Source organism: Polypterus senegalus, chromosome 13, assembly GCF_016835505.1.
Source record: "Polypterus senegalus isolate Bchr_013 chromosome 13, ASM1683550v1, whole genome shotgun sequence".
NCBI classification, from domain to species: Eukaryota; Metazoa; Chordata; class Cladistia; order Polypteriformes; family Polypteridae; genus Polypterus; species Polypterus senegalus.
This window is the reverse complement of record NC_053166.1, coordinates 90453306-90583334: the sequence shown is the minus strand read 5'-3', so window position 1 is coordinate 90583334 and position 130029 is coordinate 90453306. Positions and strand designations below refer to the sequence as shown.

Here is a 130029-nt window from a genome sequence, read left to right as displayed (position 1 = left end):
TCAAGTATCTGGGGTCTTGTTCACGAGTGAGGGAAGAATGGAGCGTGAGATCGACAGGTGGATCGGTGCGGCATCCGCAGTGATGCGGGCTCTGCATCGGTCTGTCGTGGTGAAAAAGGAGCTGAGCCGTAAGGCAAAGCTCTCAATTTACCAGTCGATCTACGCTCCTACCCTCACCTATGGTCATGAGCTATGGGTAGTGACCGAAAGAACGAGATCGCGAATACAAGCGGCTAAAATGAGTTTCCCCCGCAGGGTGTCTGGGCTTTCCCTTAAAGATAGGGTGAGAAGCTCAGTCATCCGGGAGGGGCTCAGAGTAGAGCCGCTGCTCCTCCGCATCGAGAGGAGTCAGATGAGGTGGCTCGGGCATCTGATCAGGATGCATCCTGGACGCCTCCCTGGTGAGGTGTTCCGGCACGTCCAACGGGAGGAGGCCCGGGGAAGACCCAGGACACGCTGGAGGGACTATGTCTCCCGGCTGGCCTGGGAGCTTTGGGATTCTCCGGAAGAGCTGGAAGAAGTGCCGGGGAGAGGGAAGTCTGGGCCTCTCTGCTTAAGCTGCTACCCCCGCGACCCGACCTCAGATAAGCGGAAGAGGATGGATGGATGGATGGATACACAGTATAGGATACAGCCAGAGTACATTCACAAGGAGTCCTGAGTCTATACCCGTCCATCAATTTACTGAACCCGTTTAATCCAACTTACAGGCAGTCACAGCCTATCTGCTACCTCTATGGCAAGCCAAATTAACATTTAGAGATATCTCAAAATAAATTTGAGCTATCTTAAAATGTAATTTACTTGTTAAGATATCTGAAACTCACTTTGAGATATCTTAAAATAATTTCCTTAAGATATCTTCAATACATTTTGAGATATCTCAAATGCATTTCAAGATATCTCAAATACATTTTCAAATATCTCAAAATAATTGTGTCTGTATTTCAAGATATCTCAAATGAATTTTCAGATATCTTAAATTGTCCTTTCATGTATTTTAAGATATCTGAAATGCATTTCAAGATATCTCAAAATCATTTCCTGTAAAACTGCGTATTATTTCAATGGGACTTCTTGTTTATTATAAGATATTTTAAAATGTATTTGAGATATCTTGAAATGAGCAGGAAGTGATGTTGAGATATCTGAAAATGTATTTGAGATATCTGAAAATGGACAGGAAGCTGTTTTGAGATATCTGGAAATGTATTTCAGATATCTTAAATTGTATTGTAGATATCTGAAAATGGTATTGAGATATCTTGAAATAATTGAGTGTCCTTTTAAAGATATCTTAAAATGCATTTTAGATATCTTGAAGTACAATTGGATATATCTTAAAATACATTGTTAGATATCTGAAATGGAGCAGAGACCCATTTTAAGATATCATGAAATTAACTTGAGATATCTAAAAATTTATTTTAGATATCTCAAACAACAGTGAATTTTAAGTTATCTTAAATGTTTTTTGAGATATCTTAATTATTTTTTGAGATATCCTAAAATAACTTCCCAATCATTTTAAGATATCTCAAATTTATTTTGAGATATCTGAAATGCATTTTCAGATATCTCAACATAACTTCCTGCAAATTTTAAGATATCACAAATACATTTTCAGATATCTTAAAATAACTTCCTGTTGTGTATCTATTGTGATATCTCAAAATGCACAGGAACCTATTTCAAGATATCTCGAATTGCATTTAAGATATCTTAAAATGCATTTCAGATATTTCAAAATGTACAGCATATCATTTCAAGATATCTTGAAATCTATTTAAGATATCATAAAATGCTTTTTAGATATCTTAAAATAGATGCATTTTTAGATATCTGTAATTCAATTTGAGATATCTAAAATGCATTTTCAGATATCTTAAAATCCATTTTGAGATATCTCTAAATGTTAATTCGGCTTGCCATATACCTCAGAATTAATAAATCAATAAGTCTCTCATTTAATCAATTGAGCAAATTAATTTTAAAATTACATTTTGTTTATTTTAAGCAAAGCTCCCTTAGTTCCTCATGGTTTGTATAACGAGGTTAATCATTTTGGTTATGTGGAGTATGTGACTTCTGCCATCACTGCATCTGTTTTTATTTTATTACTGAAAACAGTTGGTTGAATGACTCTTTATTTAAAACTGTTTTCAAAGTGTATTTTTTCTCTGCACGTGAATGAGTGCCACTTTGCCTAACTTTCCACTGATGCCCCTCATCTTAAAATCCAATTTTTTCTCTATGGTTTATGAGTCTCACATTTAGAACTTTCTGGTTTTATTAGATGCTCACTGTTGACTGATTGACTAAATATAAATAAGGCATTTTACAGCAAATCCTAATCTTGTGCGTCAAAGCCATTTGTCATTGTGTCTGAAAACAGCAGGTGTGGTGAGTGTGTGTGTGTGTGTGTGCGTGCGAGTGGTGTGTGTGTGTGTGTGTGTGTGTGTGTGTTAGGGGACAGCTGCTCATAACTGGGAATCTACTTACAGTCAAGGGCAAAAAGGGTGAGAATTCTGACATTCATTCACACTGTGCACTTAAACAAGTCAGTCGCCGGCTACAATTACTGGTAAGGCCAGGAAAAGCCTGGAAACTACAGCCAATATTGTTATTTTATTAAAACTAAATAAATACATAACAGAAAAGAAAAAAGTGTCTGAATATTTTTTAGATTTTTTTTTAGCTGTCCATTGGGCTGAGTGGGGTCAGCCAGTTTTCACCCTACTCTTATCTCATTGGCAGCACATCCGTAATCCAAAGTTATAAATAAAAAACACGACATCATTGCTCATTTTACAGATGTAGTTACAGAGGAAAAAAAATCTTTTAAGTACATAACGCGGAAGTTGGATATGGGGGGATACTGAGAGGACGTATGAGGTTATTTTACTGTAGAATGGCTGATTTTTATCCATTACTCTAAAATTGTTGGAAATTATAAATGTTGATTCAAACTTGCTTTTTGCTTTTTGTAAATAATCTAATGTGGTTTATGAGTATTACTAAGCATTGACACACAGAAAGACATAATACTGGTAATTGTCAAACTTTTTTAAGAATGCTTAAAAGAAGCACACCTGGCAAAAAATCAAAGTCAATATTTTGACACTATTAGAATGTTTTCTTCAAATTCCACAAATGGAGAAAAAAGGTAACTTCTGAAAAAAAGAGGGGAAATACAGTATATGCAGGATATATAAACACATACAAAGAAATGAGGAATATGCAATTATAAAAAATTCATCCTTAATAAAACAATAAGTGTTTGTGTATCTGTGTCTCCATCAAGTTGCAATGGCTCTATCATTCCAACAGATTGCATATCACAAACATTTGTAGTAATAAAATGCACTGCATTTGTCATTCCAACAGATGGTACATCAAACATTAACACTGCTTTTATGAAGCTCATACTAAATTACATATACCAGAGACAAATACATTGAATTTGTAATTCCTACAGATGATGCATCACAAATATTTGTAGTAATGCATTTTATTACTACAAATGTTTGTGATGTGCCACCTGTTGGAATGACAAATTCAATTCATTTTATTACCACAAGCATTACAGAACACATTCCAATAGATGGTGTGCTGCAAATGTTAATGGAGAAGTCTACATTGATTGCTTAGATTTCAACCCATCTTAAAAAAGGTAGAATACCTAGTAAAAGATGTTTAATATATTACTTATCCATCTTTCTATTCTCAGAAAGAGTTACATTATGTAAATAATAACTGAAAGAAGAAGGAAATCAGTTTTGGATGTAGTGGAAGTTTGCTGTATGCTGATCTAAAACAGGGCCACCTACAAATTTACCACATGGTCCTTTATACACATGGCAAGTCATCTGACATTGACTTGTGTTGCTCATAGTCTTTTGGACTGACAGAGAAAACTGTAGTTACAACAGAAACGTTTGTCTATACAGAGAGAACAAGAAAACTCCATTCTAGGTGCCCTGCTGCATGAAGTATAAGGAAAATCACATGGCATCAGACAGAGAACCAACTACCAGTAACTAGAGTTAGGATGTGATATCTGACTTCACAGTGTTGTGATATTAATCCTTGTATTCTTCAGTAGACCAGCATCTGACAGTTACACTGTATGCTCATTATTAATATGAAAGTAGGGTCTAGGTCATTCAAAGTTTTATATATAAGAAGGATTTTGAGATCTTAATCTTAACTGGAAACCAATGTTTGGATTAGAGAATAGTTACAGTACCTATAAAACTATAGAAAAAGCAAAAGCTTGGCTTAAAATCTCTATGAGGTGTCACAAAAACGACCAAAAGACATTGGGAAGGTTTGGGGCAGCCACCCATATAATTTTCCCGGCTGCAAAACTGATTAATAAGAACAGACATGTTCACATGACTGAGCCCAAAACAGAACTGATTAACTGGAAGCAAGATGGCAGTTTTAAAGGCCAGTAGAGTAAGTGATGTCATCAGGACCGGAAACGGAAGTGACGTTGTTGGCTGCCCCAGAACAAGGCGGGATTTCCTGAGAATGGTCAGCAAGGGATTGAGAGAGAGAATTAGTACACTTTGTTACATTACACCCCCTGCTCCGGCGTGGAATTACATCTATTCAGGCCCTTTAGTTGTCCCGTAAACATGCGTGTGTTTGACATAGGTCAGAAATGGACTGGTGAAACTCAGATATCAAAAAACTAAAACTGACATATCAAGACCTAACTGTTAACATGGAAAAACTGAAAATAAAGCAATGAGCTAAACATGAAGATAATGGTATCAGTTCAAAGCACAAACAACAATGCATCTTTTAAGTGCTGCATGGAAAACTGAACTTTTCTACCTAGTGATTTTTTATTACTCAAGTATTCTGTACTGAGTTGCTCGAAAAACTGAACAGTTGAACTGTTACATTTTGAAAAAAGTAACTATTTAATCATAATTACGTGTTTAATACATTAAATGCAAAATACAAGCAAACGTATAGTAGGCAATCTATACATGGAAGCCAAATATGAGTTATCTTGTTGTTATGGTGTATAAAATCTGTACATTTTGGTTTCCATTATATTTTGTTCAAGACAAGACAACAGATGAACTAAGACAAATTAAAGCAGGTTTTCCTCCCTTACACCTTACTTTTATAACATAGCTTAAGTGCTAATTTGGTGTACAGCCTAGGAAAGGATGCTGAGCTGGTACCTCAGGCTATTGATTACTTTATCGATGGACATCTGGAACAACAGTTTGATTTACAGCCTGGGACAGGAAGAACTACTGATACCTCAGAATACATTAAAGGTTTTTGTTGTTTGGGAAAACGGACAGTAAATTAATTCATCAATCATTTTGACAGCCAGCCAATCAGGTGCATGTGTTGTGAAACCAAACCATGACATTTCATAATAAATAAGCCTTGGTTTGAGAAGAAAAGAGAAGAAGAGAAGAAGCAAAGAAGAAGAAGGAGAAGAAGAAGAGGAACGGACGAAGACGGCACTGGTCGTCAGAAAGGTATCATGAACATCGATTGCTAAATCAAATGCCTCCCTGGGACATTCATCCTTGTCATCTGTAACTTTTTCGTAAGCTTTTTCTAAAGACTATATATATTCATACTTTCCTATCAGTACCTATTTTCTAGTATTCTTTGTTCCTGTGGTATTATTATTATTCTTGTAATAAATACCATGCTGCTTTTAACTTTCTATGCTTTGTCTTAATGTCTGGAATGATTGAAGTAATAAGTTAGATTTCTTTGAGCACCTGGTGACAGCCGGATTTTTGCCATTATTTCTGTGCTGCGGGGTTTAGGCTGAGAGTGAGAGCGCTACTCAATAGTTAGGGACAATACGATAAAGAAGGTGTTCTTGGCTGATAAATGGCCTATAGTCAAGAGTGCTGAGTCTTTGTATGTTTAAATGTATTCTTGTAGACCAAAAGTAATATTTAGGTCTGAGATATCACTAAAACATTGTATGTTGTTTGTGCCGAAAATAAGTAAGTCTCTTGAAGTACTGAATGACAGGCTGTTATTCCTATAGCACTTGTGTGGTTTAAAGTGCTAAGGGCTAATCACTGTGTGTGTGTCATTCATGGGGCACTGTTGTGATAGGGTCTGTGTGTGTTTATCTATGTGTGTGTGTGTTCATCTTAAAGTGCAACAGTAGACCAACCCGATAACGAACTTGACGAGAACACTTACCCTTGAGGAAACAGGTAAAGGGCAAGAAGAGGGAAACACTACGATAATACACTTGTAAATATAGTACCAAGTAAGAGTATATTTTTGGGTAATACATTTAAAGAGAGGATAGTGGGCATCAGAATTAAGAATAAAAAAAATAAAAATTTTCTTATTAGCCATATTTGTAAACGTTTATTTTACACGAAAATAATTGACATATGTAGAACCACAACCAATCGAAATCTCCCTTAATGCACAGCGGCTCAACACTATGAAGTTGAAATGCAAACCACAGCATTTGATTGCAAGTTATTGCACTAATTGTGCAAGATATAACATGGTAGACCCTGCCAAGTTATCAAGCAGCTAGTGCGCAAACAATTTTCTGTTCCATGCACCAACTACAATGTTATTCAAACAGATTTTTTAAAGAAAATAAATATTTATTACGAGTTTTGCTGAATTCCAAAATACATTAAAGTATAAAATTAAATTACACCCTGATTTTACAATGGCATCAAGAGCAAACTTACCTATTTTTACTGTACCAGCCAATGTATTAAATAATGTAAACCATGAAGCTTATGACAAATAGAAGTGAAATCAAATTAAGCAAATATTTTAGGGATTGCTAGACATTAAAAGAAACCATCTATGTCAAAAGAAGTATTGCACCATCTCAGCAGGGACAATCCTGAGAGGGCCACAAGTTAAGTAAGTAGCAGAAGTTTCCAGATACTTTTGAGCAACAAATTCTAAATAAAAACCCAACATGATTTGTAATTAATAGGGATCATTTTGAAGATAAAGAAGAAGGTCTGAATTTGTGTAATTACTTCTGAAATGTTGTAAGAATATTAATTTCCTCTGTTACTTAAAGTTTTATTTAACCTTTTATCATTGTAATTTATTTTTGTCTCTAATAAATAATATAAACTCTTTTAATATTAATTTGGTCTAGATTCTTACATTTTTCTGATGTTAAAAGATTCAGGTGGCATTCGTGTGCGTCAATTTACGGTCTTCACTGGAGGGTTAAGCAAACTTACAGATGCTAAATACAGGTCTGTGAGACTAGCGTCTACAACAAGTAAACCAAACCTGTTAAAGTCTCAAAGCCAGGTGCTAGGACCAGAGATCTGGAGCTGCAGGGTGACTCTTAAGAACTCTAAAGTCGACTTTGCTTCAACACCTCTCACCTCTTTGCCTGGGAAAGAGATGGGTAGGCTGGCTATCTCTCCTGACCGTCATCTAGACATCTTTCAGATACGGGTGCATTTTTACTGCACTCAATTGAAACACCTTGACTTCCAAGAACAATCAGTTGTACCACCGATGATACAGGTTTATCACATGAAAGAGGGTGAAAACTTATGCGATCAGTTATTTTTTGCTTTATATTAGTAATTCATTTAGATCAATTTGTAGAGATGTGTTTTTGTTTCATTTTGACATTAAAGAGTCTTTTTCTGTTGATCAACCCATTACCCATTCAGTGTTGAATAATAATAAAAAGTGATACAAATTCATATATTTTTGGGTAATACATGTAAATAGAGGATAGTGGGCATCTGAAATAAAAATAAAAAATCTTTTTTTCTTATTAGCCACATTCTTGGGTACAGCCTGTTTCTGAGGCCCTGACTCAGTGAAATCCAAGTCTAGCCTGTGTTCTTTTGGAAGCCTGTTCACCCTTTCAGTCATTATGGATCAGCAGTTCCATTACACACAATTGAAATTGAGACATGTCTCTAATTTAAAACCTCAAGTGTACTTATGTTATCCCCATTATCCATGAGAACATGGAAAGTCTTTCTCTGTCACTATGAAAACTATGAAGTAAGTAACAAATGTAAGGATTATTCCATAAAGGGTCAAGGCAGACTTGCATTTTGCAAAGGCACTGATTCAGCTAGACACTGAAAGGAAGCTTTAACAAGATAACAGCCATCAGCCTCCCAGCAAGCTGGAAGCCAAGAACACGAGAATGTGCCATCTCCTGAATTTGAAAGTCTATCTCACCATTATTTTCAGTATATCCTTTTGGGAGTTACCCCAAATATTTAACAGCCGTTGCTGATTATATCTACATTTTCCTTAGACTTTGTGATAATTGTAATGCTTAATTCTGTCGATCACATTTTATAAGATAATAGCTCCATAAGAGGATGCAAGCTTTTCAACAACAACAACATTTATTTATATATTTATATTTTTTTCATACAAAAAGTAGCTCAAAGTGCTTAACATACTGAAGAAAAGAAAAATAAAAGACAAAATAAGAAATTAAAATAAGACAACATTAGCTAACATAGAAAAGGAGTAAGGTCCGATGGCCAGGATAGACAGAAAAAACAGAAAAAAAACTCCAGACGGCTGGAGAAAAAAATAAAAAATAAAATCTGCAGGGGTTCCAGGCCACGGGACCGCTCAGTCCCCTCTGGGCATTCTACCTAACATAAATGAAATTGTCCTCTTTGTAGTTAGGGTTCTCACGGAGTCACTTGATGTTGATGGTCATACAGACTTCTGGCTTTTAATCTATCCATCATTGTTGGAACATCACGATGCTTTGAATAGATGGTGGTGGTGCAAACCACCACTAAAAGGATACCTGAAAAGGAAACAGAAAAGAGAGTAGGGGTTAGTACAGATTTTAGAGCCACCATGAATACTTATTATAATGAGTTGGAGATATAGAGTATCAGGATTTTGATTACAGTGAAATTATGAGAAAGCCATGTTAAAATAATGTGTTTTCAGCAGTTTTTTAAAGTGCTCCACTGTATTAGCCTGGCGAATTCCTATTGGCAGGCTATTCCAGATTTTAGGTGCATAACAGCAGAAGGCTGCCTCACCTTTTGTACTGTGAATTCTAAATTGTGTGTAGTCTGAAAAGCACATAACCTTTCAGGTTAAGGAGCCCAAGAGGTACAACTGTGTGTGCATAGGGTAAAGGTGATGTCACCTTGGTGTCTATTGCAGGAAGTTTCCTTGGAAGTGGTCCCACAGGTCATAGTGGAATGCGACAACTAAGAAACTACTGCTATGACACAGATTTTAAATCAAAATTTAAAAGAACAAATTTCTAAACTACAATGCTGTGAATAAAACATTACAGCAATCAATTCTTCAAAATGAATTCATGAATTAACTTCTGTGTATTTTCCATATTTAGAGAATGACTTAATTTTTCTATGCATTTTAGCTAGAAAAGACAGATTTTAAATTGTGTTAAGGTGTGGAGGCCCTGACAGCCACCATTTCTCTCCCCTTTTTTAGGGCAAAACAGCACACTTTTGTTGTTGAACATTGTGGAAGACACTGTTTAATCATTGACAAGTTAAAATAACATCAAAATATTACCTATACACAGAAATCCAAACAATCCCAACCCCTTCAGTTTGCAGCATTCCACCAACTTCCTAAACTGAGTCAGCCTTTATTCAGTGCAGCTTCCTAATTTAACTAACTAAGCCAATCCCAGGGCTCAGGTTTCTTGCCATTACCATGATGTACAAGTACTGTGCTGCTCACAAACCTGGCTCACCCCTCAGCAGTACTTTTGAACTTGGTCAAACAACCAGTATTCTTAATATTATTAAAAACATTAACAATATCAGAAAGTTGGACATTATATATAATCTATACAGCCCTGTACAATTAGATCTCCCCCTGGAGTAAAACTGCCATCGCCCACCGAAGCCATAAAAACATTCAATGCTTTGTTAATTTTCTTCATTGTTTTTTCCATTGATAATTATGATTTTGGCCCTCAACGTGTGCCCAGTTACACTGGAAGACCATTAAAGTTTAACCTTGGCCTTGATGTCAATAAGGAGGCCAATCACCAAGGATGAACCCCACTTTCTGGTTGCTTTCTTTTGCAGTACAAAGTTTTCTGCCTATTTCAGGCCTCTTTTTCCCAGCCCATTTACTTTTAACTGTATTTTTCCTTTCACAAACATGGTAGTGCAGAGTTGTGACACACCCGTAGTCTTTCTTTAAGCCCATTAGATAAAGGAGTGATGCAGGATCAAGGTATTCTGAGGCAAAATGTCTGAAGAATCTGCAAAAGAAAGCAAGGTTAGCGTGATGTGTAAGACTGGCTGAAAGTACAGCAGGGAAAAAAAACTACATATCTGATTGAGAATATCTGCACAGGCTGCACAGGTTCTGGGTAATATTCTTAAAGGGGTATCACACACACACACATATCACACATGTACCTCGCATACTGTAGGTCCATACACAAAGATACTGATACACCAACAGAAAAATCATATTTCTTGTTTCCTTTTAAATATGCAAATTTGCACCGTTTGTGTTTTACACTTACATGTATTCAAATGTTAACTACAAATTTTTAATGTAGTGGTAAAAGTTTTCTTGAGATCTTTACCAGAAGAAGAATCTCATCTAGTATACCAGGTGAGCTTGTATACTGCCCCTAAATATGCCATCTTTACCTCAGTTACGCCCTTTCTTCTTAATGTACCAAGGTATCCCCAAAGTGACCTTTTAGGAGCACTGCATCTTTTGGGGGCTAAAGAACTTTGCACTAGGTCATCTAAGAAGGGGTCACAAAGGTATGGTTCATAAGCTGCCAAAAATATTTATACAACAGTCAATGAGTTTTAATTAGTGTTGGGGTCAAGCCTAAAATATGTTTCCCATTTACCTCTTGATAGTGTGCCCACAAAGACGTTGACTAGGGGCATACGTGTGGTTATAAAGTAAATCTTTCTTCTTCTTTATTCCATAGCTGGCGCTTGGAAAGGGGGTCGACCTCTTAGCCAATACGCTGCTGTTGGTGCCGCTGGATTCCGTGCTCTATTCACCACACTCTTCCATTGTAGTCGATCGGTTGTGACAGTTCTTGCTTCAATTGTTGTCAGTCGCTGGTTCTTTAGATCGTTCTCTACGTGTTTCAACCATGTCATCTTCGGTACTTGTTGTTGTATCCTCCAATCAGGAGGGTGTTTTCTCCATAGGAGTTTGTACGGTAGTCGATTTTCATCCACCTACAGATGTGGCCAAACCATCTTAACCGACGTTTTTGAATTTCCTCCGCGACCGGTGCCTGTTGATCGCACCTTTCTCTGATTGTCTCGTTTCGTAGGCAGTCGCAGAGTGAGACACGGAGAATCTGTCTCAAGCATCGCATTTGGAAGGCCTCGAGCTTGTTGAGGTCCGGCTTGGGCAATGTCCATGTTTCCAATCCATAAAGAAGAATTGGAAGGATCAGCATCCTATATAGGCGTATTTTGGTTTTGATCGTAATATTCGCCCGCTTCCATATGCACCACTTGAGTGAAGCGAATGCTTCCGTTGCCTGGCCGATCCGGCTGTGAACTTTAGCTGCCGAAGCTGCTTTCTTCTCCGTGACCAGTGATCCCAAGTACTTGAACTGTGGTACCTGATCGATTTGAGTTCCATCAAGGTAAACTCTGGCTTCCGATCCGTCTGTTGTAAGTACTTTGGTATTATCCACATTGATTCTCAATCCGTATGACTGTGCAATGCGGGAAATGTCATACAAAGTGTCCGTTGCTTCAGTATCCGTGTCGGCGAAAACAGCACTGTCATCGGCGAACATCAGATCGGTTAAGTAGTTTGTGTCGTCGTATCGAACTCCATGACGCCCATCGAAATGCTTTTCGCATAATTGCATTGATCACAATGTTGAAAAGAAGCGGCGAGGCAATGTATCCTTGCCGGACTTCAGTTCGAATTGGGAACTCCTCAGACATGTCATTCCGGATACGAACACTGCTGGTTGAGCCGTCGTATAATGCTTGAAGAAGAAGAATGATTTTCAGCAGCACATGTTCGATCTCTAGGGCTCTCCACAAGCTGGTCCAATCGATGCAATCGAAAGCAGATTTGAAATTGATGAAGACGATGACAGTTCATTTACCGCATCGAATTCTTGTAAATGTAACTGTTACATATAACATATAATTAACACATATAATATGCATCGAAGTATCAGCTGTCACAAAACATTAATTACTAGTAAGGAAACCGATGACAAATTGTTAATAGAATGGATGTTATTTGATCAAAAATTTACTTCTTTTTGAGACTCTTAACACAGATCTACAGCAACAACAATAGGGGAAAGCTCCAACAATGTCATATTCCTAGTGAGAGCAGAGAGGGACCACACCATACACAAGTATGCTCTAAAATCAACAGGACTTGCAGCATCTGTTAATACTTGTACACACTAGTGTGATTTAGTGTCCTGCATCTAAACTGTAGCTCCACTGAAGCCCTTAAAAATTGTGTTACATCCTAAAATCTTCCCTTAGCTGTCTGCTTATCCTAATTTTGTGATATTGGTTTTTAAACTTTGTGCTAAACTCATGTATTCTATTAAAAATTCTCTCCATAATGATAAGTTTCAAGCTAAGAGCAGCCTCACTGAGTGACTGGATTTCTTTCAAAAGGGTAGATGACATAGACCAACTATGGTGTTTATCTCAATGTTCAAATCTGACATACAGTGGTGGGTCTTATGCTACTGGCATCATGAATTCTTCCACATCCTCATGCACTTTCCAACATCATTCCACACAAATTGGAATTTGTTTTTACTGTACCATCTGTGATATCATTAACAGACTTCCCTTGGAGAAGAATAAATGTTGAATACAGGTGCCATCATAAAATTAGAATATCATGACAAAGCTGATTTATTTCAGTAATTCCATACAAAAAGTGAAACTTGTATATTAGATTCATTCATTACACACAGACTGATGTATTTCAAATGTTTATTTCTTTTAATTTTGATGATTATAACTGACAACTAATGAAAGTCCCAAATTCAGTATCTCGGAAAATTAGAATATTGTGAAAAGGTTCAATATTGAAGACACCTGGTGCCACACTCTCATCAGCTAATTAACTCAAAACACCTGCAAAAGCCTTTAAATGGTCTCTCAGTCTAGTTCTGTAGGCTACACAATCATGGGGAAGACTGCTGACTTGACAGTTGTCCAAAAGACGACCATTGACACCTTGCACAAGGAGGGCAAGACACAAAAGGTCATTGCTAAAGAGGCTGGCTGTTCACAGAGCTCTGTGTCCAAGCACATTAATAGAGAGGCGAAGGGAAGGACAAAATGTGGTAGAAAAAAGTGTACAAGCAATAGGGATAACCTCACCCTGGAGAGGATTGTGAAACAAAACCCATTCAAAACTGTGGGGGAGATTCACAAAGAGTGGACTGCAGCTGGAGTCAGTGCTTCAAGAACCACCATGCACAGACGTATGCAAGACATGGGTTTCAGCTGTCGCATTCCTTGTGTCAAGCCACTCTTGAACAAGAGACAGCGTCAGAAGCGTCTTGCCTGGGCTAAAGACAAAACTGCTGCTGAGTGGTCTGATGAAAGTAAATTTTGCATTTCCTTTGGAAATCAAGGTCCCAGAGTCTGGAGGAAGAGAGGAGAGGCACAGAATCCACGTTGCTTGAGGTCCAGGGTAAAGTTTCCACAGTCAGTGATGGTTTGGGGTGCCATGTCATCTGCTGGTGTTGGTCCATTGTGTTTTCTGAGGTCCAAGGTCAACGCTGCCATCTACCAGGAAGTTTTAGAGCACTTCATGCTTCCTGCTGCTGATGAACTTTATGGAGATGTAGATTTCATTTTCCAACAGGACCTGGCACCTGCACAAAGTGCCAAAACTACCAGTACCTGGTTTAAGGACCATGGTATCCCTGTTCTTGATTGGCCAGCAAACTCGCATGACCTTAACCCCTTAGAAAATCTATGAGGTATTGTGAAGAGGAAGATGCAATACGCCAGACCCAACAATTCAGAAGAGCTGAAGGCCACTATCAGAGCAACATGGGCTCTCATAACACCTGAGCAGTGCCACAGACTGATTGACTCCATGCCACGCCGCATTGCTGCAGTAATCCAGGCCAAAGGAGCCCCAACTAAATATTGAGTGCTGTAGATGCTCATACTTTTCATGTTCATACCTTTCAGTTGGCCAACATTTCTAAAAATCCTTTTTTTGCATTGGTCTTAATTGATATTCTAATTTTCCAAGATACTGAATTTGGGACTTTTATTAGTTGTCAGTTATAATCATCAAAATTAAAAGAAATAAACATTTGAAATACATCAGTATGTGTGTAATGAATGAATCTAATATACAAGTTTCCCTTTTTGAATGGAATTACTGAAATAAATCAACTTTGTCATGATATTCTAATTTTATGACCGGCATCTGTAATCCTAAGTTTGCCCAGCTCTTTCTTAGGAACCACTCCAAGTAAAGGGTTTATTAGGCCTTTAGTTGAAATTTTAAGGAATGATTCCAACATTCTGCCTAATTTTATCTATCCGATTTCTCTTGCAATATCTGGAGAAACGCCTTTGCTGATCTGAGGTTCCTAGGTTGTACACTTTGATTAATTACCTCTTTTACTGGAATCTGGAAATGCCAAGTAAATCCTTTAATTAAGATTTTCTCCTGTAGGATAAGAATCAGTTCACATAAGATTGTATATTATTATGACCCATAAATTCCAAAAATAATTATTTTTAGGTGTGTTGACATACCATGTAATGCCTAGTGTGCAAGGGAGGGAGAAGGTGAAATGAGGTGGGTCATGGCACACAAGTGAGGGAATCACAGTAGGATTGGTGCTGCTGGGCTTAATGATTTGTCATTTTGATTTTTTTACACAGTGTTTCCTGTAAAGTATAATGATGGCTGTCTAGATGCAGGCAAGTGGACAGAAACAAAGAAAACACAATAACTGATCATCCTACGTCTTTAACCCATGGACTCTTCCCCTGCTCCTGGAGTCTAATTTTCACAGATTTTTTTTTTAAAGCGAAAACAGTCCAAACACTCAACCCTGAGGGACATCATATTTAACTTTAGAAGGAAAGGAGGGCATACTATTATCATGCTTCTGTACAGGGTGGTCCAGATCTACTTCTGCAGATCCAGATTGTCTGGATGACTTTGATTTATGCGGGGACGATTCCAGTTCAGTGCAAAGAAGATTATTCATGTCGTCAGTTCGCACACTTCTCGATAGTCCGGGATTTTTTGGGTGATTTTCTATGTAAAAAACTTAATAAGCTATAGCGTAATGAAATTTGCATAATTAGATCTGGACCACCCTATACATACTGAAATCAATATAATGTATGGTTAATGGAATGAAATTCTGCCCTTAAATCTAAAAACATAATATCAAGTGTTTCCTTCATCAGGTGACATTAAAGTACCAACACACATTAATGCTGTGTGTTTACTACGACCACGGTGAACTGATGTCTTTCAAATAAGTTTCAATACGTGGGGCTGAAAGTGTATACTAACTACTTTTACAAATGTTAAAAAGGTAAATATGCAACAATGGATGAAAAGTTGCAACTTTAAATTAGGTAATGCCAAAAGATTTATAACAAATAAATACATGGTTTCTAAAGATTTAAAGAAGCATTACTGGAAATGTCAGTTATTTCTTTACAAACATGGTATATATGCAAAATTGTGTTCTGTAAACAATTAAAAAAAGTAAAACATATATGCTTTCAATGTAATTTATGGGGCACCTAGGAAAAGCTTGAAAACTTACCAGATATGTCTATATTTCAAGCCCAGATAGTTGCTGAGTACTGATTCATGCCTATGATTACACACACATTGTAGAATAGCTTAAATATGTCATCTGTGAACAAAAAACACTAGTATTATAAAATGCAGCTGTTTTAAAAGAAGACCAGCTGTTCATGATAACTCAGCACTCAATCTTCCTGCACAACAACCATTCACCCTCTTTCCTTTTGAAAGACCAAATCATAGCAAATGTTTTGTGCGACATGGCTGATTTTGTTTTGATTTACTACGTTATTTAAATGAGAACTAACACAAGCAAAAAAAGAAAATGAATCATTGCCATGAGAAAAATAGTACCACGGATTTGAATCAAAATGGCAGATCTCTTTTGTTGTCGCAAATGTGTTGGAAAAACAGAGGGCATGGATCAGTACTTGACAACTGTCTTCTAAAACATTTCCTATATGCCCCGTATTCTCCATTGTAAAGCACCAGTGCAAGCAAGATATTTTTTTTAAATGTATAGGAAGGGCTTAACAATTGAACAAAATTTCATATTGCAAATGCATATATACTGTATCATGTTTGTGAAGAAATAATTTTGACTTGAAAATACCAAAGTTATTCTTTAATATTTATTAATGACTTGTTAATGAAATATTAAGTATTACCAGTATATGAATTACCATTTGATGACATTTATAACAATTTGCATGTACTGTACATTAACTAACAAATTACTAAACATTTATATACAATATGTCTGTTAATGAAAGTTTTATTATAAAGTGTTAATTGGCACTTTCTTTGCATTAGGAACTGTACCACTCAATAAGTGTTTTTAATGAATGGTAACAAGCTTCATTTTACACATTGAACTCATGATTTCCCATTCTGTTAAACATCTAAAATTACAAAGGTGGTGTGCATATTTAATTATTAAAGAAGTACATATGGTGCAGCTTATGATGATGTCTCACCTTTCACGCGGCAGTTTAGTTGTTTCTTGTTGTGTCTTGAATCACCGCTGCATAGCTCACCCCAAATTACAATTTATAGACACTAATCAAAAGCAGCCTGCCAATTTAGTATTAAGTTTGCACAAGTCATACAGTGACTTCAGTAAAAGGCACAACATCACTAAAGGCTCATTCATCCTTCCGTTTTCTAAGATACATTGAAATAGCCAGTTAAGATAATCTTCATGTGAAATCTTCTGCTTTTATTTTTGTTCACCTGAAGACTCGAAGTTTAACATTTAATCATAATAATTTCATACTCTAATGTCATAATTCATTAAACACACAAAAATAATAGACCAGATTAGATGTTTTGTGGAGTGCAAGGTGTCCTTTCTATGTATGCATTTTTATTGGAAAAACTAGGGATGCATTAATCATGTTTTAGGGGTTATAGTGACCACTGTTTCCATGTCAATTTAATTGGATACTTTTTTCTTCACTTTGTTTTTCTCACTAAGCTTCTTCTCCCATGTTAAAGTGTTATCCTTTCAAATAAAAAAAAAAACTGGACACAAGGTGTTAAATGTTATATGTTTTAATTAATATGAAATACTGAATATTTAATTTTAATAAATCCTTTAAAACATTTTTACATTAATAAAGGTACACAAATAATTTACTCATAATAAATAATATACATCTGACATATAGAGATGTAGCCAAGAAAAATGGAAGGTATGCATCTACTGTGATTAGTTAGCAAAAATGACCAACAGGTGACACATGTGAGTAGGTATATCACCATACCAGAATTTTTGCAAGTTTCAAAATGCCTGTTTCTTATGCAGATGTTATTTTGCATTTGTAACATGCTTTCTGTGATGAGATAGCAGGTAAGGTTTCCTTATAATGGCTCTTTCATGAAGGCCATGTCTTGTAAATAATGCTGCACATTTGATCAGTGCACAACCACTCTCATCAGAGGTAAAAGTATGTGGGTGTGGCTAAAGCCTGGGCATGGCAAGATGTCCTTGTGGCACCAACCCCAGTTCATCCTTGAAATCGGGGGGTTTGAGAAAGAACATGGAGACTATCTTGTGTAATGAAAAGATCAGAACACAGGCAGGTGTTAGTGTATGCTTTAATTGGCCATCATCTCAAGTATGATGAAAAATGAACTGCTGATTGTAGATATCATAATACCAGCAGTGTTATGGAGGTGTTTCCAGAGTTGAACTAGTTTCAGCACCACAGAGAAGACTTCAATTCCCAGCAGTCAGCAGGAGTGCTCAGGGCAGACAGGAAGGGACACTTACTTTAAATTGAGTTGCCATTCATAGGGAAACAGTAAGAGCGGAGCTTTATGGTTTTTGACAGACATCGTTTAAGATAGGTGGATTGCCTGATAATCTAGAATCTGCTGAATCAATACAGAGGGACTTGGACAATATACAGGCTTGGGCAGATTTGTGGCGAATGAAGTTTAATGTAAGTAAATGTAAAGCACTACATGTAGGAAGTAAAAATATTAGGTTTAAATATACAATAGGAGGTTTGAAAAGTGAAAGTTCAATTTATTAGAAGGATTTAGGAGATGTAGTGGACTCAACAATGTTAACTGCCAGATAGTATTCAGAAGCCATTAATAAAGCCAATAGAATGTTAGGTTAGTGTGCAAAGTACAAATTCAAGGATGCACTGGTTAGATCTCACTTCAAGTACTATGTACAGTTTTGACCTCCCGGCTACAAATAGGATATTGCAGCTGGAGAAAGTCAAGTTATATAACGTTCATAAAAACTCAAAGTCAATAAAAGCCAGAGCTAATTTACGCTGCAAGGCAATAGTCATTCCAAGACAATCAGCTAGGTATCATGAATTTCTGCTTCACTGACAACTTATCTCTCAAAATGAGCCACATATGTTTGGGTAAAATAAAAATAAATAAACAAGTTAAATAGTTAATCAACAGCCATGTTCTGTTTCATAAACACAACCATAATCTGTCAGAAGTTAGATTCCTCTCATAGTTTAATTCAATAGTAAATAACATAAAGGCTGCAATTAAACTGCTATCTCCTTGCTGTTAACCAAGAATTGGCCAATTTGAAAACTGGATGGACAGATAATTGTATTCTTCATTGACGTTATCCAAACTAAGTATTACTTCAGATCAACACTGACAGAAGTTAAATTTTAGAGAACTGTCTCCTTGTGTCACTATTTATCTACTTCATCACTTTTATGAACTTTAAACAATGCTTCCCTAAAATAAGCTGCTGATATGATATCTTTAGACGAAGTCAAGCCTAATATGCATTGAGGTTTTGAAATGATTTGTTCCACGGCAAGTCTCAGGAAGTGTATTGTGTGCATCACAGTGCTTGATTTGGCCTTAAAGAGAATGGGCCAGCTGTCTCAAGGCATGTTTAGTATCAAGGTCAGGATGGTAATCAGATGCCAGCTCACTATTCCAGGAGCTATTATTTGCTGGGACACTTGTCCATGCTCCATAACTAAACAAGCAACAGTGGCCTTGGCTTCCTAAATAGAAAATAGAGAACATTAGGCCTTAAAATAGACTGAATTGCTCAAGTTCATGACAGGAAAAAAATATCCCACCTTTTCTAATGCAAATCAAACAGAAGTGCTTTTTTGACCTGCTGCACATTGCATATGTGAAATGTGATTCAGTGAGACGTGGGCCATAGAATCAAGCAAGGACTCAAGAATTCTCATGGGGAATAACAAGCAATCTCTATGGGTAAATGATGAATATTTTTTATATGTTACTTACCCATTGTAGTTTGAAGTGATGGCAAAGAAAAAAAAACATAATCTCATGATTTAACTGAGAAAAGAGACAATCAAGTTTCTGATAGAATAGCTGTATATGGGAACCAAAACTGGACAACAACAAAAAGTAATAAAGCATCCAATAAAAATTTAAGGTTACTTGTTTTTATATTCAGTTATTCACTTGTATGCTTACAATGTGCAAAATGCAGGTATTCCAGAAAATCAGATCAATGAACAAACAGGAAGCACATTCACAGAAGATCCCTTCTCCCCCTTATTCATTAGTCACACATTTTGTCTTCAGGAGAAAGGTTCAATCCTGTTTGCACATTATCATCAGGCAGAAAACAAAAAAAAAAACAAAACAAAAAAGGAACAAGTAAGCTGCACCTTCATGTTAGTTGTCAATGCCTTTGTGCAACAGTAATACTTGTGAAAAAAAATACTTTAGAGTAGCATAAACATCAATATGAGAATCATTCAACTCAAAAGTGTGCATCTGGGAAAGTGCATTGAAAAGCACCATTACACCAGGAGTCTGCAATCATTATAACCATATATGCATTAACCATGACAGAACACTTGACTCCACAGCAAAAACACATGTGAGTAAAAGGACAACATATAAAGTCCTCAAGAAAACAGGGTTGTGAACCAGGGACCAAGCATTTTAAGTCATCATTTCACTCTGCAACTCTTACCGCATAGAGATAAAAAATAATTTTATATTTTTAAGTTAAAATATTCCAACACAAATAGAAGGCTGATCAGAAATGTTACACGCCCTATTTTATGTCCAGTTCTCTACCCACTTTTGCTGATTATAATTGTGGGAAGGAGTTTACATCAAATTGCATCTGCTCAACTGTTAGTAGACTAAAGTTTGCAAAATTGGCCTAACAAAGATGAGAAATTACAAAATAATTTTAAGCAGCAAAAAACAAACCGTAGAAAGCCTTGTGTATTCACATTTTTATCAGAGAAAAAAAAATAATAGTTACCACCTTGTTTATAAAACTATAATTATTTGTGCAACAGTGTGAAATGCTTTTGCTTCAATCAATGCTAGAAATTATTCTTTACAGCCATCCTTATACCTTGAGTATGTGCATACTTACCATCTAATGCAAATCAAACAGAAGTGCTTTTTTGACTTGCTGCACATTGCATATGTGAAATGTGATTCAGTGAGACGTGGGCCATAGAATCAAGCAGGGACTCAAGAACTCTCATGGGGAGTAATAAGCAATCTCCACAGATAAATGATATATACTTTTTATATGTTACTTACCCATTAATATTACAATATTATACCTTGAGTATCTGCATACTTACCATCCACAAGAAGACTCTCACTTCATTACCTTAATTATCACATCAAAGATGTTAGTTAAATTCCCACCATTCAAATCACTATTTGACTTTAAACATACTCTATCAAAAAAAGAAAACAAACTGTAAAACAACTGTGCACAATGATCTAAAAAGTTTCCCTGGATAAAGGCATCATCTGAATGCTATTATCCTTAATAGTAAAAACATTGATCACTCCTCAATATATCAAAAATAGTAAGACACGTGGCACAGTGGTTAACATTGCTACCTGACTGATCCTGCAACCTACTTATACGTTTTTGTCTTTATCAAGGTTGCATTTTCTCCCTGTGCCTGCAGGAGATGTTATAGTGATACTCTGTTTGCTTTCCCACATCCCACATGCACGCATGTTAGGTCAACTTGGTGACTCTAAATTGTACCCATGTGAGTGCCTGAATGTACATAACAGAGATGCTTACATTGTGAATGGTTTTAGCATCCCATGAACCTGAAATGATATGGAGAGGTTTGAGAAATGTTAAATTATAATTAATGAGATAAGATTAATACAGAATATTTTAAAAATGTATATCTGTTTAATTAAACAATATATGTTAATCAGAGTTTATGGGTTTTGGTATTACTAAAGCTATGTGTGCACAGTTTTGTACTTTCCTGATATTAGTATTTATTTGCAAATATGTGCAAGCATTCCAAACCTGTTATCGGTATAGACGGCTACATAACAATAAACATAATTTTATAAATTCTTTAATAAATAATGGCTACTCATCATGACCATATTTTGTGTAGAGCCAAGGTTTAAATCTTTACTGTCACAGCAATGATAAAAGTACACGATTAGTTAAAGCACAGTCAGTGAAGTGTTTTTGTTGCCTAAACATCACATTTTGCTCAACTTTATGGGTGCAAACATTTCATTATAGATGTTACTACAAGAAGAGTAGAGTCTGGAGAGTTTCCCTAGTGCTTCTGACTTCTGATCTTTGATGACAAAAAATCATCAAGATGCTGGGTGAGGCATTCCCAATATCAATGTGGCAAATTCTTTTTTTCCCTCATAAATATAATAAGGAGGTCTTATCAAACAGAAAGAATGGTACAATATTAGCATTAGACTTCCTGCTGAACCAGGAACTTTAGCTTCATACCATTTTTCAAGAGATGCTGCCCTAGTGGGAATTTAATCCAGTGATTCTCGTATTAAGCCTTTCTAGACTCTATCCAAAACCTTTGCAGACTAATCTCATTAAATCTTAAACTCTTGAAGCAGCATCATCTCTTTGGTGACTGACTAGCCTTGTTATTGTAATTATAAAGTCTGACTCATACAAAAGTTATATGCCTTGTATTCCCTAATCCTGAGATTGCTCTATTGATAGAAAGTGTTTCACTTTTCTGTAACTGGCGTGGCTCTACTGGTATGCTCAGGATGTTTTTACTTGCCAACTAGTGTAAACTACAAGAAAACTAAATAAAGAAATACATCAGACATGAATACTAGACCTAAGAAGGGTTGTCCCAGGTTTAATATTTATGTTAATTAGGCTTGCCACACTCACAAGAGTTGCTTTATGATAACTGAAGCCTCATAAAATGCAGATGCCTCTGTGTTCTTAAAAGGGCCAGTCTGAGATGATAGGTCATATATGTGTAATTTCCTGACAAACAAATTACCTCTCTTAGAAAAATAAACTGTTCATGAGAGGCTGACATCGAGCTAATCATGCTGTTTAGGTGGCAGCAAGTGAATTCAGTCAGCAACAAATTCAGGTCTAACTGGCAATAACATACAAATATCAGAGAATCAAATCCATCAGCTTTGTTAGCAAAGTTTTGTATATGAGTTTCCTCATATGGAGCATGCTTTTAGGTTTTCTGGTAACATTCATTTGTAGAATTCTATGAGTGGAATGGATGAATTATTGTTTTTGTCTTACAAGACTGTTTGAAAGAGTTGTATGTTTTTAAAAAATTCTTTTTCTCCCCCTCTAAAGTTAGTATATTCTGCCCTCTGATTTATCAACCAAATGTGACTTGTTACCTAAAACTCTTAATGGGAAGAAAAGAGAGGTGGCACTTCCCAGGTTTCACTTCCAGAACATGTTTTTTAGGTTGTCTGTTTTCCAGATTGGGTAAAAACATAATTCTGAACATTGTTACAAAAAAAAACAAACTCCTCTTATTATGACACCATCATTAAACCTATCTAAAGAGTGGTAAAAGAGGAAGGTAGGGCATATTTGTGCATAAATTATACTCTACTAACTACTTGGGTACAAATAGGAAGCTTGTTAAGTATATGGTTGTTGTGGTCTAAAAGACCGATCTAAACATTTTATCATTTGACAACTATTTTTAAATGACAATGATTATTTTCAAAATGATCTATCCAAAATGAAATCTTCAAACAAATTTAATAAAACAATCCCAATCTAACCTGAGAAATTTCTTTCAGAATTAACAAGAAAGTGTAGTTCTATGTACCTCTAAAACTTTGTTATAAAATATCTGCCATGATACCACTTGCCTGTGGTGGACTGGCATCCTGCCCGGGGGTTTGTTTCCTGCCTTGCATCCTGTTTTGGCTGGGATTGGCTCCAGCAGACCCCTGTGACCCTGTAATTAGGATATAGTGGGTTGGATAATGGACGGATGGATGGATACCACTTGCTGAAAATGCTTGCATAGTAAAAGTGAGATCTAGGGTACTTAAATCTCAGTGTGTAATTGGTACAATGCAACCGAAACACAAAATATATACTGAAAAGCCACATTAAAACAACCTTCCTATTATTATGTTGGTCCACTTCATTCTGATAAAACAGCTCTGATCACTCAAGGCATGGACTCAACAAGACCTACTGTATTGAATGTGTCCTGTGGTATCTGCCACCAAAACGTTAGCAGCAGATTTTTTATGTCCTGTAAGTTGAGACGAGGGGCCTTCATGAATTGGATTTGTTTCTCCTGCTCATCCCACTGATGCATGATCAAACTGAGATCTGAGAAATTTGGATGCCAAGTCAACCCCTTGAACACTTCTGTCATGCTCCTCAAACCATTCCTGTCCTGCTGAAAAAGGCCACTGCCACCAGGAATGCGGTGGCCATGAAGGGGCATATGTGGTCTGCAACAATCTTTAGGTAGGTTGTACATGTCAAAATAACATTCACATAATTGCCAGAACCCAAGGTGTCCTAGCAGAATGCTGCCAAGAGCATTACACTGTCTATGGCAATTTATCTTTTTCCCCTTAGTGTATCCTGCTGCTATCACTTTCTCTGGCAAACAACAAACATGTACCCAGCCATCCACATTATCTGAAAGAAGGCACTTAGGGGGGTGGATGGGGGTCAGCATGGACACTCTTACTAGTCTGTGGGAATGCAGCCCCATAGGCAGCAAGCTGTGATGCACAATGTGTTCAGGTCCTTACACTTACACATTTTTCTTGCTTCTAACATATCACCTTCAATAACTGACTTCACTTGCTGGCTAATATTTCCCATCACTTGACAGGCATCATTGTAACAAGATAATCAAACGTATTCACTTCACCTGCCAGTGATTTTAAAGTTGTGGCTAATCATTGTAAACAGATAAATAATAAAAATGACATAATCCTACTAAATAGTATATATTATCTAAAACAAACATTAAAGATCATTAGATGTAACAATAACTTTATTTATTGCATTTAATAAGCCAATAAAGGAGCCATATAAAATTAAAATGGCACCGGTGGAGATATTAATGAGGATTTCAACTACACTGCTTTTATTTAGGCTCACCGTCTTTTATTTATCCCATCTTCCAGCAAATAAAGCCACTTGCCTAAAATGATAACAAAAGAAATTCTTCAACTTCCTCATCAGAGGGGCTGTTTTCTATGGCAAAATGACTTTCCTATAGGTAGGATTGAGGTTTATTTGGTTTAGTAGTAATTATGCATACTCTGTGTTGTCAATCTTTACTTGTTTTCTCTTATGATAATTATTTGCCCATGTCAACTGAAATTATATCAATGCAAACTTTAAAGAATTATTGTATTATTTTAGCTGAAAAATGATAATACTTAAACTTCAGTGGATCATTTTAGTGGAAAATTGTTCAGCACATGTTTATTCAATATAGGCTTCCTATTGTGTTTTTTAAAGGAATGTACATAGTAAATGTAAGGCATTCTTTCAGTTGTGTCTTTTTTCGTGGACTATTTATTTGTGACCTCTATGGAAACATTTTGCTTAATCATCATATTCATCATCAACATTTGAGTTACATGTACATTACACATATTAACCTAATGTATTTCTTATACTCCCACTAAAATAATTGATATTAAATTGAGGTGGAATTTTTATACCAGCTCATTCGGCCTTTGCTTGCAATGCCAAACAAGACAACTATCTTGTCTTGTTTTTGCACTTCATGTAATGCAGTTATAACCACCATGTGACCATGTATTATTTTTCTGTGATATGTATTTAGATTTACCAAAGGCTATTAGAGACATTGCAAAATTGTTAATGTTTAGTGATAGTTACTCCTCAAACGAAATACAAGCTTTAACCATATTAGATGGTTAATTTAAATGACGTCCCAAGCAATTTTTTAATTTGTTACTAGTCATAAACAACCATGAGGTTTAGATTTCAAAAATGTATATATAGTATAGAAACATGAACTGTATTTCTTCAGGTAATAATATTAGTAACATAAGGTCAAACACTAACCCAGTCACAGGGAATGCACAAACCAGTGTGTTTCTCCGTGCCGGTCCAAAGCCCGGATAAATGGGGAGGGTTATGTCAGGAAGAGCATCCAGTATAAAATTTTGCCAGATCAATATGAGGACAAGGATACAAATTTCCATACCGGATCGGTCAAGACCCAGGATAACAACGACCATCACCAGTACTGTTAGCCAACAGGGTGCTGGCAGAAATTGAGGGAAGAAGGAGAAGAAGAGGGGGGAGACGTGTCCAGAGGCAGAAGGACAGGAGGAAGGTAAAGAGAGTGGAACTGAGGGTAGGAACTTTGAATGTTGGCAGTATGATTGGTAAGGAAAGAGAGTAAGCCAATATGATGGGGAGAAGGAAGGTTGATATATTGTGCATGCAAGAGACTAAATGGAAGGGGAGTAAGGCCAGGTGGGTGTTCAATGGATGAGAAAGAAGATTTCTGGAGTGAGTTGGATGAGGTGATGGACAGTGTACAGAAGGGACAGAAAGTGGTGATTGAAGCAGATTTCAATGGACATGTTGGTGAAGGGAACATAGGAGATGAGGAGGTGATGGGTAGGTATGGTGTCAAGGAGAGGAATGAAGAAGGTCAGAGGATAGTGGATTCTGCAAAAAGGATAGGCATGCCTGTGGTCAATATGTATTTTAAGAAGAGGGAGGAACATAGGTTGATGTACAAGAGTGAAGGAAGATGCACAGAGGTAGAATATATCCTATGCAGAAGAGTCAATCTGAAGAAGATTAAAGACTGCAAAGTGGTGGCAGGGGAAAGTGTAGTTAGGCAGCATAGGATGGTCATCTATAGGATGATGTTGGAGATCAAGAATGAGTTTAGGGAGGAGATAAGACAGGCACAGAGTGGCAGTGAAGAGTTGTCAGACACCTGGGCAACTGCAGCAGAAGTAGTAGTAAGAGTGACAGCAAGAAGGGTGCTCGGTGTGACATCTGGACAGAGGAAGGAGGAAAAGGAAACCTGGTGGTGGAATGGAGAAGTACAGGAGAGTATACAGAGGAAGATGATGGTGAAGAAGAAGTGGGATAGTCAGAGAGATGCAGAAAGTAGACAAGAGTACAAGGAGATAAGGCGCAAGGTGAAGAAAGAGATGGCAAAAGCTAAAGAAAAGGCATATGATATGTTGTATGAGAGGCTGGACAGTAAGGATGGAGAAAGGGACCTGTACCAATTGGCTAGACAGAGGGACCGAGCTGGGAAAGATGTGCAGCAGATTAGGGTGATAAAGGATAAAGATGGAAACATACAAGTGAGGAGGGTGTGTTGACCAGATGGAAAGAGTACTCGGAGAGGCTGATGAATGAAGAGAATGAGAAAGAGAGAAGGTTGTATGATGTGGAGATAGTAAATCAGGAAGTGGAAAGGATTAGCAAGGAAGAAGTAAGGAAAGCTATAAAAAGATGAAAAATGGAAAGGCCGTTGGTCCAGATGACATACCTGTGGAAGCATGGAGGTGTTTAGGAGAGATGACAGTTGAGTTTTTAACTAGATTGATTAATTAAATCTTGTAAAGTGAGGGGTTGCCTAAGGAATGGAAAAGAAGTGTACTGGTACCAATTTTTAAGAATAAGGAGGATGAGCAGAGCTGTAGTAACTACAGGATGATAAAATTGATGAGCCACAGCATGAAGTTATGGGAAAGAGTAGTGGAAGCTAGGTTAAGAGGGGAGATCATGATTAGTGAGCAGCAGTATGGTTTCATGTCAACAAAGAGCACCACAGATGCAATGTTTGCTCTGAGGGTGTTGATGGAGAAGTATAGAGAAGCCCAAAAGAAGCTGCATTATGTTTTTGTGGACCTGGATAAAGCATATGACAAGGAGCCTCGAGATGAGTTGTGGTATTGTATGATGAAGTCTAGAGTGGCAGAGAAGTATGCAATATTTGTACAGGATATGTACGAGGGAAGTGTGACAATAGTGAGAACTGCAGTAGAAGTGATGGATACATTCAACGTGGAGGCAGGATTACATCAGGGATCGGCTTTGAGCCCTTTCTTTTTTGCAATGGTGATGGACAGGTTGACAGACGAGATTAGACAGGAGTCCCCATGGACCATGATGTTTGCTGATGACATTGTGATCTGTAGCGAGAGTAGGAAGCATGTCAAGGAGACCGTGGAGAGTTGGACGTTTTCTCTAGAGAGGAGAGGAATGAAAGTCAGTAAGAACAAGACAGAATACATGTGTGTGAATGACAGGGAGATCAGAGGAATGGCAAGGATGCATGGAGTAGTGTTGGTGAAGGTGGATGAGTTTAAATACTTGGGATCAACAATTCATAGTAGTTGTGGAAGAGAGGTGAAAAAGACAGTGCAGGCAGTGTGGAATGGGTGGAAAAGAGTGTCAGGAGTGATTTGTGATAGATTGGCATCAGCAAAAGTGAAAGGGGTCTACAGGAAAATAGTGAGACCAGCTACGTATGTTATATGGGTTGGAGACAGTGGCACTGACCAGAAAGCAGGTGACAGAGCTGGAGGTGGAAGAGTTAAAGATGTTAAGATTTGCATTGGGTGTGACGAGGATGGACAGGATTAGCAATAAGTACATTATAGGGTTGGCTCATGATGGAAGGTTGGAAGACAAAGTCAGAGAGGTGAGATTGCGTTGGTATCGACATGTGCAGAGGAGAGATGCTGGGTAAATTGGGAAAAGGATGTTAATGATAGAACTGCCAGGCAAGAGGAAAAGAAGAAGGCCTAAGAGAAGGTTTATGGATCTGGTGAGAGAGGACATGCAGGTGGAGGGTGTAACAGAGCAAGATGCAGAAGACAGGATGATATGGAAGAAGATGATTCTCTATGACAACCCCTAACAGGAGCAGCAGAAAGAAGAAGAAGAAGAAGGTCAAACACTACCTAAACTGTCCTAGATTAAATGAACAAACTGTCATTCATTTATTTTAAATATGCATAAGTAATAAAACTGTCCAATTATGTATCAAATTCTTATTAGGAAAAATAAACATATAATTATATATTAAGTATATTATGAACAGAAACATTCAACACCCTTTAAAACAGGAATCACTAGAATAACTTCTCCAAAAGTTCCCATGGAATAATATAATAACTAACTATTTAACTAATAATAACTGTATGTCAAGCAAGTGTACATAGGAGACAGCTTATGGGCTTCAGTAAATGTGGTTAGCCACTAAATCGGGGTGGGCAGACCAACCAAATGACAACTCTGCCACCAATGACATCACTTCTGGTTTCCATTCTCCTGGACCCGCTCCTTCCTCATCTATATGCTCCATATAAACCAGCACTCAACCTCCGTTCCTCAGTTCTGTTTTAAACTAATACTATATTTCTTTGCCAAATCTTGGAGTCACTATGGTGGTACCCTTCAAATCTTTTTTCTGTGTTTTGTCTCTCTTATTTACATTGTCAATGTATCACAGATCATAATGTTTAAAAATTGAAACAAGCTAGTTAACATACAATTCACAAAGCTATTTTAATAAAATTCATGATTCCTGGAGCCTATAGCCCTAGATAAGGTGCCAGTACATAGCAGGGCCTACTCATGTGCATGCTCGCACACACACACACACCTCACACTATGAAAAATGTAGATTTTCCACATAACCTAATCTGCATGTCTATTGGAAATGTGGGAGGAAAACTGAAGTATCCCAAAGAAAAAAACATGATGAACAACTACATATTTATTAATAAATGTTTGTTTATCTGGCTATCATGAAAAAAAATATCTTTTAATCTTTATTTACTTTTTCCTTTTAATGTACAAATGTGGTTTCATGCTACACTGTTTCAATATAACTAGCCAACCCGCTGCGTACCATACGCCGCATAATCAGGACGGTTTTTTAATAATTTTTAAGCACTGTGAGAAAATTAACATTTGAAAAATTGGTAATGTAATAAATCAGCAAGAAAAGCAACATTGTAACAATGCACGGAACGAACCAACACACAATCGTCCATGACTGAAAACTGGAGGACCGCAATTGGAAGAATGATCAATTGTCCAGGGCGGAGGTCATGGTGATGTGCTTTCGCAGTGACAGCATCCATAAGTACCCTGTATTGCTCTACACGCAAATCTTGTTGATGTGAGCGAAGGTAATGTAGACGCGCGCCTTCTGTTCTGACATATGCGTCAACGATGTATTGCTGGAAGAGTTTGCCACTGGAATGCAAGACACTAAATGAAGATCTCATGGCAAGCCTGAAAGCATAAAATTGGAGCTGTGTGACTCGCGTTCTTTTCGCGCTTCGCTTTTCTTCAACATGGGTTATTTGTATGTGCCAGCCTGGATCTCCATAAGGGAATAGCAGTGGATAAACCATGGGGTCACAGTTCATATTGAGAACAGAGATACGCTTGCAAGCATCTCCCCTTGGATATATGCAAATGTCACATTGTGCAGGAGGTTCCCCGTCTTGACCTACAAAGATAGCAGCAACATCAGTTTGACAGGACGGGGCGTTATACCTTCTCATACCCAGACCTGGATTTTCCATGAACACCATTCGTACAGCAGTAACAGGGTTACCGTGAGTGATAATGTCATGCATTTGCATGTAAGACTTTGCGAAGGGATTAACCTGTCGTATCATGTTGTCTAGTGGAAACAACAAAATGTCACTGCAAGCGCTATTACATTCCTTTTGCAAACGGTGACTGGTAGCATCAGCAGAATCGAAGATATATAGCTGACCGTATTGTGGTGAGGTGTCAGGATTGTTATAAAAAGGAGAGACCTGGTGATAAATTTGACCATGGATTCTGAAAGCATACGGTCCTTGTCCAGAAGGTTGAGCGGTTGAGTTTGTGCCCATTGACGTGAAAGCTAAAGCAGAGTTGTAATCCCTGATATGATCACAGTAATTTCGGGACAGCGGGTTCTTGCCAGTCAAGAGGTCTTCTAATAAAAGAGGGGTTTTGGATAGCCGTGGCAAAGACACCTTGACGGTATGACAACACCTAGTGTAATGTCCGGATTTGTTGACCTCTGCTGGCCAATGAAGAGCATTGCAAGAAGCACATAGTGCGGTAGGTAGGCCAATGTTATGTTCTTGGACGTGAATGGCGGTATCTTCTTGAAAAGCTGCAGAAAAGTTAATGCTTGATGAATGATTTAGCGGTGTGTTGACACTGAAGGGAATTGGAATGAGTTGTGTCGAAGCATTGCTGGCAATGTTCACATTGCATAATTCGTTCAGTGAAGTGTGTTTTAAATGCATGTTGAGAAATCTCTGCACTCGGAACGTTTTTGAACAAATCGTGCATTCAAAGATCTGTTTGGAATGCGTTTGCTCAGTGGAGTGGGTGTTTAAATGTGCTTTGAGATATTTCTGGTGTGTGAAGGTTTTGGAGCAGTGTTGATACTGAAAAGAATTTATCAGGGGATGTGTTTCGAGATGGTTAGTAAGGTATCTGCGTGCATGAAAGTGTTTGTCGCAAATTTTGCATACAAAGCTTTATGTTGAATGGATCTGCATATGGTTGTGGAGATCCATCTCACCTGTGAGGTCCTCGTTACAAAATGTGCAAATGAAGGTGAGAGTGGAATGAGTTTGTAAGTGTTTTTTGAGAGCGGGAGTTGTCTCGAAGCATTGTTGGCAATGTTCACATTGCATCATTCGGTTAGTGTTGTGTTTTTTCAAATGTGCGTTCAGATATCTGTGCACTCTGAAGCTTTTGGAACAAAAGGTGCATTGAAAGTCCTGTGTGGAATGCATGTGTTCAGGAGAGGGTGTCTGTAAATGTTTTTCAGGAAGAGGAGAGTGGGCAGGTGACGTCACATTAGTGTGGCGAGCAAGTGGGTGTGCACCCTGTGTGCACATACCGACAGAGTCAAAAGATGTCACCAGAAGGTTATCACGTGGGTATTTGAGAGGCATGAGAACCTCATAATGCCCATGATCCAAAGGACCGCTAAAGAGCAGGATATGAAGAGACGCTGGGCCGGATTGTAAACTTGAGGAGAGGCATGAGGACGTTCTTGGAAGTAAATGCTGATAGTAGTTGGAAGGATTTGGGACATTGCCACAATTTCTGCCTCGCCACCATAGACTCCGGACGTATTCATGTAATCATCGTATTGTTGAGCAGACTGTATAACAATGCCTCTGTGACTAAGAACATTTGACACCACGTCACCGAAGTTATCCCAATGTTGGCAAACAAAGCTAACAGCCATGTTACGAAGTTTGAGAGCAACAGTTTCGTCAATGACATTTCTCCAAAAAAAACAGACTGACAGAAACAAACAGTTACCAGAAGTAGGGATTCTATAACATTGAAAGAAGTGTTTGTTTCCATGAAATACATTTGAAGCGGTAGCCATGGAGAGAAAAAGAATAGTCAATGTGGCTCACAGCTGTGTTTGGACCACAGCACAGACCAAAGGGAGTGAGTATGTGTTTGATGAGCTGATTGATTTGGCGGGCAGTGATCTGAGGTGCGTTCCGGAGCACGTGGGAGGAGAGGTAGAGGTTCTGGGCGGGGCTTCGTTGTTCCTTTTGCATGGTTTTTCATGGTGGACGCGGTCGGGTGTCGAAACCGAAAAGAATAATGAAAAGTCAACGTGGCTTAGACGTGCATGTGGACTCCTAGCACAGACGAAAGGGGCTAACTGGGTGGTCGGTGAGTTTTTGCGCAGATAGGCAGTGTGAATGCCTAGAGAGCGAGGGTAGACGCGGACCGGTGAAAATGGAGTGTTGGTGGGCAGGTGAAACGTCTTCCGTGTTTCTGCAGGAGCATCTAATAAGACGCATGTTTGTTGCGGATGCGAATTGCTGTATGTAGCGTGTAATACAGTTTGCTATGTGCACGCGGTTGTGCGTCATTACCGAAAACTCAGATTTTAAAGACTGCTTACTTCATTGTGTTTTAACCTCAGTTGTAAAGGATTGTTTTTAAGATCCCATGGGATACCCCTCGCAAACCGTTTTACACGCTGCATATGGCGATTTACCTCCGCGAGAAACATGCCTCTATGAACAGTCAGCGTGCAGGTGCATGTAGCCTCTACGACAGACGACTATAAATGACGCCGTTTCTTCTGTGTCGTCACGTCCGAGTTGGTGGGCGTGGCTCTGCGAGTTGTCGTCGTATCCAATGGTCTTGGAGCCTTCCTGCGTGCGCCATAGGTGTCTTACTTGTCGGCGGCTCAGTGAATCCACGCCCCTTCCGGCGTGCTTTCCATGGTTGTCTTGCCTTAGTGAATTATATATATAGATTTGTCCCACTTTGTTGTCACTGACCTTATTCTCTTCATGACAAAAGTCACTGCTGGACAGCCAGAACCTATCCCAGCATTACTGGGCACAGCTCAAGGAATAATCTTAGATGGAGTACCATAGAAAACTTAATCTATTTCTATTTAATATCTATTTTTAAACATTATTATACAAGTTACCACATTTGATTTTCTTGCCATTTTTTGCTTACTTTCAATATAGATCACCAATGGCATATCATTGAAATGTGTACCTATGTACCTCTTTTCTTTCTGTTCTCCTTAACATCTGTGATCTTAGCATCAAAGCACGTGAACTGGGAAAAAGAACAGGGCTGCATGCATTAGAACTATCTATACGAGAACAGACTGTTCATCCCAACAAAGCTCGCCAGTCCTATCCACTTAATTCTTCTAAAAACAAAGTCTAGTTTTGAAAGTCCCTAAAGTCTTACTGTCTACTACGCTACTTGTTGGCTTATTCCAAGTGTCTATGGCTCTCTCTCTGTAAAGAAAAACTTCATAATGTTTGAGCACAATTTACCCTTAACAAGTTTCCAATTGTTTCCCCATGTTCTTGATGAGCTCGTTTTAAAATAACAGTCTCAATCCACTGTACTAATTCACTTCATAATTTTAAACACTTCAATCATGTCTTCTCTTAATCCTCTTTTGCCCATGAATCAGTCTAGTCACTCATCTGTAGATGTTTTCTAGCACTGCTATGTCTTTTTTGTAGCCTGGAGACCAAGATTGCATGCAGACCTCCAGATGAGGCCTCACCAGTGCATTATAAAGCTTGAGCATAACCTCCTTGGACTTGTATTCCCAACATCGTACTATATAACCTAATATTCTGTTTGCCTTCTTAATGGCTTCTGAAAAACTGTCTGGAAGTTGATAGCAGAGAGTTCACTATGACTCCTAAATGCTTCTCATAAGGTGTACTCTAGATTTTCATACCTTCCATTGTGTATTCAGACCTAACATTTTTACTTCCTATGTGTAATACTTTACATTTACTGACATTAAATTTCATCTGCCATAAATCTGCCCAATCCTGTATGCTGTCCAAGTCCTTCTGTAATGATTTACGAGATTCCAAATTACCTGATAATCCACATATCATGGTACTATCTTCAAATTTAACCTGATTGTTACTTATATTCCTATCCAAATCATTTATTTACTGTATACAGGTAGTCCCCAGGTTACGGACATCCGACCTATGACATACGAACGGGGCCGCGGCTGCGACGCATGCGCCTCAGTAACTGCCGCTCCGTCATCTTTGGCCTGGGGACGCTGTAATCGGTGGCTGAATGGAGGCTGGAGGGGGCGATTTCGCTGCTCGCGGAGTGTAGTATCCCTCGGGCGGCTCCCTGCAGCAAGCAATTTCACTGCCCACCCACCACACACGGCTGCCCCATTCATTATCTGTGGGTGGCTGGTGATGCTGCAAGCAGTAACCCGGTTGTGGGGGGCGATTTCGCTGCTCGTGCAGTGTAGTGTCCCTCAGGCGGCTACCTGCAGCAAGCGATTTTACTGCTCACCAACCACACATGGCTGCCCCGTTCAAACTCTGTGTGCGGCTGGTGATGCTGCAAGCGGTGACCCGGTTGTGGCTGAACGGGGCGGCAGGTGGTAGCATTGTAGTGTGCCTCGGATGGCTGTCTGTTGAATGGGGGCAGTGCTGGGCGATTCACAACATGCCTTTCACCACACAGTGTTCGTTCCCGGTGGGCGGACGTTTCAGGCAGCATACTGTAGTGGAGGTGACTGTGAGGTGGGCTGGTGATGAACCACCTTTCGCTGCCCTCATTCATTCTCAATAGCAAGCCTGATTGTACTGTTATGCACAGAGCAGGAAGTTTTCTCTTGTCAGTACATCAGACATGTTGATGACGGGTGCCTTCCTGCTGTGATAGCGTGTACAGTGATGCGTAGAAGAGCTTATCTTAACCTTGTGTCTTCACCCTTCAAGAATGTCTCTGAAACACAAATCTGATGCAAGTGCTGGTGATACAGTAAAGAAGAGAAAACCCATCATTATTGAAAATAAAGTAGAAATAATAAAAAGGCCAGAGAGAGGTGAAACTCCATCGTTCATTGGCACAGCACTTGGTTACAGTCGGTCAACAATAGCATTTAGTAAAATAATGTACCTGTTTTGACTTACATACAAATTCAACTTAAGTACAAACCTACAGTCCCTATCTCGTACGTAAACCGGGGACTGCCGGTATTAAAAATAGCAGCGGCACTAGCATTGACCCCGGTGGAACATCACTCTTAACATTTCTGATAAGGTTCCTCGCACCATCACACTCTCCTTCCAGTGTCTGAGCCAATTCTGCACCCATCAACACACTACACCCTGAACTCCCACTTCTGTTAGTTTTATGCCCAACCTCTCATGTGGCACCTTATCAAATGCTTTCTGAAAGTCCAGATAAATAACATCATCTGCTCCACCTTGATTATATCCTTTTATGACTTCCTCATAGGATTCCAGCATTTAGTAAAAAACGATTTCCCTCTTCTGAACCCATGCTGACTGTTGACAAAACTTGCCATGTGCTGCTCAATCATATCCTTAAAGATTCCTTCCATTAATATTACTGTGATGCATGTTAAGCTTGCTGGCCTATAGTTGCTTGGATTGGCCCAGTCACCCTTTTGATATAACGGGATAATGTTTACCATTTTCCAGTACTTCAGAATCTTTCTTGTGCACAGTGACTTCCTAAAAATATATGTCAAGGGTTTACATATGTACTCGCTAGCCTCCATAAGAACTCAAGGTTAAATATTAACTGGTCCTGGTAATTTGTTTGATTTCAGTCTTTATGCAATCATAATTGTATATACTGTATATGTAATTCAATGTCCAAGGTAATTAATTAGAATTTTATAAATATAGTCTCCACCTATATGTTCTATGTTAAGCATATTAATAGGTTCTTATGTAAGAAATATGAGATGAGTAGTTTCCACGTGGATTCATATTCTGATGGTTGTCAAACTGCACACAGCCTGTTAACTAGACTCCATTTGTTAGCAATGACTACAGACTGACAGACAGATGTAAAAGAAAAGGGTAAGGATGAAGATGATCTAATGGTTTAAGGTTACCATTAAACTTTTATTGGTACTGATAGCCAAAATGTTTATAACATTTTTACCTATATAAAATCTATGCCATGACTGCATGAATTAATGAAAAATCAATAAACAGTTATTTGTGAAAACATTTCTGTAACAGTCTCATTGCAAAGTGTTGTTGCTCATATGAAGCACTGGGACTTGAGTGCAGCAGTTTAAAGCTTGAAGAAGCATCACTAATAACTGCACCATCATGCCATGTGAGTCTGGAAGCCTGACTTTTTCAAATCAGAAACATTTTAAACTTCTGTGTTGTTGCAGTATCTTAATACCATTATTGAAATTTAATCAGAAATCATAAAAAACAGAGGGGCAAACTTTTTTTTTTTTTTCTCACTTCGGCTTTGACTTTGATCTAAGCTCACACAAATACCATAGGATAATTCATAGTATTGGTCTGAACGCTTCACATTCAATTGCTCTCAGATCTTTGTCATGTTCTTAATAAAAAAATAATAGGCCATCTCCTAACAAAGTACAATGATGGGAACATAATCAGATAGAAACCAAAGGGGAAAAAGGTTTGTAAGTCACCTCAGATAAAGGCATCAGTCCAAAAATAAGTAAAACATAGGAAGTCTTCAAAGAGATTAAAGCAAGACCAGAAAGAGATCTCACAAAATATAACATACCTTTAAACCAAATTCTCAACTTTGACTCCTTTTACCTCTGTCGTATTTCATGTCTCCTTTTGGTCTAAAGCTATTTCTCTTTAGGAATTTTAGGAAAAAAAAACATCTGTGACAAAGTTGATTCTTAAAAGAGAATCTCTATTATGTTTGATTTAAGCCCCATGAGCCATCAAAGATCAACCTCTGAGCAGTAAAAATTTCCTATGGAGCAAAGCTTTTCAAATTGTTTGTTGTATTTGCCAGACACTACAATAGACTACAATGGATAACTCATTGTTAATACTTTTAATCAAAAAAAGTATTCATCTAGCCTATTCAGCAGTGGGAATTTCCAAACTCATGGGCACAGCTTTAACTGTTCCTCCAAGTATACTAACTATTTGAGGAAACAGATAGGATGTTTAACATAACAACTCTACCCTTCCATCCATCATCAAATGTAAAGCTTGTGGATGCCAGAAATTACACTGGTAATATTTCACACAAGGCATGAACAAGCCAAACAGAGGATGCCAGTCCATCCCACAGCACACAAAACTATATACTCACACTCACTCAAATTAGGCCTCAATTTAACATAAAACACAAAGTGTACCCAGAGAAAAACACCATTTAAAAAAAGGACAGAAGTACAACCTTGCACCATGTTACCCAAAAGGATTCTGTTGAAGTAAAGTAGTACAAGTCACAGAATATTCTTTAGATCCTTGAATGATGTACAAAAGATAACAGAAATACAAGCTCACCACATTTGCAGTCTCCATATTCCTGCCATTACAGATAAGGTGTATGTTACAAACTTAGAATGCAAGCATACTGCTGCTTAAAAGTGACACTATTTGTCATGGGCACAATGATCCTTGATCCACCCCCTTTTGTCTTTTCTTTTACACCCAGGGTATTTATAGCTCTGTTGTCTTCACTGAGTGGAGCAGCAAAGGACAGCAGTTCTTGCTCTCCCTTCATCCATATACACAGGTGCTCTTTTGTCTTACTGCAAGACTCTCTAGCAACTCAGCAGCCATGGATGATGTCTACAAAGCAGCGGTAAGTCTCAACAGTTCTGCAATGACTTCGCATGGGACAATAGCATTTTTTTTGGGAACCTGAATCATTTAATAAAGCTTCATTCTTTTTCATGTATTTTATATAGCATATTTTAGCATTGAAAATTGCATTCTAAAGCATTTATTGATATTATTAGTTAAAGATGGAAAAGCAGCAGAGGAAGAAAAGGTGTCTAAGAGCAGCAACACATTAATCCTTGCTGGCACGTTTCTCTATTGTTCTGTTTATTCTTGTACTGCTATCAGTCATCTACAGTAAAGTTTTCAAAGAAAAATAATTGGCATAGAACGTCAATAGATGTAAAATTCTGGAACAGTATGACAAAATGGAGAACACTTGAAATAACACATTTCACAAAACACTGCACAATATAATAACAAAAGGAGATTGTTATTGTTAATTGTAACAGGACAAAATCTATCTATACATTTCTTATACATTCTTTCATATCTATCATGTCATCATTAGCCACTACATCTTCAATAATTGCATAATTTATTTATTATCATTTGCATTTAAGTATTCATTTTTATTTTAAAATATTTTTCCAATGCTTGATTAAAATTCATCCAAATGAAACATGTTACTACTTAAAACAGATGTTTAATAAAAGAATAAATATTTTAATATAATGGTAGCCACAAACATAGCTGAGCACGTCTATAAAAAATAAGAATACAACACACAAGTCCAGGTGGGTTTTTATGACATCTGCATTTTTCTAAAGTATACATTAAGTGCTGCTTAACTTTACTTGGCTAGTAGTATATTGAAGTTTACTTTGTTGAGGGTGAGTAGCAGCTGCCTGATGGTGTAATGCATATTTTTCTGTAAACACATTTGGAATGGAAGCACTAAAAATGCATACCAATGAGCTGCCCCTTTGCAGAGCTCTTGCCTTTTGCATAATGCCTTAGAAATTTGATAATTGTTTTGTGAGCTTCTAAGCTGAACTGGCCTTCAGTCACCTAAGCTTTTTTTGGGAAGATGGAGGTGAGAGAATTGAAGCGGCTGACCTGGCTTACCATTTTAGAATATGATTCAGAAACAGATAGCATTCAACACTGTGCTAGTTTATGTAAAAGCTATGCTGCTAAAATAAGCCTGCCACTATGGAGCATTTGCTGCAGTCCATCAATCAGCTACACATTTTATACATTGTCAGTCCAATGCCCTTTTGACTCACTGGTTTATTCTGTAATCTATTCCATTGCCGTGCTATATCTAGACTGTGCCTCTGCAAAAGCACCATTGTTCACTTAAGCCAGTAGCTCCATGAACTAAGATTGAATTTTCTGCATCTTTTGTGATATTACCAGATTAAGAAAAATCTGCGCATGCTGAATATTGTTTCCTTCATTAGTAACAGAAAAAAAGACCAATGCCCCCTTAAAATTCAAACAGCATTTTGCTTTCATGAAATATAAGTAAGAAAAAATATGGCATTCTTTTTGAACATTCATACTCTTGAAACTGTACTTCTGAAAGTAGTTTGGATCCAATAAATGTAAAATAACTTTGTGGCATACATGCATAGCAGCCTCACTGTTCATTGCTTCCTGTGAAGACTCTGAAATTTAGGAAAAATGTAAATTAATATGTTCATGCAAGATAGGCCAAACAGGATATTTCTACCTTTATAGAGAAATGTATAGCTTCTTTTTATAGCAAGTGAAATAGAATGTTCTGAAGACAAGCCACTAAACTCAGCACTCAACCACCACCCACCAAAGACAGCTATACAACAACAGAGCATAAGATAAGAAGGTTCATCCAAGGCCTTGCATACTTATTTTATTATTATATTTAAAGAGTTATTGTATAGTTTTTAGTAGTGTGGTCTAGGATATTACCACTATTTTATCATAGCACACTTTTAACCCATCTGGTATCGTCCATAGTCATTTAAAAGCTAAACCATTTTGGGGTGAAATATGTGACCAATGAATAACTTTAAAGTTAATTTATTACATGCTTGGCACATATTCCATTGAAATGCTTTGTATGGATTCACGGAAACCATTCTCTTTCTAAATTTTAATTAAGAGATCCCTTTTTTATTTTTCCATAAGATCATTAAGGGGTAAGTTCCTTCAGATGTTTGATAGATTCTGGAGATGCTGTCTGAATAGTTAAAGTATAAGGGAAACAAGTAGGTTGCTGAAAATCATGAATAATGTCTCCACTGCACTGTAAATTACAACATTACATACAACAAGCCAAAAAAACAAATAGAGTATTGTTTTCAAGTCTTGCAGCTTTTCTCTGTATGAGTAACTTACATTATATGCTCTATTATGGGGATGACGTGATGGCATTGAAGTTCAAATCCCGTAGCTGTAAGTTATCTTTGAGGAGTATGCAGTTTCTTCCACCGTCACTGTGTATTTTCTGTCTGCAAGGTCTTTTCTTGTGCCTATTACTGTGGGGACCAGCCTCTTAAAACCAGATGAAAATGCTACCAATTATTGAAAAGCTCTCTATACTATCTGACCTATGAAATACAAACTTTTAAACACACAAAAAAGCAATAAGCAAATAAAATATCAGAAAATAATCCTGTTCCAAACTACAGTATGTGCAAAATCATATATTTTAAAGATGTGATGTTGGCAACTCGCTGTACCAGGCTAACAAGGAATAAAGTGTACTAAAGTCAGATGTTTATTAAAAAATGACAAGATACTGTGGTGGCTTGCCTTTTAACTACAAGCACAGTACATTAAGTACCACTCTACTCTCCCACAGTACATTAAGTACCACTCTACTCTCCCAATCATATCACAATCCCCTTCCTCCTGTCTCATAGCTATGGCTAGACTCTCTTTTAGTTGAACCCACACCTAAATTGCCTGGAATAAACTAGAATTAAGAACACTTTCTGAAAGTCTCCAAGCCCACATTTCAGATTAACAGGGCAGGCAACCATACTACCTACCCTCTCTAATATGTAGCAGCAAAACACCTGTCTCATGTTTGAACACATTCTTCCAAACAACAGTTTGGGAATGTTCTTGTGGTGTTAAAGTGGTATTTTTGTCATATATCAAACTGTCAGCAACTAAAACCTGATGAATTTCAGTGATGCAGAAAGTAAAAATAAATAAACAATACATAAGTACGCCCTGCATTAGTTTAGTATTTTTATTTTTAAGAATTCAAAAAACATTTTAATAGAAAGGTCCACTTAAGATTTTATTTTTTTTAGTAGACTGGTGAAAAACTGAAAAGGGAAAGTTAAATCTGCGGTTTACTTATATAGAAAGATATTCAGATGAAAATGATGCATTACAAAGACAGTTATTTCTTTAGTAAAGTTTTTGCTCCTAATACGTTTTATGACAATGTATTGCATCCCTCTGATGAAAACATGTTTTAATTACCTACATAAAACTGAAGAAACAGTACAATGAATGAAGGAGCAAGGGCTGTGGAGTCGGTAGATAAATTCTTTGACTCCAGCTCTGACTCCTTAGTTTCCGGTACTTCTGACTCCGACTCCTCTGTATTTAATATGCTCTATCTATCTATCTAATGTATTTTCCATGTTGATTGAAGGAAGGAAATATACACATAATTAAACCACATAACCTACTGGCTAGGAAGCTAACTCTCTACTGTATTGGCCACTTAAACAAAAGACAAAAAAATGACAACAGTAAGGTTTTATTTATTGCTATTATGAAGTGGCTATAAAGTAGTAGCATGCATAAAAATCAGGAACGTTACCAGTTCAAAAAATATAAACCAGAATCTTTGGTAGGTTTAAAACAAAAACAAAGCTTAACTACATGAAAAAAAAACTAAAACAAAAGCTGCAAAACCTAAAACAGTTTATACATGTATTAAACTTGAAATACAGTTGTAGAGTAGAATAGCTGTTAAATACAATCCAAAATTAACTCAATGCAGTGTTCTAAGAAACAGAATTGCTTCTATCAAATCCTCTTTCATAGAAGCTCTTAAATCTGACTTGATTATTTTTAGAGCTGAAAACAATCTTTCAACACTGACTTGGGTGGGCGGCACTGCTATTACAGTTCTAGCCACATCACTAATAATCTCTGGATCAACAAGATTGTCTTCTTCTACAGTCAGTTACGATAAGTGATCATACTTTTCAACTTCTTTTAATTCTTTACAAAAACTCCTGCTGGAATCTTTTTATTTGGACATTTACTGGTCGTTTATCTTTCAAGCATAGGCAACATCGCTTTGCTTTTGAAACTTCCATTTGTCCAAGAAGGTATGAAAGTCTAATTCTTCATTTGAAGAGGACGATCCTGAGTTACCAGTGCTTATAGCTTCATCCAGTGGTGGTGTTTCAGGTAGTAGTAATCCCTTCATGCGAACTGCTACATCATAGAGTGTCTTTTTTTCCATTAGCAATCTGGTCACTGTTCAACAAAATTCAGCTCATTGGATCAACATAAATAGCAGCTAATAAGATTTGATTATCCAGTAAGGGACTATCTCTTTTCTTCATTGAAGATACAATGCCATCAGCTATTAACCCTCCACTTTTGTTCAGGCAATATATCAAGCTCTTCCATTCCAAGGAAAAATTTACCGGGTGTTAAATCTTCATATTGCAACCTCTTGGTGAAAGTAAAAGGGTAAGAAAGTAGACTTTCCAGTTCTTTTATTTGTGTTCACTGGCTTTCAGTTAATAAAACATTTTCATTGTCCAGTTCTTCAAGAAAGTCTTTTAGTTCAAGCAAACGCCTTACCCTCAAAAAAGTGCTTCCCCAGCGTGTTGTTTGATCCAAAATGGCTCCTTTTCTTGCACGTCTTTTCAAAATGGCATCTGTTTTAGGGGCCCCGGCTGCAACAGTTACTTGCCAAAATCTACTAAATTGGAGTAGCTGCATGACGATCTTTTAATCCATCTCTTATTGCAAGTGGCAGAGTAAGAAAAGCACAATGCATATGTTGGAATAGTAGTAAGCTTAGATGCTTCTTCAGCAATGTTATCAAAAATTTCACTATTCTCATCGGTTTCACTTTCTCCAAAACTTGCAGAACTGTCTTCCTCTACTATCTGTTTGTTAATTTCTCCATCTACTTTATTCATTTTCTCAATTGTGCTTAACATATCAGAAGCATTATCTGTCACAATACATAGAATGTGTTCCTTCTAAATTTAAAAATCTTCTAGAACAGGTGGTGTGCAAAGTTATGCTAAAGTTCAGCCCTGGGTGGGAGCTTATGTGGAAAGTGTAGACAGAACCCCTGAACACACATCAGGCCATAGCACATACCTCCACCTACATCATAACACGTTTACACTCAAATGAACTTGTTAAACACATTATATTTGAAATAAAATGAAAACACTTTTTGTAATGTATCATAATCAAGATTACAATATGTGAATATCTGGTTGTATAGTAGTTCAGCTGAACTTCACATTAGTAGTAACACAACTATGCACTGGGCTTTATTCTTACATCAGAGAAGTACTTATTTATGACTTGTTTGCGAAATGGGACATTTGAACTTTCTGCATTTTTTTTCAGTAAAATTTTAATTTATTAGGAGTCGGTACATTTTTGCAGACTTTGACTCCAGGTACAACAACAACAACAACAACATTTATTTATATAGCACATTTTCATACAAAAAAATGTAGCTCAAAGTGCATTACAGAATGAAGAATAGAAAAATAGAAGACACAATAAAAAATAAACATAAGTCAACATTAATTAACATAGAATAAGTATGGTCCGATGGCCAGGGTGGACAGAAAAAAAAAAAAAAAAAAGGCTGGAGGAAAAAAAAAAATCTGTAGGGATTCCAGACCAAGAGACCGCCCAGTCCCCTCTTGGCAATCTACCTAACATAAATCAAACAGTCCTCTTTGTATTTAGGGTTTTCATGGAAGGACTTGATGATGATGATGGTCACGTAGACTTCTGGCTTTCAGTCCATCAATGTTGGTGCATCATGATGCTTTGAGTAGGTGGTGGTACCCAAAATTGCCTCCAACTCCACAGCCCGGGAAGGAGCACTTCATTTTCAATGGGCTAGAATATTCACTTTCTAAGTCTAAAAGGGGACAGAAGAGCATTACAGCCAAATAGTCATTCAGGTGGATGGCACAGCACAAAACTAACACAAGGCTCAAATAAATAACAATAATATGGCAGACAATGAAATGTGTATATGCAGCAATGAGCCATATAAACCCGTCGTTGTTGATCAAAGAGACAATCTGCTGAACTCTAAAAGCTCTTCATTTGTTTAATGTATGCAGCAGTAAATACTGGGTCAAAAGTACAAACAGTGTCTCTGTATAACATTTCAAATACAGAATTTGACAGATAAAACATTTCATTTGTTGCTGCTTGTCATTCCCTCATTTATGTGGATCATTTCCATATCAAATCAGAAGCCCATGTGCTAGGAAACTAAATTTGAATTGTCAAGTCGTGAACTTTGCAATTGATGTTTCATATTAAACATTTTTAATGTTACTTGTGCCGATGACTGTTGAAAGACTAAGTACAGTGCTATCTAAGGTATTTTTATATTAACTAAAATAACCACTGAGTAAAACTACCAGCGTATACCATCTCTCTGCAGTATAGACTGAGTACAATGATGATGTTACGTCACTCCATGGCTAGAAGAACACAGGAATAACAATACCAAGGCATATATACTGTAGATCAGTTGGACATAAGACAAACATACTCCAATTTGACAGACATGCTGCAAATGGTGCGCAGGCAACATGTGGAGCCAACAATGACTACAGTGAATCAATGACAAACACTGCATTACTAATTGATCCCAAAAAGCACAAAATAACTGGTGAGTTTAAATGGCAATGTTAAAGATGTTTACATATAATACATTTTAGATAGACAGTGGAAGAAAACTAAAATGGACAATACAAACACAGCACAGAGACAAAAATATAACCTACAGCTGTCAATAGCATGTTTCTAGGCTCATTTAGGTCGGTGCTTTTAAAACTAAAATACTGATAAATGAGCATTACATGTATGAAAGGTTTAAAGAAGTATAGTTAACTGCTTGACAAGTAATACAATGACTTTTATCTTTGACAATACAAAGTAACATCACATTATCAAAACTGCTTAATAGTGTTCAAGCTCAATGGTGGCCGAAGCCTATCCTGTAGCAGTTAAGTACATATTAAGAAACACTCCTGGAAAAGAAGACAGGGCATCACAGGGTTTTGACAATATAAATATTTAGAAAACATCACACGAAAACCATACATGTGATTATCAATATACTGTAACCTCTACAACCAGATAGTAGCATTCAAATGCTGAGAGAAAGTAACAAAGAAAATCAATTTACATGATGATGTTAGAATCACATCACCTCATTCTGCACACTATTTTAAATCCTAAATCTATGGTTGCTAGTGTTGTGCAAAGTACTTAATTGTCTTAGCACCTTAGCCTTTAAAGTTGGGCGCTGGGATTGGCGTGACGTCCTCTTATTCTTATAGCCATTATATAATTCAGGTAAAGGGCAAACAAGGCAATCCTTATGGTATGTATTATTTTAATGACTACTCTGCAGCATGTTGCTGTTGTTAACTATGGTCATGAAATATACTTTACTATTAATATAAATATACAGTAAATAAAGAGGTTTCTTCATCTTTGTGTCAATCATGGGGACTCCAGCTATTTTTTAAATGTAAAAAGAAAGCCATCTTCTATTATGTTACACAAAAGGTATCTACCAGCTTCATATAAACCATAAAGTACTTGGCAACATCCTGACAGGCAAGCTATCGCTTTATGTTTCTTTATGACCAAAAATATCTCTGGGCTCACAATGACACGTCATGCATTTCAGTGACTTAATAATGTAGCAGTTAATACCAAACTTTGAAAATGCTCCAATGACCTAAAACTTTTTCATTTCCTTCTTCCTTAGGTTGAAAACTTGACAGAAGAGCAGAAAAATGGTATGTGTTGACAAGCATTTAGCTGAAAGTAATATTTTTTACTTGGAGAAGCTCAACTTCAATCCTATTGTTAACATTGTATTTTTGTTAGTAAAACACAGTTTAAAACACAGCTTAACTAAAGGTGATATTTAAAGGTGATGAAGTGCAGCTGATCGTTTCACTGCAACAGGTTTTCACTTGGGATTAGCTATTCCTTACAGTCGTCCTCTTACAGTGCAGTCCGTAAGTATTTGGACAGTGACACAGTTGTTATCAGTGTGTCTCTCTACTCAACGCTCTGAAATGAAACACAGAATATGAGCTTTTACTGTAGACTTTCAGCAATAAATACCACGCCACTCCCACATGTGTGATTATTAATAGTCTATATATATAATTCACTAAGGCAAGACAACCATGAAAAGCATGCCGGAAGGGGCGTGGATTCACTAAGCCGCCGACAAGTGTGACACCTATGGCGCACGCAGGAAGGAGCCACGCCCACCAACTCCAAGACCATTGGATATGACGACAACTCGCAGGGCCACGCCCACCAAGTCGGACGCGAGGACACAGAAAAAGTGGCGTCATTTATATTCGTCTGTCGTGGAGGCCACATGCGGTGCAGGTCAGGTTAATGCCATGTTCATGTCATGCATCTCCGAGCTACGTTGACTGTTCATAGAGGCATGTTTCCCGCGGAGGTGAATCGCCATATGCAGCGTGTGAAACGGTTTGCGAGGGTATCCCATGGGATCCTTAAAACATTCCTTTACAACTGAGGTTAAAACACAATGAAGTAAGCAGTCTACGAGTTTTCGGTTACAACGCATGACCGCTTGCACCATAGCAAACTGTTTTACACACTACATACAGCAATTCGCATCTGCGACAAACATGCGACTTCTTAGATGCTCCTGCAGGAACACGGAAGACGTTTTCCTGCCCACCAACACCCCTTTTTCACCGGCCCGCGTCTACCCTCGCTCTCTACGCATTCACACTGCCTACCCATGTGCCCTGACGCAAAAACACACCGACCACCCAGTTAGCCCCTTTCGTCTGTGCAAGGAGTCCACATGCACGTCTAAGCCACGTTGACTTTTCATTATTCTTTTCGGTTTCGACACCCGACCGCGTCCACCATGAAAAACCATGCGAAAGGAACAACAAAGCCCCACCCACAAACTCTACCCCTCCTCCCACGTGCTCAAGAACGCACCTCAGACCACTGCCCGCCAAATCAAACAGCTCATCAAACACGTACTCACTCGCTTTGGTCTGTGCTGCGGTCCAAACCCAGCTGTGAGCCACGTTGACTATTCTTTTGCCCTCCATGGCTACCGCTTCAAATGTATTTCATGGAAACAACACTTCATTCAATGTTATTGAAATTCCTGCTTCAGGTAACTGTTTGTTTCTGTCAGTCGGGTTTTTTTGGAGAAATGTCATTGACGAAACTGTTGCTCATAGCAAACTGTTTTACACGCTACATACAGCAATTCACATCCGCGACAAACATGCGTCTTCTTAGATGCTCCTGCACTTTGCACACCCCCCCCGTGGTCGTGGGTCTTGGTGGACTATATATAGAAAGGCAGCCAAAACCGCACAGAGCAATGAAAAGTCTTCGTGAGTCACAGGTAGGGTTACCACTTTTAATACAAACAAATAAGGGACGCATACTGCAGCGGGGGCCACATCCCTTGGGGGCCAAGACCACGGAGCAGCGCAATTTCATTCTCAAATACGGGACGATTCCGTATTTTAAGCGGGTGGCAACCCTAGCCTCACAGGTGCATCTGCACTGTACAAAGACGACAACGGACGAGTTGGAGGTGGCAACCCTAGCCTCACAGGTGCATCTGCACTGTACAAAGTCTTGGGGGAGTATGGTTACAAAAGCCTTTCGCTTCATTTGACTCAACACAGGAAACCTCACCCGCCCGACGACAACGTTCTTACTTAGTCGATTTGGATGCTTATTTCCAAAACTAACGAGTTGGAGGTAGAGGGCACTTAGAGCAGGCGGTGTATACTGTACTGCACGCGCTACACTGAATGGAGAAATCAGTGCAGACCGTGGTTTGCAATTGTACATTGTTGCAATGTTACTTTTCTGGGTGGTTTATTAAATTACGGATTTTTCAAATGTTTATTTTTTCCTCTGTGCTTAAAAATCATTTAAAAAGCGTCCTGATTATCATTTAAAAGCGTCCTGCGAAGGGTTGGCTAGTATTCATTATTTAAATGAAGTTAATGACTTATCTGTAAAATATAATATACTGTACATGCTTTAATGCATTTCATCATGAAAGTGATATCAAATCTAAGGATTCTAATGAGCAGAGAGCCGGAATATCATAAATGTAATGTGTTCTGTGTAAAGATGGTATGTGAGACTTTTAAAATGTATCATGTCATTATGTTGGGGAATGTGTGACGCTTGAATATAAAAGCACCACAAATGCATTTGTATGTCACCATTTTGCTTCACCATATCGGACCATTCATCAAATATCGAAGCATACACATTGATCCTGTAGGATCCGCATAGCAGCTTTCTGTCACATGTAGATAGTTAACAGAGACCCTGACGTCACATTCTGACTCTTATCACAATGCACCCCTCAACGTTTAGCTGGTACTGAAACTTGCGCAAGTGCCGCATTAATTTCTGAGGACGTGCTCAGAGGAAGCATCAAATGAACTCTGGGAACACGTGGCAGCCATGATGCATGATGTATAAACTGGCCCTTATATGTAGTCCCCATATTTTACATGATTAAAATTACTTTGACCCCTTAAAAGTGTCTTAAATAAAACTGTCATTTAGTAATTGGTTGTTAAAATGTTTGTATTCAATGACTGCCTGAAGTCTGGAATCCAAAGATACACAGGTGCTGGGTTTCTTTGATGCTTTTGCTCTGCTAGGCCTATGTTGCAGCCACCTCCAGTTTCTGCTTACAGAAACAATCTTGTTTCCAGCATGCTTGGTTGGATTTAGGTGAGATGACTGTATAGTCATTCAAAATAATTACACATTTTGGTGCTGAAAAACCCTTTAGTTGGTTTAGGAGTTTGCCCTGGGATATTGCTAAGCTGCAGGGAAAAGCAACATCCAACGAGCTCTGATAGATTCATCTGAATCTGAGTAGATGTCTCTATACACCTCAGACTTCATTCTGATGCTTTTATTAGCAGTGACCTCACTAACTGCAAAGAGAACCAGTTCTAGTGGCAGCCATACATGCACAACCCATACTACTACTTCCAGCATCTTTCACAGAGAAGGCAGTATTCTTAGGATCATGTGCTGTCCCTTTCATTCCCAACATCTTTTTCTTTCCATCATTCAATTAATCTTCTTTTCATGTCAGTATGATATTGTTACAGAAATGTTCTTGTTTTTAATGCTCTTCCTAAATACTTTAATTTGGCGTTTCTGTTCTGTTCAGTGGTTTGCATTTTATCTTAGAAATAGGTACAACTTCATCCTGGATAATGCTTTTAATCTGGTCAACAATAGAAAATCAATTTTTCTTCATAAGAAAAAGTATTCACCTGTCACTCACTTCAGGAACCTTTTGTCAGTCTACCATGTTGTTTGGTATTTCTGAGCTCACTTGTAAATTCTCTTTCTTTTTAACTGTGTATCAAACAGCTGGTTTTGGTAAACCTTAAGTTTTTGATATGTCTTAGATTGTTTCTTACCCATTTTTCTCCCTCATGATGGCCTGCTTTGCTGGCATTCTCACCTCATGTTTAGTGCAAGCAGCAAGCAAAGTCCAAATTAAAAGACCACAATTAGAATCATCTATTGCTATTTTATAAGATTTATTCTGCATGACTTGATGATGCAATATCATACACCTGGCCAAGGAACAGCTATTCAGCCAATTGTCCAATTATTTTTGGTTTCTTAAAGGGATGACTTCATGTAAGCATTGTTGCAGTGCTATTACTGTTTCTTTTTTTGTAAATACCCTCAACTTAATGCTAACAGTCTACACTAAAAAAAATTATATTTTTAGTTTTTTTTTTTAATACTAGTATGCTTAAGAAGATAATCACACTGTCCAAATACTTATGGACTTATTGTACTTTGTATACTACTTGCTGTCTTTTTTTCCTGATTGTAAAGTTACCTTGATAATGTTCATTTTCTATCAACTACAAAAAAAAAACAATTTTCCACAGAAAAGTAATGCTTTTTTTCTGTTCCTACCTCTTGCATACATTTTCCATTTGAGCCTTTCCTCTTATACTTCTTTTCTACTCTTTTTTTTGTCATTTTTCTTTTTTCTGAAGAATTTAAAGCTGCATTTGACATCTTCGTGCAGGATGCAGAGGATGGCTGCATCAGTACAAAGGAGTTGGGGAAGGTCTTGCGTATGCTGGGACAGAATCCAACTCCTGAAGAGTTACAAGAAATGATTGATGAAGTAGACGAGGATGGTAAGCTGAATATTCTCAGCTCTTCTAACTTTAAATAAGTCTGTGTCATCTGCCTTTTGGCTATACAACATCATTAAAATTACCCCAGGATACAACAGACAGGCTACTTGGTACTGCTTCAGCACCTTCTGAGTGCATAAATTTATTAAAAAAATAAATGCCTTACTGCAAACTAAATAGCTTCTTATGAGTGTGTGCCTAACCATGGTTGGTTTTTTCCTTGTTTGTGTTTTACTAGAATAGGCTCAGAAAGGCACAAATTCACTGACTACTATAGTATATTCTACTGTATATGTTCTTCAATTGACAGGTAAAATTACACATGAAATTTTGTTTCAAAATAGAAGGCTATGGCTTACTGTACTGTGAAACGTAGTAGCCCTGTATATTATAAGGCAATACTATACATTTGCCTTATAATTCAATACATTTCAATTCAATTCAATTTAAGGCAGTTTCATAAAATTGTCCTCTCTGCCAGGATGACACATCTTATTCAAGGAGTAAAAACCCAAGAAGGTTTTCTAAGCACTGAAAAAGGGCTATGACTATTATACATTAAATGCTATTAGAGTCACACATAAATCATAATTTAGGGTACATAAGTCACAAAATATGATTGCTCTTAATTTTTTTCATAAACAAAGAGACCCAAGCATGCAATGGTCTGTAACGAAAACATTATTTATGACAAAGATAATGCAATTTATATAAATCAATCTGCTTTTGAAGCCCTCTTGCACATTATTGTCACAAAATTACTTTGAATTGTAATATACTACAGTGAATTAATGATTTAATTGTTTTTCATATTTTAATACTGTAAAGGTATTCAAATGTCTAAAGTTCCTGATGTGTCAAAATTTAAGTGAAATACCTGCTAAAAACAGATGCATGATTTAGTATGTTATTTACTTATTTCCCCACTTATATAACACAATTGTAGATGCAAAGTACTGAGAAACATGCTGTGAAAGTACAATTATTCCAACGGAACAACCAGACGTTTGACTGGTACATGATAAAAACAAATGTATTTATAATAACTGTATATTAATGAAAGCATTCTTCATGCCTGGTGCAACCTTTGGAAATTAACCTTCTATTCTGTCTCTCTAATTTTGTTTCTCTTTCCTGTTAGGTTTTATTTATTGGATGATTTGGGTATATATTTTATTGATTTTACAAGAATACTAAAATCAGGTTTCAATCTGATGAGGTTACTACATGAAAAATATAATTTAAAAATGTTTGAATGACTCATATGTACTGGCCCAACACTGTAGGGCATCACAGTATTTAATATTGAATGAGAAAAATTAGATATGTTTTATCATGAAAGTATTTGTGAAAGGCCTCCTAAGGTTCCTTTTTATTGGTGGACAAGCTCATCATAGAAATAGGTAAATACTGCCTCTAATCTTATTAGCTTTGTTTTATTTCAGCACTACATTTGAAAAAGAGTCAACACTTAATATGTGAATACCTTAATAATGGCTAAGACCAGCCTTGCAGCAGTGGAAATCGAGAGCAAGGGCTGAACCTCTGAATACTTTAGCAGTGGCCAACACCAACCTTGCTCTCAGTTTCCCCCACTGCAAGGGCAGAACCATACCTCCCAGAAGAAGGGAACCACAAAAGGATTGTACACTACCCAGAACAGGAATATCCCCATTATATTAATCTCTTATGACATAGGTAAGGATCCTGCAGAACTTGGATAGGTTTTTCAATCACTCACCCAATAGAATCTCTGACCCTCCACTAATTGCTAGTGTCACTGTAAAAAGGCAGTTAAAGTGAGGTAATACTAAAACATAATTTCAGTCTAAATTTATGTTTTTGGAAGAGAAACCAGGCAAATGAAACACTAGAAGTAGAAATAAAAGAAAACTTACAACATGAATAATTCAGATTAAAGTCTATAAAGAATAACTTGCATCAGGTAGTTCGTCATTTTAGATGCTGCAATCTTTATCTATTTAATCCCACTAAGGTGCTCCTTTAAAATTTAAGACATTGCCTGTTATTTTCCTCTTAGGCCATCAGTGATACTTGCGAACATCTGGAAGCTCCTGTAGGTGGCTATCTTAACAGAAATCCAAAAAGTGTTCTCCTTTAGACAACTCCTTGGTGGCTGATAATGCAAGAATTAGCAATAATTGCATGTGACCAAGTTGGACAACTAATAATTTCCAATTTTCATTTATTGTCAGTAAAGCTACTTTTAGCTAAACATGATAACATGCTGACATGTTTACATTTGCATATAAGCAAATACACAACAACTTATTTGCATACATCCTAGTAACCTATTCTTTTTATGCTTGGTGACCCATCCTTCTGTCCATAAAAAGCACTAGCCGGTTGCGCTATAAGGGCCTTTCGTAGATGCAAGTAACATTAAAAATGCTGGGAACAGTATTACTTGGGCATTAACCTGGCCACAACCCTGCTTGACTGCTGTGTCTGTGTATAGGAGAGTGCTAGATTCAGCTACAATGGATAACCGTGCCATTCCTGTTTCAAGCTGAATAAAGCTGGTTTTGCTAAAGTACTGAGACTCAGCCTCATGTTTTGTGGTGTAAGACAGGGACTGACATGTCACTATATACATATATATTTATTCTTTTGCATGATGAACTTCTTGTGTTTAAGGACGATCTGTGCAAGCACAGAATGCAGAACCAGCCTAGACTATTTTTAACCTAGTATTAGTGATAAACCAGCAACTTGAATAAAACTTTTTTTAGGTTCACCAAAAAACAGAAAACTACCCCATTTGTCTCACCTGTAACCTTATAGTACTGTTAATGAGGGGACCATACTTCTGCTACCTGATGGGAGGCAGCCTAATCAGAGTGAGGCACATATAGTTGGAATGTGAATACCACAGGTAGTTTAATCCTCAACTACATTGTACAACAATTTCATTGCCTCACTGGATTACAGCACTTCTCAAGTGTCCATGGTTTCTCACTCTTTACGTCACACTGTTAAAAAGGACTGCTCACTGTTGCCACACAAGTTGGAATTACGTGACTTTGGCAGGCTTGACTTTTTTATGCATCCCTGCAGCTGGTTCTGAAGCTACTCATCTGCATGATGATTGGTGTCTCATTTCCCAAGCTGATGCAACTTGTCAGTGTTATTATAATATCCTGTGATGTAATACTTTACATAACCTATGGAACAAGATACAGGCACTAGATTGGAAAGTGGTGGCTTGTTGGTATAGTGAGCAAATAAGAATGTCATATACTGTGTACACAAAATGATTAATCTGCAACGAGTTGATGACTTACATTTTTATCAAAGCAATGCATCACATTTTTTTAAAACCAGTGGTATTATATACCTGCATGTCAAACATTGCAAGATCGCAATTCCAATCAACATTCAACAAGCATTTTGTGGCATGCCATTTGGATGCATGATAAGAAAAGTACTGAGGGAATGAATATGTGAAAAAGGGCCACCACAATGGAACAGAATTAAGTTGTTTTTTTTTTTGTTTTTTTTTTGGACTACATATGCCGAGTCACTTTTGTTCACGACATAGGCTTTGAAAATTGTGTTCAAAAGAAGCAATTTGTAACTTTTGCTACTTCTTGTGGGTAGACATTTACTGACATTCATGTGTTAGAATAGCAACCCATAAAATTGGTCACAAAAACTGAGCTTAAATCCTTACAAGGCAAGCATGCTAGCACTGTGCTTTGCTATGTGAATAAATACATACAGGTATATCTCTATATCTATAAATTGCTGCTCTTCCCATCTATGCAGAGGACCCTGCAATGTGTATGTCTCTGTTATGTCATTTACTATGGGATTCGTAAAAGACAGTGTTAATGTTTGACACACCATCTATTGGGATAACAAATGCATTGCAAATGCAATGTGCCACCTTTGGAATGACACAGACACTAGCAACCGGATGGACACAAAGACAGGCACATAGACACTCCATCTGCCTTAATAAAAGAATAAGTGTCTATCTGTATGTATGTTCCCTGTGCAATCCTATACCCCTTGACTGATCTGGATCAAATTTTGTATAGTTGCTCTCTAGGACAATATAGATAAGACAGACTAGTTTGGAACCCAAAATGTTGGATTCAAGTTTTTTTTTTTTTGTTTTTTTTTCTGTGAGCAATAGTTTGCACACCAGTGCCACCTGCTGACTCACTGCAAATTAAACATCTGAACAGACAAGCAGATTCAAGCCACAATAACCAGCGCTTAACATTACTTACCCAGGGCAATATCATTTGATGCTTCCAACTACTGTAATATTAAATTGAGAATCTGGAAGTTCTGCAGTTGTGTGATAGGTTAGACTTGATTGAGATTGGAAGTGCAGCAAAACACAGAAGATCATCAAAGGATTGTTGTTAACTCTTGCTTTGTCAGCATTTCTTCATAATTTAAGTACTACAAACCATTCAACTTCAACTAAGGGGACAAGTCAAAAATTACAGAATTCATGCTTACAACCCAACAAGGAGTTATTTTAATTCTGGAATCCCAAATCAGACTCAAAAGGAAGAAATTCTCATGAGAGCAGAGTCATTGAAAGAGAGCTGTGTGGATGACAGATGGGAGAGCAACAGGGTCATCATTTAAAAAACACAAAGTTATGCTATCTTTTTAAGTTCATTCAACTAATACACTGAGGCAATGTCGGGTACTTCATCTAGTATACATACATATATATATATATATATATATATATATATATATATATATACATACACTCACCTAAAGGATTATTAGGAACACCATACTAATATGGTGTTTGACCCCCTTTCGCCTTCAGAACTGCCTTAATTCTATGTGGCATTGATTCAACAAGGTGCTGAAAGCATTCTTTAGAAATGTTGGCCCATATCGATAGGATAGCATCTTGCAGTTGATGGAGATTTGTGGGATGCACATCCAGGGCACGAAGCTCCGTTCCACCACATCCCAAAGATGCTCTATTGGGTTGAGATCTGGTGACTGTGGGGGCCATTTTAGTACAGTGAACTCATTGTCATGCTCAAGAAACCAATTTGAAATGATTCGAGCTTTGTGACATGGTGCATTATCCTGCTGGAAGTAGCCATCAGAGGATGGGTACATGGTGGTCATGAAGGGATGGACATGGTCAGAAACAATGCTCAGGTAGCCCGTGGCATTTAAACGATGCCCAATTGGCACTAAGGGGCCTAAAGTGTGCCAAGAAAACATCCCCACACCATTACACCACCACCACCAGCCTGCACAGTGGTAACAAGGCATGATGGATCCATGTTCTCATTCTGTTTACGCCAAATTCTGACTCTACCATTTGAATGTCTCAACAGAAATAGAGACTCATCAGACCAGGCAACATTTTTCCAGTCTTCAACTGTCCAATTTTGGTGAGGTCATGCAAATTGTACCCTCTTTTTCCTATTTGTAGTGGAGATGAGTGGTACCTGGTGGGGTCTTCTGCTGTTATAGCCCATCCGCCTCAAGGTTGTGCATGTTGTGGCTTCACAAATGCTTTGCTGCATACCTCGGTTGTAATGAGTGTTTATTTCAGTCAAAGTTGCTCTTCTATCAGCTTGAATCAGTCGGCCCATTCTCCTCTGACCTCTAGCATCAACAAGGCATTTTCCCACAGGACTGCCGCATACTGGATGTTTTTCCCTTTTCACACCATTCTTTGTAAACCCTAGAAATGGTTGTGCGTGAAAATCCCAGTAACTGAGCAGATTGTGAAATACTCAGACCGGCCCGTCTGGCACCAACAACCATGCCACGCTCAAAATTGCTTAAATCACCTTTCTATCCCATTCTGACATTCAGTTTGGAGTTCAGGAGATTGTCTTGACCAGGCCCACACCCCTAAATGCATTGAAGCAACTGCCATGTGATTGGTTGATTAGATAATTGCATTAATGAGAAATTGAATAGGTGTTCCTAATAATCCTTTAGTTGAGTGTATATATATATATATATATATATATATATATATATATATATATATATATATATATATATATATATATATACGTATATATATATTTTTTTTAACTCACTGCTTGCCTACAAAGCATGAAGCACTTAAGAAACTGCTACGTAAATAATGAAGCTTTTAAAATCAAAGAATGTTTGAAAACACAGCCTTTCCTCAAAATCAACAATCAAAAAGAAAACAGAACCAGAGACAAAAGCCTAAAAGTGCAACAGTGACATTTTTATGTCACTTTTTTTGTCAAGCTTTAAAACTGGCTTATTTTAAAACCTACATATATATGTTTGGTATCATTCTTGTCCGAATTTATCAAACTTTAATGTGGTGTTGTTAGATTTTCAGATTCTGAATCCATTTTTAAATTATAAACTAAAAAATATGAAGAACTCACATCTCGCGAGACAGGACTTTGTGACAAAAGATTTAACCACGCCCGGGGCAGAAATAAAACACAAAGAGTATGACAGCGGAGGAGTAACTTGGGGTGTGTTTAGCACCCCTCTTCACAACGCAAGCGACAGAGACTCCAGTGGCTGGCAAGTGAAGCAAGCAGGGGGTAACCCCTTACTGCTCATATAAAGTCCATATAAAATCATCCACGATTGCTTAAACACATTAAATGCAGTAATTATTTGCTTCTTCCCCACTAAGAAGCTTTTTGCAAGAGAAGAGATCACTGTCATCACTTTTGCATAAATTGAAGCACTGTGAGTCTTTTTGTGTCTCACAAAAGAAGTAACTTAATGTAATGAATATTGCTTTGTAATAATCTTTAAGTGTTTAATCCTCTTAATTTTTATTTAGCAAACATTTTCAAAGCAACTTAAATTCTATGAAATTAGTTTGAATGTTTACCAGGATTTTATAAGGTTAACAAATAAAACACAGAAATTTTCTGAAGAAAATTACAGAATCTGTAGGTTTTAGTTAAAAATCTATACTAATAAAAGGCAAAGCCCTCACTGACTCACTCATCACTAATTCTCCAACTTCCCGTGTAGGTGGAAGGCTGAAATTTGGCAGGCTCATTCCTTACAGCTTAATTACAAAAGCTGGGCAGGTTTCATTTCGAAACTCTACGCGTAATGGTCATAACTGGAACCTATTTTTCTCCATATACTGTAATGGAATTCAGCTTGATGGCCGTGGGGGGCAGAGTTTCTTGTGACATCATCACGCCTCCCACATAATCACATGAACTGACTGTGAGCGCATACGTAGAAAACAAGGAAGAGCTCCAAAAACCGCTGAAGAAAACATGCATTATACAATTGAGAAGGCAGCGAAACAATAAGAAGCGAGCGAGTGACACATACAAGCATATTCATAAGTGCAGCTACTGTGGAAACAAAGCACGGTATAAAAACCTAGAGTTTAAATTAAGTTCATAGACAGGCTGCCGCTGGCATTTGTCATGCCCACGACTAATGCGTGATACAAGTTTAATGAGAGGACGCAGGGTATAAACAAGAGTTTTGATCACTTTGTAACTAAGTTAAAATTGCTGGTGAAGGGCTGTGCTTATGCAAATTCTGAGTGACTGTGTTTGTGGGGGGATTGACAGTTAAGCCGGGTGGGGGAGTGACGTCATCATCTCCCCTCCCATTCACCTCATTTCGCTCTGAGCTGAGCTCCGCAGCTAACACGGTCTTGCGGAAGCAACTTTGTGACGCTGCCACCAAATACTCACAGAAAAATCCACAAGTTAATACACACACTGTCTCTAGAGTTTCTCCACATTCTGAATCCTCCAGGCACTACTTAGAAAAGGTTACATTGACAATCATGCTATGTTATTTTTAAAATATTTCCTTTTCTTAGCACAAGCACAGCTGAGAAGCTTTGATGCATGTGCTCCATAACGCGTTAAAAAATAACGCATTTAATCACACTTTGCATTCCAAGCAAAGGGGAACTTCTCTCAATGCATGATTTCCTGGTACACCGATTACATTGATGCATATATCAGAGCTACAAAAATGTAAGAGTCGGAAGCGCGTTGCTAGGACTGATTGGAGGAAAATTTCATTTCAAAAGACTACCCAACGGAAGCCTTGATAAAAACGTGGTTTTGTGCAAACTGTGCAAAAAGGAGTTTGCATAACACCGAAGCACTTCAACCTTACGGTACTATCTTAAATGCAAAACATGTTACAGCGAACACAGAAACTGTGTATGCTGTTAGCACTAGCAGTACGAGTTTGAGTACCAACAAAAGGTGTTGGCAGCCCAAAACTGATGAAATGACTGGCTTCAGGACCAAAATTAGTAAGTCAACATCGGTCAAACTTACAAATTCTCTCGCAAAATGGATTGCTTTGGACTGTAGACCACTAACAGTGGTGGAAGATAGGAGGTTAGAAAATGTGCTACAGTTAGCGTCAGGTGATCCAACTTTTCAACTGCCGTGCCGAGAGACTATTTCAAGTAAAATTCAACAGCTTTATGACACTGAAAAGCAAGCAAAATTAGATGCATTACAAAAAGCGGACTTTGTGGCTCTTACTGGGGATCATTGGACTTCTGTGACCATTAGTAATTTTAATTACATCTAATTACAAAATGTTCAATGATCACACTGTTTTAGCCTAATATACAAAATCATTTTGGCTAAGGTTACTCAGTTTAAGGTGAAGCTGGTCAAATTAACTTTTATGTTTCTGCCTTATTTTTTTAAGATGAAAAACTGCACTTTATGTTGAAATTTTTCTTATTATTATTTAAAGACAATACCATTCTGAACATGTACTTAAAAGTCCGCACAATTTTAGCCACGGATGATGATTCTGATTTGAATTGAAATGCAGTTTAAATGCATTTTTTTTTTTCAGAAATTAAAAGAGCTTGAGTTTACAATATTCATGTCCATGTCTATTATTTGATTCTGTCGCCCACTAAAACCCTTTTAAATTAAAAAAAACATTTGCGCTTTGGAACAAATTTACGTGTGCGAACACATGCGATGAATCAAGATTAATTAATTACAAAGCCTCTAATTAATTAGATTAATTTTTTTAATCGAGTCCCACCCCTAATTTATATATGTGGATATGTATATATATGTGTATATATGTACATATGTATATGCATATATATGTATATATATATGTGTGTGTATGTGTGTGTGTGTATATATGTGTGTATATATATATATATATATATATATATACACACTGTATATATATATATATATATACACACTGTATATATATATATATATATATATATATATATATATACACTGTGTATATATATATATACATACACACACACACACACACATATATATATACATATGTATGCATATATATGTATATATGTGGATGTATATGTATATATACTGTATGTGTGTATATGTATATATATATGTTTGTGTGTGTGTGTGTATATATATATATATATATATACAGTGGTGTGAAAAACTATTTGCCCCCTTCCTGATTTCTTATTCTTTTGCATGTTTGTCACACAAAATGTTTCTGATCATCAAACACATTTAACCATTAGTCAAATATAACACAAGTAAACACAAAATGCAGTTTTTAAATGATGGTTTTTATTATTTAGGGAGAAAAAATCCAAACCTACATGGCCCTGTGTGAAAAGTAATTGCCCCTTGTTAAAAATCACCTAACTGTGGTGTATCACACCTGAGTTCAATTTCCGTAGCCACCCCCAGGCCTGATTACTGCCACACCTGTTTCAATCAAGAAATCACTTCAATAGGAGCTGCCTGACACAGAGAAGTAGACCAAAAGCACCTCAAAAGCTAGACATCATGCCAAGATCCAAAGAAATTCAGGAACAAATGAGAACAGAAGTAATTGAGATCTATCAGTCTGGTAAAGGTTATAAAGCCATTTCTAAAGCTTTGGGACTCCAGCGAACCACAGTGAGAGCCATCATCCACAAATGGCAAAAACATGGAACAGTGGAGAACCTTCCCAGGAGTGGCCGGCCGACCAAAATTACCCCAAGAGCGCAGAGACGACTCATCCGAGAGGTCACAAAGACCCCAGGACAACATCTAAAGAACTGCAGGCCTCACTTGCCTCAATTAAGGTCAGTGTTCACGACTCCACCATAAGAAAGAGACTGGCAAAACGGCCTGCATGGCAGATTTCCAAGACGCAAACCACTGTTAAGCAAAAAGAACATTAGGGCTCGTCTCAATTTTGCTAAGAAACATCTCAATGATTGCCGAGACTTTTGGGAAAATGCCTTGTGGACTGATGAGACAAAAGTTGAACTTTCTGGAAGGCAAATGTCCCGTTACATCTGGCGTAAAAGGAACACAGCATTTCAGAAAAAGAACATCATACCAACAGTAAAATATGGTGGTGGTAGTGTGATGGTCTGGGGTTGTTTTGCTGCTTCAGGACCTGGAAGGCTTGCTGTGATAGATGGAACCATGAATTCTACTCTCTACCAAAAAATCCTGAAGGAGAATGTCCGGCCATCTGTTTGTCAACTCAAGCTGAAGTGATCTTGGGTGCTGCAACAGGACAATGACCCAAAACACACCAGCAAATCCACCTCTGAATGGCTGAAGAAAAACAAAATGAAGACTTTGGAGTGGCCTAGTCAAAGTCCTGACCTGAATCCAATTGAGATGCTATGGCATGACCTTAAAAAGGCGGTTCATGCTAGAAAACCCTCAAATAAAGCTGAATTACAACAACTCTGCAAAGATGAATGGGCCAAACTTCCTCCAGAGCGCTGTAAAAGACTCACTGCAAGTTATCGCAAACGCTTGATTGCAGTTATTGCTGCTAAGGGTGGCCCAACCAGTTATTAGGTTCAGGGGGCAATTACTTTTTCACACAGGGCCATGAAGGTTTGGATTTTTTTTTCTCTCTAAATAATAAAAACCATCATTTAAAAACTGCATTTTGTGTTTACTTGTGTTATATTTGACTAATGGTTAAATGTGTTTGATGATTAGAAACATTTTGAGTGACAAACATGCAAAAGAATAAGAAATCAGGAAGGGGGCAAATAGTTTTTCACACCACTGTATATATATATGCCAGCAACACTCATGACAATGACAACACAATTACATTGTCAATCATGTTACGTTATTATTAAAATGTTTCCTTTTCTTTTTCATTACTTCTTTAACACACTACTTCTCCGCTGCGAAGCGCGGTATTTTACTAGTAGTAAAATAAAATGTAAATAGTGCAAAGCTGAGTGTGCAGATTCTTATTTGATAAGCTTGTAGCACTGAATGCCAGATGAGTTCTGTAACCAGGAGTTTGTGGTCAATGAATAACAAATAAGATTAAGCTAAATGGGATCTTTTTCTCTACAGTTTTGAATACGAACTTTTTCAAATAAATCTGAAATATATTCAAATACTGCAATGATTTTGATCTGACAGCCCTAATACGCAAATACTTTTTTCTTCTAGCCTTATGATATAAATAGAGCATCTTTTTAATTTTGTCTTATAAATTTTTTGTTACTCAATGCTTGCAACTTCTTTAATAAATAATATAAAAAGACTACAGTGGACTGGAGCCTTTAAACCCAAACTCGAACAGGTTAGCTTGATAAAAAAGTAGCCTCATGATTCACTTTGAAAGTGATGAAATGTCTTGCATCTTGTATGCTATGAGCTTTTAGTAAACATAGTATATATATATTAGATTAATTACAAAAAGAGGGGTCCAAGTCAGAGTTGTAGCTGGTGGTACCATAAATTGTGGAGTTTGAGCCAAAGGTATTGTGTACAAACATCACAGACCAGCCTGTGAATCATCTTAATAACATTACAGAATACTAAGTGTACTGTCCTGCAGCAATCTGCCGAGATGATTTGAAGGCAGGAATTTCTGTTATTATTTGAATATAATTTTATTCCTTATTGCTTTGGATATGTATCATAGCTATGTGTCTTGATTTCCCCTAGGAAATTCTATGTCTCAGTTATTGTGGCTTCAGTTAATCAGTTTTATCTGAAGTATGATGTAACTAACCAAGTGCTTTTCTGTGGACATAATTTGTAATATTAATTAGTTTGTTTCCGTTTACCAGTTGTATTTTCAAGAGGTAAAGAGAACTCAGTAGCAGCCTTTCCAGCAGCTCTGTGCACGACTTTATCTTTCTACCTTTTTCTCTATTTCACTGATCACTCCTACCACTTTCTTTTATGTGGACTTGTTCCCTGGACACTTTTTACTACTTGGACATTGTTTTTTATCAGTATGCTGCTGCTGGAGTATGTGAAATTCCCCTCGAGATTGATAAATATCTATCTATCTAGTATAGTCCAGTATTATTTTTTTTTTATTTTATTAATATTGCTTTACCTTGAAAGGCATAACCAGGTAATTAACATTATAACACTGAATCATGTTTTACTTTAACATAGCACAGTGAAGATGTTTGTAGGCTGTACATTTAAAGCACTGCACAGAAAAGTACAGGTGAAAAGAAACAACATGGTGAATTGTGTACAGCATGGACTGCGTCAAGTATCAATAGTTATAAAACGCATGGATGTTGGTGTGAAAGAGATTGTAGCAAAATTCTGAATGACAGGGAATCACCAAAAGTGGTATTAGGAAAAGGCAATTTAAAGTTGATTCATTTAAAGCTGAAAGCTGTTAAAATTTCCACTGTACATTGGCATCAAAACATTAAATGGCTACCAACAAAAAAACAAACTTACAAATTACTTTTTCTCACTTTTGTATAACATTCTGAAAAACATCATGTCCAACAGCTGTAGAAAAAAATTCTTCTTTCTGTTCCATCATGGCTTGGCTCAATCAGTTAATTTGTGCATTCCAATGCCACCCTTCTAGCTGATCAAATCTCACTTTCGGAGATTGCTTCAGATATAACATCACATCAAATTTGAAGTAAATGGTTGTACTTGTTATTACTGGTTGTACTATGTTATTATAGTATGTTCGATTTGTTGAATACCACTGCAATGTTCTTTTATATATATTTAAATACATACATAACATATACCGTATCTCACAAGGCACTGACAGGCTGACCCCACCCACCTCCACCCTCCCCCACCTCTGTAGAAATGCTGGCAGCACTCATTTGTCCATTTTCAAAAGACAACCTCTAGATATGACACTGAGCACATGCACTCAACTTCTTTGGTCGACCATGGTGAGACCTATTTTGAGTCGAACCAGTTCTTTTAAACCGCTGTATGATCTTGGCCACTATGCTGCATCTCAGTCTCAGGGTGTTGGCAATCTTCTTATAGTCTAGGCCATCTTTATGTAGAGCAACAATTCTTTTTTTCAGATCCTCAGAGAGTTCTTTGCCATGAGGTGCCATGTTGAACTTCCAGTGACCAGTATGAGAGAGTGTAACACTAAAAAGTCACATGACATTGGGTAGGAAAAATGGCTAATTGGGCACAATTTGGACATTTTTCACTTAGGGGTGTACTCACTTTTGTTGCCAGCAGTTTAGACATTAATGGCTGTGTGTTGAGTTATTTCGAGAGGACAGCAAATTTATACAAGCTGTATATTGACTACTTTACATTGTATCAAAGTGTGATATCTTCAGTGTTGTCCCATGAAAAGAAAAAATAAAATATTTACAAAAATGTGAGGGGTGTACTCACTTTTTTGAGATTCTGAAAATGTATTTATTATTTGATTAAATTATTTTAATTCCAAGCAATAATAATAATGGCTATGAAAATAATCTTTTCATAATTTAAATCAAAGCTGGTGAATTCCATGTTATGAAGTATCTAAAGATGAAAAAGACATCAAACAGTATACAGAAATCATAGCAAACAACACAGCAAAAGTGAGACAGAGGAAAACTTTTACAACCTTCACTGTAGGATTCCTAGTACAAGTACAAGTATAAGGAATACACTATAGCCACAGTGGAAAAGAAAATGGAAATTCATAGTCAATGCTTGAATTCAAAATGTAGCATAACATACTCAAACTACTTAATACAACTAAAGTTTGTAAATGGCTAGAACACATCCCCACAATAATGGGTATAAAGCAGGAAACCGGCTTCTGCAAGATACAGTTAAAAATGAGGCAAAGAATCCTCCAATACAAATCAAATTTCTTGTAAATGAATTCTCCATCATGTCACTATACTAAGTGATACAAAGTGACATTATATGTACTGTATAGAGATCATAACAGGGAAAATAGCAGGGGTGTCAGCTCACAGAGAATCTTGTGCCCATGACAATTTAAAGACTGTGAATCTGATAACTTTTTTTAAACTAGAAACACCATGATCTCTCTGGTTTTATAAGAGGATGCAACTAGGCAGCCAAAGGTACTACTGACCAAGTGTTCATCATAGTGTGAGGGTAGCATATTAGAGTGCTCTGGCAGTTTAAATCACTTCGCTAATTGGATTACCAGTGTTCCCAAAAAAAGAAACAACTAATTGTGCTAATTGTTCTTTTCACTGCCATTTTATGCTTTTTTTTTTTCTTTTTACCGTTTTACAGTGTGTAGGATACCTGGTTCTTTTAGGTTCGCAGATACAGTGCATGCATGGAACAATACATTCACATAAACTGAAGGGGGTGTTATATTTTGTCTGTAAAACAGACAAGGGAAAAGAGCTGTCTGAGCTACAAAATTTAACAAGTGCTTTCGGAAGCTTTCTGAAAAGATGGAGTGGTAATAAAATAAGAAAAAGGCTACCTTTGGAGATGGAGAATAGTGGTGCCTTATATGACTTGGCATAAGACAACAAACGCCTTTGTGAGCAATTAGAATGATTACAAAGTAAAAGGTGGTCATCCAGGAGTAGCTACTGGTTCTCTTTTAAAAGTGTTTACATACCATCCCTGTTACAAAACCAGTGTTTTTACTGTGCTATTACTTTCTCGTTATTCTTTTCCAAGACAGGGTAGGCTGCCGTCATTGTGTCAGAATTGTGAAAGACAACAGAAGTAGAGAATGCAGACTGTCACCTTTGTACAAAGGGACCAACTCCAGCTAGGTTAAAGGTCCAGTCCCAATCACACCAATGAGAGATTCCTTATCAACAATCCAAATGATGCAAGGAAGGTTACTTACTGCAGTCGATTTACTCACCTGATAGAGAAAAAAAAAAATCAGCAAGAGAAAAACAGAACAATAATAGCCAAAACAATTACAATTATCAAGCTGCCAATGTTAAAGTCTAAAGCTCTTCTGTAGCTGACAGGTCATTTTTTTCATTCTGGTAGGAAGCGGAACAGTGGATTTTGATGAATTCCTGGTTATGATGGTAAGGTGCATGAAAGAGGAAAGCAAAGGAAAACCTGAAGAAGAATTAGCAGAACTCTTTCGCATGTTTGACAAGTAAGTTGGTATAGCTCTTTACTTTCTTCAGCATTACTGACATGGCAATAAAACAGGTGTGCTACTACATGGTATATATGAATGGGCCACACAAAACATCTCTTTGTACCTGAAATAAGGAAATGTTAAATGAGACTGGAATGCTGTTCTATACATTTCAAGCTATGGTGTATGATTTGTTTTGTGAAACAAATTGTTTTGTCAAACTTTGCTCACAGAAACGGTGATGGCTACATTGACTTGGAAGAGCTGAAGCTAATGCTTGAATCCACTGGGGAAACAATCACAGAGGATGACATTGAGGAGCTCATGAGAGATGGAGACAAAAACAATGATGGAAAGATTGACTACGATGGTAAGTACATAAGAGTGCTTCAGGTATTGTCAGCTTGACAAGAGAGCACCATAAGATATACTATATTTCTCATGTACTGGAGAAAAATGACCTAAAGGACTATGACCTATGTACCTCATACTAATGAAGAAAGAAAATGGTTAACACTGAAGGTGTCATTTTCTGTAGTTCACAGCTTGTTTTATATTTATCATTTACTATTCTGTAACATTCAAGGATCTATGTCACGTGGATTAAGAGCTCTGACTGAATTCTATAATTCAAATAGGCATTAGGGTTGGGTAATTTGTAAGAAGACTATTTATCATATTGGCTGGTAGCTTGGTATCAGCTTTTGGGCCTCAGTACCAGTACCAAAATGATACAGAAGCAAAATAAAGCAAAAAAATCCAAATATCAACCCTCCAAATCTCACATTTGCTTCACTACCCCAGCCTGCAAACATGCACAACTCCCTGCTATGCCACAATTCTTCAATCATTAAAAGGAGCTGATCACTCACATAAACAGACAGCTAGTGAAGTGCTTTAATACTTCCAGACAGCATTGCCAGATTTCCAAAATCACAGATTGGGACAGTCACCATTTTGAGCAACCAAAAAAAGATGTTAAGGAACTAAAAAAGACAAAAAATTAGATCATTTTAATTAAACAGTAATCTAAACATATAAGCATATGTAAAATTAAGTACATAACTTGTAACATGTTTTATGTATCATGTAACATATATGTAAATAGAATGCAGATATGATCTACCTTGTTAATTAAAAATTCTTTTATCAGTATTACTTCAGTCGAAACAAATTACACATAAGCATGAGCAGCCATGATTAGCATGGGAAACAAACTATGACACAAGAACACGATGTACATGAAAACATACACACGAAAACATATGTACGATCCAAACACTTGGATTCAGCTGACAGTTAACATATTTTATTCATAAATGGTGGTATGCAAGGTACAAAAAATTTTTAAACCTCTTTAACTAGATACTGAATATAAAAACTGAATTAAGATTTTTTTTTTCTACGTACAATTTTTGTTAAATTGGGATTTTTTTAGAGGCAATGCTGGACTCTGGATTTGTCTGTTGAACTCCGGACAGTCCCGCTCAAATCAGGGTGTATGGCAGACCTGGCTGCAGACAAAAAACTCACCTGAAGGAGCCAGAGGTTCCTAAAACAAAAAAAAAATTGTAGCCGATAGCTTTGATTTAGGTGCCAAATAATCAAATGTATAAAATACTAATCTTTCAATCTCTTAACTTTCTAACCTGCATGTATGTGTACCTGTAATCCTTCTCCTGTGCAGTGTATCCTTCCCTTTTGCTTTCATGTCTGTCTTAATGATCTGGGTAACTGAATGACATTATTTTCAAACTACGTACAGTCATTAAGAATAGTGTATTTTACTCAGGCTCCAAGTCAGAGTCACGGACCATCAGAATGTCTGTGTCAGAGGACCATCCAGTGTAATGTGGCCTTCTTTTCTTCTTGACTGAAGTGAGCCAACGTTTGACACGGGGCTCAGGACCAAATTGCTCAGGTCAGGTGATGGGCGTTCTGTGCTAATTCTGACAAAATCCTCCAAGGTTAAGACATTGAATGGGTTTTACATTTTTGATTTTATTGTTCTGTACAGAAAATAAACATTCACCCTGAGCTGCTGAAAAAGGCAGAATGAGCATGATCTCAACAAGATGTATAATATTCTGGAAATGTGCAAAATAGCTCTTTTGTCGGTAATACTTCCCACAAACTGTTAAGACTTGTTTGGGAAATGGCCTTTAATCAGAAATTTTATCAATCTCCAATCCTTTTGTTTATCAATCAGAAATTTTATCAATCTCCAATCCTTTTGTACAGCCTTGACATCACAAGGGTCACGAATTTCTACAGCTCTTCTGTAGCCATGGAATTGAGTGAGTGGATGAGAAGTAGTCATGAAAGGGATAAAGAAGACTTTCTACAACCTTTTAAAGTACATCTTGAAGAATATTAGCTATCCACTGTCCATTCTGTAAGCAGCCGTTAAGGAACACTTATTTCTATGGCTCTGCTACAGTTGGCATAATAAGTGTCCCTTTCAGTGAATAGAACAAAAGGGCATAATGGAGAAAAAAGTGACAACAAATTCATAGTTTCTTTTAAATTACACTCAATTTTAGCTGTCCAGTGTTCATTTTAGAAACAATTGGTCTTGTCTGTTACAGGACATAGACGTCTGAAGTGGAACTCCGTTAGCAGTGGTGTTATTTTTTCTTTTATTTTTTATCATCCCAAAGTATCCTGAATTCACCCAACCCGAGAAGGTTCTATTACAGTATATGCAAGTATATATAAACATGAGTGGCAGGAAAGGGGCCATAAAAAGAAACGGAAAAGAAAGCTATTGCTTCATCCAAGCCTACACAGGCATCAAGTCCAAGTTCAAGGTATGGCCTTTCAGAGACTGACCTGGAACAGACAGGCGAAAGCAGAGATTTCCCAGGACCTGGCAGAGCTGCATCGTCTCCAGCCGAAAGTGAAAAGTGGGAGCGAATGTGCAAGTGATTCAGCTCGTCAATTCCAGAAGATTCATTGAAACTGAAAATGGCCTTGCCTTCCGCGCTATCATCTGCTCCTCGTGAGCTGGGAACATTGACTTTAACTGGGCTTGCGACTTCACCTGCGGAGTGAAAAGACCGAAACAATCTGTCTGAACTGAAGGTAATGATCACTGCAATGGCCACCGCTCAAGAAAAATATAAAGAAAAAAATAAATGATATAATAAAGGAAATAAATAATATAAGGAAAAGTGATATAAATTGTAATAGGGAAAGAAATAAAGGACATACATAAGACAAACGAGAAGCTGCTGATATTAAAGACCAGGAGAAATGTGTAAATAATCAATTTAAGGCAGCTTTTAAAGGTTAGCTAGAAAAAATTGAGGAACAAATTCAGGAAAATGCATCTAAGTTTGACAATAAACTGAGAGCACTTGGCACTCAGTTGGAAGAAGTTAAGCAAACGTTCACAACTTGAATTGAAATAGCTGAACAACTGGCATCTACTGTTGATGGAAAAGCAACAGCTGCAAATTCCGAATGCAAAATACTCGGAGACAGACTTGCTGCACTGGAAGATGGATGCAGAAGGAATAATATTAGAATCAAAGGTCTTCCTGAGAATTGTGAAAGTCCAAGCCCAGTAAAATTTCTATCTGAACTATTCTATGAAATAATTGGAGAGGACTTCAAATCAGACACAGAGATAGGAGCAGCTTCCCACATACGGGGATCAAACACCTCTAAACCTAGGACTCTTATCATGTGTTTTGAAGAATTACAATCTAAATTACATATAATGTTACTTCTCAGACAGAAACAAGAGATATTTGAAAATAACCACATTCTTATTTCCCCTGATTTCTCACCCTTAACAGCTGCTAAACATGCAGCTTTTTACAACATTACAAACAGCGCTTACAGAAAGCCGAGATCAGATACAGCCTCTTGTATCCTGCCAAACTGAAAGTGGACATTCAAGGCAAGCTCTACTTTTTTTACCTCTATGGAGGAAGCAGAAAAAGAGCTAAGAAAACTGATCATGACACTGTTTTGAAATATGATCGTGAGTCACATCCTGTCATGGCATGGCAAACAAGATCTTACCAGCTGCTTGATCCACTTGCAATGATACTGGTACCGTAATTATACATCCTTTTCCCTTCTTGGACACATTTTGTTTATGCTTTAATTACAATTATATGTGTATATGTATGTATGTGTAAATATGTTTTTTTTTTTTTTTAATTAATTACTATGGGGCTCTGCCCCCTGCTCGCTTCACTCACCAACCCTAGGCCCAACCGTATGGGTCAGCAGATGTACAATTTAACAGATTGTTATTTTCATGAGAACTGTAACATATGCATAATAGAACTATTTTTCATTATAGCAAGTAATTAACCATAGTAAAAAAATAGTCAAATGTCATAAATTGAAAGAAAACATATATGCTTTGCATTTATGTCATTTTTATTAAGTTCAAAATAAGCCAATTATTATTATTTTAAATTTTTTTTTTTTTTTTGCTACCTGTAAAGCTTGTGCTTCTTCGCCTTCTTTAAATTGAGTCATATTCTGACCTGGTAAATGAACTGGTAATAATTCAACAGAATGACTTCAACCGTACATTGGCAATTCCATTAAATGCCACCTGCTTTCCATTGCACTAACGTACGGAGTATCTAAATATGGTTGAACTTCGTCCTGAGACTTCTTTGGATAAATTCACGCGTACTCTTATCGTTCTCGTTATGAATGTACTTGTAGATGTATTTAATAATCATAACCGATGCACAATACTCGACATTAATATGACCATCGAATCATTTGAGGAAATACGGGTTATACAGTACAATCATTGAATTATCGATTATCACAATTTTAACAACTTTCTTTCCGTGGTAAGTGTGTTGATTGTAACGATTACCTCTGCGTCAATAATCAGGAAAGCCAGCCTTAGTTATACCTGCTGAATTAATGAAAGCTTTAGAAAATTTCTTTAAATACTTTTTTTTTTTGGAGTCCCAACATACTAAATCTTTTAAATGAGGTTCGTGAGACATGTGTTTAATGACTTTGTACCATAATTCAGGATTGGTTTCTCTGTTTGGAATTTCAGCACAGACAAAACAATCTACATCCTCAGGAGTTAATAATTTATTTTGCAAAGTAACCAATAAATGCATGTGAGGGTTTTGCAGATAAATTTTGTGTAAAGTGTGATACTTTTGGATGAAAGGATTTGTTTACATTATTGGATGTTGAATTTCTAATACGTCCAATCGTTTAACTCTTTCGATTCTATTTCACATTGCTTCACTGTGACCATATAACATTAAAATTTAGAAGAGCTGAGAAAGCAGAAAATGTGTCTGTCAAAAAAATTCACACAAATGAGGTGAGAGTACCATGTGCATGGTTGCATATTGTTGAGAAGAGGGCATGACTTGAAAAAAATCTCAAGGCCAAGGTGTCAACTCGCTAGACTTGAAAAAATCTCCCAAAAAATCTAATCTCATCACACGTTTTCTTTATTATAATAGAGAGATTTTTTTTTCTTTAAACGAGACTGTTTAACATTGTACCCTATCTATACTAATAAAAGTCAAAGCCCTCACTCACTGACTGACTCACTCACTGACTCATCACTAATTTTCCAACTTCCCGTGTAGGTAGAAGGCTGAAATTTGGCAGGCTTATTCCTTACAGCTCACTTACAAAAGTTAAGCAGGTTTCATTTCGAAATTCTACACGTAACGGTCGACAACGTCCGCCATGTGGAACTTTCTTATTTATGGCCCCATCTTCACGAAATTTGGTAGGCGGCTTCCCTGCGCTAACCGAAACCGATGTATGTACTTGTTTCGATGGTATGACGCCACTGTCGGCCGCCATATTGAACTTTCCAAACATCACTAATTTTCCAACTTCCCGTGTATGTAGAAGGCTGAAATTTGGCAGGCTCATTCCTTATAGCTTACTTACAAAAAAGTTAAGGAGGTTTCATTTCGAAATTCTAAGCGTAACGGTCATAACAGTCGACAACGTCCACCATGTTGAACTTTCTTATTCATGGCCCCCATCTTCACGAAATTTGGTAGGCGGCTTCCCTGCGCTAACCGAAACCAATGTACATACTTATTTCAGTGGTGCGACGTCACTGTCAGCCGCCATATTGAACTTTCTAACGTCACTAATTCTCCAACTTCCCGTGTAGGTAGAAGGCTGAAATTTGGTACTTATTTTGGTGGTATGATGCCACTGTCGGCCGCCATATTGAACTTTTCAACGGTCTTTGTTACTTATGGGCACATCTTCAAGAAATTTGGTACGCGGGTTCCCAACACTAACTGAATCCTACTTACGTACATATATACATCCATAGCCTGCAGCTCGTTCACCGTGTGAGGCGGCGTTGGGTCCCCCATCCCAACGCCTCCCACGTTGTTGGCTGCCTGCCTATATGTCGCTCCAGTCTCTACATTCCCCTCCTTGCTTCGCCACGGTATTCACGTCTCCCTGCTGATAACTACAGCCTTTTTATTTAATCCAAGGCTTCTCCGCTGTTTTATTGTTCATTTATTACGATTATAGTTATTGTGTAGGTATTTTAGACTTACTTTACATTGTTCAGGTACCCATTTCCTTTATCATTCCAACCGTACCCCCATTAACATGTCTATCGAGGTGATCACCATCGATCAAAGAAATGTCACTTACCAAGTGGTTATCATGCCCGGAGATGGCGCCTGCCTTTTCCATTCTCTTTGTTACATATTGCACGGCCATATCAGGCTCACTCTCGATATCCGGAGGAACATTGTGTCTTATGTATTAAATGACTGGGACAGGTTCAAGGTGTGGACTGATGATGGTACAGGAGATAATTATACTACACAGGAGCACCTATGCATCTGCATGTGAGTTGATGGCTGCCGCTGAATAGTTTGGTTGTCGCTTTCAAGTGTACCGAAATGGCCAAATATTTTACACCTTTGGACAACCGCCAATGCCTCTTAAACATCTTAGATTCACAGGTGACGATTTCAGTAGTGGACACTTTGATGTTTAGAAATGTTTAAACTCTCAAAAGCTGGATGTGAAGTTATCAATGAAACTGGTTGTATACTTACAACGCTTGACAGATGTCGAATGTCTCTTCAACACAAGTCCAACAAATACTGTCGTAATTGAAACAAACCATGAAACTTAAACCGATTATGACAGCAGCAATCCAAGCTGTGAGATTTGAAACAAGATTACTGTTCACATGGCCAACTGTACGTTGCATGCTCAAGAGTAAGCTCAGCGCACAGCTACAGCTTGGTCATATTACAACTGGACGGCCGAACTGACAACGTGGCATACAAAGAGATCCTTAAATAATTATTGGTATATTTTCCCTCAGTTTAAAAAGGTTTAATTTTCTTCTTAATAAAAATTTTAAGGCCGCTGCGAAGCGCGGGTATTTTGCTAGTTGTTTATTATATTAGGGCTTACTATGCTTATCCAGGGCTACTTTTTAACATCATTCCCTGATGCTATAGTATTTGGACTGTATTGTCAATAAATATCTCAATTTTACTTCTCATATGTCGCTGCTGGGGGGGGCTTATTTTATTTTGGACATGCTCTGTCACTAGGTATGTCAAAGGACTGGGACTTTGTAAAGTGTGGTTCAGCCTCATGTGGGGAGGCAAAATGGGGGGGGCTGGGGGACTAAGGAGGGGGGAGAGAAAGAGAGCAAGCTATCTCCAAACTATCCTTTTAATCCTTATAATTACTAGGGGGCTCTGCTCCCTGCTCGCTTCATTCGCCAACCCCGTGCAGGCCCTATGCGCAAGTCATTTCCAGGATCTGCCATGTGCGATGAATCGTGCTGTGCTTTTGGATAAATACAAATATCAACTCTGACTTTGATATCGCCGTCTTTTGAAACTATTATCGCTGACAATTCATCAGATGTTGGTTTATTATATATGCGTGCGAATGTGATCTTTCAGATTCATATAGAAATCGAAGAAAACTTCTTTGTGTTTTTCAGATAAATTTTGTGTAAAGTTAGATACTTTTGGATGTATGGATTTGTATCCATTAATGGCTGTAGAATTTCGTTTAACTCTTTCGATTCTATGTTGCATCGCTTCTCCGTGATCATAAATATAAACCTGACCAAACTGTGATTTCTTTGAAATTAAACTTGTAGTGGCTTTAATTGTTGCAGGACCACATATTCTCGAGTGTATGGCCCTGAATCGTGTAAATCTACGTTTTCAGCATTGAATAACGCGAATGCGAACAGATTATTGTAGATTCAGATATTTTGCCTGTAGTGTTTATGGATTTCACGTTCAACAAATAACACATTTTATTTCTCGCGGATACGCCACTTCATTGGGAAGGAACACTACTTTTCTCTGATGGCAACACGAATTAAACAATTTACAAGTCTCCGACTTAAACTTTTTTTTTTTTTATTAATTTTATTGCAGTCCATACAAAGCAATCAAGTTTTTACAAAAAGAAAAATTGAGTTAAGAACAGATTGATCCCCACCCCTGAGAGAGAGAGCCAAACGGCGTTAAATTTAAGGCTTGTAAACATACCTAAATCAATAAATTCTCTGTGCTTTATGAACTTATTTAAACTTTAAACCTAAACAATATCTACATACTTCTGTCATATCACCTATGTCCATATATTCTATCACTTTTTGCTGTTCCGTTACTTCACCGAGTAATAATTTCCATTTGTTAGCACTACTGCGATCTTTACTATCAATTATTTGAGACTTTCAAATTTTAATACTTTCATAATCTCTAACCTGCTCTGCATGTGTATTGTGCCAATGTTTCTTCTTAACGACATTCTACTTTGTCTTCTACTGTTTGTCTTTTATTTCCACCCCCGATAGGACCTGTTAGGTTTTCGGTTCATCTCTACGTGCAAGTCTTGTCTCGTGGGACGTGAAATTATCTCTCTGAAAATGTGTTGTCTTGTCTCTCTGAAAAAGCCTTATCTCGGGATTAATTATAAGTCCTAACATAAAAATAGGCTTCATGGCAATAACTCCTTGGAAAATTGGAAATTAAGGTCAAAGCTGTCTTACTTTAAGTTAAGAATATAAAAATGCCAATACAAGTTCAGAAGCAAAGTCTCCATGACCAAACAGTTAACTTTGTGAGCTGGAATGTTAAAAGGTCTGAATCACGATTTAAAGAGACAGAAAGTATCCTCTGACCTAACAGGTCAAAATGCTAAAATAGTATTTTTACAGGAGACTGGACTGGTCAAATATTCCATTCCAACTTTACAAAAAAAAAAAAAAAACTAGAGGTGTAGAAATTCTTATACATAGAACAGTCTCATTTGCAGTACCAGATGTAATATCTGATCCTGAAGGGAAATAAGTAACTGTCATGGGTAATTTAATTAACAGTAAAGTGATTTTGATAAATATCTATACATCCAGTGTGGATGAAAGGGACTTCATCCAAAATTTATTTGCATCCATTCCCAATGTGAACACTCATAAAATTATAACTGCTGGGGACTTTAATTGTGTTTTAAATCCAGACCTAGACAGGTCTCCTGCCATAAGGGTGATGACATCTAACACTGTAAAGAAAATTACACAGTTTGTAACTGATCACAACTTATCAGACACCTGGAGATTTCTAAAACCAAACTCAAGAGCATATTCCTTCTACTCACCAGTGCATCATTGCTACTCAAGAATTGATTATTTTTGTAGATGCCGTATATACTCGCGTATTAGTCAGGAATTGAAACCCGAAAAATTAACCAGAAAATCAGACTCCAACTGCCCATTCTAAAATGCAACAATTAAGATACTTTTTTTTTTTTTTACATCTTCTTTTAGATCTTCCAATCTCACAATTTCTTAGACGCATTGAATTTTGACGCAGCAGTGCAGTTACCAATTTCTTTCGCTACTTCAACAATGTTTAATTTAAAACCAGCTTCATATAGGGAGGTCCAAATCTAATTATGCAATTTTCATTAAGCTATAACCTATTAAGTTTATTACATAGAGAATTCTCAAAAAATTATTTTTGTTGCCAATAGATGGCAGCACCTGCCCTGAATTCTAAAATGGTGGGGAGATGGTTGTCAGACTAACAGTGGGTGCGATATGTTCGCCTTTTCATAACTGCATAATTAGATCTGGACCACCCTGTATTTTCTTCTGATCAAACGCTCCATCGTAGATAAGGGATGCTATTACGACAAAGGTGTATGAGGGTATGAGATACAAAAAACACAAATCAGTGTAAACGTTGATTTGGAATACTTCGGGTAGTACCATGTGGTCACGTAGGCACGAGAGAGAGGTTAGGAGCATGAACTGATACAGTGCATTGCTGCACCCACATAGAAAAAAAAGGCAGTGTGCCCCGTGGTTACTCTCTCAGGTGGGTGTTAGCATATCAAAATCTCTTGGACCAATAGTGTGAGTTTTCCACATTCGACTTATATGACTGACATTATAAAATACCAGAAATTACACAGTAAAATCAAGTCCCAACTTATTTGTGAGTATATACAGTAACAATTTCTTGCCTAGGATTAAATCTTGTAAGTACGACGCTATTGTTATCTCCAACCACGCCCCTTTGATCTTGGAGCTAAAATCATTATGCCCCATATACTCATGTCGCAGATGGCATCTTAACCAACTGTACAGAACTTATATACAGACAAATTGATTTTTTTTGAGACAAATACATCCTCAGAGGTTTCTGCAGGAATACTCTGGGAAACCCTGAAGGCTTTCTTAAGAGGACAGATTATCTCATATCCTTCCCACAGAACTAAATTGGAAACCAAGAAGGCATCAAAACTAATCGGTGAAATTACTAGAATAGATCAAGAACATGCCAGGTGTCCAAGTGAGGCACTTTATAGGAAAAGACAGGCTCTGCATTCAGAACTCAACCACTTTAACAACTAAAGAAACTGAATAAATAATTTTTTCAAGACTTCATTACTATGAACATGGATAAAAAGCTATTAAGATCTTAGCTCAACAAATCCACAATCATTAAGTTCACAATGCAATCCCAGCAATCAACAACACAGATGGAGACAAAATCACTGACCATAAAAATATAATGTACACATTCAGAGACTACTTTAAGTATATTATATTCTACTTTGTTTATAGAAGACAAGACAATCTAATGCATTTCTGGATGCATTACAGATACCACAAATAAGTACTTTCAGGAACTGAACAAATCTCTGGCACTATCAGAATTACTAGATGCTATAAACTAAAGTGGGAAAGCAGCAGGCCCTGATGGCTACCATGCCAAACTTTATAAAAAAAAAAAAGTCTCAACTCGGCTAGCTCCCCTTTTATTAGCAACATTTACAGAAGCTAGAGACAATAAAATTCTACCTAAATCTTTTCACCATGCATTACCGTCTTTCCTAAACAAAATAAGGACTTATTATAATGTGTATCATGCAGACCAATTTTACTTCTAAATAATGATGTTAAGATAATCCCCAAAGTCCTAGCTAGAAGGATGGAGAAAGTGCTTTCTTCAGTAATATTACAAGATCAAACTGGATTTATTAAAAGGCAGACACTTAGCTTCCAATCTTTGACGCCTGTTCAATGTAATATATTCACACACAAAGTCTAACACTCCGGGGATATTATCATCATTGGATGCAGAAAAAGCATTTGATATAGTTGAATGGAACTACATTTTTGCTACATTGGAGAAATTTGGGTTTGGCACGAACATTTGTGCATGGATCAAACTACTATATGCCAGTCCAGAAGCTTCAGTTTGTATTAACAATATTAATTCAGACTACTTTAAACTAGAACGTGGTACTAGACAAGGATGCCCCTTGTCACCACTGCTTTTTGCAGTCACCATTGGGTCACTGGCAGATAGATCACTGTTGAAATGCTTATGAGATAAAGGGGATTATCAGGTAAGGACTTGAACAGAGAATTTCTCTATATTCAGATGATATGGTACTGTATATATCACACCCACAAAATATTGTGCCTGCAGTCCTAATAGTACTAACAGAATTTCAATAGAAACAATGTCGACTTTGTGTCGATTGATATCGCTGGTCTACAAAAAATATTTTTGTTTGCTACGGGGGAACTGAGCAGCTATGATTTTTACACTGATTTCATATATGAAGTCGTAATTAAGCTAGCACGTCAGATTTTTGAGATACATATCATTGATGTTTTGACACTTTTGAATATCAATATATCAACACGATATCTGGAGTTTGGACTTTGTCCCACCAAAATTGTTTGATTGTGTTTATTCTGAAAACAAACCAGAAGATGACACCAGAGACATGTTAAAGCATATTTGTGTCAATTTACCTCAATATAAAAGTGAGGTCAGCATGCCCAAAAATGTTGGAGGCACTCGTGTTTGCGCTTGTACTGCACATCCGTCTCTCTTTGCAAGAACCAACAGTAGTCACCCATCATGCTCAGAGTGAATTTTCCCCAATATCAGTTTTCCATCACCTTTATATCTTGATGAAATCTTTCCCCATGCTCATCACTTACATCGCCCAGAAAAAAAGTCGAGATGAGAATGTAAAAAATGTGTCTTCAGTGACATTCTGGCTCCCGTAAGCTGATATGCTTTCAGCAGGTTCTCCACAAGCTCAACATTATTCTCTGCTCTGTGACTGCCAAGAAAATTCTGGAAAACCCACACGAATGAGGGTGCTGATTCAGTGGCCATCATTTTCCTTTTGAACTCATCGTCAAGCATCAGTTCACGGATTTCAGGAATAAAAACACCTTCCTTAATTTTGACTTCACTTTTCTCGAGACCAAACTTTTTTCTTAAATGCTGAAAAGCATCGCCTTTACTGTCCAGTCACCCTAGTTGTCCAAGACCTGGAACATCATAACTAAAAAAAAGGGACGTATTGGATGAAAATGGTTTTCAGATTTGGAGTCAGCAAGTGAAATTTGTTAAAGTAAAGGTGAAAGACTCCCAGTAGCGAAATGCTTTTTGACCAGTGTATTTGCTGTTGGGTTTTTACTCATTGACAGCAACATGTAAATTGAATGATTTCTTTTTCTTTGGTTATATTCTTGAATAAAAGCACACTTGTTTTGTTATACCTTTTGTGAAAGTGTTTGATATTTGGACTTCAGTCTTCATACATTATACACTTCATGTCAGTATTTTGTTGTTATTACTATAAAATGAAAACAGTTTGTTTTTTTTATGTGTTCAACACTTCTTGCCTCACATTTCCAGATCGGTGTAAACACGGAATACACATTAAATGTATGTACAGTACACCCCCAGAATTCATGGGGGTTACGTTCCTAGAGCACCTGCGAATTGTGAAAAACCATGACTTTTGGATGTGGTTAAAAAATGCCTCTTAAATGCCTATTTTTATAGTTTAAACCCTAAATACAGTAAGCCCCCAAAGCACTTTAATTTTGTTGTAAACTCAGCTTAATACATTACCTAAAACAAGAATGTAAAGGTAAACCCGTATACTGTACAGTACTGTATTGCTATGTCTCCTGCGGCGCTAGAATGTAAAATACCGATGTTACCAGTATACGTACTGTAACTCATGCAAGCGCGTTTTCTTTGGTACGCGCTGTCATTTTTTTTGTTATAAGTAGAGTAAATACATAATAATTTAATTAAAATACAGTAAAAAGTACGGGTACTCACCAATGAAGAATGATATTGATGATTTTGAAAATGATCAAACCATCCCTTACTGGCTTGAAAATCTTCAGGCTCCGGTGCTGTTGATGGTCCTGATTGCGGTTTTTGATACCTTCTGCATTGTCTCCTGCAGTAAACTGCTGGTACAATTTCCGTGCTTTCCCACAGATGATGTTACCATCCAAGGGGATGTTCTTCTTCCTGCAGTCGGTGATCTACAATGCCAAGGCAGATTCCATCCTGACGATATTTTTATTCCTTATGGTCGTTACCTTTTTGGCACTATCACAGAAACTTACAGATAGGGTACTCCGGATCGCTGCTTCGTTCTTCTTTATGTAGTGTACGGGGCTTTCATTAATGCCATAGTGGCGCACTACTGCAGTATAACTTTTTAGTTCCCGGAGCAAATCTAGTAGTTCAACCTTCTCCTGGCGTGTTTTAAACTTCTTCTGGTGCTTGGGCTCAGTGCCAGAAGCCTTAGAAGGTGCAGGGCATTTTGGTGACATCTTGTGTATTAAAGAATAACAAAATGAATACAATAATAAAATAGAAAACATGAGGACACTCAGCTGGAGATGTGTCACTGGGCAGCAGTCAATCAGCAGCAAGGAGAAATGAATAATGCTCTCAATTGGCTACTTTCACCATCCCTAACCGCGTTCCCTCAGTGGTGAAGAACACGTGGACACTCACCTGGAGATGCGTCATAGGACAGCAGTCAATCAGCAGCAAGAAGAAACGAATAATGCTCTCGGATTGGCTACTATCACCATCCCAAACCGTGTTTCCCTCAGTGGTTGCTTCCTGTTCTCTCTACAGCACAGTATTGCTACGAAAAAAGCCATAAAAAATTGCATTCGATATTTGCGCTTTCCGCTAACAATTAATAGTTAGGTTCTAAGGAAATATCCGCAAATGACTGAGTCCGTGAACCCTGAACCGCGTCTTTGCAGGGGTGTACTGTATTCCAAATAACGATGTATTATTTACCCTATACATTTCCAGACAACTCAGACCCAGATAAACAGACATTAGCTCTGAGAATTGACTTGACTTCAACTGCCTTGGTGGGGGATGGGATAGCAGGCTGTTTGTGCTGATTGACACATTTGCAAAACAAAGATGCTGATGAAGGGGTGCGAAGGAATTTAAGGTGGCCCGACCTTATGACTTTTTTTTGTAGACTTCAGGGAATCTAGTGTTACATATGAAATCAATAGAAAAGACTTTCTACAAACTTTTAAAATACATTTTGAACAATTTCAGCTATAGAGTGTTGATTTTCCAGGCAGCTCACAGGGGAAACACATTTCTATAGCAAAGAGGCAGAGAAGAGATGAAAGTGCTATAGAAGACTGTCTGCAGGGCTCTAGACTATAACTTTTTGCACTGGTTGCACTGGTGCGCCTAACTTTTTTTCTTCAGTGCACCAGCACAAAAGTTAGGTGCACCCAAATTTTCAACCGCATCACAATTAACACCACAGTTTTACAAGTTCACTTTATTTATTTATTATTTATTTGTTTTTTTTTTAAAATCGCTGTCCATATAGGCAATATTGACTTGTAAATGATTAACTAACAATCTGGTTAATATAAAGTTCTTTATTTGAAGGCAAGCACAATTCTACAAGAAAGGTAACTTACTGAAAAAGTGTTGGTGCTTAAAGTGCTTTACTGAGCTGAAATTTAAACTTAAAAAATCTCAAGATAAATTAACTAAAAAGAAAATCTAAATTAAGTGTTTTAAGGGCTTCAAACTGAACATCTTATGGCTCAATGTCTTATGGACTATCCCCCATTGCAGTCACATGCCCCTCGGATGGCCAACTCCTGTAGTTTGGCCTTCTTGATCTTTGGCCTTGACTAAACCAGCTGGCCACACTCTCTCTAGCATCAAAATCTTCCAGACTTGGGCATGAGCATGCTCGACCTCAATGTGTCCAATAAGTATATTCACCGGTCTTCCTCTCCGCAAGATACGACCGTACACAATGACGCATTCCTTTGTGGCGATATCTGTGTCTCCGTCGATCAGGAATGCCATGTACGCACTGTTCGCAATTTGCACAGACGTCTTTTTTTTCAATGTATTAGCGATGACTCCTATAAATTGGGCGCACGGGACATCATTGCTGTACGTCGGGTTTACGTTCATGCCATTTTTCTTCATAAGAATTATTTCGCATTTGAATTTAGTGAAGGGAAGTTCTTCTTTTGCAATATTGTAGGCAACGTTAAACTTAATTATCATCTCTGCCTCGTCTGATGATCTGTTTGCTGCTGCCTGCCGCTGAAAGGCAGCAGGGAGAGGGGACACTTGAGCAGTGCATTTATCGCGGCATGTAATGTGTTTTATAGATGTATTGTGCTTTTTCAGCGTTTCAATTCTAAATGTATTAGAACCAGTCACAGATGCACTACTGCCGGCCATTGTCTTCCCACACTCTTTACAGTAAATACAGTGCATTATATTATCGGCTTTACTGTATCTTAGCCAGGGAAACTGGTCAAGCCACTCTTTTGAAATGTATACACTTTACCCTTTTAATTTCAGTGGGCTCGGACTCGATCGTATGTGGCTCATTATCTAATGCCGTCTCCGGACCGGGGCTTGCTATAACTTGGGAGGTTGATGGCTCCGTGTCAGAGCATTGGTTATGATTTTCGGACGGATCAGGCCCTAACTTAACATTCTTAACGAAAAAGCTGTCAATCGTTCTTTTCATCTTCTCTCATAATCCGCGGCTACATCCACTGTTTACCTGATGGGCTACTCACCTCTCTGTGTATGACTGCATCACATGCATTTTCAAACATACACACACGTACAGGAATATCTGGACCACGGCCAATCAGAGGGGGGGCGGGATCCGCCCTTCACTATCTCTGATTGGTTTAGACCACGATATGGGCCTAATGTGTGTCTGTTGTTGAACAACAGGGAGACTTTAAGAGTCACGGAGTTTCATTTTTTTTCCCCCTCGAACGGCTGGTCGCACCAGTGCAACCTTTGATTTTTTTTAGTCGCACCATTGAGAAATTAGGTCGCACTCTAGAGCCCTGGTCTGATAGGCTTATTAAAAACACTCTGCAGCATTTTAACTACACAGTGTTCACAGCTTGATCAGTTTTACTCTGCTATGATCAACTGTGCAAGTAATCTACAGGAAAAAAGACTTTCTAGGATAATGATACCTGCTGTGAAAATGAGGTCCTGCCTCAATTTAAAGGGATGGTCATGACAGACAAGGGATTTTTTTTGATAGAACATAAAACTATTTCTTTCACACATATTTAATAAGTAATATGACAGCGATTAAATTTGAGTTCCACAGCAAAGTCTTTCCTGTGGAAATGTTTTTTCCCTAGAAAAAAATAACAGAGTAAATGTTTGAGAAAGGTACCACGTATAGCATGAAAGTGGATTAGTGCATTTGTTATAATGAATTGTCTTTAAAATGTTTTTGTACAGAGTTTTTGAATGTGAACTAATGAATTAATTAATTTACAAAATCTTATTTTCTATGTTTCTTTGTACCAAAATTTATTGGTAACAGCACATATAATGCGCACACCAAAATGACTAAAGTAACAAGATAACTATCAAAGCTGCATTTATCGATAACATTTTAACAAAGTTTACTGTCTACCATCTATCACAGAGCACCCCAGTAAAATGACAATAACATATAACACACCTGCAACCTTAAAATGCATACTTCACTACATCGCTGTACATTGCTAAAAAAACAGCAGGCAGTATGTGTGCATGTTTACTGACAGACAGGCCAGCATATTGCACAAAGCATGCACTAAATAAAAAGAGACAGCCTACAAATGTTTATGAACATGTGGAGATCCGTGACAATCACACCTTTGTGCACTTGCACCCAATGAGAAGGAACACTTAACTCCATGAGGCACAGATGTCTTTATAACTGAGGACCTATATGATGGGCAGATGATGACCTGTTGTATCATATTCAGCCCTTTGTTCATCATTCTGGAACAAGTGTAACCAGCCTCTCCTTGATATTCACCACTTGGAATACATGGCTGCCATGTCAGCCATGCTGTGTACTTAGAAATATTTTCGTGCGTACATTTCCAAGTCTGATATCATTTTCACTGCATGTCCATTGGACCCAACGCAGATGCATGAAGTGCATAAATTAGCCTTAAGTGGAATGCGGCTCATGGATATCCAAGGGGAACCACACAAGTTAACGGAACATTCGCTCAACAAACAAAACAAACAGAAAAAGCCTTCTGAATCTGTTGCATAAATTAAAGTTTAAGTGGAATGCCCCAAATAAATCCCCAAAGCCTATTATTGGTTGCATTTTTGACCAGTTTAGTCACAATCTGGAGTTCTTACTTTAATACTTGTATCGAAAAAGAAGAGAGAGGGTTGGGATGCGGGAAGGGCTTGAAAACTACCATTTACTTCTAATACCGAAATTATCAAAATGCTGGTACTGTTCCATTGTAATAGTTGTTTTTTTTTTTTGGTACTGATACCGTGCAACTCTATCACTGGGTAATCGGTATCACTATCTTAAGTAAGTCAACATTGCTTTTCTCTACTCCTGTAGTTTTCAATCTTGTCACAAGATGTACTCTTTGTTAATAGTCATGAATTGCCACCCAGTACAAAAGTCATTGAATATAGCAAAGTATTGGTAGCAAAGAAATGAATCTTTCCGATTTGGCAGCACTTTGGCTTTAAAGCAAGTAAGTGTGATGAGACTAAATAATATAACCAAAGCTGCTGTTGTGAGAGATTTACAAAGGACGGACTTACATAGTCATTTGCACATGCATCATCCAGCTGACTATACAAGTTTAGGCAGTGCTGCTACTACAAGTGCTTGGCTCATTTCACCGACCATCAATCACTGGCACATTTGGATATTGAAAAAGCACCAGTGGCAAGATGCCACAACACTGGTATATATAGTACATTTTTGAAATCTTGAGGATTTTCTTCATAGCAGGCCAAAGGCTCCAGTCTTCCACAAATACAGAAAAACGTGAGGCGAGGGTATACAGAAGCAGTCATTGAACAATCCAAGACTGACGACAGCAACCTTATGGCTTTAACGAGAGCTGAAGCATTTTTAAACACCCTTTGTGTCTCGTCACAAATGGGCCTTCATTATCAGTAAAACATATAAAGCACATGATGCATGTGCCATGTTAAACCACACAAAGGCAAAAGTTGATAGATTGTTAATTTGTATTTTTCAAAAGAAAATGAAATCAGAATTTTATCTTTCTGCTAAAGCAGCATTCAAAGTTTCTAGTGTAGACCTAAATGCAATGCATGCCGTGTACAGTGTTTTTACAATCTATGCTTATACACTGAGATACAAGCACCATGTGTAAACAGGTTATTGCAACATGTTTAATCATGTGGTTCAAATCACTAGCAAAAGAATGACCATCTGTGATGTAAGTAATCAACCGCTAATTGCCGATATCACCTATCGGCATAAACCTAATAGATATTGTGAGAAATCGCAAACTTCCAGCTCATACTTGGACAAAGTGAATATTTAGTACAAAAACTAGAATCATAACAGCATGATACTTGCTAGAGTTGGGTGAGCAATGCTTAATTGTCATTATAAATCCAGTTAAAAAACAATCCTGCTTACTTTCTAATACTTTTACTTCTTCAATGTTTTCTTGTGTTAACCTGCTATATGCCACTCTGAAATTGCACTGCAAAATACAGTGCATTTCTATGCAATTAAATTTTATTTTGTCCATATTATTATAAATACCCTATATTTAAATAAATTCAACTGAATAAATAAATGATCTGTGTGAAACAAGTAATGTGAATTTTTTTTCCCCTCGTTCCATTTGTGGCATCTGCGTTGGTCACTATTGGCTTCTAAACGTTTCTGCATGAAAAATATATTAAAAATTACTCATGGCCATCACAGCATAGTTTGTGGAGAAATATTTTAAAAAAATACATGTATATGTCTTTTGGGTGAAGTATTCCTTTAAACACAGACTGAACTGAGCTTCAATACCCTTAATTATTCTAAGAAGGCAGTATTCTACCTACACCACTGCAGATTGTTCCAGTCTCAGTATAACACAAAACGTTGTAATCCCCTTAATGATACACTCTAATTAAAACAAGGTTATGGCTCTACAAACTAATATTATGATACAATCAACATACTGTATTTTGAAATGTTATAAACACAAATCTGCCAATCTGCATTATCCTTTGCTCTTTCTATTTTTCAGAATTTTTGGAGTTCATGAAAGGAGTTGAATAAATGTTTCTAAGGCAACATACACAACAAGAAGTTTCCTTCCAAGACAGAACAAGTCTCAGAACTCCCTACAACACATCTGTCTTTCTCCTTTATTGACTGGCAAGAAAAAGTTCAATTCAAATGCAAACCAATCAAAGCCCATCAATTGGAATTGGGGAATACTAACTCTCTTTTTCCTTCCCCTGAGAATTTGCTTCACTACACACAATTTTCTTATATGTTCATTAAAAATGTATTCCATGACAAACAAAAAGATATATTTGGTGTGTTATTTTATTTTTAGGAATTTTTACACAAAATGCAAAAGCACTTCTTGTCATGACCATGTTTGTCTGTTAGTCTATCTATGCAAAACTATTCCTAGTGGACTGATTTTTTTGATATTCACTACACTATACTTCAAGTAAATTTAACAGGAATGATTTGTTTCCATTTAAGTGTTTTAAATATATCATGCTCTACTTTTTTTTTAATTTAAAATCTTTCATTTGAAACGTTTTGGCAAATTTTCAATATCACCTGTCTTAAAACAGAAAAAACATTTTGTGTAACCTCAATTACTTATTTTAATTGTTCAAATTTACCTTGTGAGGGCTTATTTCAACTTGCATACTTTCCTTTTTACATATCTAACTACTGCTTCTAATGGTAAACGAAACCCCCTATATATTTTATTCAAATGCCAGAAAAGTAGTGATGCAGGTAGAAATTAACATATTGTAGATTTTAATTTTCCATTGGGTGCTTCTTTTAAAAATGTAATATTTAAGAAATTTGAGCTACAATTATTAGCCATAGATGATCTACGCCAACAACTAAATATTATACATCAGTCAATGCAATGTTTATGTTAACTGAATTAAAACGGATATTTGCAAAAAGCTATTTCAGCCACCACAAAATTTTTCAGTTTGTTTTTTTTGTTTTTTTTTTTTTTAAGTACATGAGACAGCAAACATATTTTATATACTCTACTAATTTTTCATAACATTCTATTATTACTGTTATTTTTGAATATGACTCATTACATAAATATTTATTGCAGAAAAAAGGATTGCCATCTTTCAGAGGGTAAAATAGTAAAAATAAAAATGCTCCAACTTTCTAAACAGTTAAAGTTCCCAAATGTATCACATTAATATGCCATATATACATTTTCAAACTTGTCTTTTCTATGTCACTACATACTTTATGTAAGCAATTACATAAAATATATGAATTACTCTATGTTAATATAGAGCTTTTTCCAGCAAACATGGGAGGTGCAATGGTGACAGATATTTGACCTGGGTTTAATTCCATATTCCCTCTGTATCCATGTCGCTTCAAGTCACCCAGTTTCTTCATACACCAGAAAAATGTACTCTAGGTTGTTTAGCATATCTAAATTTAACTGGTATGACTGACTGAGTCTGGGAGCTCCTCCTGAATTTAACAGAAAAACAAAATGAGCTGTAAATAGCTGGCATTCACACAACAAAAACAATAAAGTAGAAAATAATGCAAACTTCACTTGCTAATTAATATCAATGACAGAGAAATACTGAAACACTGGAATGTTTGCACAAATGTCTTGGCATCATATAACCACAATAAAAAATGATTGACAACACCATAAAGTCAGCAACAATATAGCCAGAACAAACATAGAAATAACTGATAAAGAATTTGCAGGCCAGCAGCTGACTCTTGTGGGAATGGGCCAGGTACACAGATTAACAAGTAACAGTGTAGCTAATATTTTTTTTAATGTTGACCAGCTACATAAGCACACAGGACTTTGCAGATGTTGGGTGACTTAAGAATAGTAAACCTATACAAATGATGAATAAATGGCTTTCAAACTGCATTACTGGCCAATAGACACGTACAACTAGTTCCTAAAAAGCTATGTGGCCAAGACTGGGCTACACCACTTCCACTCAGTGCCATAAGAAAAAATAAAGCCACTCAACTGAAGTGAATGCTCTCTATCAACAAACACATAAAATGTCTGACCCCACTAACGCTCAAATAACCACAAAAGGCATAAAGTAATTTGCATGAAATAATGACTCCCATGTATTCTCATAAGATGCACTTTCAAATTTAAACCTTCCAATTGTGTATTCAAATTTCAAATTTTTCCTTCCTAAGTGTCTGCCCAAGCCAACATGCTGTCCCAAGTCCCAAAGTAACAATTTAGCTTATTTGGCATTATCTGCTCTTCTACCTAATTCGGTATCATCTGCAAGCATAACCAGCTTATTGAATATATACTTGTCTAGATTCTTTATGTAAAAAAGCATCAGCCCCAGCACTGAACCCTGAAGGACACCACTTTTAACATCGCCGGATTCTAAAAATACTCCACTCAATATAACCTCCTGCTTTCTGGATTTGGTCCAGTTTTGAACCCATCTATACACCACACTTTGACTTCCCACTTGTTTTAGTTTGATCACAACTCTTCACAGTGTACGTTATCAAAATTATTCTGAAATTCAAAAGATAAATAATATCAAAATCAATTACTATAGTATCAAAAAAGGATTACTGTATATCCAAGACTGATTTTTGCTTACAGATGAACTTGCCAAACAAATGTAGGTGTAATTAGCAATTAACAGATATTGTATGGACCAATGTTACAAAAACAAAGACTACAGATTTATTTTCTCTTTCCATCATTTCTACTATGACTGCTAACATTTAGTTCTGTCCAGTCCTCAAACAACTTACAACTCTGTGTTTGACAGTGTTGTTCACAACCTCCCTCTATTCATTTTGCACATGGTCTTTAATGTATATTTCTCCTTACCTAGCCCTAGTTTTTGATTAATTGATACTATTTTTCACCAACTTAAACTCTGGGCTCCTGTCACTCAGAACTTCGTCTGCTTTTTCAATTAATTTACTCAGTGCGCCAAGGTAAAACAAGAGCTTTGGAATTGTATACTTTTTTTTTATTCCTAGACAGAAAGGGTTGCTTAACTTAAAAAGACCCGTTTTGTCATTTCAACTTGTTACTACAGCTGAGGCCTTAACACTTGAATTCATGTTTTACATATTAAAATATTCTCATTTAACGGCAACAGGCTTGTCACGTTTTCTTTTCTGACTCTGAGATTTTCTCCCTTAAGGAAAATAAGACTTTGTTTTATTTGTCTGACTGGTAAAATAATTACCCCGCTACAAATGTTAATGTTATATTTCTCCAAGAGTGCCCAAAACATTTGCATTCATCTTTAAGCAAGCTGGCACTGCAAAGCGTGTGGAGAGGTATTTAAAGAAAAATAGAAAAGGCTTTACAAAGAGCAAGTGATAGCATTAATGAATGTTATGCATCGAATAACTGAAGCAAAAACAACGTACATAATACAAAAGGGACCATGTAAAATAATGCGATATAAAATGAGACATGATGAGCAACACACTAACTGATGTACCATAAAAGAAATCGTCGAGATGAAAGGAATAATACACAGAGCGGACACGGCAGTTCGACATTATGCTGGAAAACTACGACCATTAACACTCACATGCGAACTTGCACCCACTTAATTTCTACTAAAAGAAACTCCTTTGCTATAAGGCAACCAACGCAGTTTCGAACATTAATTTAAAAGGGGGGGGGGGGTGACAAACTTCCATCATAAGACGGACACATTATGTGTCTTAATATAACTATTATTGCCCTTTTCTCTAAACAAAAGTAATTTGTAATGGATTGACTTTGTCGGGGGGTCGAGAAGAACGATGTCAACTTCTAACCCTGTACGATTAATTTAAAAGTAATTAACAGCTAGTGATATAAAACAGTAATAAACTACACAAACTCTAGCCTTCTTACGAGGACTCCAGTTCTCTGCCATCTTGAGAAATGCTAACCTCTTCGGCACGCACTAGTGCGCATGCGTACAAATACCTGTATGGACTGGATATTACGCAATAAAAACATTTTGTGAAGGATGTGTTTTTTTGGTATCTATAAATTCCTAACGATCAAAGTTAAGGCACAACCTTATATAAAGAAAATACTCCAATGACAGTGTGAAAATGAAAAAAAATGTTATATAGGAAACACTATGCCATTGGAGTTGTTATAATCGCTCACGTTTTCAACAAGTCTTTTTCCAAGCACCTCTATTTAACCAAATCGCACGGTATTCATTCATTCGCGTTCTAAAATGTGGAGTTACACCCAAGCAGCATAGGCGCAAGTCAGGAGTCAAAACTGGGTGAGGCGCTTGATTTGGACATAAGTACGTTCGAACAAACTAATCCTCTCAGCAATAACAAAGGAATTAAGAGTCGTGTGTAACAAGAAAAGTCTCAAGATGTGGAAGAAACTGAAGTCCCAGGAAAGTTTGTAAGTGAACACAGGTGACAAAACTCTACACGGACACATTAACTTAAAAATCGGATAAAGCCATGCTCTGCTCTGCTGAACCGCTAAATTTAGAATTCAGATTAATACACGGAAAAAACAGAGTAACTTCCTAAGTAAGATGCACATATCGCGTGACTAGAGTCTTTGAAACGCGATCGCTCATCCTTTGAAACTACTATTTACATATTGATATTGAACGATCGAAATTATAAAATAACTAAGGAAAGTACACCACTACATTGCATTAGGAGTGTCTGCTTTATGTGATGGCAATTGGCCAATGACCAAGGTTGTAATCTCTTCGAAACTCACATCTCGCGGACGCTTACAGGGTTGCCTATAGCAACAGGAGTCAGTATAAATGAATTATGATTCTGAAGCTCTTCATTTCAGAACTTCATCAACGACTTGTGTTTGTTGCTTTTTTCTCCACGTCTGTGGCTGTTCAGATTAGCAGAGCCCATATCATAATGTCTGCCTTTTTTGACACTGTGCTGAGCTATATGCCACAATTGACTTTCTTAAGTGAAATGATGGAGCCTCTGTTGTCACAGATTCCAGAGGTAGAATGGCTTGACTTGCCAACTATTCATATGATGCTTGTGGCAGCTGGAGTTGCTATGGCAGGTCACATATGGATCATGAGTAGGAGAAGACGCAACTTGGCAGCCCATGACTTTCCTGTTGTCCATGATATGCCGGGTTTGACATGTGGGCTCCCTGAGAATGAAGCTGGAATGGAGGATCTGAAAAAAGAGGAGCACATCTCCCAATGTGGCTGCAGTGAAAAAGAAGTCATAATGGAAGATATGAAGAAGCAAAGTGTTTCTCTGGGAGGGTGCAGTGAGAAACTCAGCAAAATGGAGGGCCCATTAAGAATGGAGAGGAATTCCTACAGGGCCTATAGTGAGAAAGAGGTGAAATCAGAGGAGATGCAGCAGAAAGAGACACTCTCCGAAGACCTGAAAAGAAAGAATGTGTCATGGGATGGGGATTGTTGTGAGAATGAGATGAAAGTGGAGGGCTTGAAAATGAGAGAAAGCATTTCAGTAGATGACTGTGGAGAGATCAACAATGGAGAGTTCTTGAAAAGGAAGGAGAGCATCTCTCACGAAGGCTGTAGTGAGAAAGAGGTGAATACAGATGAGCTGATAAGGAAGGAAAACATTTCACAAAGTGGGACCAATAGTGTCATGGCATCCAATTAAGAAGAGTGCCTGCCTGCCTTCTGTCATCTTGAAATTCTTAAAGGCAACATAGGAAAGTATATTGTTACCCTAAAGGATCAGGGGTGGATAAACACTAGACTTGTTACAATTGTTGTTGTGTTTTAAAATTCACTGTTTGAAAAGTCTGGATTTTAAAAATGTTGCAGATTCACAAAATGGATGGACAGGCAGAAGGTTTCATGTGCACAGTCCTAATTATTAAGCGCCAACATTAAAAATGATTGTGTAGGTTAACATTGGTTTCCTGAAATGTTGTCTTGTTATTGATGATGGAAAAATGTTTTTTAAGGAACATACTTTTTTATGCAATTGTTGTGCATAAATTCAGTCAAGACCAGTTCTAAAAGTAAATAGGCTAAAAGTGGACAGAAACATTGCATTTCAGAGGTGGGGCTTTGACAAAATAACTTTTTAAATCTACTGTGCCAGACAACTGTATTTATATTTAAGCTGGATTGTAAATTATAATATTGTAAGTTTTGGAAAATAGATAAATTATAAGTAATTTTATTGTTTTGACAAAATAACTTCTTAAATGTACTGTATCAGAAGGATAGACAACTTTATTTATAGTTAAACTGGCAAGTGAGTTCTTATCTTCTCACTTTTAGAAAAAATAAATAAATTATAGGTAATTGTATTGTTTAAGTGTAATATTTGAAAATCTAGAAGCAATTTATGTTGGATATAAGAATGTCTATCCCCAATCCCAATAGGCAGTAGATAAATCATTTTTGATCAGGTAGTCATTTTGAATATTTTTCCACCATCCCAAGGAGGTGTGTGATAGTGTCTATAGATTGGCCCAGTATGAATGACTCTGGGTGTGAGCAAATGTGCCCCACAGTGGATTGGTGTCCCATCCGAGGTTGGCTTTTAAATATGACCCCTGCCACCCTGAACTGCATTGTTCAGTTTAGAAAGTCCCATGTCCCATCTAGCATTGATCTTGCCTTGTCCCCAGCGCAACTCACATGAGCAGTGCCTTCCCGTAACCCTGATGTTCTTAAGTGGGTTATAAAATGGATGAATGGACAAACACTATACAAACTTGGCAATATATAATAGAGGAAAAAAGGAACATATGAAAAAACTCATTTAATATATTAAATTCCTTTAATATTAAGCAATGAAAAAGTGTAGTTTCTGAATGTGTAACTTCATTCAAGCTCTATATGTGAAAGCTTTGTTTTATCAACATAAGCAATTTTATATAAAATAAAATAGAGAATGTTTGAATAATAATAATGGATCATAGTGTTTCTCTGATAAGATGTGATTTGTTTTGAACTTGTTCCACTAGGCTAGTATCCAGTCACCTCAGCCATCTAAGCTGGATAAGGCGAGTGAAAAAATTAGTATACATATTGTTTTAATTCAGATCTTCATTTAAATAAAGCACCTTAGTGTCTTTATATAGCAGAAAATGGTTGAAATATACAAGTAGAATTATAACCTTGTGTGGTTTATCTATAACTTAATTTTTATATGCAAAAGATATGCTAATGTTCCCTGATACATCCACTTAGCTAATATTTGGTCATCAACATAATTAGAAAGTTTCCCTGCTTCTTGTGCTTTTATATGTTTTATTTTAAGAACATTTTAAAAAGCATTGCATTTAAGAAGTGGTTGGTATATTAGAAGAGTCAGATGTTTGCTCCTTTAACATATTAGCCTGGAAATATGATGTCTGTTATTGTTGCCTTAAGTATTCTGAAAGTAATGCTTTTATTTATGATTTTGATTTCACTTAACTATACTACTGCTGGTTAATATATATTTACAAAAAATTAATTCTTGTGTTATTGTATTAACCCTAAATAAAAAAGAAAAAAAAAAGTGTTATTTTTTATTATATCTTCCAAGGATAAGCCTATAACATATCCTTTTAGTTGTTCAACTTAAATTTTTTCCTTTCAATACTACTGTAAATTTATTATTGCACTATCTATTGGTACTGACATATTCCTAATATCCCAAACAATTCTTTGATATCCATGTTATTAGTCAAGGTGTGTTTTAAATGTACATTTCATGTATCTATGGAAATGCAAAGCTCCAGTGATGGTCTTATAAACAGCATAGTTCTATATCCCAGTACTAGAGATTTCCAGTATATGGAAAAATGGGTAAGAATGTCCAGTTGCACCTTTCCTGTTTTCTATTGTGATGGAATTACTCTAATTATATATTTAAATAAGGGTGGTATAGTGGTTTGCAGGGGTAAGGTAACCAAGGTTCCAAACACATGCAGGTTAGCTGGATTGGTATTGTTAAATTGACCCTAGTGTGTGTGTGTGTTTGTGTTCGCCATGCAGTAATTCCCTCTCCAGGGATTATTCCTGCCTTGCACCAGATGATTTCTGGGATAGGCTCCAGCTGCCCCACAACCCTGCCCTGGATTAGTGGGTTAGGAAGATTGATTGATATATTTTAAATAATTCTGACGGTTGGCTGTTTAGGTTTTGATGAGACCAATTTCAGTTTGCTCCTGCAGTTGATTTGATTAACAAATTTTCATCTGCATCTGGTTTCAAACTTAATTTATCTAAATGTGAAAAAATGTGTCTGTGCAAAACACATGAAATTGCAATTTTTAATAATAAATAATGTGAAAGTACCTGGGCGTATATGTAATAAATCAGAAATCATTTAAATTTCCCAAAATGTATAATAAAAAAAGATTGATAAATCCAGAACATTACTGAACAACTGGCTTCAAAAAGTCTTACAGGAGTATTTACTTACCTCTAAGCTTCCATTTTTATTTCCTACCCTTTAATGTTTTGATAAAGCTAATATTTTTAAAGCAATTAATGATTTGTTTGCAGAGTTTATTTGGAATAACAGATGTTATTCCAAAGCACATTCTGTTTAGCCCTAGGTATGGTGATGGTCTTCAGTTAATGTGACTATCATAAATGACAGATGGAAAATAAAAAAAAGATGAGCAATTTTTAGAAAATCCTCATTTCATTTGGCCCTGTATGTCACACAACATTGTTAATAATCTTGAGAACTTCATTTTCTTTTAATCAGTGACTATTTAATTACAAATTAGAGTTTACCAAATTTTACTAATAATCTTTTTTTGGCATGGAAATTGTTACATGCATAATTCTTTCTCAAAACAATAAATACATAACTCTCCTTAAATTAATATACATCTTTGGGAAAGGACATCTATTTGGTTGCTGATCTTCTGGTGCAAAATGGCCAATAATTATGTTATGAAATCTGTTTTAAGATAGTTTTCTGTTTAGCAAATTTAATAATGGAATGAGAGCAGTACCACCAGGTTTGCTCAATTTAATTAAAAGCCATATGCGATTATATGAATGGCTATTATCTGTTAATGTTAATAACTTGACTCACTAAGGTAGTAGCAAATCTATTACAGATGTTTACATGCAAAAAGAAGTAGTCCCACAAGGAATCATTTTTGGAACTTTTTATATCAAATCTTCTCTGGTGTCTTTATGTTGTCCTTTAGATTCTGTCAAGTTTGTAAAGTGAATTTGAAGATTTTGCCTTGTAAATATAATTGAGCTAAATTGCTTGATATCAAAGATAAATATATAGTCTCCCCTCCACAGTTATTGGCACCCCTCACCAAGAAATAATTATTTTTAACAAAACCACACATGCCACAATTATTAGCACCCATGCATTTCATACTTTGTACGACCTCCGTTTGCCAATAAAACAGCAAGAGTCATCTGCTGTAACATCTTGTAATGCTGGAAAATATAGAGAATGGAATCACACACCACTCCTCTTTATAGAATCTCTCCAGGTCATCAAGGGTCCTCTGTCCTCTTTTGTGCGCTCTCCTCTTTGGCTCATCCCACAGACTTTGAATGGGGATCAGGTCTGGAGACAGAGATGGCCATGGCAGAAGCTTGATTTTGTGTTCCTTTAACCAGTTTTGTGTTGATTTGGATATGTGTTTTGGATCATTGTCCTGCTGGAAGATTCAACAATGACCCATTTTTAGTTTCTTGGCAATTAAATTTTAAAATCACCTGTTATTTCATGTAGTCCATGATGCCATCTAACCTAACAAAGTTCCTAGGGCCTTTGGAGGTAAACAAGCCCCGCAAAATCACAGCATGTCAAATCAAACTTGACAGTGGAGATCAAGTTCTTTCTGTTATTGTCATCCTTCTTTTTACGCCAAACCTAATCTTGAATGTTTGTTGCCAAAAAGTTTAATTTACATTTCATCTGACCACAAAACTTGGTTCCAGTCAAGGTTCAAATGGTGTTCAGCTATCTCCAGGCTCTTACATTTGTGGTTAAATAATTAAATATTTTTTTCTGGTACACCTTCCAAATAATCTATTGGCATCGATGTGGTGTCTGATGGTAGTTTTGGAGATTTGGTGACCCCAATATGCTACTTTTTTCTGTATTTTTTCCAACAGTGATTCTTAGGTTTTTTGTTTTTACTTCTCTTGGCGTCATTCTCACTGTGTGTATGGATAAAATAAACTTGAGTCCTTTTCCAGGCAAGTTGATAATGGTTCTGGTTGAACTGAACTTTTTAATTATTGCCTGAACTGTAGATATGAGCATTTTCAGGTGAGTATTTTTGTTCTAGCCATTGTAAAACAGTACACAGACAACTGTGAAGTGTTGGGGCATCCATCGGCAAACCCCATACAATTTAAACAAAACACATAGTTATAAATGCATTGAAAAGAAAAGAAAAAGATGGTGGAGCTTCCACTGATAATGACTTCCAGCAGGAAGAGGCAGGTCCAGGCAAGAGAACATGGGAGGTGATGTCAAGGGTGGTAAAGCCGTCAATTTTCCAGTCTTCAGAGGGAGGAAGAGAAAAGGTGTTAGTCAACAGCACCGTCCTGTCTTCCCGTGAGAAATTATCATTAGCCAAGCCTTTAAGCTGCCTCCAGTGCACATGTGTGTGGCACCATTCTCTGACATATGAAGGGCAAAACACACTTTTTTTTTCATTTTTTTCATTTGAATTTTGTGCTCTCATGTTTCACATTTTGATGAATAAAAAAAATTAGCCACCTCACATTTATACCACAGTGAAACAGGAAGTAATGGGTTACTGCTTCACACTTCCTACACACTCTTGATCAATTTAAAAAGGTAAGATATAGATGGAAAAAGAGATTAAGGTAATTCACCAAAAGGTAAATTTTGTATAACACTTTTTACTGTTCTTTATCAGGGTTGGCAATACTTGCAGAGGCGATTATAGGTTTTGCAACAATGATTCAGAAAATATAACACTGCAATTTAATCATTTTTATGATAGAACATCACACTGTTTTGTCATAATGTTAAGATGTTGTTTACTTTCATTCCAAATTGAAATCCATAAATTATTTAGTTAATTTAAGGGAAGACTTAACATACATAAATGCAAATGTAGACATACCAGTTCCTCATTCAACTTCTGTATATTTTACTTTAAACTTTCATAGACCTCTTAAACATCTTAAAAGCCAGGAAAGCATTTATAGAAATTTAATTGAGCCTATAACACTCTATTTAAATTATCCCAGCAATCATTGTGCGGAATAGGAAGATAGGTTGAAGGATGAAATGTATGGAAGGTTCATTAAAATTATTTTGATGCATCTGCTCACACTGGAACATCTAAGCATGACAAAAACAAAATAACATAGTTCCAAATATTACAGTAGACAACAAAAAACATTAGTCTTCATTATAGTGTTTTCAATATATAATTTAGATATATTATTATAGAAACATGTGACTGTGTGTATGTGTAAAGTGTAAATAATTTTATTCAGTTCAATTCAATTTTTATATAGCACTCTTCACAGAGTGGAGTGGAGTGTAGTGTAGACACTAGATGTTGTGTGAAGTTCACAGGTAGATATAAAGGCATACTTTACTAATTACATAAAGAGTGCACATAAAGACGTAAAACAAAGTGGTTCAAACCTGATTTACAAATGGAGCCCTGCAATATATATGAATTAATTGTTGATAGACATAACTTTATTTGTCCCCGGGAAGAAATTTTGATTTTTTTTTACAGGAGCGCTTTAAAAAATAAATACATAAATAGAAATAAATAAATAATACACACACTTTGGTCTTAATACATTGGAATTACTATAAAGCAACACAAATGCAAAAGAATGAACGGTTCTGACTTAGCTGTCACAGTCCCAGTGAGGCATTATGCAGGTGTATTGCTGCTGGTATAAAGGAGCCCCAGTAGCATTTCTTGACACCCTTTTTCTAAATAATGCATCACAATTGACAACAGAGTAGAGGAAAACAAAAACTACAGTCAGCAGCATCCCTGGAAAAAATAAACCTCTAGATTGTCCATGGTCAATTGTAAGAGAGAGGATGAAAGACACATTCAGGCTCATTCACAGTCCTATGGACTTTGGCCAGCTAGCCACTCGCCCCCTACAGTGTATTCTATAGTAGAAACTGTGCTGGGCTGGATAATTTGATAATGTAATTCTTCCATCCAATGATTCCAATGCTCCCAGTTTCTGAGATGACATTACAGTGGACATAAGAACAACTAGACAATAGAGCAGTGGCACTAAGTACTACATTATAATACTAAGAAGAGAAACAGAACAGAGGAGGGTTAGTAATGACTTATACATATTGTATTACTTATATTTTTGTTTGAATGACTAACAAACAAAGATGTATTATGTCTGCTAATCATCAACTCTAATTAGAATATGCAAGACTATTCAGTGATAGTCACTACAAGAGGTTTAAAGTTGTTCACCCTCTCAACAGCATCTTCTCCAATGTAGATAGATGGTACTGTGGTCTGTCTTCTTTATCCTCAGTCCTATAACCACCTCCATTATTTTACTCAAATTAATGATGTGTTTGTTATCTTGGCACCACTAAGTCAAGTATGATTTTGAAGATGGGGAAGTCTTAGATAAAGTATACCTAGGCTACCAAAATGTTTTATGAGAAACAGAATTGCCAAACCAAACTGTTGAATGTTTTTGAAAAGAAAAGAAAGCATACAACATCATGTAATTCAACTTTCAAAATGCCAGCAAATCTTCCACTCTGAAGGTTAATTTTAAAACTTGAAATTAGAAACTGAAATAACTTGCAAAATTAAGTTTCAATTCATGTCATTTGCCAGTGACGTACAAGTAAAGATATAAGGAGAATACCACAGATAGTGCAAGGTCATCAGTACAGTTTTTGAGGTCTGTATTTGGACTGTTACATTTTCTAACTTATGTTAATTATATTGATTTTAGTTAGTAAATATCTGAAATTCATAGATAACACTAAAACTAAGGGATTACAGATACTACGGAGGCACCAAAAAGAACGGAGATAATCTTCAAAAACAGAACACCTGTAAAAATAAATTCTAATGTATAGATTATTATATTATATTATATTATATACTAGCCAACCCGTGGCGCAGCATACTCCGCATAATTATTTATTGATGTGTGAACACTTCCTGAAAGACACAGTTGTTCAGTGGAGTGTGATTTTAAATGTGCGTTGAGATATCTCTGCAGCCGGAACGTTTTCGAACAAATAGTGCATTAAAAAACTTGTGTGAAATGCATTTGTTCAGTGGAGTGTGTGTTTAAATGTGCTTTGAGATATTTCTGGATCGTGAAGGTTTTTGAGCAAATGTTGCATTGAAATTCCGGTGTGAAATGTGTTTGCAAATGTTTTTCATTAAGAGAATAGTGGGAAGGTGACATCACATCAGCATGTCTACAGACAAATGTTTGTGTTGAATGGATTTGCACATGGTTGAGGAGATCCATCTCAGCCGTGAAGTCCTCATTACAAAATGTGCAACTGAAGGTGTGAGTAGAATGAGTTTGTAAGTGCTTCTTGAGAGCGCGAGTTGTTTTGAAGCACTGCTGGCAATGTTCACATTGCATCATTCGTTCAGTGGAGTGTGTTTTTAAATGTGCATTGAGATATCTCTGCAGTCGGAAGGTTTTGGAACAAATGGTGCATTGAAAGTCCTGTGTGGAAAGTGTTAGTTCAGTGGAGTATGTGTTTAAATGTGCTTTGAGATATTTTTGGAGTGTGAAGGCTTCCGGTGTGAAATGTGTTTGTAAATGATGCGAGAGGAGGGTGAGAGTTGGTGGGCGGGGCTCTGTCGTATGTTCCCCATGATGCGGGAGGAGGGTTAGAGTGGGTGGTCGGGGCTCTGTCATGCGTACCCCATGGTCGGGCGACTTGTCGATTATATATATAGAAAAGCAGCTGGAACCGAAAAGAACAATGAATATATATATGGACCACCACTTTTACCATCACCCAGTTCTGAGAAGTACTGAAGTTTTACAGTAAAAGTGTAAGTTTAAAAAGTATTTGCATGTTAATTTCAAAGCCAAGCAGAACGAAAATGTATAATACAACGAATACATCTAACGCAAAATGAAACATAATTTTCTTTCAATTTATTACATTATACCATTTTCTACTATGGTTAATTACTTGCAGCAATGTAAAATAGTTAGGTCTATTATACATATGTAACAATTCCATTGAAAATAACAATGTTTCAATTGTACATTCGCATCCCCATATGCGAGAGGCAGTTTATCCTAAACTCTTCTGAGACTCCCCCCAAAGGGAAGACACAGCGAAGAGCGTCCTGAAGGCTCCCAGCACTGTATGCGAAAAGATCACGGTTGCACTATAAGCACCTGCCGTCAATGGGTGATGTAAGGAACATTATAAATGCAGTGAACATTATCACTTGGCCACTAACCTTGCCACAACCTTGCCTAATTGCTGTGACTGCGTATAGAAAAGTGATAGATCCTGCTACAATAAATAACTGTGCTGTTCCTGTTTCAAACAGGATAAAATTGGTTTTGCTAAAGTACTGAGACTCAGCCTTGTGTTTTGGGTGCAAGACAGGGACTCACATGTCACTGTGTATATATATACAAACCGGATTCCAAAAAAGTTGGGACACTAAACAAATTGTGGATAAAAACTGAATGCAATGATGTGGAGATGGCAAATGTCAATATTTTATTTGTAATAGAACGTAGATGACAGATCAAGCGTTTAATCCGAGTAAATGTATCATTTTAAAGGAAAAATATGTTGATTCAAAATTTCACGGTGTCAACAAATCCCAAAAAAGTTGGGACAAGTAGCAATAAGAGGCTGGAAAAAGTAAATTTGAGCATAACAAAGAGCTGGAAGACCAATAAACACTAATTAGGTCAATTGGCAACATGATTCGGTATAAAAAGAGCTTCTCAGAGTGGCAGTGTCTCTCAGAAGCCAAGATGGGTAGAGGATCACCAATTCCCACAATGTTGCGCAGAAAGATAGTGGAGCAATATCAGAAAGGTGTTACCCAGCAAAAAATTGCAAAGACTTTGCATCTATCATCATCAACTGTGCATAACATCATCCGAAGATTCAGACAATCTGGAACAATCTCTGTGCGTAAGGGTCAAGGCCGTAAAACCATACTGGATGCCCATGATATCCGGGCCCTTAAACGACACTGCACCACAAACAGGAATGCTACTGTAAAGGAAATCACAGAATGGGCTCAGGAATACTTCCAGAAACTATTGTCAGGGAACACAATCCACCGTGCCATCCGCTGTTGCCAGCTGAAACTCTACAGTGCAAAGTAGAAGCCATTTCTAAGCAATATCCACAAGCTCAGGCATTGTCACTGGGCCAGGGATCATTTAAAATGGAGTGTGGCAAAATGGAAGACTGTTCTGTGGTCAGACGAGTCACGATTCAAAGTTCTTTTTGGAAATCTGGGATGCCATGTCATCCGGACCAAAGAGGACAAGGACAACCCAAGTTGTTATCAACGCTCAGTTCAGAAGCCTGCATCTCTGATGGTATGGGGTTGCATGAGTGCGTGTGGCATGGGCAGCTTGCATGTCTGGAAAGGCACCATCAATGCAGAAAAATATATTCAGGTTCTAGAACAATATATGCTCCCATCCAGACGTCATCTCTTTCAGGGAAGACCCTGCATTTTTCAACAAGATAATGCCAGACCACGTTCTGCATCAATCACAACATCATGGCTGCGTAGGAGAAGGATCCGGGTACTGAAATGGCCAGTCTGCAGTCCAGATCTTTCACCTATAGTGAACATTTGGCGCATCATAAAGAGGAAGGTGCGACAAAGAAGGCCCAAGACGATTGAACAGTTAGAGGCCAGTATTAGACAAGAATGGGAGAGCATTCCTATTTGTAAACTTGAGAAACTGGTCTCCTCGGTCGCCGGACGTCTGTTGAGTGTTGTAAGAAAAAGGGGAGATGCCACACAGTGGTGAAAATGGCCTTGTCCCAACTTTTTTGGGATTTGTTGACACCATGAAATTATGAATCAACATATTTTTCCCTTAAAATGATACATTTTCTCAGTTTAAACTTTTGTTCTGTGATTTATGTTCTATTCTGAATAAAATATTAGAACTTGGCACCTCCACATCATTGCATTCAGGTTTTATTCACGATTTGTATAGTGTCCCAACTTTTTTGGAATCCGGTTTGTATATTTTGGCAGGCAGCCGGATCACATGCCAAGCTGGGACAACCCTTCTACACATGTTCCAGGGGAGCAACCATGGATTACTCAATACCTCCCCCGGGACGCTTGGTGGCAGCCTCCCTGGCTGACGATGGTGCCTCAGTTTCCCGCAGGGCTCCTTGGGAGATGGAGTCCTCCACAGCCTTGTGGGGATTGGAGGTGGCCGCCAGGGGGAGCTGCATGGGTCCCGGAGCCCTGCTGGACAAGTGTTCAGGCCCACCGGGAAGTGCAATTGGAACCAGGTGGTCAAGCACCTGGAACACTTCCGGGTGGGCTATAAAAGGGGCCAGCCACCACCACTCAAGGGCCAGAGTTGGGAGGAGAGGACAAAGCTTCAAGGGAGGAGTGGTGGTGCCAGAAGGGTGTGTATTGGTTTGGTTGTGTTGTGCTCATTGTGGGACTGTGTTGTGGCTGGGGAGTTCACGGGGAAGACGTGCCCTCCAACTGAAGAAAATAAAAGTCATGTGTTTATTTTATACGTGCCTCTGAGTCAGTCTTGTCGGGTTGGCGCAAATATTGCGCCTTTGTTACTATATATATTGTCACACACGTGCAAGTAGGAGGCAGCTAAAGGACCTGAATAATTGTAAGAAAACATCCGACCAGGGGGCGATGGAGTGCGCTAACTGCCTTTCTCAGTTCCCTACAGACCTTTCCCGGGAAATCCTACAAGGTTCTGGCACCTCAGAACATAGACATAGAATTACTAGACACCTTCCAGATTTTCCTCATCTTGCACCCTCATCCACGCTGGAAAAAATATTGCTCAATTTTGAGGAATTAGACTCCATCTCTACAATATATAAAATCATTTTACAATCCCTTCCTTTCAAAGATCCAAGAGGACACTGGGAAAATGACCTCTCAATTAATATATCAGAAAAGGAGTGGAAAGTAGCAATGCAGAGAATTCACTCGAGCTCCATATGCACAAAGCATACAATTATACAACTCAAAATTATATATCGAGCACATCTGTCTCGACTAAAACTCTCCAAAATGTTTCCAGGGCATGATCCAACCTGCGAACGTTGCAACCAAGCCCCAGCCTCACTGGGTCACATGTTCTGGGCCTGCACCAAATTAGCATTATTCCGGACAAAAAATTTTAATTACCTCTCAGACAGCCTTGGACTCACAATCCCTCCTAACCCATTAACAGCTGTGTTTGGGGTTCTTCCAGAGGGGCTTAAAGTGGAGAAGGACAAACAAATTGTGATTGCATTCACTACACTGTTGGCACGCAGACTTATTCTGATAAACTGGAAGAACCCAAACTCTCCTCTTTTAAGTCAGTGGGAAACTGATGTGTTATACTATTTAAAATTGGAAAAAATCAAATACTCAGTTAGAGGATCTGTACAGACTTTTCAAAACATGGCAGGATCTAATCAGTAATATTTTAAAATAAGTTTATAAAGCACAGAGAATTTATTAATTTAGGTATTTTTACAAGCCTTAAATTTTACACCGTTTGGCTTGCTCTCTCTCTCAGGGTGGGGATCGATCTGTTCTTAACATAATTCTTTTTTTTGTAAAAACTTGATTGCTATGTATTGATTGTAATAAAATTAATAAATAAAAATTAAAAAAAAAAAAAAAGAATTACTAGACACCACATGACCAGCAGCACCGTACATCAATATCGCCGCCATATTGCGAGTGGCACTGTTGTGGAGTGAAGTAATGGATAAAGGTGCCTCACGCATGTGCTGCTTGGGATTGCGCAAACCGCTGTACGCTCCAAACCAGATCCCGGGGGATTACATTTCATAGGTAAGGCTGAACAATTGTTTTGGTTATATTTGGCCATTAGAAAATCCCGTTTTATAATCTTAGCACTCAAGGTCACCTTACAATAAAATTAAACAACATTAGTAAAATTAAAATAAGAGAATGATAAATCAAAAAGCTATAATTCGCAAACAAACAAAGATAACTGGCAGTAACAGTGTAAAATTCACAATTGGTATGCCAGTTTGAAAATGTGTTATTGAATCAAGCTGACGTATATGATAGGGAAGAGAATTCCTGAGTTGAGGAGCACTAGGAGAGACGCTCGAGCTACCATAGTACAAAGATTGATGTGTGGTACTTAGTGAGCGAGAAGGAGTGTAAGTCTGTAGGAGATGAGTTTTGGGGTGGTGGGAGGGCTTTAAATGTTAAGAGCAGTATTTTGTATTGTATTCTGTAGTTAACAGGGAGCCAGTGAAGTTGAGAGAACATTAGAACACTCTAGATGAGAACAGGCCATTCAGCCCAACAAAGCTCGCCAAGTCCTATCCACTTGTTTCCTCCAAGAAAACATCAAGTCGAGTTTTAAAAGTCCCTAACGTCTTACTGTCTACCACACTACTTGGTAGCTTATTCCAAGTGTCTATCATTCTTTGTGTAAAGAAAAACTTCCTAATGTTTGGGCGAAATTTACCCTTAACAAGTTTCCAACTGTGTCCCCGTGTTCTTGATGAGCTCATTTTAAAATACAAGTCTCGATCCACTGTACTAATTCCCTTCATAATTTTAAACACTTCAATCATGTCACCTCTTAATCTTCTTTTGCTTAAACTGTATAGGCTGAGCTCTTTTAATCTTTCCTCATAATTCAACCCCTGTAGACCTGGAATCAGCCTAGTTGCTCTTCTCTGGACCTTTTCTAGCGCTGCTATGTCCTTTTTGTAGCCTGGAGACCAAAACTGCACACAGTACTCAAGATGAGGCCTCACCAGTGCATTATAAAGGTTGAGCATAACCTCCTTGGACTTGTACTCCACACATTGTGCTATATAACCTAACATTCTGTTAGCCTTCTTAATGGCTTCTGAACACTGTTTGGAAGTTGATAGCTTAGAGTCCACTATGACTCCTAAATCCTTCTCATAAGGCGTACTCTCGATTTTCCAACCGCCCATTGTGTATTCAAACCTAATATTTTTACTTCCTATGTGTAATACTTTACATTTACTGACATTAAATTTCATCTGCCACAAATCTGCCCAAGCCTGTATGCTATCCAAGTCCTTCTGTAATGATATAACGGATTCCAAATTATCTGCTAATCCACCTATCTTGGTATCATCTGCAAACTTAACCAGCTTGTTACTTATATTCCTATCTAAATCATTTATATATATTAAAAATAGCAGGCCCTAGCACTGACCCCTGTGGAACACCACTCTTAACATCGGCCAGTTCTGATGAGGTTCCTCGCACCATCACCCTCTGCTTCCTGTGTCTGAGCCAATTCTGCACCCATCTAAAAACATCACCCTGAACTCCCACTTCTTTTAACTTGATGCCCAACCTCTCATGTGGCACCTTATCAAATGCTTTCTGAAAGTCCAGATAAATAATATCATAAGCTCCACTTTGATCGTATCCTTTTGTTGCCTCCTCATAGAATTCCAACATGTTAGTAAAACACGACCTCCCTCTTCTGAACCCATGCTGACTGTTCAGAATAACTCCTGTCCTTGCATGTGTTGCTCAATCTTATCCTTAATAATTCCTTCCATTAATTTTCCTGTGATGCTTGTTAAGCTTACTGGCCTATAGTTGCTTGGATCTGCCCTGTCACCCTTTTTATATAATGGGATGATATTTGCCATTTTCCAGTCCTTTGGAATCTCTCCAGTGCACAGTGACTTCCTAAAAATATGTGTCAAGGGTTTATATATGTACTCACTAGCCTCCTTAAGAACACGAGGATAAATATTATCTGGGCCTGGTGATTTGTTTGATTTCATCTTATTTAATCTGAGCAGCACTTCTCCCTCTACAATTTCCAAATCCCTCAGTACCTCCTTAGTAGTTGCGTTTACCTCTGGCAGGTTATCCACTTGCTCACTTGTAAACACCTCAGAAAAATGTAAGTTTAGGGCATCTGCTATTTCATTGTCTGTATCTTTTAATTCCCTTTTACTATTCCTGATGAACTTGACCTCCTCCTTAACTGTTCTTTTACTACTAAAATACTGAAAGAATCTCTTGGGGTCTTTTTTGCCTTATCTGCTATATTCCTCTCCAACTGTCTTTTAGCCTCTCTGATATCCTTCTTAATGGTTGCCCTCATGTTCTCATACGCTCTACGATTCTCTTTGCAGTCATTAGTCTTATATGCCTTATACAGCAGTTTTTTCCTTTGCAACTTCTTTTTAAATCTTTATTAATCCATTGGAGTTTTTTAGTTTCCTATTACTTCCAAATTTAGGTATGTATCTGTCCTGCATTACATGTAAAACATTTTTAAACCTGTTCCACTGCTCCTCGACTGTCTCCACATTTAAAAGCTTATCCCAGTCTATCCTACTTAGACTTTGTCGCATCTGCTCAAAATTAGCCCTACTAAAGTTCAACTTAACAATTTTAGTCTTTGCATCTGTACTCTTACAAAATACTGAGAATTGTATTACATTATGGTCACTTGACCCTAGTGGTTCAATCACCTCTACACCCTCAATTCTATCCTGATTATTACAGAATACTAAATCCAGACAGGCTTCACCCGTTGGTGCTTTAACATGCTGTGTTAAAAACAGTCACTGATTACTTCTAAAACTCCTGCTCTTGTGCTCCTCCATCTGTAAGGTTATCCCAGTTAATATTTGGATAATTAAAGTCCCCATGACTATAATATCCCCTGTAAACTTGCCTTTTGATATTACTAAAAGATGTGTGTTGAAATTACTGTCTGAATTGGGTGGTCTATAACACACTCCTAAAATGAGACCTTTTTCCCTAATATTTTCCAGGCGAAGCCACATGTCCTCACTAAGATGGGGCTCATCATCCAACTGAAGATGACTTACATTTAAACCTGTTTGGCATAAACAGCAACCCCACCTCCTTTTCTGTTCTGTCTATCCTTCCTAAAAATGTGTATCCCTCTATGTTACACTCATCCCCATCTTTGTTATTTAGCCAGGTTTCCGTTATTGCTATAATATCATAATTATGCTCTGCTACATACAACTCCAACTCACTTACCTTATTTTTGATACTTCTAGCATTAAGGCAAGCTATTTTTAATGTGTTAATCCTTCTACTTTACGTGTTTGCTTAAAATTTACATTACTATGCATTTTTATTTCTACACCATTGTTTGTTCTTCCATGTATAGATCTAAATCTGGCCTGTCCTAAACTCCCTGCCCCCCATTCCCTACTTTAAACAATCCTCGAATAGCCTACACATACGCCTCCCCAATACATTGGTGCCCCTCCAGTTCAGATGTAACCCGTCAGGCGGAACAGGTCCCATCTGTTCCAAAAGGAGTCCCAATGCCCCATAAACCTATACCCTTCTACCCTGCACCAAGATTTGAGCCACGCGTTAAGCCTTCTAATCTCCTCAATCTTACCTGGACTGGCGCGTGGCACAGGCAGAACTTTGGAGAAGACTAACTTGTCAGTTCTGCTCCTCAGCTTGGCACCTAACTCTTTGAATTTGGATCGCAGAACTGACAGATTACCCTTATGTATGTCATTTGTTCCAACATGGACAATGACAATTGGATCCACCCCTCTGGCCAAGAGCCTAACCACCCTTACAGGAGGTCTCCCACCTGTGCTCCCGGATGGCAACACAACGTGCAAGACTCTCTCTCTCTGGAGCACACCTGCGCTTCAATCCCCCTAATGATTGAGTCCCCAACTATCACTACCTCTCTCTTTTTGGGAACTGGTTTTGAGGTGGCCTGTTGGGGCTCCTCATCCCTGCCTACCACCTCAGAATTATCAGAGACACCCTCCAGCTCAGAAAGGATAACGGTTTGACACTTCTAATTCTGGGGTTGATGCCCCCGGACAGTGTGAACCCTTTACCTTATGTCTTGTGACTGTGACCCACCTATTCCAATCTGTCTGGTCTGGATTCTCCTCCCGCGCCACCTTGGGGGTGCATACTATCTCTCTAGAGAGAGAATATGTGTAACATGTTCAGTGGATTTAAAACAGGTTATTATCCTGGCAGCATAATTGTGAAGAAGTTGTAAGCGATGGATAAGTTTTTGTGGGATGCCAGATAGAATAGCATTATAGTAACCAATACTTCAGTTCTGTGTTGCGTAAGAACTGGACGAAGTCTAGAAATGTTTCAGAGATGGAAGAAGGCAGTCTGAGAAATATTACTTATATGGGAGGAATTATTTAATAATAATAATTATTATTTAATAATTGCCATTATTAGTGTTGTCACACACGTGCGCATGGGAGGCAGCTAGGGTTTGAGTGAACACAGTTCAGAGGCATGCCGGGATGTGGCAGAGTGCACTGACTCCTTTTCTCTCTTGCCTGTAGACCATTCCCGGGGGATTCCACCTGGCTCTCTTGACGTCACTTCCGGGACCGAGCCAATGGAGGTAGACCTTACCAGCTCCGGCCCCTCGGATGTCACGTCTGGGTGTGATCCAATGATCGAAGGCCACGTGCCCGATCCTTATGACCTCACTTCCTGTCTTCCCCTTTAAAAGCCTGCCCCTTTTCCCTTTTCCATCAGTCTTGTCTTGGACTCGTTGTATGCACTTCAGTGCTGTATCTTTATAAAAAGAACGACTTTGCAGCCGGGATACGAGATTATACTGGTGGCTGCCCCAAACCTTTACTTGAGTATGTCTCAACTTTGTGACAGTGTATAAATGGATATAAATAATTGCATTTAAACGATTCACCAAAATCTGTTGTATGTAAACAATACTGTTTTAAACGTTATTGTTTTTTCATCAGAAAACCTGGTTTCCACGTCTACCTGTATTAGTTTAAAATGCACTTTTGCCACTCGCAATAGGGCTGATGTGCTGACGTATTGTGTCTACTGGGCAACACAGTGAATGCGGCGTCTATCTATATATGTCTATGCCTCAGAAGACATCACTTCAGGTGCCGACATCTTTACTGACGTCACTTCTGGACCAAAAGACATCACTTCCAGTACTGGGCCCTTTGCTGTCCGGTCTAGAAGACATCACTTATGATTCCGGCCCTTTTGATGCAATCACTTCATTTACAGGCCTTTAAGGCCTCCATCTTTGTCTCTGATAATCAGTTTTGTTTTGGACTCTGTTCTATGCACATTGTGCTGCTCTGATTCAACTTTTGCAGCCGGGAAAAACAATATATATATACAGCATATCTTAGGAATTATGCAAAGTAATCAAAATATGTGTGTCATTCAGCATCAGAGATACAGAGATCACAAAGAGCCATAAATGCAACTGGTAGAACGTTTTGATGTACTGTACTGATGATCGGTACTGTTTGATATTCTATTCTTTGATTTCTGTTATATAATTAAAAAAATGAGTATAGTCTATCATGTAAATGGTCAGTATATCACTAAGAACATACTTTTAAAGAAAGTATACATTACTTTCTGCAATTTGCTTATGTGTTAAAACTTTTGAAGAAAAAGTTCATAATGTTCTGTGTTCAACATTTATAAATGTTTTATGAAAGTATCAAACATATAAATGATACATTTGATTCAGTATTTATCAGTTTGAATTATTCAAACAACAATTGTAATTTGTTTATGAATGTAAAGGACAAACAAAAAATGAATAAATGAACAAATCAACAAATAAATATATATTTCAATGATTCATTGAATAGTTTAACATGAGTAGTTACACTCAAGCATCATGTACTAAACAATTTGATTCATTACATACACACTACATACAGTAGTAGTGCTGCTGTCTCGCAGTACGGTGACCAGGATTCATGTCTGGGGTTCTCACTGCTTGGGGTTTGCATGTTCTTCCAGGAATGCTATTAACTGGATTTTTCTTTTATTTTTCTCATTGTTAATTAGCCATATCTCAATTTTATTTGATTATTTTTGCCATTGCTTTATAGTTGGGACTTTATGCAAGCACTCTGAACCTGTAGTCAGTAGAAAGCACTTTATAAACTTCAACTGAACTGAACTGAAATCAATTGAATTACTTACCTTCAAAGATTTACCTCAAATGTAAAAGCTGATCTTAAATAAATTCTGCCTCCACTATGACATGGTAGAAACACAGAATTCCAAACCCTGATTCCAGGTAACTAATTCATTCTTCCATTTTTACCTCAAAAATCTGAGTTAGAAATGCAGGAACACAAATTCTATAATCTAAACAGTTAAATGATAATGTAGCTCAAGAGTTTTCTTTGAATAATTCTATATATTGGTGAGCAACAGGGACTTCAAAGGTTTTTCATTTAGGACTCTGCATAACAGTAGTGTTGGGGACAATTAGCAGCATCAGTATACATGGTAATTGTTTTTAATCTTACTTCAAATGAATGGGATTAAAAGTCATAAAGTGAAACACGAGTCAAAATGAGCTGTCCTTTTCCTAACTCATATTTTTTTTTTTAAACTTGGTGTTCAATTCTCTGATGAAGTCTTTCCATTGATTAGACAAAATTCAGATGCTTTGCTCCATGTGCTGCAGTTATACAGAGTACAACAATGTCACCAGCACACACCAAATGAGGTACGTACCACATTGCTCCAGCACCACAAAGTGTCTAATGCTACAAAATGGCAGGATCCATTTAAAAACATGATCAAATATCATAATAGAAATAAAAAGAAACAAAAAATGAATAACACTGGAACAAAAGTAAATGTCAAAAATCGGTGTCACACACGTGCGAGTAGGAGGCAGCTAAAGGGCTCGTGTAATTGTAATAAAACATCCAACCAGGGGGCGGCGGAGTGCACTGACTGTCTTTCTCAGTTCCCTACAGACCTTTCCCGGGAAATCCTGCAAGGTTCCGGTGCCTCTGAAGACGTCACTTCCGAAGCCGGCACCTTTGACATCCCTTCCGAAGCCAGCCCCTTTGATGACGTCACTTCCGAAGCCAGCCCCTTTGATAACGTCACTTCTGGTTCCGGTCCCTTTGACGTCACTTCCTCTCAAGACCTTTAAAGCCTCCATCTTGGGCTACTATAGTTAGTTCTGTTTTGGACTCTGTGAGATGCACATCGTTTCTTTGATAAGAAAACCCATTTGCAGCTGGGAAAAACAATATACGGGTGGCTGCCCCAAACCTTTATAAATGTCTTGGACTCGTTTTTATGACATCGGATACTAATGAATTCCTGACAGTTTTGTCAAAGTAATCTCAATGTCACATGGAAACATAACAGCAAAATGGAAATAATAAATGAACACTTAGAAAATAACATTTTGCACAAAAAAAATCAAGAATGCACTCCATAACAGCAGTATTTCTATTGTACCTCTGTTAGGATAGTCACTATTAAGTAATCATAAATACTGAATCTATAAGCAATGGGTAGCAAAAAAAACTGCCCAAGACACATGGTACAATTACATGAATTGATCACCTCACATAGTTTTAGACTAGGGGAGTAAAGATGGCTAAAGCCTAATGGAGTGAAGTGAAAGCATATCTTTAGTTTATGTAAAAAATCTTGACTTAAGTTTTTTGTTCTCCCATTTCTCATCCAACATATTGCCAGGTGTTTTTGATTTTACAATGTTGGTATGCTCTGTTATACTCTCTGTTGAAGAGGCTGTTGACTGCACAACTGATTACATCAACTTCTGTATGGGCATTGTAGTTCCAGTAAGAACAGTATGCTGCTATGCTAACAAGCCATGGATTATAAGTGACATCAAGGGCCTTTTGAACCAGAAGAAAAGGGCTTTTAAAGGCGGTGATCAGCATGAGCTCAAGCGCATGCAGAAGGAACTCCGAGTCCAGCGCAGGGCAGCGAAGGAGCAGTACAGGAGAAAGCTGGAGCAGAAGTTGCAGAATAACAGCATGAAGGAAGTGTGGGATGGGATGAAGACCATCACTGGCTGCAGCTCGAAGCGAGGTGCCACCATCGAGAGAAACGTGGAGAGAGCAAACCAAATGAACAACTTCTTTAATAGGTTTGACCACCCTAACCCACTCTCAACTCGGAGTATCTGCTGATACCAGAATAGCAGAGACATCCCCACCCACAATTACAATTACAGCAGCGCAGGTGAGCAGAGAGCTGAGGAGACTTCGTGCCAGCAAAGCAGTGGGTCCAGATGGAGTATTGCCACGACTGCTGAAGGCCTGTGCGCTGGAACTGGGGAGTCCTCTACAGCGCATCTTTAACCTGAGCTTGGAACAGGGGAGAGTCCCGAGGCTTTGGAAAACATTTTGTCACCCCAGTCCCAAAGGTTTCACATCCTAGTGAGCTGAATGACTTCCGGCCTGTTGCCCTGACGTCACATGTGATGAAGACCATGGAGTGGCTGATGCTTCATCATCTGAGGCCACAGGTCCGTCACACCCTCGGCCCTCTGCAGTTCGCATACCAGGAGAAGGTGGGAGCGGAGGATGCCATCATCTATATGCTACATCGATCCCTCTCCCACTTGGACAAAGGCAGTGGTGCTGTAAGAATTATGTTTTTGGACTTCTCTAGCGCCTTCAACACCATCCAACCTCTGCTCCTTAGGGACAAGCTGACAGAGATGGGAGTAGATTCACAACTGGTGGCATGGATTGTGGACTATCTTACATACAGGCTTCAGTATGTGCGTCTTGGGAACTGCAGGTCTGACATTGTGGTTAGCAACACAGGAGCACCGCAAGGGACTGTATATTCTCTGGTCCTATTCAGCCTATTTACATCAGACTTCCAATATGACTCGGAGTCCTGCCACATTCAAAAGTTCGTTGATGACACTGCTATTGTGGGCTGCATCAGGAGTGGACAAGAGGAGAAGTATAGGAAGCTAATCAAAGACTTTGTTAAATGGTGTGACTCAGACCACTTACACCTGAACACCAGCAAGACCAAGGAACTGGTAGTGGATTTTTAGGAGGCCCAGGCCCCTCATGGACCCTGTGATCATCAGAGGAGAATGTGTGCAGAGGATGCAGACCCATAAATATCTGAGAGTGCAGCTAGATGACAAATTGGACTGGACTGCCAATACTGATGCTCTGTGTAAGAAAGGTCAGAGCCAACTATACTTCCTTAGAAGGTTGGCGTCCTTCAACATCTGCAGTAAGATGCTGCAGATGTTCTACCAGATGGTTGTGGCGAGTGCCCTCTTCTACGCTGTGCTGGGGAGGCAGCATAAAGATGAAGGATGCATCACGCCTGGACAAACTTGTTAGGAAGGCAGGCTCTATTGTAGAAATAAAGCTGGACAGTTTAACATCTGTGGCAGAGCGACGGGTGCTAAGCAGGCTCCTGTCAATTATGGAGAATCCACTGCATCCAATGAACAGTGTCCATCTTCAGGCAGAGGAGTAGCTTCAATGACAGTCCTGCTCCACTGACAGATGGAGGAGATTGTTCCTCCCCCACACTATGCGACTCTTCAATTCCACTCGGTTTGGGTAAACACTAACATTATTCAAAGTTATTGTCTGTTTTTACATGCTTTTTTATTACTCTATAATTTAATATTGTTTTTTTGTATCAGTATACTGCTGCTGGATTATGTGAACTTCCCCTTGGGATTAATACAGTATCTATCTATCTATACAAGGATTTGTTTTGTTTTATTTATTATACGTCATATTCTGGTATAACATTGACAACCGAGAAAAAAATATTCCAAGTCTTACAAGTTTCAGATATATTCCCATTCTATCTGTACCGTGGCTTAGAAATATTCTTCCAAAAGATCTCAGATAGCTCCTTTAACTATAATAGATTCACATAAGACTCATTTCCAAGCATTTAAATAAGCTCTTGTTCTAAAACAAAATGCTGCTCCATTGACAGTGTGCTGTTATATTGCATTTCTTTGTGGTATGCCACCAGCTCACCGGCAGAGAGGAGAACTCTTCACAGGATCATAAACTCTGCCCAGAAAATTATTGGCGGTACACTGCCCTCTTTGGAGGAACTCTTAAGCTCTCACTGCCTCAACAGAGTAGCCAACATCATGAAAGACCTTTCCCTGTACTTCACGGGTGTTGAACTCCAGTCCTAGAGGGACGCAGTGGCTACAGGATTTCATTCTAACCATCTTCTTCATTAGTGACCAGTTTTTGCTGCTACTTAACTTCTTTTTGCCTTAATTTTAATTAACTTGACTCCTTTGTTGTTTCTTTTTTCCTTAATTAGCAGCCAAATAATAAGAAACAAAACAAGCTGCCACATGACTAGCTCACATGTGCCCATCACAGAATATCTGAAAATAAAGAAAGGTGAAGGTCTCAGTAAGGCTAATCTCTCAGGTTACCAAAACATTTTGACGGTGCTATGGCAGAATGGGAGCAGCAACAAGTCATGGAATTAAATAATGAGTATAATTAACAGCAAGAATAGGCTTCTCATTAAGAAAGTGATTGGAGTGAAATTGGTTGGAGTTTGCAGCCCCAATTTAGCTGGTCATCTGTTGGCTTGTTTCATGTCTCATGTCTGTTTGGCTGTCATTTAATGAAGGAAATAATCAATTGAGAGAACTGAATCCTTAAAAACAGATCTATTAAAATGAAGTGAAAAATAAGTTAATTAGCAGTGAAAACTGGTCACTGATTAGGAAAAGGGTTAGAATGAAAACCTATAGCCACTGTGGCCCTCCAGGCCTGGAGTTCGACACCCCTGCTGTACATCACCTGTGAAGGCTTCCTGCCCTCTGGTGGGTGGTTCAGGTCCATCCAAGCGCAGACAAACCAATTTAAGAACAGTTTCTACCTTAGAGCCATACGAAAATTGAATACTACTAAATACTTATAATGATTAACCAATATAAGAACAGTCACTCTTGCACTACATTTTTACATTCTTTTCAAGTTACATTTATCTATTTATATTGTTGCATTCAATTATATGTGCATTATACCTATGTGCAATATTAAGCTATTGTATTTTATTAGAATTTAATTATGTCCATTATATGTGAATGCACCTTTTAGGCTTGCTACAACTTCATTAAGGTAAAAGGAATCTGAATACTGTACTGTAATCTACTTTTCATTTTAACAGCAGATGGCAGTATTTACCAGTTGTCCTATCTGAAGGTGCAGATTATAGAAGAAACGTTGAAGTGCCTCAAGTTTGGTTGTACTTCTTGTTCAGCCTTTCTCATTATCATGTACATGGTCAACCACAATTAACCAATTAATCAGATATAGCTATTCTTCAGCCCCTTCTTCCTCCTCAAGTGTTATTTTGTGTTTTCTGGAATAGATGCAGTCCATTTTAGAAAAATGAATTGCAACAAACACCAATTGTGAGTTAATTGAGTTCAGGCTGTGATGAATGCAGTTAATTATACTGAATATTTGTACATTTTATGATGAACTTTAAAAAAAGAAATTGTGTGTAAAGTTCTGAAGAAATTGTGCAACAGATCTGGTAAAAGATGTGTAATGTTTTTATAGTTTTAGGAAATATAATTTATATAGGTTAAGGATATCTTACAAATTGTTTCAGTTTTAGTGTGCATTCAATTGAGAAAAAACTGTAAAGAGTCTCTTTCCGTTGATAAGTTCAAGAAAGCCAAATTAAGTCCATTGTGATTCACTATCGTATACCAATAAAATCTGAACAATTCCAAGGTGGTGAATACTTTTTATAGGCACTGTAAATGAGAACAGAGTACATTACTACTATGCTACATCTGTATACAGTACTATCCAGTATTATATATGTAAATGCTGCACATTTACAGCAGACAGCAGTAAAATGATTAGTTCTCCTGTCCAAAGGCACAGATTAGAAGAGCAACCAGGAAGTGGCTTAAATTTGGTTGCATTTGTTGCCCAGCTTCTCTCATTGTCAGTCCCTGGACAAGAGCATCATAAAACACAGCTGCATGGTTTCATCTGATATAGCTGTTCTGCCCATTCTTCTCCTCCTTCTTCCTCTTTGAGCTCCATGTTGTCTTCTGGCATTGATGCAGTCAATTATTGAAAATAAATTGTAGTAAGCACACATGTAGCTTCTTTTATTCATCCTGCAGTTCTGTGTGCTTTGTGATTAATTTTGCTGATTAGTATTTGCCGCTGGAGTACCGTTCCATCAGCTGAGACCTGAGTTAACTACAGCTTCCTGATAGAGAACAAAATGCAACCTGTATGTTACACAAAGGACATTTGTGCGTAAAGTTCTGGTGAAATAGGGAAACTAATCTGTAACAAGGGTGAAAAGGTACTTTTTTCTTTGAGAACAGAACTGAAGGTTAAGAAGTTATTATTAAAATATTTACATTTTTTATGCCCCCCTGCTCCTTCCATATGGCTCAAATTACCTTTTTCCTGCTGTGTCCCCCTGCTTTCACATTCACACCATTTACTTGTTGTCAGAGGTAACACCATCCAGAGTCACTTCCCCCAACTTTAGGAGCTAATTCAATTTTTAGGACAGCGGATTTAAGCACATATTTTGTACATCTCCTACTTTCTGGAGAAAAAAGAACATCAACATGTTACACTGTAATGAACCAATGTTAGAAATGGACTGCCACAGAGACACAAGCAGTTTTTAAAGCGCCCTTACAGGACCGTTTATTAAAACTATATTTTGGATCTAGTACACACTAGTGTGCAGTTCCTATGCTCTGGCTGTTGTGGCCACAGAAATCCCTGTAAAGTTTACTTGTTACTCATGACAGTCGATTTCCAGGGGTTTCATCTCATGCCACTGCTCTGTCTTCTTTTGTGCCACTTACCTTGTGTGGCTCTGTGGATTTTACCTGAATGGTTTCTTCCTGTATCCAGCATTACAACACAAACAGTTATAAACAAGTGAAACACAGAAACTATATACACATGAAATGTCACAAGTATATTATAAATAGAGACTAAATTAAATCGAGATTCATTAATTAATAATAATTCAGCTAAAAAAAGAAAAACACAAAAGCAGTTTGAAAAAGCACCCAAATAAAAGAGGCTTGTATTACAAACTTATACTGAAGTATGCAGAATTGGCAGACATATTATCACCCACCTAAGCCACCAAAGTAAAATTGTTTTAGTATCTCACATTTCACGGAGATAAGTTTTATCACAACCAAAATTAACATTGTTATGTAACAGCATGTGACTAATAGATGCATTATAGGCAGTACCTAATCTAAAGTGTTATCATAATTGAATAAAAAGCCATTATTATAAAAACAACATTTTAAACTGTTTTTAATCCAGTTTTTGAAAAAAAAAAAAACTATCTTCGCACAGGCAAGCAGGAAAACAAGCTTGTTTCTAAAAGCGGAACTGGGGCTTAATTAACAAACAACATTGTAATTAAGAAAAATGCAATGCCATCAACTAGAATTAAGTATCATCATTCATTTGTCTTTTAATTTAATGTAGTTCTGAATCCTTTTTATTTTAAAGATGGTACTGGAAGAAGAAACATGGCAAATTGGAAGTTTCAAAATTAAGCATATTCAATCCACACTGACTATGTGAATTACACATTATTTTTCAAATTCAATTTTTCATTATTTTTTAATCAGCTTAATTATTTAAAATATAGCTTTTTATATCTACACACGTGCACATACATACAGTCAGGTCCATAAGTGACACAATTTTCATAATTTTGGCTCTGTACACCACCACAGTGGATTTGAAATAAAGCAATCATTATGTGATTAAAATGCATACTTTCAACTTAATTTAAGTTTTACCAAAAATACCATATGATATATTTAGGAATGACAGCCATTTTTCTGTACAGCAACCCTAACCCCCACCCCCCCAACTACCCATTTCCAGAGGCTCAAATGTATACAGACATTTGATTGAGAAGCTATTCTATAGCCAGGTGGGAGCAGTTCCCTCATTATTTTATTAACTATTAAGCAGGTAAAAGGTCTGGAATTGATTCCAACTGTGGAATTTACATTTGTAAGATATCACTGTGAACTCTCAATATGAGGTCCAAAGAATTGTCCATGCATGTAAAAACAATTCAACATTAGGCTGAGAAAACAAAACAAACCCTTTAGAGAAATAGCAGAAACACAAGAAGTGGTCAAATCAACCATTTGGTACATTCTTCAAAAGAAGGAACACACTGATGAACTCACCAACATCAGAAGGTCTAGAAAACCACAGAAGACAACTGTGCTCGATGATTATAGAGTTCTGTCCTTGGTGAAGAAGAACTCTTTCACAACATTTAGCCACACCAAGAACACTCTCCAGGAGGTAGACCTATCATTGCCAAAGTCTACGATCATGAGAAGACTTCATGAAAGTAAAGAAAGAGGGTTTACCACAAGGTGCAAACCACTGGTAAACCTCAAACACAGGAAGGACAGCTTAGACTTTTCCAGAAAACATTTTTTTAAAGCCTGTCCCATTCTGGAACAATTTTCTTTGGACTACAGAAACTAAGATTAATATATACCAGAATGTTGGAAAAAGAAGAGAATGGAGAAGAGATGATTATGATCTGAGGAATACCAAATCATCACCAAACATGTTGGAGGCATTTTAATGGCATGGGCAGTCAAAAAAAAAAAAATCGGTAACTAGTGTTTATTGATATGACAGATGACAGAAGTAGCAGGATGTATTCTAAAGTGCATAGTTCATATTATCTGCTCATATTCAGCCAAATGCTACAAAACTGATAGGATTACGTTCCACAGTACAGATGGACAATAAGCCAAAAAATATTGTGAAAGCAAACCAAGTGCTTTTCAAGGCAAAGAAGTGTAATAATCTTACAAGTCAATCAGCTGCCAAATGAAGATGAAATATCATAATCACATTGACTGTGGTATGTGTATGTTGATTTGAAATTAGAAGAAAAATTGGCAAGCAGTTTCCGATCATTGGACTATAAATGTCAGTTTTAGGCAGTCAACCGAAGTTTAACTGAGAAACACACATTGAGATCCACCTATACAATTTTTAAGTGGTATAAGGGAAATAAACAGCATTCTTCTGAGCAGTGAGAAAAACTAATCTGCTGACATAAGTCAAACTTCATCTTGTTTTCAATACGTGAATGAGTATGTGTGTATACTGCAAAAGAAGCTTGCTGGCCCAAATGTGTATTTCCCACAGGGTTCTGATGGCGCTTTTGTGATGTGAGGTGCATCTTTCTGATATGGTTAAGGTCTACTGATGAATCCCAGCAGAACACAATGCACTTCTTGGTGACCGTATAGGTACTATTTTAAAAAATTTCCTGCACAATGACTATGCTTCATCCAATTACAACCCAGTTGAGCTCGTTTAAGAAATTTAGGAAATTAGCCTGAGATAGTGTCTTCCACAATCATGATCAAAACACTAAATAAATAAATTCTGCACAGAAATATTTTGCTGCAATTTACACCAATCCTATTTCCAGGGCCAGGGCCTCTGAAACTGCTCTGGTGACTTGTGCCAGACCTAACCCAGTTTAGATAATTTACATAGATGTTTCCTTCATTTTTTCAATTACAATAGCTTTGATTTGTAGGATGAGTACTTTGTGGAACCAAGACACACAGAACCATGGCTTCATATAAGGCCTTGGTAAAGATGGTCCCTTGTATTTTTAAGCAACAACATGCAAATTTGTAGCGTTTGCTTCTCATATTACAGATTATGTTTTAGTTTTAGCCATGTTATTTTCTGTTTGTTCGATATACTGCTAATGTTCGATAAATATAAAGAATAAATAGGTTTGGCTTTTAAAATTTTGGTGGCAATCAGAACTCTCCACTAAATAGCACTATTAGGTTAAACATACATTTTTTGTATTGCCCTGCTAGAGAATTACACAGAGTATACAAAAACAAAGATAGAGATACATTCTAAGTTGATTTCTTAAGTTCTGGCTTAAAGAAATACTGTAATTAACATACATTGCACATTTTGACATTAAGCTTTCATGATTTCTAAAATTTGGTTTCAGGAAGATATGCTGAGGAAACGCTGTAGAAGATGTTAAATATAATAAAGCCAATCTTGGATTTAACTTCTGCATTAAATAACCCTAAGAAATGCACTAGAAAGTTAAACATTTGAGAAGAGCACATAATGAGATTGCTTGTCAAGACATAAAGCTGAGTAAAAATCCTTTATGCTGAAAAGTGCAAAAGACAGCAGGAGAGTTAACGGCTACAGTCAAAGTGAATTACTGATACAACATAAATAGTTCATGATGGAGAAAAGAGATTTTTTTTTTCTTTTATGATACCAGCCACTATTCCAGCTGCTAAGTTAACTTCAGCATCATGACAAAATCAATTTATTTTTGAATGTCTGCGACAAGTTTTTGACTTTTGTATCTTTTAGGATCTTAGCATCCATGGTTTGAATGGATCAAGAATGCAATCAATTTCTTTGAGAGTGCCTTATGTTAATGAACTGGTGTTCATAACATTTAAAAAAATGAATGGTAGATTGAAGTTCTTTCTTTATTGGCTCACTTCCACGGAGCTACAAAGAAAAAGAAAAATTTAAATTACTAAGTTGAATTAAGGTTTGAATTTATACATGTATGTATATATAGAAAGTGGGTAGACTGGTGTCTTAGTGAGTAGCATATAAGCTGGTAGTGGCTGGCATGTCATTTTATATTTGATTTTACTTACAATGATGTACTGTGAGTAATATTTTGGTAACATTGTCATCAAGAGAAATAAATGATAAGATATAATCTTACGTCGTTTTGATCTTCTGCAAGTTATTTTACTGGTTCTCCTTAATCTTCGATCAGATCCTATAAACAAAATTATAATAATGTGAGCTCCTTGAATATTCTTATTCTGTGTACTACGCTATTCACAGTAAAATTTCAGATTTTCAGGTCTTCTGTTTCTAAGTGCATTTAATACCTGACTATGTGGTATAGTGGTCCGTGGTTACAACAAAATATGGGCAGGTTTTAAATCCATAAAGCCGTGTCACTCTCAGTGGGCGCAATTGCATGACTGCGGAGAGTTAATGAGGTAGTTGGGGTGAGTCGCACCTGCGGATGCGATCGTTCTCAGTTGCTTCATTGGCTTCCTGTGGTGTGTGATTAAGCCGCTGCACCCACAGAGACAGGTGTGTATATATACGGGCCAGCATAGAGGGACAAAAAAAGAGAAAAAAGAATAGAAGAGAGGTGAAAGGACGGAAAAAGGCAGTCATAGGAGATGATCCACACACCAGGAAGGAGAAGGAAGCTCGAACTGGGCTCTGGAAGGGGGTGCAGTCTGAGGCGCTCTAGGGGCGGGACGTAAAACCTCCCAGTGGATCCGAGGAGTGACTGCAAGAGCGTGAAAGAAGACAGGAGGTGTGCTGACCTCGGAAAGTCTGGCTGCGCAGTGTGGCGGCAGCCAAGACTTGGGTCAGCAGAAAGGAGTTCGTGCTGCAGAGGCTCCACTGGCAATGCTTGTGATGGTTGAGCCAGGGAGACAGAAGGTGGTGGGCTGCGATCGGGTGAAGAGAGACTTTATTTTAACCTAAATTTTAATGGAATTATTTATTATGGATTTTATCTCCACATTTCAATGATTTTATGGATTTGTTTTTTTTGAACACTGGACACTTTTGGCTTTACTTTTGTTTCGGATTTTTTTTTAAATAAAAGCACCTGAGCATTTTACACCATCCCCTGGCATCAATGAGATTTGTCCTCATTTGTCAGCTCATCTCAGTCATAACTATCAACGGTGTTGGTTCAGCAGACTCCCATGTGGGAAGAGGGAATCAGTAGGGGACCAGCATTGTCACAGACTATATACTGTTTATACTCTAAATTAGCCACTATAGTAGGCACACTTGCCTAACCCAGCAAATCATAAAGCTGTAACACAGTTTATATAGCATGCAGACTTGGACTATTGAACATTGATCTCAGTGAGTTTGACAGTGATACTGTTGTTGGTGTCAGGATCTTAGAAGCAGTTGTCATCCTGGGATTTACAATGTAATCTTTAGGGTTTATAGAAAATGTTGTGATAAACACAAATACCCAGCACAAAAAGACTAAAAAGCTTACAGAAAAGCCATAGTAATCAACAGTTTTACAATTAGAACATGTAGAAGGACATCTCAGAAAGAAATAACACATCTGATATTAAAGTAGTAGCAATAACTGCAGATTCCACTTTTGTCAACTAAACATGGGAAAGTGAGACTACAGTATGATTATCACAACTGGAAAACATTTCCTGATCTGAGGACTCTCAAATTCTGCTGCAACATGCAGATTGTAGTGTCAGAAATTGGGGTGAAAGACATTAAACCTTACATACGTCTTGTGTCAGTGGTACAGCCTAGTGTTTGTAGTGTAATGTTCCTTTTTCCACTATCCTTCTTAGTAACAATTCAGTGTTTTCTAAATAATAAAGCTTACCCAGGAATTGTTGCCAACCTTGTGCATGCTTTTATAGTAACAGTCTGGTTGAAACACAATTGTTTGTTTTGTTTTAAATCATCTAAATGATCAATAAAGGAGGGGATCTTACCTTTAATGCAGAATTCACTACTGTCACTGTCTGCAAAAATAAATAAACATGATGAGGTGCATGTATTAACAAGGCTTTATGTATTAACCGTAAACATTAAATCAGTCACATTTTATTAAATTAGTACTCTATCACAGAGGATCAAATGAATCTACCTTTGTGAAATACACATTTTCGTCCATACCTACAAAACTGAAAATCGTTTAATTTTAATCAAGTACATTTTTCAAAAGGTAAATGTGCAGGTAGTGAAGACAGCTGAGAAGATCATCTGTGTCTCTCTTCCTTCCATTCATGGACATTTACACCAAACGCTGCATCCGCAAAGCCACCAGCATTGTAAATGACCCAACACACCCTGCACACTCACTGTTTACACTTCTGCTATTGGGAAAAAGGTACCAAAGCATTTGAGCCCTTATCACCAGAATGTGTAACAGTTTTTTCCCCCAAGCAGTCAGATTCTGAACACTCATGGACCGATCTGATATCTGATATATGTGTTCTGCTCTGCAATGTTGCACATGGTTGCACATGTTTGCACATTTGTCTCACATGCACCTTGTTATATATTACGTGTCTTTATGTTATGTGTCATGGATTCTTCATTGTCCTGTATTCTATGTAGCACCATGGTCCTGGAGGAACGTTGTTTCGTTTCACTGTATGCTGCACTACTGTATATGGATGAAATGACAATAAATACTTTGAATCTTGAGAAACACTGGACTAGAGTTACACAGCTTCACCATGGCTGGTTTTCATTGTAAAAGGGTAATAAAGTTTTATTTCAGTGTCAAAAGAGAAAACAAGGCTACTGGTACTAAACTTAGGTTTTCACTATTATGGCAATTATTGTCTTCATGATTTTGACAGAATTTATTTGGCACAGTGTAGGTATCATTTTATTTACCAAATGTAAGGTGTTTTGCAGCTGATATGAAAAATTAAAAACTGAACCAAAATTCAGTATTTGCCATCAACAATAAAAGAAAGTACAAGGGATTAAAAATATACAACATGAGGAGGTAAGGTAAAGTGTGTCTCTGCTCTGATGATGCATGTGTGTGATTAGTGTCTACAAGGCTACTCAAATGCTTTGAATCTACGACTCTTCCAAAATTCCAACAAAGGGTGGATGTAGGATGCTGATGTGCTAGGATATTAATACTATAGCTAAATGAACAAGTTAGTTATTTCAACAGGATCTAGGCACATACACTCAAAGGCCACTTTATTAGATACACCTGTTCAACTGCTTGTTAACACAAATATCTAATCAACCAATCACATGGCAGCAACTCAATGCATTTAGGCATGTAGACATTGTCAAGACAACATGCTGAAGTTCAAACTGCGCATCAGAATGGGGAAGGAAAGGTGATTTAAGTGACTTTGAATATGGCATGGTTGTTGCTGCAAGACAGGCTTGTCTTGAGTATTTCATAAACTGCTGAACTACTGGGATTTTCACATACAAACATCTGTAGGGCTAACAGGGAATGGTAGGACAATGGGAAAATGCCTTGTTGATGCCAGACAACACTGGTTTGAGCTGATAGAAAGACAACAGTAACTCAAATAATCACAACCAAGGTATGCAGAAGAGCATCTCTGAATGCACAGCATGTTGAATCATGAGGCAAATGGGCTACAGCAGCTGGAGACCACACGGGTTGCGGCTCCGGTCAGCTAAGAACAAGAAACTAAGGCTACAATTTGCATGGGCTCACCAAAATAAGACAAAAGAAGACTGGAAAAACATTGCCTGGTCTGATGAGTCCCAATTTCAGCTACAGCATTCGGATGGTAGCGTGAGAATTTGGAGTGAACAACATGAAAGCATGGATCCATCCTGCCTTGCATCAGCAGTTCAGGTTGGTGGTGGTGGAATAATGGTGTGGGGAATATTTCCTGGGCACACTTTGGGCCCCTTAGTACCAACTCAGCATCATTTAAATGCCACAGCCTACATGAGTATTGTTGTTGATCATGCCCATCCCTTTATGACCACAGTGTACCCATCTTCTGATGTCTACTTGGAGCAACATAATGCACCATGTCACAAAGCTCAAGTCATATCAAACTGATTTCTTGGATATGACAATGAGTTCACCATATTCAAATGGCCTCTACAGTCTCCATATCTCAATCCAATAGAGCATCTTTGGGATTCGTGGAATGAGAGATGGAGGTGCAGCCTACAAATCTGTAGCAACTATATGATGCTATCATGTTAATATGGACCAAAATCCCTGATCAATGTTTCCAGCACCTTGTTGGTTGAACCTATGCCATGAAAATGTATGGCAGTTCTGAAGGTAAAATGGGATCCAACCCAGTACTAGCAAGGTGTACCTAATAAAGTGGGCAGTGAGTGTATATTTATTTAGTTGTCAAGATAAACAATAGCAAACATTTACTATTAGCAAATCCTTAAGACACTACTAGTATTCTGGTAGAATGTTATTGACTATTAAACCAGTAACAACTTCATGTGGCGCCATCTCTTGGTCTGCCTCAGGAAGGCTGCTCTACTACAATAGTTACAGCACTCTAGCAAATGAGGAAGATACAAATTTATACAGACATGCTGCCCCTCAGTTATTTTGCTAATGGCTAATATTTGAGATACCTATCAAATATCAAGCTATAAGTAAGTGGTGAAATAATATTAGCAATTCATTGTAAAAGTAAAAAAAGGTAAATACAAGAAGAAATTAATGAATAACAATTATGTTGAGAGCTAGTGACTTCTCATGTAACAGGAATACACTAAACAAAGATGGAATCGCCTCCTTAAATTTGAAAAATTTCTCACAAACAAAATATTCCAGGCTTTATGTAATTCCTACCTTCATCAGAGATTTTAGCCAACCCTGGAGTGACTACAATACAGAAAAAATAAGATACATGTATTATCAAGACAAAATATTTTTATTTTGATACTTTTGTAGATATTGAATTGTCTTGTTAAAAGGCACTATAAACAGCATACAGAAAAAAAAAATCTTTATAAAAAAAATAGGATTAAACCACATATGGTAACATAACCTGGTGAAAGCCAATTTTCCATCAAGGTATAAAAAACCTTGGTTTATAAAATAAAATCCAAAAACCAGATTATTAACATCTAAGAGCATTTCTTCCATCCCCTCAGAAGCTCACATTAAAATGCCCTAATAGTTTCATCTTTTAATTTTGAACACTTTATTCATCACACCATACCACATGTCCTTCAGGAAAGGTAATCCACCTAAAGCTAAGCATGTTCAAGCTCAGGCAGTACTGGGATGGGAGATCATCTAGGAAAAGCTTGAATTGCTGCTGGAAGAGGTGTTGGTGAGGTAGCAGGTGGCACTCACCCTGTGGTCTGAGTGTGGATCCCAATGCTCCTCTGCAGTGATGGGTACATTGTTCTGTAAAAATGGTGATTCCCTTCTGCGGTCTCTTTGGTCATAAAAGATCTCTGGGCACCTTTTGTAAAGTGTAGGGTGTTTCCCGATGTTCTAGCTAAATTGCCTATCAAAGCCTGGTCACTCTGGCCTCCTAATCATCCCACCGTTTCTAATGGGCTAACTGTCTCTCTCACTGCTTCAGCACCTAATAGCTAACATGTTGTGAGCATACTGGTGCAAAGTGTCTGCCATCACATCTTCCAGGTGGATGGTTGCACATGCTCCCCTTCTCTGTGTAAAGTGCTTTTTGAGTGTCTTGAAAAGCACTATATAAATGCAATGTCGTCTGCTTCTAAGCTCCACAACCACCTTTCAAAAGTGGTATATTTGCACATAAATCTGACAGAAGATTTGTTTTTTTCACCTAGATTGAAACTTTCTTCACACAAATGATTAAACTCATGACAGAATATCATCAAATGCATATTAGGATAGAACCTTATTAAAAGATCTGATGGAAGAGGAAGTGGCCATAAATATGGAGATGCATAGTGCTTGTTGCAAAAACTAAAAGTTATTAGACAAAGTTAAGGAAATGTTCAATTCAAGTACTTACTATTGTCAGGGTCAGTGTTATCTGTTGAAAATACAGTATATTTTCCCAAATAGGATCATTTTTTGTTAATACCACTTACATTGTCAACAGCCATATTTGATTCTTTTTAGGTCTGTAAGAAGACTCTATATATTGTATATAAGATCAAAAATGTTTTTAGTAAACATAATTTTTTCCTACATGCTTATTATTTTGCATGATATATGTGACTGGCAAGTGTTAAGTCAAAAAACATATACCTATGTAAATCAAAACAAAGTGAAATAAATAAGAGGAATATGCTTTTTCAAAATCATTTGTAGCCATTTTTTGACATCTAACACTTCTTGTGTCTGCATAAAGTTGGTCATTATATTACTGAAAAACAGATTTTTGTTTAAACTGTTCAATTTATTTAATTTGTACAAAATCTCTTCAATTAAATATCCACCCATCCATCCATCATCCAACCCGCTATATCCTAACACAGGGTCACGGGGGTCTGCTGGATCCAATCCCAGCCAATATTGGGCACAAGGCAGGAAACAAACCCCGGGCAGGACGCCAGCTCACCACAGGGCACACACACACACACCAAGCGACAATTTAGGATTACCAATCCACCTAACCTGCATGTCTTTGGACTGTGGGAGGAAACCGGACAACCCAGAGGAACCCACGCAGACACGGGGAGAACATGCAAACTCCACGCAGGGAGGTCCCAGAAAGCGAACCCAGGTCTCCTAACTGCGTGGCAGCAGTGCTACCACTGTGCCACAGTGCCACCCCAATTAAATATTCCTGTCCAAATTTAAGAATCAAGAATTTTACATAATAAAAGACAGAACTGAAGAGATTAATAGGGAAAACAAATTTAACAACAACAGGAAATTGAGGGTACACTTTTTAAGTTGCAAAAAAACTAAATATGTAGAGGCAGAATAATATTGATTTAATATTTTTAAATTGTCTGGTCACCAACCAAGTCCACAAGTAGAAAAAATTTAAGAAACAGTTTACATAAATTAATTCACAGTAAGGACTGAATACAAAAGGACATTTTTTGCCCTTAGCTGCATTTATTGTCAGTCAGTCTGTCATTATCCAACCCATTATATCCTAGCACAGGATCACGGGGGTCTGCTGGAGCCAATCCCAGCCAACACAGGGCGCAAGGCAGGAAACAAACCCCGGGCAGGGTGCCAGCTCACTGCAGGGCACACACACACCAAGCACACACTTGAAAATATATTTTCCCAAATAGGATCATTTTTTGTTAATGCCACTTACATTGTCAACAGCCATATTTGATTCTTTTTAGGCCTGTAAGAAGACTCTACATATTGTATATATGATCAAAAATGTCTTTAGTAAACATAATTCTGTCCTACATGCTTATTACTTTGCATGATATATGTGACTGGCAAGTGTTAAGTCAAAACAAAGTAAAATAAATAAGAGGAATATGCTTTCTCAAAATCATTTGTAGCCATTTTTTGACATCTAACACTTCTTGTGTCTGCATAAAGTTGGTCATTATATTACTGAAAAAAAGATTTTTGTTTAAACTGTTCAATTTATTTAATTTGTACAACATCTCTTCAATTAAATATCCATCCATCCATTATCCAACCCGCTATATCCTTACACAGGGTCACGGGGGTCTGCTGGAGCCAATCCCAGTCAACAAAGGGCGCAAGGCAGGAGCAAATTCCTGGGCAGGGTGCCAGCCAACCGCAGGGCACACACACACACACACACCAAGCTCACACTATGGACAATTTAGGATGTATTTATTGTTTTTATAATAAATAAGAATTTCACACATTCTCCAATCACCCCTTTGGTTAAGATACAATAAAACAGGAAGTGACAAGATAAGAACATATTGATGTAAGACTCTGAATGGCCAGTCCATCCACTCTAAAATCTGTCTACTGAACCTTTTTAATTGTTTGAAGGAGCACTGGGTCTGATGGGCTAGTGCAAAACTAAACTATCCAGCCAATTTCAAAATACAGAATATTGCACATGGATTGTGTAAGACAGAAGCAATAAGGTGGGAGGATATTTATTCTTTAAATGTTGATACTGCCTGGAGGTTGGATTAAAGTCCATCAAAGCAATATTTTTGTATGTGACAATAATCAGGAATTGTTGCAAGTATGTGCCCTTGGTTTATATTATATAAATCAGGCTAAGGTAAAAGATTCTCTGCTAAATATTTTCTGATATTCATAAAAGAATGGTCTTACTTGGCCTTGCCATGGCAGCATGAAGCTCCTCCTTGTCCACATATTCTGAAAATTGAAAAGAGAGCAAAATTCATAATGGATAATAGTGCACTTAAATATAATTATTCATTACTGTACACTTAAATTCTATTATGACATTATGGGCAGAGTTCTGCTCAGACAGTGGTATCACTTAAAGTCCAGAATAACCAATATTGCCAATTTTGTTTTAAGAATTCAGATTTATAAGTACTGGAAGTGGAGTATAAATAATTTAATACTTTAACTATTGTTTGTAAGCTTTAAGAATGTCATTATGTTTTGTTAAGTACTCCTTAGGAAGTGTAATTTATGATACTAGCCAAAGCCCTCCATAGCATATGGCGGTGTAAGAATAGGAACGGAAAATGGTGAGAAAGGAATTCAGAAATCAAGAAGAAATAAATACTTCTTGAAAGACGCAGTTGTGAATAAGTGTTTTGGTGGTGACGACACATCAAAATGAGTCGAAAGATCGAACCCTAGAAAAAGCCATGTACAACTGACCGTGACTGAAGACTGGTTGTTAGAATTATTGTGAAGAGTAAACCGCGTGTGGGTATGAGGAAGGCCGCGCTTCTGAAATCTGATTACGTAAATATAATCAATAACAACCTCAAAAAGATGTTGTTGTAGAATGTCTCTAAGTAATTCCTGCAGATTAATCCAAAAGACTCGTACTACAATATCAGGTCTGTGCTCCGGTCTTTGGGTATCCGACAGTGCACGTAGAATTTCTGGCCAAGCAGGATTACATGTGAAAGTGATAATTAAATGAGGCTGTCCGAATTTACGTACTATGGCCATGGCATCCTGATAGTTTTGTTGCATGTATCTTGGACTTCCTGGAAATGTGGACGGTAATATGATCATTTTGCCTACACGTATGTTGTTATTTTCAGCGTTTGCTTGCCATACGCCTGACAGTCCTTTGTATTGTTCCATGCGCAAATCTTGTTGATCTAATCTGAGATAGTTGAGATGCGGCGCCCTCTTTTTTTAACATACACATCTACGACGTACTGTTGGAATAGTTCGCCGCTGGAGTGCAAAATACTAAATGTATTCCTCATTGCTAATCTGTACACGTAAAATTGGCATTGAGTAAGCCTTCTTCGCTTGGCGGTTCTTTTATCGGGAACATGTTGTAAATCTTTGTGCCAGCCAATGTCTCTGCAAGGGAATTAAAGTGGGTAAACTATAGGATCACAATTGATATTGAGCGTGGAAATCTGTTTACAGGAGTTGCCTATAGGACAGATGCAAACGTCCCCTTCGGTAGGCGGTTTGCCATCTTCTCTGACGAAAATTGCTGCAACATTGGTGTGACATGTCGGGGCATTGTATCGTTGTAAATTCTGCCTAGGGTTTTCCTCGAAAAGCATTCATACAGATGCTGTTGGATTGGACTGAGCGATTTCATGCATGTGTTTGTATGATTTAGCGAAGGGCTTGATGGTTCTGAGCATGAAATCTAGCTGGAGAAGTAAATTTTCACTGCATGTTGAGTTTGCTTTATTGTGTAAGCGTACTGCAGAAGCTTAGCGAGAAATGACGTGTTGGCTGCATGTGGGCGGGACCAGTTTTGAGTTGGAAGCAGGACGATGGTCCTAGCTTCCTAACTCTGATTGTATGAATCAGGGTTTTGTAGATAAAAGTTTTCCCTGTTCCTGCAGGGCCATCTAAGAAGAAGCATGTTTGTCGCGGATGGGACACATGTAAACATGTGTTTGGTGAGGTGTTGGGGGTGGGCACATAAGCAGGCAGTGCGCATATCTCGAGAGTGAGGGTGGACATGGGAGGAGGGTTAGAGTTGGCAGGTGGGGCTCT

The 130029-nt window shown here is 37.5% G+C and overlaps 1 protein-coding gene and 2 long non-coding RNA genes across 3 annotated transcripts; 1 reads left to right on the top strand and 2 right to left on the bottom strand.

The window, feature by feature from the left end:
- Window positions 1-8709: 8709 nt before the first annotated feature.
- Window positions 8710-37507, bottom strand: LOC120541960. The gene is made up of 3 exons (XR_005636120.1): window positions 37399-37507; window positions 10178-10255; window positions 8710-8800 (listed from the first exon to the last, which is right to left on the bottom strand). It is a non-coding gene; the product is annotated as an uncharacterized LOC120541960 (long non-coding RNA).
- A 62-nt stretch (window positions 37508-37569) lies between these two features.
- tnnc1b (troponin C type 1b (slow)) lies at window positions 37570-85641 on the top strand. The gene is made up of 6 exons (XM_039773978.1): window positions 37570-37699; window positions 45647-45677; window positions 49971-50117; window positions 65330-65444; window positions 65663-65799; window positions 85357-85641. Exons 1-6 carry the CDS (start codon window positions 37676-37678, stop codon window positions 85386-85388), a joined length of 486 nt encoding a protein of 161 aa, XP_039629912.1. The 5' UTR covers window positions 37570-37675; the 3' UTR covers window positions 85389-85641.
- A 34188-nt stretch (window positions 85642-119829) lies between these two features.
- On the bottom strand, window positions 119830-122021 carry LOC120542919. Its single transcript, XR_005636258.1, has 3 exons — window positions 121934-122021; window positions 120142-120198; window positions 119830-119915 (listed from the first exon to the last, which is right to left on the bottom strand). It is a non-coding gene; the product is annotated as an uncharacterized LOC120542919 (long non-coding RNA).
- Window positions 122022-130029: the final 8008 nt, after the last annotated feature.

Coding starts and splice junctions, on each gene's coding strand:
- tnnc1b (XM_039773978.1), top strand. CDS start 37,676: ATGGATGATGTCTACAAAGCAGCG. Junction 45,678..49,970: donor GACAGAAGAGCAGAAAAATG/GTATGTGTTGAC, acceptor TTTTTTCTGAAG/AATTTAAAGCTGCATTTGAC. Junction 50,118..65,329: donor TGATGAAGTAGACGAGGATG/GTAAGCTGAATA, acceptor TCATTCTGGTAG/GAAGCGGAACAGTGGATTTT.